Consider the following 144,179-nt stretch of genomic DNA (forward strand, 5'->3'; position numbering starts at 1 on the left):
GTGAAAACCATACCTCATAGATAAATTATATCCGTGACATAAAAAAATATCAATATAAAACAAAATATATAAGGAAAAACTTTTCCTTGCCCTTAAATTAATTCTTCAAATCAAACATTAAAAAAAATTAAAAAATCCATGATATTGCAAATAAACAGTGATGAAAAAAAATTATATATATAAAAAACTGTGTTAATTACCATATATATATATATTTTTTTCTATATTTGTGATTATTTCTAATAATAAATGTGACAACCTAACAAAATAAAAAATACAAAAAAATGTGAATCTCAATCAAATGTACGTGATTATTGTGAAAAAAACCATATATTAAACTATTACATAAAAAAATCACTAGAACTTGTGATATTTCAAATATGAAAAAGTGTCCATAAATGAACAAACACAGTCCATGCAGTAAGGTGAAAACGACACTCAGTGTTCTTCACTTCTAGTGCTCATAAAAAAGAAAGGGAAAAAATCCTCCAATGGCAGCAATGCCTGCTCACCTCCCCAACTCGACCCGCAAAGGGCCACAAGGCTATAACTCTCCTCCAGGAAATCGTTTGCTTCCAAGCAGCTCAGTAAGGAATCACAGGACCGGAAATGATGTGTCTCTGGGCTGGGAAAAGCGTGACCCTGATGAAGTCACGAAGCACGTGACGCAACGCGTCGGCACGCTTTTCCCAGCCCAGAGACACATCATTTCCGGTCACGTGGGGACGGATGTCCGAGCACAGCGACCATATTGGTTTCCCTCTTTACATGTGAATGCACCCAGGGAATGAGGAGGACTGCATTTTTTTAACCAAACGCATGTGAGTGGAAACAGTTTGTTATATGGAGTGTCTTGAATAAACAAATGGTATTACACTATGGGAAGCTCTTTTTGTGTCCTATATGACGTTTGAGAGGAGGTGGAGAGGAGGTCCTGTGATTCCTTACTGAGCTGCTTGGAAGCAAACGATTTCCTGGAGGAGAGTTATAGCCTTGTGGCCCTTTGCGGGTCGAGTTGGGGAGGTGAGCAGGCATTGCTGCCATTGGAGGATTTTTTCCCTTTCTTTTTTATGAGCACTAGAAGTGAAGAACACTGAGTGTCGTTTTCACCTTACTGCATGGACTGTGTTTGTTCATTTATGGACACTTTTTCATATTTGAAATATCACAAGTTCTAGTGATTTTTTTATGTAATAGTTTAATATATGGTTTTTTTCACAATAATCACGTACATTTGATTGAGATTCACATTTTTTTGTATTTTTTATTCTGTTAGGTTGTCACATTTATTATTAGAAATAATCACAAATATAGAAAAAAAAATATATATATATGGTAATTAACACAGTTTTTTATATATATAATTTTTTTTCATCACTGTTTATTTGCAATATCATGGATTTTTTAATTTTTTTTAATGTTTGATTTGAAGAATTAATTTAAGGGCAAGGAAAAGTTTTTCCTTATATATTTTGTTTTATATTGATATTTTTTTATGTCACGGATATAATTTATCTATGAGGTATGGTTTTCACTTAATATTATATGCACTGTGTGTGTATTTAGGGATTTATTTTAGCGCTTCACTATTTTTGGTTTTGATACTATTACATGTAGGCAGTTTGCACGTCTAGACATCACATGCACATTCATACAGCCCACATAATAATATATCAAAGCATTAAATTCTGTAATAGAGACTATATGTATCCTCCACCTAGCCTGAGGTCATGTAACTAGGCTTGCTATTTGGTACTAAGGCAACTTTGTCTGTTTTTTACAGTGGTAGAAGGTGGTTTATTGTTTTTTTTACAGTTTTTTTCTACAGATTTTGCTAAACTTAATAAAGAATTGTTTCTATTATTATTGTGCATCATTAATTATCCTGTCAATTTATGCAATGGAGGCTCAGTTATATGGCCCTTTTGGTGGATTGCTCTGTATCCGCCTCTTTTTTCAGTAAGCATTCCTTTCCTTTCCTGCCTGACCAGCATTAAGACCTAAAAATGCTTCCCTATTTCAACTTGATGTCAGCTGGGCGGAAAGTGATGGGCATGCATACTGTCTTACTCCAGTTGCATATTGGTGAAAATATACAAATGCCGAATCCATTAGAATAGAGGCTAAGGTGAAAATGGTTTTATCAAGTTTATCAAATGGGTCTTTAACCTTTCACATGGCTAATATCCATGTAAACCTTACACTTACTGTTAGATAAATCAATTTTATGTTTAAAAAATATATATTAATAAAACATTATGTTTTGCATTTTGCCTTGGATGTATTTTATAATACTCATGCCTTTCATTTGTGGTGCTCATATTATTTATTTAATTTGAAACCATCTAAAATGACACAATATTCCAATCAAGGCCTAAAAATATACTTATATTACATTTTTTCTCAAAGCACTAAAGTGAACACATCCATTTGTATTGCTCAAAGACCCCTTTAAGTGGCTGGCAATGGCAGCATAATCATATTAGAGTTGCTGAGAATGAAATGTAATTGCACTTTATCTAACATTGCTTAGCCTGCTAAGTGGGAAAATAATATGTATGAATGCAGAGAAAAAAAAAATATTGTAATGGAAGAAGAATGCGTCATCATTCTTGAAGCCTGAAGGGTCCCTCTGCTGCCTTGGTTGCACCTACCAGAGCCCATAGGCACCCTGGCTGTTCCTGCTTAAATTTTATGTCAAGCCATATTTAGAGAATGTGAAACTCCACACAGTTGTAAATGATGACAGCTTTTCATGCAGGCTCCACAGATTTTGGAAATATGTAACTTTGTTGTATGACAATCATCCCAAAAATTGAATGTAGAGTTATCTACGTATTTACATAAGAACACTTACATAAGTGCAGCTGGATCTAAAGAAACCTCTTGAAAACTGTGCTTTTTTGGTTTTGATGGTTTAAAGTTAACCATTCTCTTTCCCTGGCATGTAAACATTCATACATTTTTCAACCAGCATTTTCAAATACACTTGTTCTTTCTCTAAAAGAGGCAGCCTAAAAAGGCTAAACAGCACTACTACTGTTATACAATTTTTGACTTAAAAGTGAAAAAAAAATATCTAAGGCCTCATCTCAATTTCTAACCACTTCCCAAAACCTCTGACATATGCAGATAGTAGTAACATATGAATTTAAAAAGAATTGTGGTTTATGTGATCCCTAAGCTATGACTGACACTCTGGCTTCACTTTCTTTATGCTGCATGGAAAGCAAGATGGTGGCACCCAGTGCAGAATAACTGGGCCTCTGCAGAAAGACTGCAGCAGAGTTTTTGATTACTAATTATAAGTTGATATAAGTTGAAAGACAAAGAAAGAGTTGCTTTAAGGGTGCAAATAAAAGGAAAACTGCTGTCTCCAATATTATGTTCTTTGGTGTTGCCCCAACAGATAAAATAGAATATCAATATGCTAATATGAAGGTGGAATCAATATTAACTAGAACAATACAGATAAATGATTAGGTAAATACAAGAGAGAGAATACACAATTGAAGATCCATTGTTTAAACTTTCTCCATACCGTCGTCTTGCTACTTGACAAGCGTTTTAAAAATACAGATTAATACTGTCTGCAGCATCGCTGTTAATATATAGCACTTCTCAACGGAATGCTTATTCTGACAATAAAAATTCTAAGAGCCATCAGTCATAATTCAATGAGGAATCAATCGCTCTCTATTAATGTAATATGCTGACACAACTGCTAAAGGGTCATATATATGTCTAGTAGTAAATAAATATCTACCAGAACAACATTACACAGACTAATTTAGAGAGTAAAATGGCTCAGAATTAGTTGTTGTTAACATTTTCACAGGTGTCTAATTAAGTGATTTTTTAAATGAAATGCTATTAAATGGTTTTCATTGGAGGACAGTGAAGTAAGTGTCATCGCTAATTAATGTCAAATGAGAAGTATGACCGAAGCTCTTTTTGTCATACTTCTCCTCTGGGTCACAGGAGTGCACTTAGATATGCACTCCTGAGACTCAGATTCAGCTGACAGTGGGTTAAAGTCCACACACCTGCTTTTTTTCATTGGTGGTTTGGACATCAGCAGATAGTGGTAAAAAAAAGTAAAGATCAGCAGTGAAAGGGCAGGCTATCAAGCCAGCCTATTATGTGCCCGAATGAAATACAGATTTACTTTATATATTCAAATATTATTTATTGAAAAAGTTTTCAGACATACAGAAGAGAAAAACATGGTAAATCTGGAATGTGAGAATAAGGGTTCACTTGGGTAATTATAATACATACAGAGAATAAACAGGTGTGAAGAATCCCCACCAATAGGCCGGGGATTTTTTAGGTTTCAGATGTTTACATGAGAGGTATGCTCAACGTTCAGTGAACCATTCTCACGGTCATAAAGAAATGATACCTTGGGAAGAGATGGAAATTGGGAAAGGGGAAGGAAACAAGAAGGGAAGGCACATGGGAATATTCTATTCTTAACTTTAAACGGGTCATATTAGTAATCAGTTTACGGAACAGTTTGGATGTTTCAGCCATCGAGACCATTGGGCTGTAAATTTGTGGAAAGCTGAGTTGTGTAAGGCTATTCTTTTTTCCATTTCACAATGGAGATTAAGGTCTTGAAAGAGGCGAGATAAAGGGGGAGTAGTGTTAGAGCGCCATAGTCTGGTAATATTAGTTTTTGCAACTGCTAAAGTATGTAGAATGATGGTCCTTGAGTTTATAGGGAATTTATCTATGCCAATGTGTAGGAGAGCCAAAGCAGGGTTTGGAGTAATTAGCGTATCTGTAATGGAGGATAATATCTGAAAAACTTTTTTCCAGTAAGAATTAATTGACTTACAGTTCCAAAGTATATGGAGGAGTGAACCAGACTCTCCACAGTGCCTCCAGCAAGCTCGCGAATGTTGTGGATAAAATACAGATAACTTGACAGGAGTCATATACCATTCGTGTAGAATTTTTAAGTATGTTTCCCAGTGGGAAGAACATTTTGAGGCCTTGTAAGTAATAGTGAATGTTTTTTCCCACACAGTTGGAGAAACAGATTGGTGCAAATTTTTCTCCCAATTAGCTAAGGAAGACGTATACGTTGCAAATTGCTTTTTGAGTATAAGAGTGTAGAATGTGGAAATTCCTTTCTTTGGGTAGGTAGTTCTATGCAAGAAATGATGAGCCGTTGCAGGGATTTCTATGTTATGTGGAAGTTTGGTTTTGTATAGTGCATGGGCTATTCGCATATAGGTAAATTGTTCAGTGTCAGGGAGGTGGAATTTACTTTGGGTGATGTAGAAGGAGTCTAATGTGTCTGAAGTATATATGTCTTGAATATGAAGTATGCCAGAGGTCGTCCATGTCGTTAGGTTTAGGTGGGGAATGATGTGATGGAGGGATGATAGTGGGGTAGGAACTTGTATGTTGTGGTTCCCCGATTTGTTATAGTCAATAAAGTCGTACCAGGCTGTTAAGGAAGCGCAAATACATGGATGTTTGTGGGGTATTCGATTTTGAGCCATACGAGGTAGGAACATCATGTCCGTTAAAGCGTGTGGATGATATAAAGATGTTTCCATGGTAGGCCATATTTTTTCAGGGGAGGGATTCACCAGAAGAAGAGCTGGTCTAGTAGAACGGCTTGGTAGTAGGATTTCATATGTGGGAGACCTGCTCCTCCTCTGAGGGTAGGGCGTATTAGTAGATTTGTAGTGCACCTGGATTTTTTTGAATTCCATAGGAACTTGTTTAATATCGCCTGAAGTTTGGTGAAAAAAGAGTAGGGGACAGGGATAGGTAATGTTCGAAAAATGTATAGTATTTTAGGAAGTATACACATTTTTAGGGTTGCTATTCTACCTAATGTCGATAGAGTAGCAGTACGAAGGCTTTTGAGATCCTGTGGGATAGTTTCAAGAAGCGGTCTATAGTTAGATGTGTAGAGTTGGCTAGTATTAGCGGCGAGTTTAATTCCCAAATATGGGATGCTGTGTTTTTCCCAGATAAAAGGGAACTGCTTAGAAAGTAAGTCCTGGGTTATGGGCGGTGTGTACAGGTTTAATATTGATGATTTGGGTTCATTAAGTTTATAGTACGAAACCTCTGCGTAATCCCTAATGTGTGCACGTATCGTCTTAAGAGATTTATGTGGGTTTGTGACTATGAGTATGATGTCATCTGCAAAGAGACTAATTTTATGTTCGGTACTATGATATTCGACTCCCGTGAATTCTGGGTCATTTCTGAGCTTAGTCGCTAGTGGTTCTATTAGTAAGGCGAAGATTAAGGGGGATAGGGGGCACCCTTGTCTGGTTCCATTTGATATGGAGAAGGGTTGTGAGAGCGTGCCATTAGTTAATACTCTAGCAGAAGGTTGAGAGTAAAGAGCAAGAATCGCCGATAGTAGCCAGCCAGTAATGTCAAATTTTTGTAGTGTGAGTGCCATGAATTGCCAATGAATTCTGTTGAAGGCCTTTTCCGCATCTAATGATAAGAGGAGAGAAGGACGTTTATCAGTTTCTAGATGGTGCAGAAGAGATATTATTCGCCTAGTAGCATCTGGGGCCTGTCTACCATGTATGAAACCCACTTGATCCGGATGTATCAACACAGGAAGATAAGGGAGTAATCTTTGGGTAATCACTTTGGCGTAAATTTTTATGTCCGTATTGATTAGCGAGATTGGTCTGTAATTTTGAGTAGATTGTGGGTCTTTACCCGGTTTTGGAATAGTAGTGATTATCGACTGCAGCATGTCGGAAGGGAATTTACCGGTAGAAGCTGCGTGGTTATAAAGGGCAGATAAGTGTGATTTAAGGTCGGATGCAAACGTTTTATAAAATTCATTAGTGAATCCATCATTCCCTGGGGATTTGTTTAAGGGTAGAGTAGAGATAACTTTTTCAATTTCTATAGATGAGATTGGCGCCGATAGAGATTCAAGTTGAGAGGGGGAGATGTGGGAGAGCTTGGAGTCATGCAAAAAGCTTTCAATGGTAGGAGTCGTAGGTTGGGTTGTGTTTGGGTCATCTTTTATATTATATAGCTTTTGATAGTATGCTGCAAAAGCATTGGCTATATCTTGCGGGTTTGAAAGAGGTGAACGCGTGATTGGGTGTTGTATCATAGATATTTTGGTCTTAAGTCGTTTATGTTTAATGATCTTAGCTAGAAGAGAACTTGCTTTATTTCCTAGTGCATAAAATTTGGTCTTTGTTTTTTGGAGATTGGTGTCATATGAATGGAGTAATAGGGTACGTAACTTATTTCTTTCTTGATTTAGGGTCGCGGAAGTGGAGGGGTTAGGGTTTTTTTTATTAAGTTCTTCATTTCGGTTAATGGAGGTTAGGAGTTGGTCGATTTGTTGGGACCTCTGTCTTTTTATACGCAAATTTAATTGTATGAGGATACCTCTCATGTATGCTTTGTATGTTTGCCAGAGTGTGGTAACTGAGATATCCGGTGTGGTGTTAGTAGCAAAAAATAAATTATGTGCTTCCAAGATATGCTTCTGATTGTCCGGAAATGAGAGGAGTGAGGAATTGAGTCTCCAAATCGGCGGGAGCGCCGAACGTCGATCATCATCTAGGGATAAACTGATTGGTGCGTGATCTGACCAAGATATAGTGCCAATGTTCGATGAGGTCACTTGTTGCAATGTCCATTTATCTGTAATAAACATATCTATCCTCGAGTAGGAAAGATGAGCGGGGGAGTAGTAAGTGTAGTCTCTTTCGGAACCATGGTGGCATCTCCATATGTCATATAGGTCATGGTCATGTAGAAATCGATTAAAGGTATATTTATTAGTTTTCTTCTTGGATGATGAGTCCACAAGTGGGTTGCTCATAACGTTGAGGTCTCCGCCATTTATGAGTCTGCCTTGTTTATGGGTAGAGATGGTCTTGTAGAGTTTCCGATAAAATTGCAATTGGTTGTTGTTCGGGCCATATACATTCATCAACGTATGGGTTATGTCATTGATCTGACAAATAAGGATGTGAAAGCGTCCAAGTGGGTCGGCTATTTTTGAGATGAGGTGGAAAGGGAGAGAATCGCTGATGGCTGTGATGACTCCATTTTTCTTCTTGGGGTTGGTAGACATAAAAATTTGTGAAAAGTGTTGGAGGTGTAGCTTAGGCTCTTTTCCAGTGGCAAAATGGGATTCTTGTATGAAAAAAATGTCGGCTTGGGATTTCCTGGTTTCTTTAAAGAGTAGTGATCTCTTAAATTGGGAGTTTAGGCCTCTAACGTTGAGAGATGTTATAGTAATCATTGGTAATGAAATATTGGTTGGTAGTACAGTGTCGGTTTGCTGTTTAAGGGAAACAAGATTCGGTAATCTCCTAGAAATGGGGAATGGTTGTTTACTTGTGGTACCAGTGTGGCTCGGATGGAGGTTGTGGAATTATTGTGCCGTGTGGACTGTAGGAATGCAGGAGTAGTAGTAAAGAGGAGTATTCGATAGTGCCTTAGAAAAAGGGGGGTGGAGACAAACAGGGTAGTAAAAATATTCCCGCAAAAAAAGCAAGTAGACCAAGTAGCCAACATTGCTACTCTAGAACTGAGGGGTATAGATGGGCTTTGACCCCGGGGAGGGTCATGCCAACAAAAAATATGTAGAACGAACATTTTCAAGTAAGGGCCAATCGCCAGACATTTGGACATTTAGAATAGGCCTCTAGGGGGGCAGGGCATATGTCTGCTCCTGGAATGTTTCATGTAACCGTTCATGTTGCTTCCATATGTTGGGCTGAGTTAGGAATGGCGTCTTGTGTATCTGCAGGGATGATATTCCAGGTTTTGAGCAGATCAATGCCTGCTTCCAGGTTCTTAACGGTAAATATTCTGCCTTGTCTCCGCACTATTAATTTAGTTGGAAAGCCCCATTGGTAGGCTATACCATGATTTCTGAGGGCCTTTGTGATGGAAATCATTTTCTTCCTATTGAGGAGCGTAGCTTTGGAAAGGTCCGCATAAAGGCGGAGATTTGCGTGTGATGGCGGGAGAGGTGGCATGTTTCTGACCGCTGTCATAATTTTTTCCTTTACGTGGTAAAAGTGTACTCTAATTAGTACATCTCTTGGGATTGAAGCTGACAAAAATGCTGGCTTGGGCAAGCGGTGGGCCCAGTCAATCGCAAGCTCTATGTCCGGAAGTGCTGGGAGAAGTATTTTAACGAATTGTTGTATGTAGGGAAGCAGATTTTCATTCGTTATTGATTCAGGGATCCCTCTAATTTTGATGTTATTGCGTCGCGAGCGGTCCTCTAAGTCGGCCAGTTTTAGGTTGATTTGTTCGATGTCGGACGCATGATCCGCGTGCACATCAATCAAATCATTGTGCACTGTTATTATGTCACCCAAGCTGTTTTCGATATGGTTTATTCTGCGTTCTTGTCGTTGTACCACATTAGATATTTGGTTTAAGGATCTGAATACGTCATTTAGCAGGGATTGGCGCAGTGACGTCAGCATGTGTTTCATCGTCACCTCTGTGAGCGGTTGATCAGCTGCAGGGAATGCGGCTATGTCAGGGAGGTGTGCATTAGGGGGTGGAGGCAGGAGAGTTATGGCTTGGTATGGAGGGTCCGGGTCACGGTCCAGACGGGGTCTGGATTTGGCAGGGCTGCTGGTCGTGGGGAACAAGGCGGCTGATAACTCACCAGGGTCCCCTGGATACAGTGGTGCCTGGAGCCTCGGGTCCCTGTGCTGGGCTCTGTAGTCCTCCTCCTCGTGCCTGTCATCTCCCTCCACTGTGCTGTTGCGGCCGCCATCTTGGCTTCCCAGAGCAGGGAAGAATTGGGTGAGTTTCCCGGGGTGATCCGGGACTCTGCGCCTGCGGGGCATGACTGCTGAGGTGCGGGCAGGTAATGTCAGTGCCGTGGGGTGGTTTATTTCCCCCGGGGCTGGTGAGTGCTGGTTTTCTGCTGGCGAGTGGACGGAGCGGATCTTAAGCCGCGTCCATCAGTGCCGGCCGCGCATGCGCCCTCCTACAGATTTACTTTAAATGACCTTACAGCTAATAGTCACAGCCTCCTATGGGGACCCCACAGCTTTAGCCCTCTGCCTATGGTGACTGTGGCTACTGAATGCTAGCTAGTACATTAGAGTTGGAGAAGTGAATAGCACCTCCTGAAAGAGCTGTTTCCATGCAAGGCTGTTTTCCAATTGAGGTAGTTTTCACATGTGAAACTATTATTATGGGATGTGGTACCTTTTATCACCTTACAAATTATATTCAAATACTGCCATTGTACAATCTCACCTTTTAGTATATTGATTTCATAATATATTAATGTTTCAGGTAACAGCTGACAAATACAGCAAATACAAATGAGCTCCTGCCTCCAAACTCTATATTTGTACACATTTTTCTAAAAATTGCATTGCACAATATACTTAAAACCCTGGCCCAGAGAACTTGCTATCTAATATACTACCCCTGCCTTGACATATCCTGCCATAGAAATTGGCTGTTGCTGAGCCAAGCTATCCAGCATATAAAAGTACTGTATGGGTGGCCACAAGCCAAGATGTCTGCCTGTTAATTCTTTTGGTGGACTTTTTTCTTACCAATGCAGTGTAGCAATGAAAATGAATTGCAGGTTTAGTGGCAAGTTTAAACGATATTCATTATTAGTGCAATTGGGTTTGCTCATGCAGGGGGAGTGGGTTTATCCATGCAAATCTCCTGAACACATACACAGGACTCACAGCAAGGGAGTAGTAGCAAGTGAGCTGAAAAATAGGAACACCCATAAATCAGGCTTAATGGAGGGGAGAAGTGAGAAAGCAAAGTTAGCAAAGTCCTGATCTTCTGTATTTGACAGTCAGTAAGCAATTCATTTTTGCAAGCAGTGGGAGCGAATTAAATATAAATCAGTAGACCAGTAGGTACGATTTTATTCCTCGTGACTTTTCTTTAAATCTCACATGGAAAAAGAAAACTACAAACTATATGTTTAGTGATGGGAGTATTTTCAAATTGTTCTTCTTTAGGCCAATCTTTAGCCAATCTTCCATCTCTGTTATATGACCTGTAAATTTGGGGATGTGTTTTAGAACTGTTACATATTTAGATATTTTTTCTTTTTTTTGTGTGTAATTTATGAGTTTTTGGGATTTCTCTCCTTGACTAAAAGATTCCTCAGCCTCGGTCAATCAACTTTTACAATAAAGACACAAACTATGTGACATGGGTTTAAATGGCCACAGCAGACCTTATACTAACAAACAAAAAAATAACATCAATTAAAACAATTTCAGTAATGTAGATTCAACAATGCAACCAGGAAGGGGTCTTTGGGTGTCCTTGAGGCACACTTTATAACTGTAACCACCCACGTCCTCAGCTGCACCCCGACCAGCTCAAAGATGTTACAACCTCGGGCATTCTTATATTTTCCTCCCGGGGATCTAGCTCCTAGGATAACCACCAATAACCAACCAGGTAGAAGTGCCATACCCTAGATGAGCCCCCAATTTTTTGTAATATAGTTACACACTGACCCCCTAAAGACCCCATGACCCGCTAAACTGCTGTGACAACGTCCCCCCTTTTTTTAAATTCTTTGCCTGCAAAATTTTAACCACAAAGTAGTATCCCACAACCTCAAATACGACAGGAACCCAGAAAAACAGGGAGGGAGGGGAAGTTTCCTCTTTGCCTGAATTTTCTGGAATGAAAACCCAGCATGCCTTGCAAGAACCACCCTTGTGGCTCTGCCCTGCCCATCTGACCTTAAGCCTCCAATCAGGTAATAACTACGCCCCTAAACCACTAAACATCCAAAATGTAATCCTTCTCGGGCCTGTTCCTCCCTTTAGTCATGCTGACTCTCAGTCCATTCTCTTTTCTCTGGGTCGCACTTTATGACTTGTTGGGTATTTTTCTTGCCTTCCATTTCATGTTATAAACATGATCGGTGTGCAACAAGCTCACCGCCATCCACGACCTCTTTGTTTCCCGCTCCCTCAACCTCCTAGCGATCATGGAAACCTGGATCCAGGCCACTGATTCTACCTCCCCTGCTGCACTCTCCTGTGGAGGTCTCACCTGGACCCACTAACCCAGACCCAACGGTCGTAAAGGTGGTGGGGTTGGTCTGCTCCTGTCACCACAGAGCACCTTCCGAGTCCTCCCTAACCCCCCCTCTCTATCCTTCTCCTCCTTCGAGGACCACTGCATCCGACTATTCTCCCCAACCCCCCTGAAGATTGCCATAATCTACCGGCCTCCTGGACCCGTATCCAGCTTCCTAGATGACTTTTCCTCCTGGTTACCCTTCTTTCTCTCCTCCGAGCTACCCACCATCATCCTTGGGGATTTCAATATCCTTATCAACATTGACAACCCGACCACATCCCAATTCCTCCACTTAACCTCCTCCTTTGCACTTGCACAGTGCATACAATCCACCACCCATTCCGATGGAAATATCCTGGACCTTGTCTTCTCCAACCGCTGTGCTCCCCACAACCTCACCAACACCCCTTTCCCTCTCTCTGACCACAACCTTATTACCTTCTCTATCACCTCGTCCTCTAATGCCTACCCCTCCAAATGTCATACTACTACCAGCTGTAACCTCCGCAGCCTGAACCCTGCCCCCCTCCACTCTGCAGCTGATCAACTCCATGACAGCATCCTCCCCCTGTCCTGCCCCGACCTGGCTATGACTGACTATATAACAACGCGCTGTCAACAGCCCTTGACTCACTAGCGCCTTTAATCACACGAAGCATCAGACCCCGACCGCTCCAACCCTGGCAGACTGAGCACACCAAAACTCTTAAACGACACAGTCTTGCCCTGGAGCGACTATGGTGCAAAACTAGATCCCAACAAGCCTTCACCCGTTATAAATCTGCCTTCCACACCTACACCTCCTCCCTCCACGCCGCCAAACAAGCCTACTTCCTGACCCTCATCAAGACCCTCTCCTCCAATCCTTGCCGACTCTTCTCCACCTTTAACTCTCTACTCTCTCCGCCAACACCTCCACCCAGCACCTCACTCACCGCCCTTGAGATTGCCAATCACTTCAAAAACAAGATTGACACAATTCGCAAGGACATCACCGCAGCTCACACTCCCTCCAAACCCATCCCCTCTCACACAACTACCCCCTCATCACCCCTCTCCCTCGACATAACCTGCAGGGACTTCATCGCTGCTCAAACTCCCTCCAACCCCGTTCCCCCTCACTTAGCTACCCCCTCATCACCCCTCTCCCACGGCCCCACCACTGCTCTGACCTCCATTTCCACCCCACACTTCCTCACCACCTGTCCCCTCAACCCTATCCCCTCACAACTCCTACGACCTCCCTCCCCCTCCATTCTACGCTCCCTCACCCACATCTTTAATCCCTCCCTCTCTTCCGGTGCATTCCCTCCCCTCTGAAGCATGCACACATCACCCCCATACTTAAAAAGCCCTCTCTGGACCCCAATGACCCTAACAACCTCAGACCCATCTCCCTGCTCCCATTCACATCCAAACTCCTCGAGCGCTTAGTCTACACTTGCCTAAGCTCTCACCTCAATGACAACAACCTCCTCGATCCCCTACAGTCTGGCTTCCATCCCCTACACTCCACCGAAACTGCCTTACTCAAACTCTCCAATGACCTTTTTACCGCCAAAGCTAATGGCCACTATTCAGTGCTCCTACTCCTTGACCTCTCCGTGGCCTTCAACACAGTCAACCACCCCCTCCTCCTCAAAAAAATACACTCCCTCAGCCTCAGAGACTCCGCTCTCTCCTGGCTCTCATCCTACCTATCACAATGCTCTTTCAGCGTTACCTATAATGCTACCACCTCCCCCTCACTCCCCCTCTCTGTTGGGGTCCCTTAAGGCTCCGTCCTCGGGCCCCTTCTATTCTCCATCTACAGCTCCTTCCTTGGCCAACTCATACACTCTCACGGCTTCAACTATCACCTCTATGCCGATGACACACAAATCTATCTCTCAACCCCTCGCCTCACCCCCTCAGTCTCCGCCCGAATCACAAACCTACTGAACGATATATCAGACTGGATGTCGCTCCACTTCCTTAAACTGAACCTCTCCAAAACTGAGCTCCTAGTCTTCCCCCCAGCCCGCACACCACCCCCCCATTGACTTCTCCATCACGTCCAACAATGCCACTATCAGGCCAGCCCCGCAGGCCAGAGTATTTATTGTCATTCTGGACTCCAACCTATCCTTCCAGCCCCAGATCCAATCATTAACAAACTCATGCAGACTCCACCTCCGCAACATCGCCAAAATCCGCACGTTCTTACCACCAGAAACCACTAAACAGCTCATCCACTCCCTCATCATATCACGACTCGATTACTGCAACTCCCTCCTCACTGGCCTGCCTCGCCACAGGCTATCCCCGCTTCAGTCGATCCTGGATACAGCAGCCAGACTCATTCACCTTACCAACCGCTCCATTTCCGCCACCCCCTCTGCCAATCCCTCCACTGGCTTTCGATTGCACAATGGATCAAATTCAAAATCCTAACACTGACATACAAAGCTGTCCACCATACTGCCCCAAATTACATCACCAACCTAATATCCAAGTACCACCCAACACGCACACTCCGCTCCTCACAAGACCTCCTTCTCTCTAGTTCCCTGGTCTCCTCCTCCCATGCCCAGCTCCAGGATTTCTCCAGGGTGTCACCCATCCTCTATAACTCCCTGCTCCAACCCAGCAGACTATCACCTACTCTCCTCTCCTTTAGGCGCACCCTGAAAACCTACCTCTTCAGGGAAGCCTACCCCACCCCCTGCTAATTTGCCGACCTCCTCCACTCTTCCTACCACTCCATCCCCCACAGCTGTCTCCTCCTGTACCACTATCCCCTCCCTCCTAGATTGTAAGCTTGAAGGAGCAGGGCCCTCAAACTCCTCGTGTATCGCATTGAATGGTTACTGTACTGTCGCATGTTCTGTCCCTCTTTGTAATGTACAGCGCTGAGCGAACTGTTGGCGCTTTATAAATACTGTATAATAATAATAGCAGTCTTAACTTTGAAGCTGCGATTAGCAGTGTAGAGAGAGAAAAGAAAAAAACGGAGATGAGAGGGAAGAAGGTTTAAGTTCTGTTACCATACTTGTATTTATGGTATTTAATACTGTATGTTGATGTTTGGTCATTTAGTTGAATACCATACATTAATTGTTGTAGACCTGGTGCTAATGTGTTAGTGTGTCTGATTTACAGGAAGAGGAAGTTTTTTTATTGTAACTATTTAAAGAGAAATTTAACTGGGAACTGGGATTTCAATACTTGTTGATATTAAATAATAAAAGGAAGGATGACAATTATTTGAAAAATTAACTGGCTCTGGTTAGGTGGCTCACATGCAACCAAAACCTCCAATGGGCACCCAGGAAAGTCACTAAAATCGTAAAGTAATTGTATGGTCCTTTTTTAAAAAACTATAACAAACATGTTGCACTTACATGTTCATTGCAATGGTATTGCACAGAGCAGCCCTGAACCTCTTCTTCTGATGTTCCTCACCCACACTCAAGTCTCCTCCTCTCCTTGGTGTGCCATCATAGGCTATCTCCCAAGCTGGGCTGTGTGCAGGGCTGGTGCTGCCACTAGGCAAACTAGGCAGCAGTCTATGGCACAGCCACAGCCAGGGCTCATGATAGGGCTCCAGCAGTTTACCAGAAGGCCCAGGAGGCGAAGACCAGAGAGGGACTCTTTTTGCACAGGCGGCTAAAGCCACGCCGCATTCTGCAATGCTGATCAGTGGTGGCCTGCTGCAGCTGCTCACAGCCTTTCACTGGCGGAGTGATTCTTTCATTGGTGGAGTGATTATCCCTTCCATTGCTGAGGCGGGTGGAAGGCAAGGCAGTAGCTCATTGGCAGGAGATGACTCAACAGAGAGGTGACCAAGGGTACAGGCAGCAATGGGAACCTAGTGCACAGGCAAGCTCACAATTTCTGTTATCTGAAGCAAAGACAGAGATACAGCCATACGCAGTATACAGACAGACATACAGCACCTTCTGTACTGTGTTATCATCATCACGATAATGATGATGATCACATAAGCATGAAGTGAGATGCTTCCTCTTAGTTCTTATTTACACTTGTGTTTGAGGGACATTAAAAATGTGCAGCTGAGCCACATTTTAACCATCCCCAGCCACTCCCCATTATACTCCCCATTATACTGCAAAGGCACTGCCACTGTAGTATGGCAATAGCTGCACATTTTTAATGTCCATCAAACACAAAGGTAAATAAGAACAAAATGCCAATTGTCATAGTAATAAGGTACTTCTTTAGAGAATGTTAAATTTCATCACTGCCATACAGTGAACTCTAAAGTGGATATAGCCTACTGTTTTGCAGAAGAGTAATGATTATCATTGCTGTTACTGTTTTCCTAATGCCATTACTTATTGCTGATTTAGTAGATTTACAGGTTAGCTCTAATTTAGCTGCACAGAAGTCCATTCTATGCTACTATAGCCTAGTGAACATATTGTCTAGTGATCTATGAGTTACCTAATCCTTTACTTACTCATTTATGTGCATAGTGCTATTTACTGCAACCCATGACAATATATTGGGCTCATTTGAAATAAAAAAAAAGTTTCTTTGTTTCTATTATAAAATTTTTCAAACAGGTAATTTTTCTCCTTCACTGATGTGCGTTGATGAGGCAGCACTGATGGGCACTGATAGGTGGCACTGATGGGCACTGATAGGCAGCACTGAAGGGCACTGATAGGCAGCACTAATGAGGTGTCACAGATAGGTGGCACTGATTGGCGACACTGATGATGGGTACTGATAGACAGCACTGATAGGTGGCACTGACTGGCGGCACTGCTGGGCACTGACTGGCGGCACTGCTGTGCACTGACTGGTGCCACTGACTGGCAGCACTGCTGGGCTGCACTGATGGGCACTGGTGGGAGGCACTGGTGGGCACAGGTGGGTGGGCACAGGTGGGTGGCACTGCTGGGCACAGGTAGGTGGCACTTCTGGGCACACTTGTGTGACACTGCTGGGTGGCACAGGTGGGTGCACTGCTGGGCACAGGTGGATGCACTGCTGGGCGGAGCTAGTGGGCACACCACTGGGCACAGGTGGGCGGAGTTAATGGGCGCACTGCTGGGCACAGGTGGGCGGAACTTGTGGGTGGCACTGCTGGGCACCGATCATCAGGCCACTGATCATCAGTGCCCTGATGATTGGTGCCGATTCCTGCTCTAACAACTGCCGGTTCTCGGCAGTACTTTCCTCACAATCTGACAGCGTGAGGAAAGTGCAGCCTAGAACCGGTAATTGCATTTCCAGGTGATCAGCGTGTCATTGGACACGGCTGATCACTTGGTAAAAGGCCGCTGTGATTGGCCTTTTACCACATCACGTGATCAGCTGTGTTTGTTTCAGATCTAATTACTATTTAGCCAGGCAACACGCATTTCCTTCACTCAGACATGCATCAGGACACAGTAACCAGTCCTTGAACTTTGTTTTGGAGTTTTATTAAGGGATTTGGAACTTGGATGGGGTAAGGGGTGTATGGGATGCCCAAGGGTATGGCAACAGAGGACAATCTATCTGAACTATGTACAAGTCTTTAGAGCAAAATATCTCTTTTGGAGAGCTAGCCAGCATCTCCTGCAGTACCACCCCAGGCCCCAGATGATTCCTCTCCTCATCCAGCTGTACTGGTAAAATCCCTGGGCGGAGGATCCAATACCTGCCACTGCAGTCCTGGGTAAGATAGCAAATCCAATTTCCCACTCCTTTCCCCACACTGGCCCAGTGGGAGCAGGTTTGCTCACTTGATCCCTCTCCTGTGCTGTCGGTGGGTTGGTGGCTGCTACAAGGCCTTCTAGCTAGGTGTTCCTCTCTCAGGGGGGCTGGTAAAGGTCCAAGTTTTCAGCCTCCCAAGGTTCTGCCTCTCCATCTGGGCCCCCTCACAGGCTCCTGCCTTCCAGGCTCACATCCTTCTCTCTCTCTTCCACCCAAACTCTCCTGTAGCTGAGCAAGCTCAATCACTTTTAAGGGTTACCCTGGCCCTTTGCCAAGGCTCCTGTTGGGGATTGCCCAGGCTCCCTCAAAAGTGCAGATCAGCCACTCCTCAGATGCACCCACTGCTTTTAGATCTTTCTTCAAAGTTCTAGAGCAGGAGGAATTTCCAGAGGGCTGTTCAGCAGAGCCTCTCAGCTCTGAACCAATTTTGACTCTCTGCTAGCTATTACTCCCAGGCTGCTACTTAGACCTAGCTAACAATGCTCCCCCAAAATAGGGGGGTGCAGTATTGCTATTAACAAAAATGAATTATCATCATATATAAGGAAATATATATGCAATATTATATAGGTTATATAAAACCTTGCCAGCAAAAATGAATTATTATTAAGTGCAGCATCATTACAGAAAAGTAACAGTGACATCTCAACTAGCAGAGATTAGAGCAGATACTTACCCTTACACTGTGTCTGTTCTAGAGACAAGCTTCCCACTTGGCTGCGGGAAGATGGCCACCAGAGATGTCGTCCTTCAATTTCCCCTGAAGAAACCCGAACTAAGCAAAACATGTCGGCAATATATGTCTTTATACCGCTGGATCATATACATTACATGTGATCATGCCTTGAGTATATTTGATTTTAAAACAGAATATTTTTTAAGTTGTCTATATAAACTATGTATTTTATATTTTTGAGTCTGCAATTTCATATATTGTGCACATTCAAAGTACTACTATTATTGGTCCTTTGTTGCTAAATAAAGGCAAGTGGTATAAGTGTCATGGTAAATTTTGAAATGACCATAGATTTTATTAATATTATTAGCACTGAGGAAATTTTGTTTTATTTACTTTAAATTACAAATAAAACTATAGAATAGCCATGCTAAATAGCAATAATGACACAAGACTTTGCATTGTTAATGTCTGCAGTAACTTGCAATGTTTCTATAATATTTAGATGGGTTTTTTTTAATTCAAAAATCTGTGAACATTTCTGCCACTAGTGGTCACTAATGCACTGTCTAATATAACTTCAAGTACAAAAAGGATAGCACAGCATAATGAAAGGTATTCACAGAAAAATATGTACTTTCATGTTTTATAATCTGCACAAAGAAGTAAGCCAGGTTTAAGTAATGTTAAAATGAAAAGGTACTTCATGTCAGAGTTAGTTATGCAGTAATATTTGTGTGCTTGGTGATGAAACCAAAAGCTTTGAAAATCTTTAAAAAGAAGTGTTTGCATTACAAAAATTCAAATCTTGGTTCAAGAAATGAATGGAATAGTTTGGGCAGAATATAAATAAATCTACTGTTAATGCTTCAGTTTGTATCAAGTCTTTAAAAATGCCACAAATAACAAGGACTAAAATACTGAAATAACAAATATTATTAAAAACTGTTATTAACAAAAAATAAATAAATATATATATATATATATATATGTGTGTCAGGGCTCCCGGGTATGACCAGAGGTGTGTGACTGACGCAGGGAAATGCAGACTTCAGATATGTTATAAACAATATAATTTATTGATACTAACAATACAAACATAAACGCAGTGCAATACTAAAACATAACACAGTGCAAACGAACCAAACCAAACCACAGATAACAGTACATACAATGCAAGCGTCGTCAGGCAGGCCGGGTCAATATCAATCGGGCAGGTAGGTACAGGGGGAGCAAGCGGAGAATGGTTGGGGTCACAAGCCAGGTTCAGCAGGTAGCGGGCAGCGTGGTACAGAGGGTCAGGCAGAGGGATGGTCAGGAACGAGCCGGGGTCAGAGCAGGAGAAGTCAGCAGAGGTCAGATCAGGCAGGGTCAGCAACAAGACAGGAACAGGAACAGGATACAGGGCCCAGGAAAACACACACACCAAGGCAGAGTCTGCAGGTCTGGCCATCCCTTAAATACACCAGTATAAGCAGTTTCAGGTGTTTAGCTGGCTGCAAGGTTGAGTCTCTGATTGCTGGGAGCACCCACTGGCCAGCCCTGGTACTGCAGCCCATAAGGCAAGCGAGTCCCACCATTGCTGGCCAGTCCATTCCTGACAGTACCCCCTCCTCAAGGAGCGGCCTCAGGACGCTCCAAACAGTCCTAGCTGGGCAAAATGTTCCACCGCCCGGGTCTGGTGACTGGCGGGATATCAAAGACTGGCACACCGGGCAGGACTCCGGGCAGCGGCACACCGGGCAGGACTCCGGGCAGCGGCCCATCGGGCAGCGGCCCATCGGGCAGCGGCACACCGGGCAGAGGCACACCGGGCAGAACTCCGGGCAGAGGCACATCGGGCAGCGGCACACCGGGCAGAGGCACACCGGGCAAAACTCCGGGCAGAGGCACATCGGGCAGGACTCCGGGCAGCGGCACATCGGGCAGGACTCCGGGCAGCGGCACATCGGGCAGGACTCCGGGCAGCGGCACATCGGGCAGGACTCCGGGCAGAGGCACATCGGGCTGGACTCCGGGCAGAGGCACATCGGGCTGGACTCCGGGCAGAGGCACATCGGGCTGGACTCCGGGCAGAGGCACATCGGATCACCAGGCGAAGCAGCAGGCAGCGGGCCACAAGGCGGAGCGACAGGCATCGGGCCCCCAGACGGGGCGACAGGCATCGGGCCCCCAGACGGGGCGACAGGCATCGGGCCCCCAGATGGGGCGACAGGCATCGGGCCCCCAGACGGGGCGGCGGGCCCCCAGGTGGAGCGGCGGGCGCCGGGCCCCCAGGAGGGGCGACAGGCATTGGGCCCCCAGGTGGGGCGACAGGCATCGGGCCCCCAGGCGGGATGACAGGCATCGGGCCCCCAGGCGGGATGACAGGCATCGAGCCCCGAGGCGGGGCGACAGGCATCGGGCCCCCAGGCGGAGCGGCGGGCGCCGGACCCCCAGGCGGAGCGACAGGCCTCGGGCCCCCAGGCGGAGCGGCGGGCGCTGGACCCCCAGGCGGAGCGACAGGCCTCGGGCCCCCAGGCGGAGCGGCGGGCGCTGGACCCCCAGGCGGAGCGACAGGTCTCGGGCTCCCAGGCGGTGCGGCGGGCGCCGGACCCCCAGGCGGAGCGACAGGTCTCGGGCCCCCAGGCGGGGCGGCGGGCGCTGGACCCCCAGGCGGAGCGACAGGTCTCGGGCTCCCAGGCGGAGCGGCGGGCGCCGGACCCCCAGGCGGAGCGACAGGTCTCGGGCCGCCAGGCGCAGCGGCGGGCGCCGGACCCCCAGGCGGAGCGACAGGTCTCGGGCCCCCAGGCGGAGCGGCGGGCGCCGGACCCCCAGGCGGAGCGACAGGTCTCGGGCCCCCAGGCGGAGCAGCGGGCGCTGGACCCCCAGGCGGAGCGACAGGCCTCGGGCCCCCAGGCGGAGCGGCGGGCGCTGGACCCCCAGGCGGAGCGACAGGTCTCGGGCTCCCAGGCGGAGCGGCGGGCGCCGGACCCCCAGGCGGAGCGACAGGTCTCGGGCCCCCAGGCGGGGCGGCGGGCGCTGGACCCCCAGGCGGAGCGACAGGTCTCGGGCTCCCAGGCGCAGCGGCGGGCGCCGGACCCCCAGGCGGAGCGACAGGTCTCGGGCCCCCAGGCGGAGCGGCGGGCGCCGGACCCCCAGGCGGAGCGACAGGTCTCGGGCCCCCAGGCGGAGCAGCGGGCGCCGGACCCCCAGGCGGAGCGACAGGCACCGGGTCACCAGGCACGACAGTGGGCTCCAAGTCAACTGGCATGACCACTGGCACTGGGTCAAACAATGGATCGTCTGGCTGGACAGCGGGCATCGGGTCACCAGGCATCAGGTCACTTGGCTCGACAGCGGGCACCACATCATCTGGCAAGGCAGTGGGCTCCGAGTCAACTGGCATGACCGCGGGCACTGGGTCAGACATTGGATCGTCTGGCTGGACAGTGGGCATCGGGTCACCAGGCATCAGGTCATTTGGCTCAACAGCGGGCACCGCGTCATCTGGCAAGACAGTGGGCACCAAGTCACCAGGCACGACAGTGGGCTCTGACTCAATTGGCACGACAGCGGGCACCGGGTCATCAGGTACCGGATTGTCTGGCTCAACAGCGGGCATCGGGTCACCAGGTATGACAGCGGGCACTGGGTCACCAGGCATCAGGTCATTTGGCTTGCCAGCGGGCACCGCGTCATCTGGCAAGGCAGTGGGCACCGGGTCACCAGGCATTGGATTGTCTGGCTCGACAGCGGGCATCGGGTCACCAGGTATGACAGCGGGCACTGGGTCACCAGGCATCAGGTCATTTGGCTCGCCAGCGGGCATCGGGTCACCAGGTATAACAGCGGGCACTGGGTCACCAGGCATCAGGTCATTTGGCTTGCCAGCGGGCACCGCGTCATCTGGCAAGGCAGTGGGCACCGAGTCACCAGGCATTGGATCGTCTGGCTCGACAGCGGGCATCGGGTCACCAGGTATGACAGCGGGCACTGGGTCACCAGGCATCAGGTCATTTGGCTCGCCAGCGGGCACCGCGTCATCTGGCAAGGCAGTGGGCACTGAGTCACCAGGTACGACAGCGGGCTCTGAGTCAATTGGCACGACAGCGGGCACCGGATCAGGTACCGGATCATCTGGATCAACAGCGGGCATCGAGTCAACTGGCCTAATAGGATCATCAGGCTGGATCAGTTCATCATGCTGGGTAGAGGCATCAGGCTGAGTGGAAGCGTCAGGCTGAGTGGAGGCATCAGGCTGAGTGGAGGTATCAGGCTGAGTGGAGGCATCAGGCTGAAGAGAGGCATCAGGCTGAAGAGAGGCATCAGGCTGAAGAGAGGCATCAGGCTGAAGAGAGGCATCAGGCTGAGGAGAGGCATCAGGCTGAGGAGAGGCATCAGGCTGGGTACAGGCATCAGGCTGGGTACAGGCATCAGGCCGGGTACAGACATCAGGTTGAAGTGTGGGTGCCGAGGCACCAGGCTGAACCACGGAAGGCAGGTTCTCAGACGGCAGGCTCACCGGTTTGGATACTGGCAGGATGGTATTGGTTGGAAAGAATTTTCGCTTTTTTCTGGTTTTAACTACTGGAGCACTGCAAGTAAACGCAGGTCTGCAAACGAATGGAGCAGCTGGAGACAGAGAAGAGCTGGAGGATGGAACAGGGGAGGGAGCAGTTGCTACAGAGGGCTTTTTTACAGGGTTAAAGGCAGGATAGGTGCAGCGAGTGGGAACAGGGTACTGACATGCGGTAGATAGCAGGACAGGAGGAGCTGTTGGGAATGCAGGAATAGAGATTTGAGGAAATAGATTAGAAGCAGGACTGGGTTTTTGTAGGCTGACTGAGGCTGGGTGCAACAAATCTGTCCATGTCTGCAGTATGGGTTGAACAAAACTGAGCTTACACAAAGCCTGTCTGACCAAAGACTGCACTGCGTTTATACAATCTCTTAGTATTTGTGGTGAACATGCAGCATAATGCTCCAAGAAGCAATCCACATCATCCTGTAATAACCATACCAGGGACTCTACCTGGTCGGCACTAAATGGCGGCAAAAATTCATCCCTGCATTCGGGGGTACCAGATGAAACCAACTCCGCATAAACCTGAATCAATGGCTGCACCTCAGAGAATTCTGTGCCCTGATCTACTAGAACATGAGCGAGCCGTATACATTCTAGCAATTCATCCCGGGGATACTCCTTCAGAGTTTGATAAGCATACTCTCTGTCATCAAACACTAGCAGATATAAATACGCAACCTCATCCAGATCCATCCTTCCCATCAACAAACCAAGATGGCTTCCCTGTGCAGCCACTTCTGGTCAGGATTGGCCTTGGTGTAATGTCAGGGCTCCCGGGTATGACCAGAGGTGTGTGACTGACGCAGGGAAACGCAGACTTCAGATATGTTATAAACAATATAATTTATTGACACTAACAATACAAACATAAATGCAGTGCAATACTAAAACATAACACAGTGCAAACGAACCAAACCAAACCACCCACAGATAACAGTACATACAATGCAAGCGTCGTCAGGCAGGCCGGGTCAATATCAATCGGGCAGGTAGGTACAGGGGGACCAAGCGGAGAATGGTCGGGGTCACAAGCCAGGTTCAGCAGGTAGCGGGCAGCGTGGTACAGAGGGTCAGGCAGAGGGATGGTCAGGAACGAGCCGGGGTCAGAGCAGGAGAAGTCAGCAGAGGTCAGATCAGGCAGGGTCAGCAACAAGACAGGAACAGGATGCAGGAACAGGATACAGGGCCCAGGAAAAACACACACCAAGGCAGAGTCTGCAGGTCTGGCCATCCCTTAAATACACCAGTATAAGCAGTTTCAGGTGTTTAGCTGGCTGCAAGGTTGAGTCTCTGATTGCTGGGAGCACCCGCTGGCCAGCCCTGGTACTGCAGCCCATAAGGCAGGCGAGTCCCACCATTGCTGGCCAGTCCATTCCTGACAATATGTGTGTGTGTGTGTGTGTGTGTGTGTGTGTGTGTGTGTGTGTGTGTGTGTGTATATATGTATATATATATATATACAGTTGCAAGAAAAAGTATGTGAACCCCTTGGGATTACGTGGAGTTTTGCATGAATTGGGCATAAAATGTGCTCTGAACGTCATCTAAGTCACAACAATAGAAGAACACAGTCTGCTGAACATAATACTACACAAACATTAGATGTTGCCATGGTTTAATTGCACATAACATGTAAACATTCACAGTGCAGGGAGGAAAATGTATGTGAACCTTTGGACTTAATAACTGGTTGATCCTCCTTTGGCAGCAATAACCTCAACCAAACGTTTCCTGTAGTTGCAGATCAGACCTGCACAACGATCTGGAGTAATTTTGGACCACTCCTCTTCACAAAACCGTTTCAGTGTAGCAATATTCTTGGGATGTCTGGTGTGAATCGCTCTCTTAAGGTCATGCCACAGCATTTCAATCGGGTTGAGGTCAGGACTCTGACTGGGCCACTCCAGAAGGCGTATTCTGTGCTGTTGCAGCCATTGTTTTTTTGAATTACTTGTATGCTTTGGGTCATTGTCCTGTTGCATCACCCATCCTGTGCGGAGCTTCAGTTGGCAGACAGATGGTCGTACGTTTTCCTGCAAAATGTCTTGATAAACTCTGGAATTCATTTTCCCATCAATGACAACAATCCGTCCAGGCCCTGAGGCAGCAAAGCAGCCCCAAACCATGATGCTCCCTCCGCCATGTTTCACAGTGGGGATGAGGTTTTGATGTTGGTGTGCTGTGCCTTTTTTTCTCCACACATAGTGTTGTGTGTTCTTCCCAAACAACTCAATCTTGGTTTCATCTGTCCACAGTATATTTTGCCAGTAGTGCTGTGGAACATCCAGGTACTCTTTTGCAAACTTCAAACGTGCTGCAATATTCTTTTTGGACAGCAATGGCTTCCTCCGTGGTGTCCTCCCATGTACTCCATTCTTGTTTAATGTTTTCCTTATTGTAGATGTGTCAACAAAAATGTTAGCATGTGGCAGAGATTTCTGTAGGTCTTTAGCTGACACTCTGGGATTCTTCTTTACCTCATGCAGCATTCTGCGCTGTGCTCTTGCAGTCATTTTTACAGGACGACCGCGCCTAGGGAGAGTAGCAACAGTGCTAAACTTTCTCCATTTGTAGACAGTCTGTCTTACCGTGGACACGAACATCAAGGCTTTTGGAGATACTTTTGTAACCCTTTCCAGCTTCATGCAAGTCAACAATTCTTGATCGTAGGTCTTCTGAGAGCTCTTTTCTGCGAGGCATGGTTCACATCAGACAGTGCTTCTTGAAACCAGTAAACCCAAAACAGGTGTGTGTTTTTTAAGGGCAGGACAGCTGTCAGCAACACATCCAATATCATCACACTGATTGGAGTCAAGGTTGGCTCACTCCTGGCTCCAATTAGCTCTGGGAGAAGTCATTAAGCTAGGGCTTCACATACTTTTTCCTCCCTGCACTGTGAATGTTTACATATTATGTGCAATTAAACCATAGCAACATCTAATGTTTGTGTAGTATTATGTTCAGCAGACTGTGTTCTTCTATTGTTGTGACTTAGATGACGTTCAGAGCACATTTTATGCCCAATTCATGCAAAACTGCACGTAATCCCAAGGGGTTCACATACTTTTTCTTGCAACTGTATATATATATCTCAAACAGGATGGAGGTATATATCACTTTCATTTGGTGTTTTTGTCCCTTTAAGGAGGATAGCAAGACAATGTTCGTGAGTACTCAGGGATTATCAACCATGAAAGATGAGGGGTTCCTGAGTGAACCGTTAAAAAATAAATAGCTGATTTACAGTTTTCCCAGGATTGTAATATGGGTCCCAGATTCAGAGGTTTGGGGAAATTTTTGGGTTGGAAAGAGTCTCCAACCCAGACTACAGGTACTGTAGACCTTTAAGGGTTAACCAGCCTGTGAGAGAGGGCAGGATGTTGTCAGCATGTGTCCATGAGGTATGGGGTAGAGCAGGACATGCTTGAGAGAGAAACTGTGTAATGTTTGAACTACTGAGACACTGCTTAGTTGTGGTGACCTCTTTTTGGACCCCTTGAACAGGTGGGGACTTTAAACCCTGTTATGGACAAGGTTTTGCTGGTGGCGATCCAATTATTTGATTTGTACCAGGATTTGATAATAGCTCCTCCATGCTGCAGCTGTGATGCTTTGCATCACAGAAAAATGTAGCCCCAGTCATGTTCAGTTGGCAGTACTGCTGACTAAAAGTGACCATTATAAGTTCAGTTAAAGTTAAAGGAATCATGACAGAATGAACTAAGAAATCTGTGTTAAGGCTTGATAGAGACTGTGAGCGATACAATTTGAGTTAGAATGTAGAAAATAAATTAGGCTTGGTTCACACCTACAGATGCGACTGAGCGTGTGTGTATTTCTGTGCTTTGGGCAGCCCATTCATTTCAACAGGCTGCCCTACAAGCAAGAAATGTGGAAAAGTCCCTGACCCTTTCCAAAAATGCACCACATCAAACATCAATATTCCCACCCTCCTTACATCAGTGTACCGTGTGCACCCTCCTTAAATCAGTGTGTCACCTTACATCCGCATGTCCCCTACTTACATCATTGTGGCCCACCTCATTACATCAGTATCCCTGCCTTTACATTAATGTGCCCCCTCCTCTCTACATCATTGTGCCCCCCCTCCTTACATCAGTATGCCCCTCCTTACATCAGAGTGCCCCCCTCCTTACATCAGTGTGCCTTCATCTTTACATCAATGTGTCCCCCTTACATTAGTGTGCCCCCCTCCTTACATTAGTGTGCTGTGTGCACCCTCCTTACATCAGTGTGCCTCCCTTACATTTGCATGCCCCTTCCATACATCAGTGTGACCCCATCCATACATCACTGTGCGCCCCTTATTACATCAGTATCCCTGCCTTTACATTAATGTGCCCCCTCCTCTCTACATCATTGTGCCCCCCCTCCTTACATCAGTATGCCCCTCCTTACATCAGAGTGCCCCCCTCCTTACATCAGTGTGCCTTCATCTTTACATCAATGTGTCCCCCTTACATTAGTGTGCCCCCCTCCTTACATTAGTGAGCTGTGTGCACCCTCCTTACATCAGTGTGCCTCCCTTACATTTGCATTCCCCTTCCATACATCAGTGTGACCCCATCCATACATCAGTGTGCGCCCCTTATTACATCAGTGTCCCTTACTTTACATCAATGTGCTCCCTTCTTCCATCAGTGTGCCCCACTCCTTACATCAGTGTACCCCCCTCCTTACATCAGTATGCCCATCATTATATCAGAGTGCCCCCCTCCTTACATCATTGTACCCTCCCTCCTTACATCAGTATGCCCCCTCTCCTTACATCGGTGTGCTCCCTCCTGATATCATTGTAGCCCCACCTTACATTATTATACCCCTCCCTATATCAGTGTGCACCCCTTTACATCAGTGTCCCCCCCTTACATCAGTGTACACCCCCTCTTTACATCAGCATGCCCCTCTTTACATCAGTGTTCCCTCCTCCATGCATCAGTGTGCCCCCCTCCTTACATCAGTATCCCCCCCTTTACAATAATGTACTTCCTCCTTACATCCGTGTGCTCCCCATCCTTACATTAGTGTGCTCCCCTTACATCTGTGTACCCTTCTTCTTAAATCTGTGTGCCCCCCTTATTACATCAGAGTGCTCCCCTCTTTACATCAGTGTACCCCTTACATCAGTGTGCCCACACTCCTTACATCAGTATACCCCCTACTTACATCAGTGTTCCCCCCTCCTTATATAAGTGTACCCCCCTCCTTACATCATAGTACCCCCCCTTACATCAGTGTACCCCCTTACTTTACATCAGTATTCCCCCTGCTTATATCAGTATGCCCCTTCTTACATCAGTGTGCCTCCTCCTTACATCAGCATGCCTCCTCCTTACAATAATGTACCCCATCGGTGTTCCCCCTTTTTTACATTAGTGTGCCCCCTTACATCAGTTTAGCCCCCTCGTAACATGAGTGTACCCCCTTCCTTACATTACTGTGCACCCCTTCCTTCATCAGTATGTCCCCTTCCATACATCAGTGTACCCCCCTTACATCAGTTTACCCCCCTCCTTACATAATTATCCCCCTCCTTTACATCAGTGTGCCCCACTCCTTACATCCATTTGCCTTCCTCCTTACATTAGTGTACAATCCTCTTTACATCAGTATTCCCCCTCCTAACATAAATGTGCCCCTCTCCTTACATCAGTATAGCTCCCAGCCTTACACCAGTGTGCTCTTCTGTTTACAGCAGTGGACCATCAGTGTGCCCCCCCCCCCTCATAAGAGTGCTCCCTCCTCACATCAGTGTGCACACTCCTTACATCACAAATTAATTGTTAACATCAATGCATGTGCAAGGTGGTCGCCTCTCCTTTTTTAGGAGAAGGAAAACCCTGTACTTCCACTCCACTCCACCCTCCCCCTCCCTCTGTCTATCCACAGGTTGCCCAGATATTAACCCAACATTTGCACACAGTACTTTGGTATATCCAGAGAGTTCAATGGGGGCATCCAGTGTGTTCTTAGCAGGTGCACAGTAGGAAATAAGAGTATCTAAATCGCCATTCCAACAGAACAGCTGTGGGGATCTAATTTCTCATCTCATCCTAATTCCTGCACTCCAATCGATAAACACATTAGCACAGGGTATGCATGAACAGGCCCCCCTAACTCCAGTGAGGGTAAAGGACTTTCCTGGGATGATGTTCTTTCTTTCTATCCCCTCTGGTCTGACCAAGGTGACTTCCGCTCCTGTGTCACAGAAACCAGTTATGGTTTAGTTGCCCATGGTGACTGGCTGAAAGTTGTCGGTGCTTACATGAGCTTTCCTGCAGATGAACAGCACAGAAGAAGAGTTGCTGGTCAGGTGATATTGTCTTCTTCTGCTCCGAGCACTGAGTCCTGAGATGTCTGGGATTTCCACAGCTGTGGCATCTGCGGGTGTCAGTTGAGATTGGGGGACACCAGAGACTGCAGGTGCTGGTTGCTGGGACTTGACTAACAGGCGTAGGAGGGGTTGCCATGGGTGATTTCCCTCCTTTCCAGCAATTTGGGGTAGCCTTGCGATGGTCAGATACCCGAGTGTTGATATAGGTAACTGACAGTTCAGCTGCTGCTTTGGCAGATGCTGGTCCCCTCTCCAACACAAACATCTGTTGTCTACAGGACAGGTGTGTAAGAGCTTATCTTGGACCATTAGATCCTCTAGAGGATAGAAGGATTCAGCTTTCATGCCACTAGACTACTGCTGCAATGTGGTCCACAGACAACTTACCACATCCGTCCCCAGGTCCCTTTTACAAGGACTAAAATTGCTTCCGGTGCACTTCCCAGGTTAACTGATACTTTCGGATGATGGTGTCCTTTATGGTCTCATAATCATTGTCCTGCTCCACTGGCAATTTGACATAAGCATCTAGGGCCTTGCCTCGCAGCCCTGGTGTCAGGTACCTAGCCCATTTTTCTTGAGGCAAATGACAGAAGATACACGTCAATATCACTGTCATTTTCCATTATCGTAAATCTGGCATTCCCATGCTCTAGGGACCTGAGGTTCTAAGCCTGTTGCCACTGGAGCCTAGCCATTTCCATGATGATCAGCCTCCTTCTCAGCGTGGCATTCCACAGCCTCTTTCTCAGTCACTGCCTGGAGTTCTGCAGCCTCTCTCTTAACCGCTGCCTGAGAACTGCATGTACACCAAAGGATCCATCCCCATAATGTGTTTCTGGGCTTCCTGTATTTGAGGAAAGTCTATGCTGGTTACAGGCACTCTGATGCTGGCCTGCTCATGCCGTGGTTTGGAGGTAACATTCAGTGGTACTCTAGTGTCATTCTCTGTTTGTCCATCCTGAGAGGGCGAATCTGAACTACTGGGCTCTGAGATAGCAGGAACCCCATTGGTTACAGGTCCCCCCGGGTTCTGATTTGTCGAGAAGGGTATGGCTGCAGAATGGAGCTCCATTTTCGACAGGAAACATGTGATCTCCACTCCCCCTTTTTTTTTCTTTTTAATGAACTTTAACAAACAAGCAGAGGCTGTAAATTGGAGCCACTTGACAGGAAACATGTGACCTCTACTTCACCTTTTTTTTTTTAATTTAATTAACTTTAATGTAACAAACAACCAATAGACACAACTAAAGGAAGTGGAGGTTACATGTGTCCTGTCACATATATCCTATTTATACTTTTCAAGGGGGTCTGGCTGCAGACTGGAGCTCCACTCTGGACAGAAGACATGTCACCTCCACTCCAACTTTGTTTTTTGTTTTAGTGAACTTTATCGTAACAAACAATCTATGGCTGCAGAGTGAAGCTCAACTCAAAAAGAAATATGTGACCTCCACGCAATCTTTTTCCTTTTTAATGACCTTTAACATAACAAACAACCTATAGCCTAAACTCGAGAGGGATCTGGCTACAGACTGGAGTTAGAATAGAGGTCACATGTTTCCTGTTGAGTGGAGCTCCACTCTTCAGTCTCTGTTTGTTACATTAAAGTTCACTAGAAATAAAAAAAGAGGGAGTGGAGGTCACATGTTTCCTGTAGAAAATGGAGCTCCATTCTGCAGCCAGACTATTGGGTTTGCCTGGGTATCATCCTCCTGTAGGGCATGAATCAGGCATTCTCAATTCTTGCCACCAATGTCAATTCCTCTTGCTTCACACTCAGCACATAGATCATTTGTTATCATTCTCTTGTACTCTGCTAATCCAGGCATGTTTTGAAAGAAGAAAAGATAGAACAGAAAAAAGAGATAGGAAGGAGCTGTTGCTGTATGTCTCTTTGAGAAAATAAAAATATGCACCGCTTGTCTCTAAAGACTTTTACAGTCTTTCTGTGCAGAGCTAATTACTAACGCTTCACTGAATGCTCTAATGCAGAACTATCACACTTACGATGCCAGCCAATATGTGATAAATGCGGTGCCCAACCCCTGCTCTTTTCACCAACTTGTAACAAAGGACCGGCCAATCTTACATTGTGCTGTCACTTAAGTAACAATGCCACTCTCAGTTGTGCCCTGCACAAAGATTTTCCTGTTCGTGGGACCACAATATAGGTGTCAGCAGCCTGAGAGCGATTGTTACAGGGTTAACTTAATTACGCAATTAACCTTTTAACTGACACCACCATCTTTTACCGAGAAGGAGGAAACTCACAATCTTAGCAATAACAACTATGATTTTAGAATAAATGTCTGTAACATGCACTGTCTTCAAGAGACAGGGATTCTTGTAGTTTACATTAATAGCCTTAAAGACAGTTTTAACACTTTCAAAAATATGGTTTAATAATGAAAAGGTCAAAGGGTGCAAATAAAATATTTACAGAAAAAAGTGTCTTACAAAAATAGGGACAATAGAGCAACAGAGAAATAAAAAGTAGATGACAATGAAGAATACTTGTAGTCCAATTGAGTCCAATTGATCAACAAAAAATGTTACAGTGGCTCTCATAAGTTAGGTGTTCCATGGTTGATGTTAAAACGAGAGCTGTCAAAAGGTCCTGACATTCCCTTTTTCTGTGGTATCAAAGGAATGTTGACAGAGACTGTCTGACCAATCATTCAGTTTAAGGGGTGGTGGCTGAAAGGTCACCATGTTTATGACCAAGTCCTAAATACAGTTTAATATAAGTATGAACAGAACATGCAGCGCTGTTGAAAATCAATCATACATGTAGAAAATAATACATTATAAGAAGAGTGATAAGACGACCGCTGCTAAGTAATGGCCCATCAAAATGTTCATAAATTACAATGACATAAATATCTCCAATGAGAGTGTTCTTGTGGTACACAGTGCACAATATCAAAATGAAGTGGTGAACAAATTGGTGACTTCCGTGACCATATTCCTCCCACCGAAATGAGTGTAGATTGCACTAACCAGAAAGCGCAATGCAAATGCACATTTGAGTATTAACCAACTCCTGGTCATCCGTCTACTAAAGCTGGATCACTGGGAGGGTCATCAGGCTAGCATCAGCTGGGCAGAATATCCTAACCACAGGATCTCCAGATGTCAGGGGGTGTACACTCGTCTCACCAGCAGGGGGAGATTAATCGTTCCCAGTGTGGCCACCAGATGGTCCCCAAACAAGCCTTAAAAGAGGGGGGGGCTCGCAAAAAACGAGCCAGAGCGACAAGAAGATCCAATAGTGTAGTACTTTTATTAGCCACAAGAGTAAAAGAACAAAACAGTAGATATGCTACTCACATGATATAGTAAGCAGCTGTGTATAGGGAATTCCAGGAATCATCAAAAAAAGGCAATGGCCGCCGGCCGTCCACAGGGGCCGTGCGGTGTGACGTCACAGAGTATGTAGCAATCGTGAGGCAACTCCCTAACGCGTTTCGTGCGCTTGCACGTTTTCAAAGGGAGTATGCCTCCTATACTGCCCATTCCTATATACAGTGTGCCGCGCATGCGCAGTTCCGCCGCATCGCGTCATCGCGAACGGTTCGCGCATGCGCGTTGTGCGCGGACGGCGGTCATTTTACTGGAGCACAGGAAGCACGAGGAAGCACAGTGTATACATAGGAAACAGTGCCAGAACATGTAAGCTGGCTAGCAAGTGTGCTGGATATAACATATGGCCAAATGACAGTATGTTGCAAGGCCCTGGTGGTTTGCAAAGGTGGTACCTGATGTATATAACCCCCCACCTGTAGTAATGAACATTTAAATAGTGCGCTCGTCACGAGCGGTCCGCGCATGCGCAGTAAGTGTCAATTGCGGCCATTGTCCTGAAGTACAGAGTGAATAGACAATGGTACAGTAATACAAAACCCCTATGTCCAGGGTCATGTACAGGTTATAATGCGATGTAAATAATACATCAAGAGTTTTGGGCAGGTTGACAAGTAAAAATGCTCAAAAGCAGGGGCATGCAGCATACAAGTACAGTGTCAGCATCATGTTAATGAAAATTCACAAATACTTGAGGGCAGCTTACATGAACTCGTGCAGAGCTAAAATCTTCATGAAACAAAATACATGACATAACATGTTAAAAAATGATAAACATCTAAAAAACATCCCAATCATCAAACACGTGAGTATATCTATATTTGGTATCAAATTCATATGTGTCGTGTCTGTCGACCCATAATTAATTAGGATTGGTAGCATTCCACATCCAGACAATAAAAAATAATTATAAAATACATAAAAGACAAATCTCATTAACCGATGTTGTTATATGCTCGTGTATACTGGTGATAGGGATATTCCCTAAAATTATAATATATATTAAAATAAATATGAGGAATATAATGGACTAGAAGCGTAAAAGGGATATGTATAAAACCTATGTATAAAACGTATCATATCAGAAACGGAATGTAGTCCGGTGAACAAATAGGGAACCTAGAATCCAGCCAGGAGATGAATAACTAACAAATAAGAGCATTATGACTTCTGCGAGGGGTCAAGTAAAGTGTGTCTCGTAGGGACGGTTACTGCCATCCTGTGGTTATCACAACTCGTGGGTATAAGGGAAGGTTTAATCAACTGGTATCAATGTAGCAGTTGATATCAAGGTCTATATTAAGGCCTTCAGGCGCGGACGTTCTCAATTAAAAAATCCATTTAGTCTCTAGTTTAGATACTTCACGCTTTTTGAATATGCCTCTCCAGTGATTTTTAATCATGTCTATACAGATAAACTTCAGACAGTGTGGGTTTCTACCATGTTTTTTTCTGAAGTGTAAAGACAATGAGTGTTCTCTGAACCCTTTTTTGATATTTGACAGGTGTTCTCTTAATCTATCCCTTAATCTTCTGATCGTTCTTCCTATGTATTGTTTGCCGCATGAACATTCCAGCAAGTATACTACGTGTGTGCTATTGCACGTGATGACTGATTGTATATCATAGGATTTTCCCATCTGATTAGACCGGAATGTTGTCACCGGTTTCTTGTGTATGCCATTCATGGTACAAATCATGCATCGATTACATGGATAGAAACCTTTCCGGTTGAAGAAGAACGATAGCTCCTTTGGGGGGTCCACGACATTAGGAGCCACTAGATTTCTCAAAGGGGGTGCCTTGCGGTATACAATTTCAGGGATATCCGGCAGAGCCTTCCCCAAGATAGGGTCATTTTTCAAAATCGGCCAATTTTTCTTGATTGTTTTCGCTATTTGTTTAAATTGAATCGAAAAGCCAGTAATGAATGGACAAACAATGCTTTTCAACCAAAAAGAGAAGGACTATTTATGTCCAACAGCCCCTAGGTTACCTATCTTATACTGTCTACCTAAAGTACATAAGAACCCCACCAATCCGCCAGGGAGGCCAATAGTGAGTGGTATAGGCTCTCTTTGCTCACGCATTGGCGAATACATTGATCATTACCTCCAACCGTACAGGTAAGTTCTGTCCACCTCTGAAAGCTGGGACATAGGCCAAACAGGTGATGTCATAGGTCATTAGGACCCTAGCGGTCTTAGCATCCAAGTACCAGGGGGGATGCGGAGGTGCTCAGATTTTCAGAGCGCTGTCCTAGGCAGTGCAGCAGTGATCACACACAACCGATCTTTCAGCTGCAGCTGCTCTTGCCACTGTCAGCTGCAGCTGAGAAATTGTTTTTGTGTGATCAATACTTAGGAGAGCTCAGCTAAGACAGCATTATCCTCCCCATGTGCAGTGTGGAACTACACAGTAGGACTAGGCTGCAAGAGAGTGATTTATAACTACACAAAGAAGGAGAGATGAGGCAGAATGAGGATCATTACAGTGTGGTGAATGAGGGGGAGTCAGTGAGGCTGGAGAACCACAGAAGCTCCCAGTGCGCCCCTCCTCACTACATATTAGGGCAGTGCCCAGGGCAGGTGCCCCCTTCTGCCCACCCCTCCTCTTGTTCAACCTGTGTCCTCACAGCAAATGTTGGTGCTTGGAAACAGGTACATGAATCTGGGGCAAGCACTACTATTTGTCATGAAGAAGCGCAAGAGAACTCTAAAGATGGTTGTAGACACTCTTTATAAATGTCCTAGAGTGCAGAGTTTATCAAGACATTTTAAGGAGTTCCACAATAAGGACTCCAGTGGCCTTGTGTTTTATGGTATAGACAGAGTTGTGAGGCACTAGAGAGGTTCACAACTGAAAAGGGAGATTTGTAAGAATCACACAAGATGGAACTATGGATTAGAGACTTTAAATGATAAGTTCACCTTTCATACCAAGTTACATGTTACACCCTTATTCAGGGTGTAACATGTAACATGTTATGAAAGGACCGGCCCCCACTCCTCCCCACTCCCCGGCTTTGACAACGGGGGGGATCTTCACCCCAAAGGAGCTGTCAAAATATTACCTCCAAGCTGATCCTGATATACTGGAACCCTCTGTCAAGGGAACAGAAGAGGGCACCATAGTAAGTGGCAACTCACATAAAATAAGAAAATATCAGATTCTGCCATTAGAATACACGGAACTGCCAACTCTGTTGTCCCAGGGTATCCCTTATTCCAGGCTAGGAAGCTGTATTACTGCTACAAGCCTGGTTGTGTGGAAAGACCAGGAAACAGCTGGAACCAGGAAGCGTGGGTCTCTGCCGAAACGAAAGTGACATCATACCCAGTGGAAAGGAAAGGGGACATGGCCACATTTTTTGGAGCCAACCATCTCATTTTTCAACACTGCATGTGTGGATGGAATGGTACTATTTGTATTCTGGGCAAAGCATCATTGGGCAACAAAGTGCTTTGATACAAATTGGCAAACCGCATAGTCACGACCCCACCAGAATCTGTGCAATATTTAAATCCCCCAAAACCAAGATATTCATATGCCAAGCATAGCGCCCCTTCATATCCAACACACACAACATTTTAAAGCCACGCATCAGCGTATAACTTAATGCCAGCGGACATCACAACAGGTGGGTCTGGAGCAGGTGGCAACATCCAGCAAGGCCATTATACTAATTCTAATCATATTAACCACTCCTCATCTGAGCCAGTGTATAGAAATGTATCAATTAAACATGTTGGCAATTAGAAAAACAGCCATAACATTATGACCACCCACCCCAATATTCAGTAGGTCCCTGAACTCAACTAGGCCTTGGAAGGTGTGTCTGTGATATTTTGCAACAAGCTTTACAAAGCAGTTTACTGTGAATGCCAGATTGCCATTCTCTCTAGTAACTTCTCTGGTGGTCTTTACTAATACACTTAGACATGGCCATCCAACCACATGATGTCAAACCATAAGTTAATCATTGTCAAAGTGTGTCTAATTTTTTCCCCATACCTTTTTTTGTCAGGGGCAAAAATGTTCCCCTACTATAGAAGGGGTCTTATTGCACTGCCACAAAATAAATAAATACACATTAAACTAAAGCAGCAAGCACCAGAAAGTGCTCCACCACTTAAAAAGAGATAAATAGTAAATAAAAGGTACTGCGCTAGTAGGTCTACTTCCTAAAAAATGTGCAAAAGGATACAGTTTAAATCTATAAGGTGCATACGCTAAATACATCAGTGTGTACCAGTAAACACCCGACAGCCTCAGTTGGAAAAGTATAAAAATATACAACAAATATATACAAATAATGTGTAGATAAGGTAGATAACACTTACAAACACCAATGTGTCAATACATGTTCAGAAATAAGGTTTTGATAAGTGTAAAAATAATATACCAAAAGCAATAATAAATAAACACCCCCGGATAACCACCTAGTGTGAGCCGTATACAATAAAGTGTAAATCAAACCACTAAATATTAAACTCATAAGAAAGAGTAATTAAATAAATAAAGTTCATAATTAAAATTCATAAATGAATAAAGTGACAGTCCACAGTGACAATATTAAATCCCACACAGTGAGCAAACCTCACCACTTGTCAGTTGGATTTAAACACAGTTTGAGTTGTGTCATGTGAGACAATTTGTGGAGGTGATGCCTGGTGGTGGTGGATACAGCAGTACACCAAGGAGAAGAGTGATGAGCATTGCACACTGTGGATTTACTATCATGTGGGATTTATTATTGTCACTGTGACACTGTGTCACTTATTCATTTATGAAGTTTACTTATGAACTTTATTTATTTAATTACTCTCTCACGAGTTTAATATTTTGTGCTTTGATTTACTTGTACACGTTTATAGGAAGTATAGGGTTCAGAACTTGGTTGAACAAGAAACAAATGTTCAAAAATGAGTTTTATTGCATAATAAACATGTCTCCATTTCAGCATCACATAACACTTTTTGGGAAAACCTCTCAGCATCATATTACGCATGAAAACAAGGCATTGTGAACTCTCTCATACACCTAGTGAAGTGACTATTCTCCAGTGATACATTTAGCAAATCCTCTTATATAAATTGAACCTATTTATCAGCAATCTTCTCTTCAATACAGTCAAAGTCAAGCATTTTTACAGCTTGTCTGAGCTTTCAAGAAGCAGGGGGTGGGGAGCTGAAGTTACGTACTGCAGAGCTCAGAGGCGAGTTCTGAAAGCTAATTTGAGTAAGGGCAAAACCCCCTTCACACAGCACACAGGAACAGACCTGAGGCCGTCAATCACAGGCTGTGTGCTTGAGCCCTCTCCACTGTCACTTTCTTTCTCTTGCTGTCAGAACAGCCTGTTACAAGTGGCTCATGCAGATAGCAGAGGAAACAAGCAGCAGATAGAAAAAACACTTTGGTAGAGATTTCCAAAAACTGGTACACTCAGCATCTGGTGAAGCTGTGCATGGTAGCCAATCAGCTTCTAACTTCTGCTTGTTCATCTAAGAGGCTTAAGGTTTTTTACCTTGTATGCATGAAGGTAACACACCTTCTATTTGCAGTAGCCCCCCCCCCCAATACTCACCTAAGCCCCCTCTCGATCCAGCAATGTGCACTGGAGTCTCGGCTATCCTGGGACTCCCTCTTCTCATTGGCTGAGACAGAAGCAGGAGCCATTGGCTCTCATTGCTATCAATCACAACCAGTGAGCAAATGAGAAAGGAAAGGGGGTGGGGCAGACACACAGCTCCGTGTGTAAATGGATACACAGAGCACAAGCTGCTTGCTGTGGGGGCACCCAATAGGAGGGAGGTGTCAGGAGAGCCTGCGGGGGGAAGAGGAGGGTTTGGGCTGCTCTGTGCAAAACCACTACACACAGCTGGTAAGTATAGACATGTTTATTATATTTTCCTTAAAAAATATAAGCCTTTAGAATCACTTTGAAAGTTGATTGATGTCAATGCAGAGTTATACCAGATTTTGCATTCCCCAGTTTTAGTGAATTTTCCCCTTTGTGCTCCCTGATATTGGATGCCTGGAGGCTACCTCATGCATTATTCCAATCAACACCTTCCAGATCATGCACAAATGAATCATCAAAATGAATCCCCTCTCTTTGAAGGACAAAGCTGTAGCAGCTGTATAAGGCCAAAATCTAGATTGCTTAGTATTGCTGAGGAATTCTGGCTTGTCCACTTTTGATACATTAAACAGTATTCTTGTACATGGCAGAAAATACAGGAATGTGTACACAACTGTGGCATACTTTTGTCACCTTGGATTACTTACCACAGAGTGACTAAAAGACGTTCTTCTGGAGACACTGAAAGCCTCAGTTTGGTTCTGCGTATCAACCAGGGTCTAAGAATCTTCTGCAGTGCATCAAAGGATGTGATTTTCATGAGGGCATAGTCATAAAGCTTCTGAGGGTAGGTGCAAAAAACATTATGATATAGGGCATGAAAGTGCCCTTTAGAATATCTCCTAGAGACAATTAGATGTACCCAATAGAGCCTGGCTGCTCTTTTCCTCTTCCTCTGCTCAGCCAATTGCTCATACATCAGCATCATCTGCAAGAGGCCAAACATGAGAAAGCATCGTAAAGGAATCCATGCTGCTGGCTTCCCTATGGAGTATGCACAGGAAACATTCACCATGACAAGCCACACCTCAAAATGCTTATTTCCTGTTATGTCACGTTCCTTACAAAAAATTTGTGGAGCTCTTTCAACGCTTGCAAAATGCTTGTAAAATGCGTCAAAACCATGCATAGGGCATTTGGGAAGTGTTTTTAATGCTTGTAAAATGCCAGTCTAACGCTCATACTAAAGCTCATTAATGCGCATACTAACGCATAGGAGCATTTATTAAGAGTTAGAAATATTGTCAAGTGTGAACTAAGGCACATATACTAGCTGTAGGAAATGCTTTCAATAGGAGTTGTCAGATATTTATAATATTTCAGCACATTGTTTCTATTTTCCATTGTTCATAGTCACAATTTTACCTCCCCCTCATACATAATGTTATCACTGGTTCTTGCAGATGATGTTACTTAATTTTTCCGGTGACACCACGCAATTGTTTGAGGCATGGCCATGCACATGGCCAAGGATATAAGGAGGACAGGGTCTGGGTTAGCCTGCTGACTGGAGCTACATTGCTCTACACAGAGAAAGTAAATACTTTGATCTTGGTGACCCAATATTCCCTTTTACTTTATTATATCTTGAAACATACAGGGTTTAGTGTCCTCTAGATTTATAACCAGTCTGGACATATTTGGAATTTACAAGTCCCTGTCTATGGGGCGGACTAACTGCTATTCTAGAGTGAAGTAAGCTAGTAAGCTATTATATGGGCCCTGTACAGCTACATTATATGATAATTATATCTTTGCTGCATTGTTTATGTCTTTTATAGAGTCACATAAAATAGCATATTGTTACGTTCACATCACCTGCTTATAGGGTGTTAGAGATGTGTACAATGTCCTAGTACTGGATACTGGATCCATTATGTAAGTGTATCTGCTAGGTTATAGTGTATAATTTGTTAGATTTTTTTAACTTTTGTGGCTCATTTGTTCTCTGTAATGTTTACCTGCAGATGCAAATGTTGGTTGTGGTCCAGGTTTGTTTGTTCTCTGCAACCCACTATCTTGGAGCAGATTGCTATTGGCTTTTATATGCAGGTGTTTTGTTGCTATTATATGTATTACAAATGTAAGTACCCCTATGTATAAACTAGTGGACATTTTGGACTTGTTTAATAAGATTACTAATTAATATATTTATGTAATTTTAGATATCTCTCCCTATTTCTTGTATTAAAGAGACACATAGCAAATGGGTCCCTCAGTCCCCCTTCACAACATCTTGGGGCATTTAAAATGGAAATTGGTATACTAAATAATGCAGTGATGGTTGTTGTTGTAGCACCCTCCAATTTAGGCTGCTAGGCTGTTAAGCTAATTTTAGTTTTTTGTCTCCTCTGTACTCAGAGGAGCAGTTGTTGATTGAGTCTGGCTGTTCTGGGTCTCACAGACTGGGGGTTTGATTGCTCTGTTTCCCAGAGGCTTCTGGAACATAGAGGGCTGAGCAAGGTGGATCTCAGCCTAAATATTTATTTTGCTCCAGCCAATCCCAAAAGGTGGTTGAAGAGACAATTAAATAGTCTGCAATCTGGAGCAGCAGAGTTCTTCCTTTTTCCCTTGTTGGAGGGATTCTACATTTTGGGTGCAGTTGTGTCTACCCCCACCTGCAGAAGCAGCTAACCTGAAGTCAGCCTTTTTTCACTGAGGTCCCAACTGTGGCACAGCAGGGGAACCTATTTTCCAGGATCTCTGTTTGGAGCTCATCAGGGAACCTTCACCTGGAACCTGGTCTGGAGAGTTCACTGAAAAGTGCCCCGTAGAAGTTAGGAGTCTGGCTGTCCTGTGGCCTTGTGAACTTTAACCTCTCACTCACTAAAGAGTTTCCCGTGGATACTGGAAAGTGGCATCTGGTGATCCTGTGACATTGTGAGTACTGACCTGATTCCAGGGCTTTTGTGACTGTGTACTGTAATCTTGGAATAGAGAAACAATAATATTAATGACTGAGATAGCTCCTACATAGAGACTGCTCCACAAGACACAGCAAAAGTATAATGTCCACCTATCAACTACTCCTGAAAGAATTTTAAAAGCCTGATAATGATGTCACAGGCAGTAATACAAACTCCTTCTTGCTTAATGGGTGGTAAACAATAGTTCAATGTAAGACATGGAAAGGGTTAAACACAAAGACACATTTTAGAGATGATGCCACTATTTTCATAATAGTATTTTCTTCTTGAAGGAACTTCAAGGTACCCACCATGTTTAGCTGTACTACAAGAATAAAATCTGCATGTCCAGAGGAACATTGAAAAAGTAGAATATTTATGTTCTTGTTTGTGTCCCCATTGGAAATATTTATTTTCACTTTCTGTAGTACAGGACAGGCTGAACTAGAAGTCAGAGACACATTCAATGGTGGTACTAGGACATGGACAGCATTTAAAACCTGACCTTTCTCAACTGTATCAAAACCTTAAAAAACTCAAAAGTTTGCATGGAGTTGATCTTTGAGCATAAATCAGAATTCCTTTTTAGCAAACATTCCTACACATTCTAAAATGGGTTGTACTTATCACTTGTCATTTCAATGTTTGTATGCAGACTTTAATTAAATATACTGTAGGTGTACTAGAATAGCAGTCTTCCAAGTGTATCATGCAAAGCTAGTTGTATATCTCTGCCAGTCTTGTGTGTAGCATTTGGAACATGACAAGTGAATAGTGTATTGATTCTGTATTATTTGTTGTTACAGACACGGCGCTTCAGTGTCATATTGCATAATTCCCTACACATTTCAGATTCCATAAATATGTCTTGGAAACAATCTCCAAATGGAATAAAAATAATTGCTGTGTGTTAAATAGAGCGTAAACATTCAGTTGTCAGCTGATGTGTGTAGGATGTTGTGATCTGAAGGAAGAGCACTGTTCAGCATGTAGGAGGTAATGCATTGTCAAACTGACAGTTATAGAATCCATCTTGTTAACAGCCATCAGAATGCATCTACATGTAGATATTCTTCAAAAAGGGAACATGGGGGAAGGAAAATGTAATTTGCCCTTTTCCTACACTGCACAATGTGCTACACCAGTTTTACATTAAGGCAAAACTAAATGCTTCTGTATGCCAATCTAAAAAAGTACCAAAAGTTTGCTAAAGTGTATCAGTTCACATTACTGCTAAAGTGCAGGCACCTTGTGTAGCTGTAAGTACTTGCTCTTGTCTTCAGATCAGTTCCTTTGCGTTAACCTATCATTCATTTGTCAAATACTCAAGCCTTTTCCTGCCCAGGGGGGCTCTAGCATTTAAAAGGATGAGTTGCAGGGCTACTGCTGGGTGTAGAGTAATAATATTATAGAAGGCTCTATTGCCAAAAATAGTGTTTTTTGAAAATATTGATTGTCTGGCTATCACAGTGACCCTCCTGCTACAATACTCTGATTCCAGGGGCGGACTGACCATTTGGAAACTCAGGCACTGCCCGAGGGCCTGGGGTCAGTAGGGGGCCCCATGAGATGCCCCTGGTACCTTTTTCATAGGCTTTTTTGAGTTTGGGCAAGGACACAGGGGCCCCATGATCCCCTATTGCCCGGGGGCCCCATGAGTTGTTAGTTGTCAGTCCGTCACTGACTTTAAATAAGTATATTGTGTAGACACATGGTTCTGACTGTACTTGTACTTTCCTGATCTGCATATTTGTCCAAAATAAAAGTGGCTCTAAACTCAAAACTTTTTTTACCCTAATACATTCCCTTAATGCAATGTCCCACTTCTTGTTCTCCCCCCCCCCATCCCTAAACATGTACCTTTCTTTTCCCACCAAATCCAGGTCTGTCCCAGCTTCAGCACCTTCGCTCTCTCTTCCTGTTCTCACAGGAGACAGGAGCCATAGACTTGTGTGTAGCTACAGATGCACCCAGCCAAGCTCAGGAGCACATGTGCATAGGTGCCCCCCTTATAACCCAATTTGCTGAGGTGGCACTCAGAGGAAGGATCAGCAGACAGCAAAAGTGGGAGACTCCAGAAAAGAGTCAAGGTATCGTTGCAGAGAATAGGTAAGTATAACTTTCTGAAGCAGTCATGATTGGATGACGAAACATGTCAAGAGTGTGCCCGGATGAGATAATCATTTTAGGCGGAATCAGAAGTCAGCCATCTTGGATAGTATCTGAAGCCAAAGTTGAATCTTAAGAAGGGAAATGCTAGTTTAAAGAGGCAATCATTTCTATGTGTACTAGACGAAGTGCACTTTTTTGTGACTGAGATTTTAATCCTTTGTTTTAATAAATTTGCCTTGTGAGCAATGAGGATATACTGCGCAATTAGGTATTTTCCTTTATTCCTTTGAATTACACATGGATGAAAGACACAGATGAAATGTACATGGAGAAATAGCCCTTCTTAAAGGGCAAAGTGCAAATTGACCTAACTTTATTAGGTCAGAATCTGAGGTAGGTGGTTTGGTTGGAAGGTGGAAGAGGCACTGTTTGATGGTGCTCTGCTAATAATCACTTTGCACATTTGTTTGGACTTGCAATGATGGTGAAAGAAAAAGATGGACTATAAATATTATTTAATATGAATTATTTTCACAGAAGTGGATATATATTCAATTATGGACTATGTACTATATTTAAGAGGTGGAAGACACTGTGATTATATTTTAATATTATTGTTCACTCATATATTCACTTGTATGAACTACCATGTGTTTATATGCTTTAGGTGATTTACTTTCACAACTTTTTGACTGCACAGAGTTCAACCTATTCTGTGTTTGTCATCATGATAAAGGGGACCTGTGTGTCCCCAAAATGTTGGTGGATTTTAGTAAATACGTCAACCTGAAATCTGGAGTGTTAGCCACCTGCTGTTCATTTTGGTTTAGACATCATCATGGTAGGGTCTTGCACAAATACAAATACTGTATGTAACCTTTAGGAGCAAGATGAGCTATAAGCAAAAAAAGTAATGATAAATTAACAGGGGTTTAAATCAATCAACACTCTATCAAAACTAAAAACAAAAAGGTTTTGTCTTTAGATACACTTTAAAGGATAAGTTCACCTTTTACCAAAAATAATAAATGCACATTTTTTTGCTGGTAAAAAAATATGCATTTATTATTTTTTGTTCTGGGAGCCCGTAAAGCAATGTGCCAGTGATCAGCAGATCACTGATGCCATGCAGATCTCCTGCAGAACTGTCAGTGTATCTGCTTCCTCGTACCTCGCATGGGGAAACAGATACTTTCTGACAAAAAAACTCAATGAACTATGACAGTGCTCACAGCGCCGTGTTGGTTCATTGAGAACTACAAGCCAACAGCTGTAAAGGCTGCCAGGACTTGTAGTTTTCTCAATCACAGAATATTATAAATGAGTGATGCGGCCAGGTGGGCGGAGTTTTTTTTTTAATTGTGACAGCTAGCAGGAGAAGATGATCCTCACGTGTTATACTCAGCCATAGAATGCTTTTTCCCCTTCCATGGACGTCATGGATGTTGCTTGTTTATAACTCTGCACTACGCTTACCTTTTCCCAAATCACCACTCCGTCTCATGCAAATTGAAACTTAAAATAGTACTTTATCCTTGGAAGTATTTTATTTCCAATAAAATATATACAATTGCACTCACTTGTACAGGGTGCCCAATCGCATCTGGATATACAGCTTGCACATAAGATACATAAGATACAGCGGTCCTGCGCAATACCACTCTTTTCACCTCTTGCACAGGATCGCTGTATCTTATGTACAAGCTGTATATCCAGATGCGATTGGACACCCTGTACAAGCAAGTGCAGATTATGACTCTGTAAATCCAGTTGAATGTTTGAGGCCCATGGGACAAATTGAGAGTGTTTCTTGCACTGCCAGAAGGGTGAGGATTTCCCCTAACCACCACCAGCTCCTAAGCCAATCAGGTTTGTATTTTGCTATTCCTTTTAAATACATTACTTGACTTCTTTTACAATAATGAAACAATATAGTGGATTTTAAGAATGAAATAGTTCACAAACATTCAATTGCATAGTGCACTTGACAGAATAAAGTAATTGACATTACAGTTCCAGTGTATGTGGTAGTTCAGTTCTGCACTCTACTAGCTTTTCCTTCACATACACAGTGAACAATGAGACATTGTAGAGACTTTTCATAATATTTAGTGAATATACTGAAATGGTTCACAAACATTGCACTGCATAGTACATTCAACAGAACCATGCAAATTGGCATTACAATTCCAACAAATTTGGCAGTGACAGTTACAGACCCCAGGAGCACAAGTCCAAATGACATGGTATCACAAGCTAAAATATGTCAAGAATAACATATAAAAGGCCCAGTAACTCAATCCAGGAGGGGCTGATGTGTTGCACACTTTCCTAATAATATCCATGGTCATGTCCTCTTGAGGCCTTAGGTTTCATGGCAACCCTTTCCTTTGAATGGGAGAGTGCTTCCACTCTAGTCTTGCATCCTGCTGTTTTCTCTCTGCACACAACAGAGGGTAGCTTCTCCCACCTTTTAAATTAACAGGGTTGGACAACTGAAGAAGACATTTCCAAAGAGGGGAGTCATCATTTGGGCTAGAAGAGAACAGTTGCCACAGGGCCATGATCCACCATAGGGTCACTGTTGATCCAGAACTGCACATAGCCACCAAGGGTAATTTTCCACTTAAAGTTCCTCTAGGGGTCCCAGAACCAACACAGCATTTCTCTGGTGAGGAGCTGTTGCTCTTCTTTTTTAGCCATAGAAGGACATGCTCTGATTTCCCTTCAGAAGGTGCTGTATTCACACATTTTTTTTTTTCCTCTGACTCTGGTGCATCGCTTAATGCCCAGTCATTAAGCTCCATCAGGAATGCCTCTACCCTTGGTTTGGAAGTATCCCAGCCATCCAGTTCAGTGGCTTCCTCTGACACCTCTGAAAGTGTTTCAAAGAGTGCAGTAGTGAACGCTAGCAGTGGGCCAGTGAGGCTCCGGCATGGTGTTCCCTCTGATATAGCCTCCAGTATTGGGGAAGGGCACTGTGTTACCTCAACTGAGGTGGCACTCCACACAAGGGCACACACCATCCCTTCCCCCTAGCAACAGTTAAAATATGAATACTCTGCACTTCTTACAGCAGGCCTGAGGACTGCCTCACAACTTCAGCAAACTAGCAGCAATAGTTCCAGTAGTCCATCCTGATAAGAAGAAAAATGCTTCCCAGGCCAAAATCAGAGACCAGTGTCCAACATCAAGTCAAAGGTATGTGTTTTCTCGATCTTGTTCTCCATGTCCTCTTTTCTGCATGTGTTCAGCACCAAAACAACTTATATCACCCTGACCCCCGATGTCTAGCATTTACTAAGCTCTGGAGCAACTGCACTTGCAGAGTGTAACTGCACTTTGCAAAATGCACACTCTATTTGCTGTTAATAAATCAACCCTAAGTCTGTAAGGATCAACCTAGCTGCCCCACAAGAGCAAATATTCCAGCTGGTGCCCTATATACAAAGTGTCACCCTAGAACTAGGTTGTGAACCAGTTCCCAGTCCTGGTGTTCAATGCAGACCCCTATGTCTACCGTACATGTACACAATGGTAGGTCCTAGACCCTTATCAGTCCATCCCCTGATACACACTCCTATGAAGGGCCATGTGGTTTATCGTAGTTGCAGGTTAGAGCCCTGCAGATCTAAAACACATTACTTGGCTTCTCTAACATACATAGTCAATAATGAGTCATTGTAGAGGTTATTCATAATATTTGCTGAATATACTGAAATGGTTCACAAACATTGAATTGCATAGTGAATTTGACAGAACCAAGTGATTGGCTTGGATACAGTTCTAACACATTTGGAAGTAACAGTTCCAAACACTGGTAGCCCAGTTTCCAAATGACATGGTATCACCTCATAAAATATGGCTAATATCAGAATTGCAAATTGCACATACAGTATGTTTAACCGCTTCACCTCCACCCTATAGCAGAAGTACTGCTACAGGGCAGCACAGCTGCACAAAATCACTTATATATACACAATTTGCAGTTCTAGGTAGGGGGCGCACCCGTGCACCTCACTACCTGTGCCACCATTGGTGGATACGGATGTCAATCACCGTTTTCCGTCCAGAGATTCCTGCTGGCACCCGGCAATCGATGGATATCACTGACAGGGGAGAGACCTGTGTGTAAATAACACAGGTCTCTCTCCTGCCAGCAATACCAGGCTGCTGTGTATTTCAATGCACAACAGAGAAATACACAGCAGCATGTTTCCCTAGTAAACACACACAACACATGAGATAAAACAGCACACTGTTATTCTTTGATCACCCCAGATGTTAACCCCTTTCTGCCCAGTGTCATTAGTACAGTGTCATTGCTTTTTATTAGCACTGATCACTGTATAAGTGTCATTGGGATGTCAGTGGCAGTTAGTCAGTCCTCCCGCAGTGTTAGAATGCCCACCGCAGTTCTGCAGTCCCGTGGTCCCACTATAAGTTGCCGATCGCCGCCATTAATAATATAAAAAAATTCCAGTATACAGCATATACCACCATTTGTAGACGCTATAACTTTCATGTAAACCAATTAATTTACATGTATTGGGAATTTTCTTAGCAAAGACATGTAGCAGAATACATTTTGGCCTAAATTTATGGTGAAATTGGATTTTTTTATTTTTTTTACTGGATATGTTTTATAGCAAAAAGTCAAAAATATTGTTTTTCTTTTTTCAAAATTGTTGGTCCTTTTTTGTTTATAGTGCAATAAATAAAAACCGCACGGGTGATCAAATACCACAAAAAGAAAGCTCTATTTGTGGGAAAAAAAGGACATAAATTTAATTTATGTACAGCATTGCATCACCACACAATTGTCAGTTAAAGTAACGCAGCTCCGTATTGCAAAAAATGGCCTGGTCAGAAAGAGGGGTAAATCCTCTGAAGGACAAGTAGTTAATAATATTTTTTGCATTGTATATCACAGTTGGTAAATTGCGCATACAACTTTGTATGTTTAAAATGTTTATATTATTTGCTGGTACAGTACAGTGCAAAAGTTTTAGACAGGTGTTAAGAAATGCTGTAAGGTAAGAATGATTTCTTAATTGTTTATTTTTAGCAATTTACAAAATCCAAAGTGAGAAAACAGAAGAAAAAAATCGAAATCAAACCAATATTTGGTGTGACTACTCTTTGGCTTTAAACCAGCATCAATTCTTACGTGTGCACACTTTGTACACTTGCACAAAATCAGGAATTTTGTAGGATTTGAGTCAGGTGTATGTTTAACCAATTATGTCAAGCAGCTAATGATAATCAATTTCATATGTAGGTTGAAACACACTCTGAAATAGAAACAGCTGTGTAGGAGGTTTAAAACTCAATGAGGAACAGCCAGACTCTGCTATTGTCATGCTCAGGGGCAGACTGACCATTTGGAAGCTCGGGCACTGCCTGAGGGCCCGGGGTTAGTAGTGGGCCCCATGAGATGCCCCTGGTACCTTTTTCATAGGCTTTTTTGAGTTTGGGCAAGGACACAGGGGCCCCATGATCCCCTATTGCCGGGGGCCCCATGAGCTGTCAGTCCGCCCCTGGTCACGCTTACCTCTAATGCAGGTGGTCAGACACTATAGCTTGCTTCTGTGTTCTTTACCTATAACAGCCTCCTTTCCCATAAGGCAAGCAGGCCTACAAGTACTCAATTGCCCCCAGGACTTATACACATTGCTATAGTGCCTGGCTACTTAGCACAGCAAACAGGTACTTGCGGTTGGCAAAGAGGCAGAGTGGTTCATTGACAGTCAAGGTACAAGGCAGACAAGGCTCAGAATAGTCAGTATCAGATCCGTAGTCAAAAAATCAGCAAGATTCGGAGAGTAGCCGATATCTGATCCAAGATTGTCAATGAGGGAATCCAAACTGGCAGACAAACAGGGAGCTTGCAGCACATGTTACAAACGCAATATCACAAGCGTGAGTCTGCAGGCTTGGCTGGCTTAAATAAGGTTTTGTCTCCACCAGGAGACTGACCACATCAATCACCCTGCAGGTGGACAGACAAACAGGGAGAATATGTTAAAGCCAAAACCAAGAAGCTGGAATCAGACCAGCAGCTGTGATGGATAAGGAGCGATAGACGTTCCTGACAGCTACAAAGGTGAGGTTGTGGAGGTTGTCACAGGTCATATACCATTGCAAGACTGAGCACAGCAACAAGACACAAGGTAGTTATACTGCATCAGCAAGGTCTTATCCAGGCAAAGATTTCAAAGCAGAGTGGGGTTTCAAGATGTGCTGTTCATGCTCTTTTAAAGAAGCACAGAAGAAAAAACAGGCCACGTTGAGGAACATAGATGCAGTGGTCAGCCAAGAAGACTTAATGCAGCAGATGAAAGACATACCATGCTTACTTCCCTTCCACATCAGAAAATGTCCAGCAGTGCCATTTGCACAGAACTGGTGGAAACCAGTGTGACCCAGGTATACCCATCTACTGTTTGGAGATATTTGGCCAGAAGTGGTCTTTATGGAGGAAAAATCCATACTTCTGACATAAAAACAAGGGTAAATGACTCAAGTATGCATGCAAACATAGGAACTGGGGTGCAGAAAAATGGCAGCAGTTGCTATGGACTGATGAGTCAAAATTTTAATTATTTGGCTGTAGCAGGAAGCAGTTTGTTCAGGCTGGAGAGCGGTACAATAATGAATGTCTGCAGACAGCAGTGAAGCATAGTGGAGGTTCCTTGCAAATTTGGGGCTGCATTTCTGCAAATTGAGATAGCGATATGGTCAGGATCAATGGTGTGCTCAATGTTGAGAAATACAGGCACACACTTATTCTTCATGCCATACCATCAAGGAGGTGTGTGATTGGCCCCAAATGTATTCTGCAGCAGGATAATGACCTCCAAACATACAGCCAATGTCATTAAGAACTATCTTCAGAGCTGAGTGAACTATTGGCGCTTTATAAATACTGTATAATAATAATAATCTTCAGCATAAAGAAGAAAAAGGAGTCCTGGAAATTATGGTTTGGCCCCCACAGAGCCCTGATCTCAACATCCTCCAGCCTGTGTAGGATTACATAAAGAGACATTTGAGGCATCCTACATCCACAGAAGATGTTTGGAACAACCTACCTGACGAATTCCTTCAAAAATAGTGTGCAAGTGTACCAAGAAGAATTGATGCTGTTTTGGAGGTCACACCAAATATTGACTTATTTTCTGTTCATTTACTTTTCATTTTGTTAATTGCTAAAAAATAAACTATGCACACTTCTATTTCTAAAAGTGTTCTTAATTTACAGCACTTTTTCACACCTGCCTAAAACATTTGCACAATAGTGTATGTTTTTTAGGAAGACTTTGTTAGATTGCTGCACATATCTGGATTTCTAAAATATGGCTAGAACAACCTATCAAGGTCCCATTAATGCTGTTTGGGGAGGAGGGGGGGGGTCGATGTACTGCACTCTTAAGAGGCCTTAGGTCTCATAGCATAGCATAGCATTACTTCCCTTAAAGGAAAAAGTGCTTCCACTCTAGTCTTGCATTCTGTTGTTCTGTCTCTGAAATGGATCCAGTGTAGCTCTTCCTCCCATTTTATAAAGTTGCAAGGCTGAGCACACACCTTATGGGAGAGTTACCACACCTTTAAAAGGAACCCTTTCCTGCACACAGACATGTAACCTACTTTGCCTCCTAAGGGAGTTATATTTATGTCCATTCAGTTATATACATAGAGATCTGATAAACAGCACAGCAAATATGATAATCTGAGTTTACTGTATTTAAGCACTGCAACCTGGTTACCTCCTTGCCCTATAGTTTGTGATTGAATTATTAAGGAGCTTTTAGAAATGTTAGAAATGTGTGAGTTTAATCTTTTTATTAAACATGAATAAGAAGAATCACAGTAGGTCAAATCCAGTAGTGAAAATATGCAGATAGTAAAATAATACACAACACTACGTTAAGGGTTAACAGAAGCACATACTAGGGTTGAAAACCCTCAAAAAACATATAATTCAGCATCACAAGGAAGCTCCATTGATGATTAGTAGTCTAATACATCATGTAGACATCAACTGAAGAAGTTGTTAGTATCACAAGGAAAAAGCAGAGAAGGACCTCCTCAAAGAGAGGGCCGAAAGAAGAAGTGAGAGGAAAAAAGGAAGGAAAAAGGACAAAGAATTCTTGCACTGAGACACACACCATTACAAAAGCTTTCCACTGGTCCAATAACAATCAAAATCTTAATGTATTGGACCCAGGGATCCAAGATTTTTTTATAAACTGCTTGACCTTGTCATTGAAAATGCTAATATTTTTTATGAGCCATGATCCAAGATATTTTCTGCTTTCCTTGCTCAAGAGACACCTAGGGTTGTTTCCAAACCTTTGCAATAATCATCTTGGCCATCGATAACATCAAAAATATCAGTTCTTGAGTATTATGAGATCTTGTCAATAGGCCCAATAGGAAGCTCTTTAAGAAAGTCAACTTAAAACAATTGGAGCACCGGTACTCTAGGGACCCTGCACAGCAAAGTGAAAACACCACACATGGTGCATAGAATAACAGAGGTTAAGGCCTTGGAAACATAGTGGAGAGGTCGTTGAAAGCATTTTGGAGAGTACCATATTGTGAGCACCTAAAGATTAGCTTCAATCAAGGCAACATTCAAGGTATATTTAAAAAAGAGCAAAAAAAACATTTATGTCAAAGTTCAAGATATCCATCAGCTATAAAATCATTATCTCATAAGAGAACCTAGTCAGAGGACCAAGTAACAGCCCACAATTTATGGAGATATTCGTACCCCCCAACCCGGATCTCGAGTATGTATTTTTTGTAGGGACTAAGCAAAGTCCTATCAAAAGTTTCAGTCATATAGAGTGTAAAAAATGGGAACTTTGGAAAAAACAAAAAGTCTCAGAGGAAGGCATCTTTAAATTGTCTGTAGGACACTGTAAGGTAAAGGGTCCTGTAGGGGTGAGACGTCCAATTTTATACAACCCCTTATCCAACCAACAGTGAAAGCTTTAGCATATAAAGCCATCAGAAACAAGGGGTTATCAAAGATATGTGCTAAAGGAAAAAACGAGGATATGAGATTCTTTTTGTGTCGCAGCTTGTGTCCCACAATGTGAAAGAGTGTGAGAGGGTAGGGGTGAGAATAGGCGATTTTTGCCATGACGTACACCAAATCAAGTTGTCCAAATTTTTACAAGGGGTGCTTTTCCATCAGTACCCAATCTGTTTTGAGTTCCATGAGTGCACAACCAAAAATTGCACCAATTGGGCAGATTGATAATATTGCATGATGGTAGGGAATCCAAACCGGAATGGATAATAGCTACTGAGCAAAGAAACTATGAGATTCTGGGAAGCATTTTGATAGTAATAATCCTACCTAACCAAGATAGATCACATATAGACCATCGATGAAAATCAACATCAAGCTTTTTGTAGAGAGAAGGATAGTTAAATCTGTATAATTGTCACAAGGCTAATGTAAGTTGAACACCCAAATAGGGAATATGTGTATTTTTCCATATAAATGCTCCTTAAGACGGTCAAGCAGTTGTTTAGGTACCGTCACATTAAGGGCCATAGATTTAGATGCATTCAATTGAAGCCCGGATACTGACCAAGATGTAGGAGATTGAGTGTAGGTACAAGCTGAGAGGTCACAAATAGAAGGAGATCACTTGTGAACAGGGTGCATATATGGGTGTGTGGCCCATATTATACTCTATATATATCCAGATTGTCCAAAATTGCAATTGCCAGGGTCTCAGTTGCTATTTTGAAAATCAAAGGGGTCAGCAGACACCCTTGTATTGTGCCCCTGGCAATGGCAGTCAGCTGTGAAATATATCCTTGCAACCTAACCTGCACCTGTGGTGTAGAGTACAGGGTCTGCAAAATCCCTAGAAAGTGTTGACCAAAGCCCCAGAAAATACATATGGCCACGAGGCTGAGTCAAAAGTCTTTTGTAGGTCAATAGAGAAGTAAAAAGCTTTCTTGGGGACAGATCCCATCCCATCTAGAATGAAGAAGAGAAATATAATTGACTGCTTGCATAATTTGATCAGGACTTTGCCTGCCTAGGATAAAACCCACCTGATCCTTGTGAATATAGGAGCTAATAAAAGATGAGATCATATTAGCCAATATTTTTTCCAAAAGTTTCAAATCATTTTGATCAATGAAATTGGTCTATAATTACAAACCTCCCGAAGAACTTTGGAAGGTTTAAAAAAGCTCCTTGGATTTTTCAGTCAAAAGATGTTAGGTACGGGGCAGTCAAGAGGGTCACCCAATAATTGTATTTTGATAGAGGAAACAGACAAAAATAGCATAGTGTATGACCAGCTTAGGACTTGTGTGCCTACAGATTCCAGCACTACCCACACTTTAATAAAAAATCATTATATGCACTCATATTTATTTATAATTATACAAAAATGTTGTTGTATACAACTAGTTTTATAAAGTTGAATTTTGGCTTCAGGATAATACTGCATAGGTCTCAGGGAAATCTAATATAATATATCACTGCTCGGTGTTGTGGTTGAAGGGGGCACTAATCATAATTAAATATAATTTCACTCCTTTATGAAAGAGGCATATTAACTTCCAGGCAAATTTTTTTTAAAGCAAGCAGCAGTTGTTGTATACTGCCACCGTTCAGTACCATTTTTTAAAAACATTCAAGCAAATATTTTCTGAGAAGCTCACTGAGCAAAATTGTGCATTAAAATCATTCTGCTCATCCCTTTTCACTATCCTGAATAGTTTAAGATGACTGTAGAGTATATTTCTGAAGATATTAGATAAACGTAATCCTACAAACCATAGTAAAGATAATACATAGTGCCCTCAGGTCACCACTCTGCATATATATTACAAAAATAAAATAACATTTTATTAGTTTAAGATTTAGAAATCCATTTTTAAACATTCTGGGTTTTCAGTGGAATACTCTGATTTTTACGTGACATTATTGCTACATCCCATTTCTGCTTGTCTTTGCAGTTGATAATTACAAATCCTACAGTCTGATATTTAATTTTTAAAAAATAAAACTAATAATAAGGATAAAAATTTAAGAAAAAGTCAATGTTTACTAAGTCAGATAGTCATTGGTCTTCATTTCACTGCATTTTCTTTAATCTTTGGCCGTAGAACAGGGCCTGGAGATCTCTATGGTGATAATTAAATTATGTTGGCTGGTTACATGATTTCAGAGTAGAGGTAATTAGGGTAGTTAGGCAAATATTTGCAAGAAAAGGTCAAAAGACTGGACGATATATAAAAATAAAGCTTTTAAGTCAGCCTTGCCTATATAATTCAAAAGTTGATTAGATTTCAGTTTAAATGAAAGTGTTTGCTGTAATGTGAACTCAGTGAAGTGAACTACGGCTTCATTAATGATGTCCATTTGTGTATGTTTGATGTACCTACCACATGAAATCTACCCTGACCATGTACATTAATACTGTATGTACCAGTGGTTTACAGCATTAAGTATTCTGAATAAACAGATGGAAAATAGCTTTTTTACATTACAAATATATCCTAGTTCTATTTCTGCAACGCTTTTGCTTTTGCATTCAGGTTACCTAAAGAAATTACTAATTATTTCTTCTAAAGTAACTATATGAGTGTATAGGTAAAATAAACTTGAATTTATAAGCATAGACTATTTACCCACATACTGTATGGGCTCACTGTTAGACAGATCGGGTTTTTTTTGGATCTGAATAGCAGATAATCAGCTCATGATTAGTAAGTAAATTACTCCCTTTCCTAATTATTATTTAGTTGTGTATAGAACAAGCAGGATGGAAAATCTGGACTTCCAATGAGTCAGTGACATGTATGTAGACATAGCAACATAATTATTGTGTGCTTTTATGTTGTCTTTCTAAGATGCCAACATTTGATTTTGCTTCCAGTTGTCCAGATTAATCAGATTTGACAATGGGCTAAAATAGGAGAAGGACTACTGATCAATTAAATCATATTAAGAAAAGACCGAAGTGACATTCAGATTTACATTTTGAAGGTTAAAATAATGTTGATGAACAGTTGTAAATGTGCAGTAAGACTTTGTCAGTACAAAGAATCCTCAGAGCAAAATCATTAGGGCAGATTACCATAACATAAAAAATTCCTACTACATTGATCCCTCCTTCCGAACTGACTCACAGCAGCTAGGTGATAGCCTCATTATATGTTGATTTGTTGCCAGAAGTCCTCCAAGCAAAGTGTTAGTTTTTCTAAGTTCATCATCCACGCAGACCATATTCTGTTGCATCTCTCGCACAATTTCTATTCAATCACTCCTGGAAGTTGGAACCAAGTCTGCAAGGGTAATGGAAGGGCGCAGGTATCAGGAAGATTGAATCAAAGACAGGAACTTGGGAGTACTGGTATCAGGTAAACAGAAGCAGAACAAATAGTGCTCTCAGAATACACCAACTCCAGTTGCGAGTGGAGTTACAAGCTGCGAGTGGAGTTACAAGCTCAATTTGTTAACAGTTGAGCAGGAAAGCACCAAATCATAAGGAGGATCAAGTTCAGGGACAAGAGAAGACTGGCAACATGCAGGCAGGGAGTCAATATGTAAAATCTTAGCCAGGAGTTAAGGCCAATGTTGGTAAAAGGGACGGGCAGAAAACATAGGCAAGTAAGGATAATACAGAAGCTGGTCAGACAAAACCTTGGTCAATAACAGGGTTAAGCATAAGGTTCAGGATTCAAAAAAGAGGAACATAGACTGAAAGACCATTCAGCATTGATCCTATGCAGAACCCAAGTTTAAATAGCCAGGTCCTGTGGTGAACATGCCCATGCATGCACATGCATACCTTTTTGTCTTTTTTCCTATGCACATACACATGCACCTTGACTTTAGGCTTCTATGCCTGCAAGCTTGTGCATGTTTATGTACATGTGCATGAGCTGGCACAAACTTTCTGATGGCTGGTATGATGTCCCTGACACAAATTCACCACTGTACCTGTACCAAAGTCCCCAGCCAGACCCTCAATCAGAAATAAAAAAAATCTATGCGGATCCCCCCCCCAAAAAAAAATCCCCACTATCTCAGTAAAGCTCCCCAATAGAAACTCCTAACGCTTCACAGAGTCCCCTAACAGTGATCCCCACCTTCCTTTTTTCAGCAAAACCCCTCTTTCTACTAAAATGCTTACCATGCCTTAGATACAGTCTTCCTAAACCTTTCGTCAGCAGTGTCATGTGACACTTCAGAGTTAGGGATGAGCACTTTGAATGTCTCTGTGAACATAAGTACTTGTTAGGACAGAACTATAGCAGCTGCCACTGCTGACTAGTTATGAAGGTGCAAATTTTGGGTTTCAACTTTATGTCACTTCTGCTTAGTGTGACAGTGACCTGGAACAAGAATGTAGCCAGCTTAGTATGAAGACAGCTGAAAAACTGGAGCTTGTACCTTTAATAGAAAATAATGCGGCCTGCAATTACTGATATTCCTATCTTAATAAGCTACTTGCTTGGTGTGTTGATCTATACAATTGTATACCATCTGAAACACTGACTTGCAATGAGGAATTCTGACTTAACTCTAAATCCACTTGTTTCATGCTTACTGTGGGGAGGGCTGGTGCTAGAATATTCTGTGCCTAGGCAAGACCAGTTGCTTGCACTTGCACCCCCCCCCAGGACAGGTGGGGGGCAGTAGGACAGGAGAGGGACAGTAGGACAGAAGGGAGTAGTAGGAAAAGAGAGGGCAGTAGAACAAGAGGGGGCAATGGGACAGATGAGGGCAGTGGGACAGGTGGGGGGCAGTAGAACAGGTGGAGGGCAGCCATATGGGCCATAAAGCATAATGGCAGTGCTGCAGAACTCAGTGAGTAAAGCATGAGTTATTGTAAAGATATCTCCCTGTTCATACAAAAGAAAATTAAAATAAAGACTTAATATTGAAATGTTCCCCTGCCTATGCTGCTCCCAGGCCCCCTAGATGGCAGTGCACCCTAGACAACTATGCTAAAGATAATAATTGAGAGGTTATAAAATAAATTATCGTATCACCCAATATTTGGTCTCCATTCAGTAGCCAAAAAAGGCATGCAAAAAGGAGGATTTGTGAAAAGAGATTCACAGAAAAGCGGCTACATTATGAACAGAATGTGACACTCAGAAAAATGTCCAAAAATTATGCTTTATTACACTTATAAATATGACATATGGGCAGTCGCCCTGGTTTACCATCACCTCAGTATGAGACAATACACACAGACCTAAAACCATTAAAATAACACCAAGACCGGTCTAAATGCATGTGCAACAGAGAAAATGACTACAAGAGTCTAATGTCCCTGTGACACAAACACATAGGTGAACACTTCCCCAAGGAGGTGTATCCAAAAATTATACCATAGGTATACCATAATACATGTTATAATATTAGAATTCGGCAATTGCCATAATGGTAATATCCCAAACAGGGAATCCAAAAATTATACTATGGATATGGATATCACATGTATGCAATGCAGCAAGCACAATATGCGTCAAGAGGAGAACAATGCGCCTCAGGCCTGTATGAAAAAAGACAATAATGTCATATGTATAATACAATACATTCCTGTGCCGGCACAAGTGGTTGGGGCCCATTCATCTGTATAAACAGCTGTTTCCAAGAGCTCTTAAATGAGAATATGCCCCATTTATTCCCAGGATGGAAGAAAAGATGCAAAAAGCAGCACTCTGCTTGAAATGGTTTCTTCACCACTACATGACTACATCATTTGGTCCTGACGAAGCTGAGTGAGATACGCCCATCGGCGAAACGCGTTGACGTCATACGTCAGATACGTCACTTCCGGTCATGCGCACTAGGTGGAACGCACGCTGACCCATTAGGAGGAAGCCATCTTCACATGCCATGAGGCAAGCCTAAGCAGCACAGGCGCCAAGAGGGGGCTGGAACCCGCGGTATATCGGCGGATGTCAGCGGTGGTTCCTTGGCCTCTGTGGCCTTGTATGGCAATACCTTTGAAGGACATCCTTTCCGTTCCTATTATCTATTGCACAGGTGGTGAGTGGACTGTTACAGGACATTAGATATATGGTCCTCTGTGATTATATGACCTATATATCCTACATAGAGTGTAAGCTCTGTCAGTGACTCTTCCACATATTGTTTGTTTTACTACAGGATGGGGACATCATGGTGCTTTTTATGGGAAACAAGATATACCACATGCATTTCAACAGGCAGAAGATCTTTTGGGATGTGTCTTGTTTTTCTTACAGAAAGTGGTGTGTAGTCCACATGTAGTGGTGAAGAAACCATTTCAAGCAGAGTGCTGCTTTTTGCATCTTTTCTTCCATCCTGGGAATAAATGGGGCATATTCTCATTTAAGAGCTCTTGGAAACAGCTGTTTATACAGATGAATGGGCCCCAACCACTTGTGCCGGCACAGGAATGTATTGTATTATACATATGACATTATTGTCTTTTTTCATACAGGCCTGAGGCGCATTGTTCTCCTCTTGACGCATATTGTGCTTGCTGCATTGCATACATGTGATATCCATATCCATAGTATAATTTTTGGATTCCCTGTTTGGGATATTACCATTATGGCAATTGCCGAATTCTAATATTATAACATGTATTATGGTATACCTATGGTATAATTTTTGGATACACCTCCTTGGGGAAGTGTTCACCTATGTGTTTGTGTCACAGGGACATTAGACTCTTGTAGTCATTTTCTCTGTTGCACATGCATTTAGACCGGTCTTGGTGTTATTTTAATGGTTTTAGGTCTGTGTGTATTGTCTCATACTGAGGTGATGGTAAACCAGGGCGACTGCCCATATGTCATATTTATAAGTGTAATAAAGCATAATTTTTGGACATTTTTCTGAGTGTCACATTCTGTTCATAATGTAGCCGCTTTTCTGTGAATCTCTTTTCACAAATCCTCCTTTTTGCACCCTAGACAACTGCCTAGTTTGCCTAGTGGAAGCACTGGTCCTGACTGTGGATCATTTACTTAAAACATTTTCAGCAGAGATAGCCAAGAAACTAGCAGATTCATAAGGCGGTCATCAAACCCTACATGTTTCTCTGGTATAAGTTTACTTTAATAACAAGTCAGCAAAGGAAGCTTTCATAGTTCTAGCTGATAAGATCCATATAAGAATTACTGAACCAGTGTTCTCTTTGCTTTCTGAAAAAGGTGTTGTATAAGATCCTAATATCTTACACTGGAACAGCTAACTATACAAGAAGCACAATAATTGAGAAGAATGCAAGGTTTGTAAAGGTATACAAATGGGAACAGTTTCAAAGCTCATTCAATTTACATGAAGAGTGAAAAATACACATTTAAGGATGCCAAATCTTTTAGCAAACTCATCTACCAAGCATTTAATGGCAAAATCGTATACTGCTGAACACTGACCTTATGTCCTATTCTTCCTTATAGGAAATCTGTACTGAGAGAAATACTGTACATGGGTCATCATTAGAGATGAGCGAATCGAACATGACGAAGTGGAATTCGTTCCGAAGATTTGGAAAAATTCTATTCGCGACGAATCCAAAGATTAGCAAACTTCGGATGCACGAATCGAATTTTCCCAAAAATGGCGGCGACATGTGTGGCGACGGAGAAAATGGACAGAGAAGATGGGGCGGGGATCTCTGGGAAGGCGCGCAGACAAGGCGCGCTGACCCATAATGCATTCATGACATGTGATCGCATTAGCCAATCAGCAGCCAGCCAGCACTGTGTAATGGTGGAGCTATAAATCGCGGCCATCTTAGAATTCTCCATTAGCCTCCGGTCATTCAAGAGAGACAGACCTGTGTGTATTAAGGGACAGAGTTAGGGCCACAGAGACTTTAGGGCCACAGAATCGTTACTCAGGGACACAGAATCGTTACTCAGGGACACAGAATCGTTACTTAGGGCCACAGCTATCAAAGAATCGAAAATTTAAAGTGACATACACCTTTTTTTTTTTGGTGGCTGTCGTGCACAGTTGGTGCTGCAGTTTGCCGATTGTGCAAAATAAACTGACTTTCTGCTTCACAACCACTATTGTACGTTCAAAGAGTTAAATCCATATACACGCCGGGTGGCGGTAATATTTTTTGGGTGATTAGTGCATTCCAGTGACATAAACGTACAGTTTCCAGCCAACCGCAAGCTGCAATTGACCGATTGTGCTAAATAAACTGACTTTCTGCTTCACAACCACTATTGTACGTTCAAAGAGTTAAATCCATTTACACGCCGGGTGGCGGTAATATTTTTTGGGTGATTAGTGCATTCCAGTGACATAAACGTACAGTTTCCAGCCAACGGCAAGCTGCAATTGACCGGTTGTGCTAAATAAACTGACTTTCTGCTTCACAACCACTATTGTACGTTCAAAGAGTTAAATCCATTTACACGCCGGCTGGCGGTAATATTTTTTGGGTGATTAGTGCATTCCAGTGACATAAACGTACAGTTTCCAGCCAACCGCAAGCTGCAATTGACCGATTGTGCTAAATAAACTGACTTTCTGCTTCACAACCACTATTGTACGTTCAAAGAGTTAAATCCATTTACACGCCGGCTGGCGGTAATATTTTTTGGGTGATTAGTGCATTCCAGTGACAGAAACGTACAGTTTCCAGCCAACGGCAAGCTGCAATTGACTGATTGTGTACAATAAACTGACTTTCTGCTTCACAACCACTATTGTACGTTCAAAGAGTTAAATCCATTTACACGCCGGCTGGCGGTAATATTTTTTGGGTGATTAGTGCATTCCAGTGACATAAACGTACAGTTTACAGCCAACGGCAAGCTGCAATTGACCGATTGTGTACAATAAACTGACTTTCTGCTTCACAACCACTATTGTACATTCAAAGAGTTAAATCCATTTACACGCCGGCTGGCGGTAATATTTTTTGGGTGATTAGTGCATTCCAGTGACCTAAACGTACAGTTTCCAGCCAACGGCAAGCTGCAATTGACCGATTGTGTACAATAAACTGACTTTCTGCTTCACAACCACTATTGTACGTTCAAAGAGTTAAATCCATATACACGCCGGGTGGCGGTAATATTTTTTGGGTGATTAGTGCATTCCAGTGACATAAACGTACAGTTTACAGCCAACGGCAAGCTGCAATTGACCGATTGTGCTAAATAAACTGACTTTCTGCTTCACAACCACTATTGTACGTTCAAAGAGTTAAATCCGGTTTTATTTTTGGGGTGCTTATTGAATTAAAGAGTATGTCAGACAACACGCAGAGGAGTGGCAGAGGAGGCAATGTTTCAGGAGCGAGCAGACGTGGCAGCAGAGGAAGGGGTTGAGGCAGCACTAGTCGCAGCCAGAGGCCAGTGCTCCCGGTGTCATCCAGCGGTTGTGTCTCCACCGACAACCCTGCCGTCATCGATTGGTTGACTCGGTCGTCTTCCTCTTCCCAGGTCACCTCTGACACCTACAGCCAACGGTCGGTGGGTACGTCAGACACAACCGTTAGTTGGCATGGCCCGGGAGCAAGCCCACTGAAATCACGTGTCCTCGACCTGCCCCTGTCCTTTGGTGTTCCCTCACCAAGCGAAGTATCGCATGCTGTGGGCTCAGCCCCACTGTACAGTGAGGAAGAGCTAACAGAGGGCGGTCAGGAACGGGGGGAGACATCTGCCTCTTCAGCAGCCAGGCGAAGAAGTACTGGCGAGGAGAGTGGCTCGGTAGCCGGTCTAGAGACAGGTCTGTCTCCTGACCCACACGCAGCCGAGGGGGCTAGTAGTGACGCGGAGACCCTAATTGATGATGATGAGGCTGATCGCACTTGGCAGCCTCGTCGTCATCAGGCTATTGCTTCCGCATCATCAGGAGAAGAGGGTGCCAGCTTGCCAGCGAGCAAAACAGTCGGTGGGTTGCCCAGGAGGCAGCAGGGTCGCAGCAGTGTCAGTGGAGCCAAACGGCCACGGAGTAGAGCACCAGCTCCACTGCAGCCTACAACCACGGCCAGTAGTGGTGCCGGTGTGCACGGAGGAAGTAGCAGTCAGCCAGTGAGGAGTAGCGGGGGCAAAGTTTCCTACTCGGCGGTGTGGCAATTTTTCGTCAAGCCGCCCGAGGAAGTAAACGTAGCCGTATGTCGACTATGTGGCCAGAAAGTCAAGCGTGGCCAGGGGGCCCATGTTGGGACTACAGCGTTGCGTCAGCATATGCAGCGTCGCCATTCGGTGGCCTGGGAAAACCGTGATAAAGATACGGCGGTTCTGCCTGCCCCAGCCCCCGCTCCATCACCCGCTCCGTTACTTGCTCCATCACCCGACGTCAATCGCCCTCTATCAGCCAGTCAAGGCTCCAACACCTCTGCTGAGGGGAGTTGTCGCTCGTTGGCATCTTCCGCTCGTTCAGATGCTCCTTCTCCTGCTACTCCTCTTCACGGATTCCGTCAGCAGTCTTTCTTGGAATCCGTTTCCAAGAGACAACAGTTTGCGAGCACGCACCCGACGGTGCAGAAGCTGAACGTCCTCCTGTCCAAGTTGCTGGTGCTGCAGTCCCTCCCTTTCCAAGTGGTGGACTCAGCACTTTTCCGAGAAATGATGGCTTGTGCCGAGCCGCGGTGGAGAGTGCCAAGCCGGCATTTCTTCGCCAAAAAGGCAGTGCCAGCCCTGCATTCACATGTAGAAGAGATGGTGGGCCAGTCTTTGAGCATGTCGGTCTCTGCCAAAGTGCACGGCAGCGCCGACGTGTGGAGCTGTAACTACGGTCAGGGACAGTACATGTAATTTACGGCCCACTGGGTGAACGTGGTGCCGGCACAGCCGCACCAGCAACTTGGACAGGTCACGCCGCTTTTGCCTCCACGTTTGCACGTCCTTGGTCCAGCAAAGATGTCCGCCTCTACCACCTCTTCTTCCGCCGTGTCCTCAGCCGCCACCCCCGTGCCAAGTCCCATTACCCGACCGGCATATCACATGTGCAGGGCGCAACGGTGTCACGCTGTGCTGCACCTGGTATGCCTTGGCGAACGTAGTCACACAGGGGAGGAACTTCTGAGTGTAATGAACAGAGAAATCGACAGATGGCTGTCTCCGCGCAAACTGAAAATCGGAACCATGTTGACCGACAACGGAAAGAACATGGTGTCTGCTCTGCGTCAAGGAAGGTTGTGCCATGCGCCATGCATGGCTCACGTGTTCAATCTGGTTGTCAAGCGGTTCCTAAGATCCACCATCCCACTGCAAGACATCCTTAAAATGTCACGTAAACTTTGCATGCATTTCAGCCATTCCTACACCGCAAAGCACACCCTCCTTGAGCTGCAGCGGCAGAACGGAATTCCACAGCATCACCTGATCTGCGACGTTGCAACAAGGTGGAATTCAACCCTACATATGTTAGACCGCCTTTACGAACAGCGAATGGCCATCACCGATTTCCTGATGTTACAAGCGGATAAAGGTACTCCCCTGTGTAACTTAGATGTCAGCCATTGGCAGCTCATGCGTGACACCTGCCGCTTGCTCAGGCCCTTTGAGGAGGCCACGCTATTCGTGAGTCGGCAGGACTATGGGATGAACGACGTCATTCCTCTGTTGCACGTCCTGGAACAAATGCTGTTAACAATGGCTGGTCAGGGTGCGGTAGACGTGGAGCACAGATCTCAACGCCACATGACCCCTGTGGGGGCAGGACAGGAAGAAGAGGAGGAGGTAGAGGAGGACATTGGTGCTCAGGAATTATTGAGTGAAATGGGTGGTTTTTCCACTCAGCGGACAGGAGTGGAGGAGCAGGAGCATCTGGTAGAGGAGGAGGAGGAGACAGAGGACCCAGACGCACCGTGGCAGTATGCTGTGGAGATGGAGGCAGGGAGTCCCTCGCATTCCTTGGCACAAATGGCCCATAGCATGCTCGGTTGCTTGCGTAGCGACAGCCGAATAATAACCATCAGACAGAGGGATGACTTTTGGCTGTCCACCTTGTTGGACCCTCGCTACCATTCAAAAATGGTGGCCTTTTTCACACCTGCTGAGAGGGAGGCCAAAATAAAGTACTATAAAAACCACCTATGTAGTCAGTTGGTCTCTGCCTTTCTGCGCCAACGTCCATCCTCAGACACTGTGGGCCCTGTGCGCTCGCGTTCCGCTGCCATGGCAGCAGGGGAGGGGTGGGGTGGTAGGAGCAGTGGCAGCTCCACCAGCAGTGGCTGCCTCAGTCTGCAGTCGATGATGAGTAGCTTTCTTCACCAGCGCAGTGAGGAAACTACTAACCAGCCGCAGCAGCAGCAGCATCAGGTGGACCTGGAGCAGGACCTCAAACAACAGGCTTGGGCCTACTTGGACAGCACCCTGCCAACCGAGGTAGACAATCCCCTTGACTACTGGGCAACGAAACTTGACCTTTGGCCCCAACTAGCTGAATTTGCCCTTGAAAGGCTGTCATGCCCGGCCAGTAGCGTGGCATCGGAGCGCGTGTTTAGTGCGGCAGGAGGTATTGTAACTCCGCGGAGGACACGACTGTCCACCCAAAGTGTGGAGAGACTCACGTTTGTGAAAATGAATCAGGCGTGGATTAGTCTGGATTTCAAACCACCAGTTCCTGACACAACTGACTAAATCCGCCATGAATCATGCCCCAAACATGTTATTAGGGACAAATGGAAGACCTCCACCTGATCCGTACATTTGTATATATATTTTATTGAGAGGCTGCTGGTCGGCCGACTCATGTTTTGCACATTTTTAATGACTTATACTCTGCAGGTCGGGCCCCTCATGAATTGGGGTTTTTAAATTATTTATACTTCGCTGGACGACCGTCACATGAATTGAACCTTTTTAATGACTTATACTCTGCTGGTCGGGCCCCTCATGAATTGGTGTTTTTAAATTATTTATACGTCGCTGGACGACTGTCACATGAATTTAAACTTTTTAATTATTTATAGTCGACCAGTTCCAGACCGATGGAATAGCAATTTTTTTAAATATTTATTTGACACGTGTTGTCCATCTCATCAATGAGGTGGACTGTTTATTTATTGGCCACGGTTTGGCCCCCTCCTGTTTCTTACATTGTTAACTTGTTGTATCGGTCACGGTTTGGCCACATGTTTGGTTGTCTTGTTAAGATTTTCTGTAATGTACACAGTTACGATCGACTTGTCGACTTTCCACAATCTACTAAGGTATAGCATCGCATCAAAGTTTTTTTGTTTTTTTTTGGTCTAAACCATTTCTTATAATGTCAATTTGTAGGATACGCCGCTGTAAGGCGACCTACTTTTTTGTCACTGTGTAGACATCTATTTATAGGCCGATGTTTGGCCAGAAAGATATATTTAGTAATAACCTAGCCGTTCAAGCCGCTCACTGAACACCTCGGGAATTGCTTTGTATATCTGTTGCCTTAGGGGCCGCTGTCTGGCGACATAATTTTTTGTCACTGTGTAGACATCTATTTATAGGCCGATGTTTGGCCACAAAAATATATTTAGTAATAACCTAGCCGTTCAGGCCGCTCCCTGAACACCTCGGGAATTGCTTTGTATATCTGTCGCCTTAGAGGCCGCTGTCTGAACAGCTCATGAATTGCTTTCTATATGTGTCGTCTTTGAGGCCGCTGGCTGGACAGCTGATGAATTGATTTGTATATATGTACTTATTGTCCACTGCCGGACAGCTCATGAATTACTTTTTGTATATAGCCTTCCAAACCACTCTCAGTATAAGTCATGATATTCATGCTGTGTATAGCCTTATAGGCCAATGGTCAATCAAGTCATGATTGTTATAGTGTGTATAGCCTTATAGGCCGCTGGCTTTACAACTTTATAATTCCATGCAGTATATAGCCCTATCGGCCACTTTCTGGCATCCAGTTGCTGTAGCCCCCATCACCACACTGTGCCACGGGCCCCTGTACCGCCTTCTCATACTGCTGCCAGATCCATCCTCTGCCATGTGCGTCTTTGTCGTCTGCTCACGCTGCTGGGTTCCAGTTTTAAACCTAGGCCTGTGTATGGCTTCCGAATACTGCTGCCTCCACCGCCACCCTGCGCCATGTGCCTCTGTCGTCTGCTCACGCTGCTGACGGCTTCCGCTTTTTAAACTAGTCCTGTGTATGTCTTCCGAATACTGCTGCCTCCACCGCCACCCTGCGCCATGTGCCACTTTCGGGTCTCCTCACACTGCTGCCAGGTCCATACTGATTCATGGCCCCCTGTACCGGCTCCTCATGAACGTGGTTCAGCGGGTTTGCATCACTTAACGGCAAATCGTTGACAAATGCTGGGACGTTCAGTGTTGTGCGCATTAAGCCAGACACCAAAGGGCAGCACAGACCTGTTATTACTCGCTCAAGCATGGCTGAACAAAACCAGTCTCTACCACAAATTGGACCCAGACCTGCCCAGGGTCTCGTAACTAGATTGCACGGAGGAGTAGAGTCCGTTATCGGAATTAAATAGACAAAACACCACACCAAAAAGAGTGGCCATTTCCAACACTTATTCCAGAAAGAGGAACAACCCGTTTCATATACGGCCCGTAGACGTTTCACGTCTGCCACATTCAGTCGATTTAAGACGCAAGCTCCACTTCCTGTGGTCTCTGACCGTCGATATACCTTTAAGTGTCAGCTTTGAAGCTATATTCCCTCCGGAGCACTGACACTGGTGCCCTTTCATCAACATGCCTTTAAGTTTCAGTTTTCAACCATATTCCCCACAGAAGCCAAACTCTTGGGTATCCCAGAAGCTGCTCAGAGGGTCAGGGCAATAAAGCTCCCGGTTTGCAGGTTGTTCCGTCTTATGGATGGAAGTACGACGGTATATGATCTTCTTCGCACCCACGGCATTACCTCATAAAATTTCTGCATTGCATCTGCAATCACAACGCTGACTTCCCGGATCGCCACTCAGCCATTGGACTCTTGATAGTCGTCTCCCCACACTGCTGCTGGGGGGACTTTTTAACCTAGGCCTGTGTATGGCCTTCAATTGAAGCTGGTTCCGCTCCGCCACTCTGCCATTGGACTCTTGATAGTCGTCTCCCCACGCTGCTGCTGGGGGGACTTTTTAACATAGGCCTCTGTATGGCCTTTAATTGAAGCTGCTTACGCTCCACCAATCTGCCATGGGCCTCTTGGGTATCCCAGAAGCTGCTCAGCGGGTCAGGGCAATAAAGCTCCCGGTTCGCAGGTTGTTCCGTCTTATGGATGGAAGTACGACGGTATATGATCTTCTTCGCAACCACGGCATTACTTCATAGAATTTCTGCATTGCATCTGCAATTACAACGCTGACTTCCCGGATCGCCACTCAGCCATTGGACTCTTGATAGTCGTCTCCCCACACTGCTGCTGGTGGGACTTTTTAACCTAGGCCTGTGTATGGCCTTCAATTGAAGCTGCTTCCGCTCCGCCACTCTGCCATTGGACTCTTGATAGTCGTCTCCCCACGCTGCTGCTGGGGGACTTTTTAACCTAGGCCTGTGTATGGCCTTCAATTGAAGATGCTTCTGCTCCGCAACTCTGCCATTGGACTCTTGATAGTCGTCTCCCCACACTGCTGCTGGGGGGACTTTTTAACATAGGCCTCTGTATGGCCTTCAATTTAAGCTGCTTACGCTTCGCCACTCTGCCATGGGCCCCTGTACCGCCTCCTCTTGCTGCTGCCAGGTCCAGAGTGTGTCATGGGTCCCTGTACGGCCTCCCATTGCTGCTGACTTCATCGCCAGACTCTGCCATGTGCCACTTTCAGGTCTCCTTACACTGTTGGTGGGTTCCATTTTGTGATAGGGTGCTGTATGGCCTTCCATTGCTGCTGCCTCCACCGCCACCCTGCGCCATGTGCCTCTGTCGTCTGCTCACGCTGCTGACGGCTTCCACTTTTTAACCGAGGCCTGTGTTTGGCTTCTGAATACTGCTGCATCCACCGCCACCCTGCGCCATGTGTCTCTGTCGTCTGCTCACGCTGCTGACGGCTTCCGCTTTTTAACCTAGGCCTGTGTATGGCTTCAGAATAATGCTGCCTACACCGCCACCCTGCGCCATGTGCCTCTGTCGTCTTCTCACGCTGCTGCCAGGTCCATACTGATTCATGGCCCCCTGTACCGGCTCCTCATGAACGTGGTTCAGCGGGTTTGCATCACTTAACGGCAAATCATTGACAAATGCTGGGACGTTCAGTGTTGTGCGCATTAAGCCAGACACCAAAGGGCAGCACAGACCTGTTATTACTCGCTCAAGCATGGCTGAACAAAACCAGTCTCTACCACAAATTGGACCCAGACCTGCCCAGGGTCTCGTAACTATATTGCACGGAGGAGTAGAGTCCGTTATCGGAATTAAATAGACAAAACGCCACACCAAAAAGAGTGGCCATTTCCAACACTTATTCCAGAAAGAGGAACAACCCGTTTCATATACGGCCCGTAGACGTTTCACGTCTGCCACATTCAGTCGATTTAAGACGCAAGCTCCACTTCCTGTGGTCTCTGACCGTCGATATACCTTTAAGTGTCAGCTTTGAAGCTATATTCCCTCCGGAGCACTGACACTGGTGCCCTTCCGTCAACATGCCTTTAAGTTTCAGTTTTCAACCATATTCCCCACAGAAGCCAAACTCTTGGGTATCCCAGAAGCTGCTCAGCGGGTCAGGGCAATAAAGCTCCCGGTTCGCAAGTTGTTCCGTCTTATGGATGGAAGTACGACGGTATATGATCTTCTTCGCACCCACGGCATTACTTCGTAGAATTTTTGCATTGCATCTGCAATTACAACGCTGACTTCCCGGATCGCCACTCAGCCATTGGACTCTTGATAGTCGTCTCCCCACACTGCTGCTGGGGGGACTTTTTAACCTAGGCCTGTGTATGGCCTTCAATTGAAGCTGCTTCCGCTCCGCCACTCTGCCATTGGACTCTTGATAGTCGTCTCCCCACGCTGCTGCTGGGGGACTTTTTAACCTAGGCCTGTGTATGGCCTTCAATTGAAGCTGCTTCTGCTCCGCCACTCTGCCATTGGACTCTTGATAGTCGTCTCCCCACACTGCTGCTGGGGGGACTTTTTAACATAGGCCTCTGTATGGCCTTCAATTTAAGCTGCTTACACTTCGCCACTCTGCCATGGGCCCCTGTACTGCCTCCTCTTGCTGCTGCCAGGTCCAGAGTGTGTCATGGGTCCCTGTACGGCCTCCCATTGCTGCTGACTTCATCGCCAGACTCTGCCATGTGCCACTTTCAGGTCTCCTTACACTGTTGGTGGGTTCCATTTTGTGATAGGGTGCTGTATGGCCTTCCATTGCTGCTGCCTCCACCGCCACCCTGCGCCATGTGCCTCTGTCGTCTGCTCATGCTGCTGACGGCTTCCGCTTTTTAACCGAGGCCTGTGTTTGGCTTCCGAATACCGCTGCATCCACCGCCACCCTGTGCAATGTGTCTCTGTCGTCTGCTCACGCTGCTGACGGCTTCCGCTTTTTAACCTAGGCCTGTGTATGGCTTCAGAATAATGCTGCCTACACCGCCACCCTGCGCCATGTGCCTCTGTTGTCTGCTCACGCTGCTGCCAGGTCCATACTGATTCATGGCCCCCTGTACCGGCTCCTCATGAACGTGGTTCAGCGGGTTTGCATCACTTAACGGCAAATCGTTGACAAATGCTGGGACGTTCAGTGTTGTGCGCATTAAGCCAGACACCAAAGGGCAGCACAGACCTGTTATTACTCACTCAAGCATGGCTGAACAAAACCAGTCTCTACCACAAATTGGACCCAGACCTGCCCAGGGTCTCGTAAGTAGATTGCACGGAGGAGTAGAGTTCGTTATTGGAATTAACTGTGAGGGACTTTTAAACCTAGGCCTGTGTATGGCCTTCAATTGAAGCTGTTTCTGCTCCGCCACTCTGCCATTGGACTCTTGATAGTCGTCTCCCCACGCTGCTGCTGGGGGGACTTTTTAACATAGGCCTCTGTATGGCCTTCAATTTTAGCTGCTTACGCTCCGCCACTCTGCCATGGGCCCCTGTACCGCCTCCTCATGCTGCTGCCAGGTCCGTAATCTGCCATGGGCCCCCGTACCGACTCCTCATGCTGCTGCCACGCCCGTAATCTGTCATGGGCCCCTGTACCGCCTCCTCATGCTGCTGCCAGGTCCACAGTGTGTCATGGGTCCCTGTACGGCCTCCCATTGCTTCTGTCTCCATCGCCACACTCTGCCATGTGCCACTTTTAGGTCTCCTCACACTGCTGGTGGGTTCCATTTTGTCATAGGGTGCTGTATGGCCTCCCATTGCTGCTGCCTCCACCACCACACTGTGGCTCCACACTCTGGTTTTGGCCCCGTGACTGCCCAAATGAGTGAAGTGTGCGGTGATTCTAAGATCGACGGCACTCATCTGCATGTCATACTGACTGACAGTATTATTTCTCTTCCCCAGCAGACTCCAAGGGCATTTAAATTAAAGGTACAGTGTTCTGCACTAATATAAAGGCTCTCTGAAGCCTAGAAACACCCTTTTTATAAGTTAAATTCGCAGCGAATATATTCGGCTCGAAGCGAATTTATTCGGCGAATTCGGCGAATCAGCCGAACCGAATTTTTGAATAATTCGCTCATCTCTAGTCATCATTGCTGATCTCTTTGTGACATACATACTGGTCCTGGGTCAGGGGCTCACAAAACACTAAAGGCATTGAATCAACAGCCAGGCAACTAGCAATTGTTTCAACTTCAAGATCATTTGTCTGTATAAGTATGCAACAAATTGTTTGGAGATACAATAAAGCACAAGGTCTTTGTTTCAGTTCTCCAGTGTTACAATGTATGAAAGGCTAAATAGTCACAGACATACAGATGTTAGATGGGACCTCTATGTATGCTTCAAATATATATTAATTTCCAATTTAAAAGTGCTTAAATGCTATAGTGTCTATCCCTTCTAATTAATGAGATGGGATAGGATGGTGTGAGGGGAAAGCCTATGAAGGGTAGGTTTGCTGGAATCTCTACCAAAGCTACTAAACCTGAAATCCTCTGAATTCCATAGTAATAGATAAATCTGTCTTGTACTAATGTGCAGCACTGGTCTACTTGGCCACTTCATTCACAAATATATATAACCTTTTTAAAATAGGTTAACTAAAAACAATATTTATTGAGTGATGTAATCCACTAGTTAGTTGTAACTGTCTTTCAAAGAGATCCACCAATAGGCCTTCAGTGGCTTTCCTATGGTGAAAGTTACAGAACAGTCTCACCACATTTGCCCATATGTCCCTGTCTTGAAGCCTGTAGACTCAACAGACCAAATATATGTTCAGCTATAAGTGTCTAAAATAAATTTAAGGGAATCAATTCCTCAAGACAAACACTTTATTATAGAGCTATAAAACCCTAAAATATATCTCCCATATAGACAACACCCACCACAGGAACCCATGGATATTGGACATCTCAAACAACAAAACAAAACAAAACAAAACAGTACCATACTGAAAAATAAATGTGTAAGGCTCCAAAAGCAACCAATGGACTATAAAATATAAATTACCCTGCCTATACCATCATCTTTTTAAATATATCTATTGTATTTATGTAATTAGTACCATAAGTGTGTGATCAACATCATTTGCTAAGGTAATGTTTGTCACCAAACACCAAAAACAAGTACCAAACTTCATGAAAAACCAAAACAAGTGGTGGTACCCCCTGGTCACACAAACCACAGTAAAATAGTTTAAATATATGTAAACAATTTTTTATTTTTTTTTATAATTCTTTTATTTGTGGAATTAAGGAATTAACATACAATAAAAAAAATAGAAAGGATGTTCACCAGAATACAGAGGATAATGGTACAAATGTCAAAGAAGCACATGAAATAGTCACACTGGGTCCATTGAGGTTCACCTGGTCATCATGGGAGGTCAACAGACCATGAACAAAAGAAACATTAAATACTTAAAACATAACAGGACCAGAACAAATCACTGTGCAGTAATTAAAAAAAAACATCAAAAGGGGGGATACGGCAAATCCTAGATAGAGTGGACTGACTGATGAGTTCCAAAGATGCTTGAGGTGAGGGGGGAGAGTAAGGGGGGAACCCACAGAGAAACACTGCAGGAGTAGGATGGAAAAAAGACTGGGAATACAGCGCAGAGGGGGTTAAGTGGAAAAAGAGAAACAGAGGGAGGAGAAGATAGAATATAGGAGAAACAGCAAAATCTCATGGAATTTGCGTCCCCTCCCAGAATGATAAAGCAAGGCAGATAGGGGCAAGATCTCCTTGATGGTGAATAAGTTCAGCCAGGTTTGCATCTGTAAATACAAAGTATTGCCAAGGGCGCCAGGTGTCCCAAAAGTCCTCTTCCTTATTATACAAAGTAGTAGTAAGATCATCCGTGTCCCTAAACTCATACATCTTGGAGAACCACAATTAGAGGGTGGGAGGTTGGATGTTTTTCCACCATAGTTGGATGCAGGCCTTGGCTGCGTTAAGCAGCTGAATAATGAGCGAGGCCATATATTTTTAATGGGTCTCCCCAAAAGATGCAGCAGTTAGCCCACTGGGTCGTCTCCCAGGTCCACAGAGGTAAGTTGTTTAATAATGTGGTCACTCCTTGCCAAAAGAGTTGAAGCTTTGGGCATTGCCAAAAGACATGGAGAAGAGTGCCACCATTGGCCCCACAGCACCAACACACATCTGGAAGCTGCGGTGAAATACAGTGGAGTGTTAAAGGCACCCGGCATGAGGAGTTTATAGTTGTCTCCTGGACTTTGGTAGCCAATGAAAACTTTTGAGCAAAGTGCAGGATCTTTTCCCATTGTGACATGATAAAGGATACGGCCAGGTCATCTCCCATTTAGATAGAAATGGGGGAACAAAGTTGGGTTCCGGGTGAATGAGAGAAGAGTAAAGGATAGAGTGGCTATGATGAATTGGTTCTCCCTTGTGGCATAAAACTTCAAAGGCAGTCAATTTCCGGGCAATACCTGGGGAGCTCAAAAGGGAAGGAAGATAGGAGTGGAGCTGAAGACCTCTCCAAAAACTCAATGGGGGGTCCGCCAGTCAAGTAAAGTCATTGTCAAGAAGGACCCCAGTGGGATTGAGAAAGTCCACCAAGTTGGAATAGCCAATGGTTGTGAGATGGTCAAATTGATGGTTCTTATGTCCTGGAGGAAAGTCAGAGTTTCCCCAGATGGGAACAAGAGGGGAAGGCACAGGAGAGATGGACGAGCTACGGAATGCTTCCCGAGTAATTACAAGAGTGGCACCAAGAGTTGGGTGTGCGACTAGGTCGCAAGGCAGAGGACATCACAGTCAAGGCCAGGTCAGGGCCGTACCTCCAGAGTCCTCAAACTCCATGGCTACCCAGTGCTTGGCTGTGCCTTGGCAGTGCCAGTCAACCAGGCAGGTGAGATGGGTGGCTCTGTAGTAGGAACGAATATCCGTCAGGCCCAAACCATCACATATCTTAGGTAGAGTCAGGACATGGAAGGCCAACTGTGGCCTCCATGGGACCAGATAAAGATACAAAATAAGGCACTGACTTTTTGAAAGAAGGACATGGGAAGCTGGATGGGGAGGGCTTGTAATAAGTAAAGTATGCGGGGCAGCACTGTCATCTTAAGCGCACTACATCGACCAAACCATGTCAGTGTGAGGGAATGCCAGTGGAGAAGGTCTTCTTTGAGATTGATAAGCAGAGGAAAGAAATTCACCTTATAGAGTCAAGCATGATCTGAAAGATTATTAGTGCAAATCCGTGGCCCAGCGAAAAGAGAAGGAAGGGCGAAGGCAACTAAAGACAGTGGACTCGGAGGAAATGTTCAGTGCCGAACAATTTATTATTTTACAAAATGTGCTCTGTGTGGTGGATTATCACAGCTGGACATTTGCATTCAGATTTTAGAAACCAAATTGTACATACTTAAATTATTTTGAATATTCTTAAAGTAACATCTCAATTTGATCCTTGTAGTAAATGTGTCCGCAATCAGCCACTTTATGCAATCCAACAGATATTTGCAGAATATTTGGGTAGCTAAAAGAATCACCTTAGAGCTGAGTTCTTCTTTAAAGTATATCTCTTGGAGTGTATGTATATCAAAATATTAATGTTATACCCTGTGCAGCCATCAAGTATTTATATGCCTCCTAATGACCCTTCAATGTGTCCAAAAGATGTGCAATATAAAAAATATTAACTGGCATTATGTCCTTTTAAACTAAAACACAAGTCCAGTGATGCCATTAAGTTATCCCTATGTAAGTTATAACTGACATAGGAGTGGGTTTGCAGGTTATTTTGCTTGTTTTGTTTTTTTTTAATGTATTTTGGTATAATACCATCTACTTAAGAATATATACAGCATGCCCTTTTCTGTATTAGGTGAAATTGTGGAAGAAAATGGGCCCTATGAGCCCCATATGGCCAAATTATGTCAATGACGTCACAAGCATCCTCCATCCTTTGTGTAGGTGCAGGTACAAGGTGGAGAATGCCTCAGCCACAGTTGATAGGGATAGCATTGGCAGCTTTCTACCAGGTTCAGCTGAACATGGGTTTGGTGCAAAACCAAGTTCATCCCTAGCAAGCTAAAAGGGGATTTCCATTTTAACTGAAATTCTCCTTTTTTGGGTTCACTATCCTGTTATGATGTTGCTGTTTGAAGAGCATGAAGCTGAAGTCAGTTTAGGATGGAACTCTAGGTAAAAAGCTATATAAACAGATGAAATACATATATGGTAGCTGATTTACTTGTCAAAGGTTTTGTTTTTCTCTACATCATAGTCTATGATGAATGGGCAAAGCCTGAAACATGTAGGTAAAGGTACATTTTATTTAAGTGTATTTTACTCCTGGATTACTTGTTTTTTTGCTATTTTCCCCATTCAGAATTCACTTCAACAACATATCTACACTCTATCTCTCCTTAATCTGGTCTCTGCGAGGGGATCTCTGTGTTGTGACCCAATACTTGATGGGAGTCTTTTTGCCTGTTAATTTTGATCAAGTTGACATTTTGTAAGTGCTTTTAAACATACTAATTTACTTAAGAGGTCTAAAAGAGGAGCAGTTTTCCTAATGTCCAGTGGAGTGCAACTGGAGTACATCCTCTGCTATTTACTAGAGCTGTGCATTTCGCTTCTGTTCATTTTTTAGAAATTTTTATTTTCAGAGATTTGGATGTATGCGAACCTCCAAATGGACATAGTAATGAATGCCAATTAATCCAAAAAAAAGTTATAAGGAAATTAACTAATGCATTTGTTTAATTTGCTTCATGCGGCTGATGTCACATGATGTGATAATAGTTCGAGCCTATGGTGAGATTAATTAGATTTTTTTAATTCGTTTAATAACTCAGATTTGGATAACAAATGGATTCAAATTTTTTTCAATTCCTTTATTCGGATGCACATGACTAGGGTGGAGCCAGAGCATGTGATGTCATCACATACAGAAACATGGCAGCCATCTTATTGGTTTGAAACAAACTCTTTGTGTTTATGGTGACATTCTGATTTTATATCTTACTATGTATGTGTATTACTATTTTTTTATTAAATTATTACAATTTACTACACTTTGCTTTGGGATATCCTTTATGAGGTTGCAAGAATTTCAGGTGTATTCATTATGAGTTTTGTTCTGAAAAACTAATTCCTATGAAGTACATCCAGTCCAGTGATTGTTTATGGGAAGCATACAGTGCCTATTTACCTTTCCTTTGGGGATCAAATTCGTTTTGTAAGGGACAGTGTGTTTGGTGTTGGTGAAGGATCTTTTCCCTCCGATGTTTTTCTGGACACACTTTGGATTCATGATGTTTCCTGGACTTTCTATATTATACATGTGGAACTTATATTATGTTATTTTAGATTACAATATATTTTTAGAGCTGCATTTTTTTAATTTTTTACATGACTTCAGTTGATATTGTCCAATCAGCTCATACCATTTCTCTTGGTGAGTTGGACCAGTGTTTGAAAATATCGAATCCTTCCAATTAAAATCTGTCTGATTCTATAATATATTAAATATAAAGCAGTCTTCCGGAAAAACTACAATATTTTTAGAATCCACCAGAACTAACGAATATATGAAATGAATGCCGAAGATGTAAAATGAATTCCAAAAACAATGACAAAACAAAATTCTTCAATAAACGAATGCATCTGAAACAAAACAAAAATTTCCGGCGTGCATGTGTACTACTCACACTGTCCTGCCACATAGCACAACCATGTGTCATGAGGCAGGAATCCTAATTTTTCTCTTCTTCAATTCACTAATATGTACACGTCTCCTCCCTACCTCCAGCCTAGGCATGGACTGTGAAAGGAGAAGCATCACACTAATAAGCTCATTTCTCTGTAACTCTTCACCTATCAGTATTTTAGATATGAGCACTACAGCAAACCTGACTGGCTCTTTATTCTGTCTGAGCTCTAATGTACAAGCAATTGCAAAAGGCTGACAAAATCTTTACTACTATAAAAAATGTTCATGATGTATTCATTGTTTCTCAGCCTTTTGGCTAAGATAAATTTATTATCTGTTCTTATTAGTGTCCAGTAGGGGCGTTCTACTGTTATTCTGGCCTTTTGGCAGGAATGACCAGCTGTACAGTATCTCTGCTGATATGATGGGGGCTTTGAAGGTTTGTCCTATAGGAAAAGAAACCAGGGTGCTCACTGGGAAAGGTGGGGCACAAGAGTAATTCCACGGTGTTGGTCAGGAGGCCCACTGCCTCCTAATTTGAACAATGCTACCTGGTCTAGTCATGGGTTGGGAAGGCAGAGAGCCTGTGGTGTCAGTGCACCCTAAGAATTGGTTTCCACAGTGGTGCTTTTGGTATCACTTGGCCTGGGAAATAACTAATAAGAATGGGCACATGGCCATGTTACCTGTTGCTTTTTCTGCACATCACCTTTTGGTCTTTTGGCTAAGTTTTGGGCAATTGTTTGTATTTTTTGGATGGAGGGTGTGGTTTCTCTGGCCTGCCCTGAAGTCTTAGGGAGAGGATGTGTGACCATTAGGCTCTTCCTTCCCTGAACTCAATGGTCGGCTTTCTGCTGACCATAAGAAGAGGAGTCCATCAGACCTTTTGGCTTTTTGGACCATGAGTGTGCCTTGCCCCTGTCAGGAGCCTTGCACACCAGGGGGTCAGGGTAAGGTCCCACTTCCTTGGGAGGTAGATTAGAGACATGCCTTTAAGTGCACTTTTTTTTGCATTTTTTTGTTTTTTGTTTTTGTACACCAATGCAGATTAAAAAAAAAGAAGATTAATAAATACCTATCTGCATTAATTTGTGTAGATAACATCTTACTGGATTTTAGCTTTAAAACGCATACATATTGTCATTAATCCATGTATGCATTTCACCCTAATCCAAGCAATTTATGTTTCTCCAATAAAATATATACATTATCTGTGGATGTTCTACAACTTTCAGCAAACATAGTTATTACACTACCGATTTATACACTATATTTTTGGGGTTTTGTTTTAGTGAGTCAGGATTAGTCACCTTTGGGCTGTAGGAGCAGTGTAACCCTTTATGAACGCCCACCAACTCTCAATGTTTTTAGAATGGTCATATATGTAATTTATCTATCAGTTGTCCTACTCATTAAATTACCAAGAGATTAGAGCCCTTGAATGCAAATGGAGTTAACAACCCATGTTAAATAACTAGGCTTCTTAATCACCCTAAATCCCTTTATGTTTAAACCAGTGACTATACTAATGATTTACAAACGTGCCTTAAGAAACAGATGTGAGGACAGATTACGTTTCAGTATTTATTTTTTGGCAGTACATTTGGGTAATCTATGGATTTGTCAGAGTTATGAAAATTATTATTTATAAAAGAATCAATATTTTCTGTTTCCTTTCAAAAAGTAACTGGACTAATCATATGTATTTTTATATATTTATATGTAAAATTTTATGATTTAAAACCTTGCATACTGTACTATATATTGCAAATACATCTAAAGTTAATGGGACACAAAAAATAAAATTATCATTTGCTTGAAATCTTTTGATCATGATAATCCACTGCTTAAATCCAATTTGATGTTAGTAATTTGGAAATGCCAATTGCTGAGCTTTCAGATTATGTAAACCATATATTTCAATGCTTCCCACTGTGGATTTATTTCTGTTTAAGTAGTCTCTTTTGATTTTTCCATTTTGGGCAGGTTAACAGATTTTCTTAAATGAACAACCACCTGCTGGCTGATACTCAATTTCCATGCTCACACACTGCTCCATTCCTTCTACAGAGGCAGAAGTCCAAGCCCTATGTGAACTTCTGCACCATCCACATAATATTGTTGAGAACTAATGATTGGCTACTCAGATCCAAGATTCTGTGAGGAAGGAAAGGACACATGCTCCCCTACATAAGGAAGCAACAGGTATTTTCCAAGAGTTCTGGCAGAGCAATGGAGCCTGGGAGAAGTGCAGGAAAGGTAAGCATCAATAAATTTGTTTTAACAAAACGAAGTTGAACAGGGCATTGTGTGATCTGAGACTGTAGTCCCACCCAGCAACACATGTAATATAACATGGTTCATATTCAACTCTTGTTACTTTTTATACATCCACCCCAGCAGGAAAGTTGATATCACTTTAAGCTTATAGAGTTCCTCTTTGGTTAATTTCCACTTTCTCATTTTTAATAAGGATACAGAGCTGAGGGCATCTGAACCTGTGAACTGCCAGGAGTTAAATGTTTTCTGGATTAGGGAGCACACTGTCAAAAATGTAAAAACAGAATTGTAATACACTCACTGAATCTTTTCAGCACCACGGAGAGGAAACAAAAAACACTTTTAGCAAATAAGGTGAGCCTGTGAACATTTTTACTGGAACATATTTGAGTTATAAATGTAACAAATGCTTCACCTTATTCGCTAAACTCAGTGAACATACACTTTCAAAACTCAAAGAACATACTCTTTCAAAAGTGTACATTCACTTTGCTAACCTTATTGTCTTCAAAGAGTAATTTTCCATGTAATTTAAAGGCAAAAAAGCAAATTCTTTGCAGTTTTACAAGTGGTAGTTTTATAAAGAACATATATTTTATTTTCAACATAAATTATTTTCTTTCTACAAAGCATTGTGACATTATTTCTATATGTTGTGCATTGTTTAAGCACAGCACTAAAAAAAGCAAAGCTTGGGCTGTCAAAGAGAAATAAATCTGTTGTCTTAACTAAAAGCACTAGCTTAAGTTCAAATCACCCTTAATGAGAGCTTAATTTCTATTAGCTGCAGCTTTAATCTGAAACAGCATTTGAACTTAAGTACAGCTGTTTCTGTAAACTCTATTGTAACAGACACCAAGTACATACTGTAACTAGTATGACTCCATGCTGTCACAGCCTTCACAAGTCATTTTTAATGAAAGTTGATATTAAACAATTGTTGACAAATGTATCACGATCCCCTTTAGCTTCATTTATATTATCCAGTCAAGTTTCCATTATTCTCCCTGTATTATAATTTTGTTCTACCATAATCAATTTTAGTTTTATGTGTGAGACTAAATCCCCATTACTGTGTCCTTCTAGATTGGTATGCCTTGACAGATTACCATAGCTATTCATATTTCTATACAATTGGTCTTTGCTATATATATTCCCATTCTCATTAGATTCCCTGTGGCTCAACCCTTAAAGAGGAGCTCTACCCAAAAGGGGAAGTCCCACTTTAAGTCTTTGTCCCCCGCTCGCCATTAAGGATTGACACCTTTGGGGAGCAGGTACCCGAATTTGACAGGTACCCACTCCCACTTCCGCTGTGATCACCTAGGCAACCGGAAGTGGAAATCATCCTCCCTCCCTCCCTCCCTCCCTCCCTCCTTGTAGTCTTCTGGGACACCTGACTATGGGGTCATTCACAAAGAGCAGCGGTTCTCGCTCATGTGCAGTGGGAACCCAGCTGCCCACACTAAAGATGCCGGCGCCATGGAGAGAAGATTGCCGGTTAAACCAGCGGTGGTGAGGACACTGCTGGACCGAGAGACAGGTAAGTGGCTGTATTTTAAAAGTCAGCAGCTACAGTTTTTGTAGCTGCTGACTTTTATTTTATTTTTTTTTCAGCTGGAACTCTGCTTTTTATGGGCCCGCTGTTGTGGTCCCAGGGCTCTTTTTCTAGTAGGTGCTCTAGCAGCCAGGCACACCATCTCAGGGGTATTCTTTTTAATGCCTTATTGAAAAAAACTTGAACATGAAAGGATGCAGGGTAATCATGGTAAACTCCAGCAATGGTAAGTAATAATTTGAGGACACCTGTCTTCCTCCTGAAGATTCTGAGTACAGACCTCGCAGAAGCAAATAATGGGCTGGGTTACACAGGGGCACCATGAACAATATCCACTTTTAAGCACAAGCTGACTCTGATGCAAGAGGCATATTAGCAGCACACAGTCATTGGGATCTCACACACTACTCACTAATGTTCTTGGATAATTGGATGCCTCCTTCCAAAATCTTCCAGACACTTCTCCTGTGAATCATCCAGACCTTATACCCAAATGCCCAAAAGAAGTCCCTTGGCCAGCTCCAGAAAAATTCAGCAGAATAAGCCCCCCAGCTAGCTGGCACCTTGATGAGTAGTAGACAATCACAGCTGGACTGCCCAAAAGGGCAGTAGCTCTTCAGGCTGGGATCTCTTCCCCCTAGACAAGACCTTTCTGCTGCAGGCTTCAGACTATTTATGCTCACCCCAAGCCACCATCTGGGAACCCTTCCCCAGGGATTGACTGGAACTGCACAAATATTCATACTGGGGGGCGGACTTACAACTCATGGGGCCCCTGGGCAATAGGGGATCATGGAGCCCCTGTGTCCTTGCTCACAGTCAAAGCACACCCAAAAAAGCCTATAAAAGGTACCAGGGGCATTTCATGGGGTCCCCTACTGACCCCAGGCCCTCGGGCAGTACCCGAGTGCTCAAATTGTCAGTCCGCCCCTGTTCATACTATAGATTTGACTCTCCCAGCCTACTACTTTCCACAACCATCAAGAAAACAGGAGGAAGCAGCCAAACCCCCAGCCTGTGAACCTCAGAGCAGTCCAGAACAATCACAAGCAGCTCCACTGATTACAGGAGCACTAAAGAACTAAATTTACCTATCCCAGTACCCATCTAGGAGGATGCTACATCATGCATGCATGCAGTAAAACATGAAACTATGCTGCTTTGTTAAACTATGAACTTAAAAAGAAATGTTGCATAGGTGCATTAAAAGTATAAAACTTGCTGTAGTCAGCAAACTTTTCTTGAAAACTCAGCCATAACACAGAGATATGTACCTGCATAATACGTATTCATAGGCTATACAGTACTTATTAAACATGAACTCAGCAATAATTATTGGTGTGCAGCAGCATATTAGAAGCTGATGACTGTTTCATAATACAAAATAATATACATTTACAAATTAATCTCCATAATATAACAATGATTGCTGCTCTTACATTTGTGAGTGTGCTTGGTAAAAACAAAGCTTGCTCCCGTTTCCTCAATATTGAGGCTCCATTGAAATTGTTTACAGCTGACAGCACAGTATAGAATTTTTCTTTTTTTTTTGCCATTTTTTTCAAGAGAGAGAACAGAACTCTTGTGATAGCTGTTATTTACTATGCAAATGACCTCTGCCATGGTAACAATGCATCCAGCACAGTTTTATTGGCTACAGTACACAGTCTGCATGTTTAAATTGAAGTTGCTTACTTTTGTGCCTACACATTACACAGATTTTGTTTTCCTTGACACTTACTAGAGAACAAACTGCAATTAATACAGCTTATTTTAGCAGACAGCATCCAATTAGTTATCATCCATTTTCAAATTGGGATGCTAGACAAAAAAAAACCTGGATCTGGCTTCTTATTCAAAAGAAAAATACATACAAACTACAGGTTTTCAAAGACACATTTTGCTCACAATGGCAAGGATACTCACTTGACCTTTAATGTGAAACGGAGTGTTAATTTTTCTCTGTCACCTCTTAATTGCTTCCTTATTATACTGTTCAAGCAGTTAATTGCTAGACTGAGGGAGAAAGTGTTTTCGGGGGGCAAGGAAGTGCCACAGCATGAAAGGAACAGTATGCTGGAGTAATTGGGTCTGTTATAACACTAGCTGTGGCTTTACTTTTAATGGTATCTACTAAAATGAATAGGGGAATCTTAATTGTTTTATTTGTTAGAACAATACGAATGTCATCTTAAAAATTCTGCTTCCATCTATAACAATAGCAGCCATAATCTGGATTTTACCAAAGAATAGGTAATACTTACAGTATCTCCAGCACCGCTCAAAGGTTCATTGATATCCACCTTCGCTGTGGGTGCTCATATCTCCAGTATCCGCTCCTTCTAAACGAGTCCACATAACATGATAAGAAAGTGCACACTGCTAATCCATTAGGCATAAAATCAACTTTATTGTTCCAGCACTATTCCAGCATTTGTTTTGATGCATTTCACCATCTGCTATACTGAACATGCCTTAAAGAGGAGTTCCAGTGAAAATAAAAAAAAATAAAAGTCAGCAGCTGCAAAAACTGTAGATGCTGACTTTTAAAAAACGGATACTTACCTGTCCCTCGATCCCGCAGTTTTACCCCCCGCAGCCCGTTTCACCGGCCACCTTGTGTTCCTGGCGCCTTCAGAGTGGGTACCCGGCTGTGACAGCTTGCAGCTTCACATCCATGTGCTCACTGTGCATGCACAAGTAGCTCTGAGCTTTGTGAATGGTCCCATAGTATTCTGGGACCTGTCACGTGTCCCAGAAGACTACGGGGAGGGAGGGGGGATAACTTTCAATTCTGATTGCCTAGGCGATCACAGCGGAAATGGGAGTGGGTACCTGTCAATTTTGGGTACCCATTCCCTCCCACTCCCCAAAGGTGCCAATTCTTAACGGGGAACGGGGGAGCAGTCCTTAAAGTGGAACTTCCCCTTTTGGGTGGAGCTCCGCTTTAAATATACTGTACAGACTAAAAGTTGTAGCTAGCTAAAGAAATACACATATGATTTTGCTAATGAACAATGGAGTTTATATCTACTTGCCTTCCAGAGGATTTACCCTCCCTTCCTGACCAGGCCATTTTTGCGATACAGCATTGCGTTAAATTAATTAACAATTGCGTGGTCATGCAATGCTGTACATAAATTAAATTTATGTAATTTTTTCCCATAAATAGAGTCTTCTTTCGGTGGTATTTGGTCATCTGTGCATTTTTTATTTTTATTTTTTACGCCGTAAACAAAAAAAACCCTTAAATTTTGGAAAAAATACAATATTTTTGACTCTGCTATAAAACATACCCAATAAAAAAGTTTAAAAAAAATTTGTCTTAATATATTAAAGCCAAAATGTATTCTGCTACATGTATTTGCTAAAAAAAATCACAATAAGTATATATAAATTGGTTTACGTGAATGTTATAGTGTCTACAAATGGCGGTATATATAATGGAATTTAAATTTTTCTTTATACAAATAATGGCGGCGATTAACGATTTATAGTGGGACTGCGGAACTGCGGCGGGTATTGTGACACTGGGTGGGAACTGACTAACTGCCACTGACATCCCCAGTGACTCTAACACAGTGATCAGTGCTAATAATAAGCACTGACACTGTACTAATGACACTGAGGTTGTAACCATGGACATCACCAGCACCAGGCACTTGAGGCATATGCTCTGCATCTGTGGCTGAGTGTCCCAGGTCCCTTGGAATTGGAATTTTTTTTGTTTAAGTAATGGTGGCGATCAGCGACCTATAGTCTGCCACTGACATCTCCATTAACACTAATACAGTGATCAATGCTAATAAAAAGCACTGACACTGTACTAATAACACTGGGCAGGAAGGGGTTAACATCTGGAGTGATCAAAGGGTTAACTGTGTGTTGTGCTTTCACTATGTGCTGTTTTACTAGGGAGACATGCTGCTTTCTGTCTCTATGCTGTGCAGAGAGAGAGAAAGCAGCATGTCCATGCTGACAGGATCTCTCCCATCTCAGCTTTAGCGGCGATCACCAAGTGGCGGCTGAGAATTGAGTCAACATGTTTCAGGGACTTGCCCCTTCATCAGACATGATCTGAGGAAGGGGCAAGTACCTGAAACATGGTATCATGATTACCGGCTTCTCTCGTTTGGTTTGACATGGTTGAGTGCTTCCCTAGGCTTCCAGTTTACCATCAACAGCTCTTGTTCTGGTGGTCTCTTGCCAGGTGTATGACATAACAACCGGATCTGGGACACATGACTTCCGGCGGTCCCAGTGGCTGCCATTGATACACCCTTCCCACTGTCCTAAGGGTTCCTGGGCTGAGCAACCTACTGTTGGGTTCATCCTCCAGCTTCTAGGAATATGTTTTTCTCCTCTTCAATGGCTTGGTGATGTATCAATCTGGGCACTCCTACATGCAATGCTATTTAACCCAACATTAAAGTGAATTTCGATTTTAATTGTTCATGGGCTTGTGACTCTATTGACTTCCACAGGGTTGGGAGCGCTCCTTAATTTGTTGTTTTTGTGTTCATGTCTCATTGCTGGTTGGATGAATTCCTGGAGCTGCCCATACTGTGGTTATCTGCATATCCCCTGGAACCTCAACGCTCTTGGTATTTGCACCTTTACAATAGCTTTAGAATCAGCATTCTGCCCATGGTTGGACTAAAAGCCATAATTTGCTAAAGATGGTATCCAAACTATCATGTTGCTGGTGAATACGTGTCAAATCTTGGTAAATCCAGATAGGAAAACTCCCCTTAAGTTTTGTACAGAATTATAATATACATACAGTATTTCAAATAAGCATATATGTACAATATCTACATATCTTATTACAGACCAAGAGTTCAGCTATATGTAAGATATGTAATCTCTGAGAAGCATTAGATTAACCTCCTTCTGAGAAATACAATGTGCTACACACAAAAACCATTGCTGCTAACAGGCGATAAAAATGTACCATGTGTACTTGAGTACTCAAAGGCACAAATGAGACATTCAACAATTATAGCAGAAATATATTAATGGGTTTGGGAATTCAGTGGTAGTTAATGAATTAGACAAATTACATTAACATACTTTTTGGTAAAATGGAACCTGACTGGAATGGAATGATTGCTGTCAAAACCTGACTGGAATGGAATGATTGCTGTCAAAAAGCTCTAGTTCAAAGATTATTTTTCAAGTGTAAAATTGGTATTCCAAGACTGACAGTCAGTGTGAACACTTAGAATACATTCAGTTTAAATTCTTAGTTTAAGTGCACAGGAAGTCCTAATTCATTTGAGCTATATTTATGCTTGAAATGGTCAGTCCATTTAAAAAGGATCTTCCAGTTTTTGGTAGAAGCACAGTTTCTTTTATCTCTCCAGAAAACTAACTGATTTGCACACATGCTCTGACCATTATGTGGGGACCACTGTTGGATTCATTCATGTATTTCATTTTCTATACAATGGAGAATGCAACAGGAATTGCTGAAACATTCAAAGGTGGATGACAACAACCAAAACTTACAGGTGGATAGGAGCAGTGGAAGGGAGTGACTGACCGCTAGTGGCCATCTGAACCATAAAACTTCAGTGTATAGGTGTGTTATCTTGTGTGTTTGTGTGTGTTTGCGTTATTCACATTTTATGAAAATATGATCTCCTAATGCTCTCACCTTTAGCTGCAATCTTTCCCCCATGCACTTATTCTCGTGCTCATTAGCTGTCTGCTGGTCCTACTCGTTTACATGTAAGTTTATAAAATTTCCTGTGTTGGGGCTGTTTCATAGGCACATTTTGGATATACAGTATGTTAAATCTGTTTAAGGGCATTTTGAGTTATTAATACATTTCCATAAAATATATTTTCATTATCAAGTATATTATGTTTTATTTTTGTGCTGCCCTATATTTTTTCAAGAAAAAAAAGTTTATTACATAAAAGAAAAAATAGTACACGCAGTGACAGCAGTAAGCCATTATGTACAGCATGCACAATAATGTCCAAAAAGTTGACAAAAATCGGTTCGGTTGTTACATGCGTGAGTATATAAGAAGGCACATACACCTGAAAAAGTTATTTACCCTATATTTCCATGAGGGTATTTTGTATGAATATTTGTAAATTTTCACTTTAATGGCTACTGGAAAGTACAACAAAGTAATTGTTCTGCAAACATAATGTAGAACCATCCTAGATAGGTTGCTAGAAAGGCTAGGCAAATGTAGCTCTTTTTGGATCCCTTGTAATCAGTGAGCAGCTTGTGATTTCTTTGGTGTGCTCTGGGCTTTAAATAATATTAAAGCTTTGTTTTTGTTTTGTTTTAAAATAACAAACATGTCATACAGTACTTACCTGTTCTGTGCAATGGTTTTACACAGAGCAGCCCCGATCCCTCTCTTCTCTGGTCCCCCATCAGCGCTCCTGGCTCCTCCCCCCGGAGCACTCGTCCATAAGACACACAGAATGGGGCTCAGCCCAACCCCCTGCTCCCTCCTCACTGGCTCTGAATGAGAGCAGTGGGAGCCAATGGCTCCTACTGCTGTATCTGAGCCAATGAGCCAGTGTATGCTAAAGCTGAGGTGCCTGTTTTGCTGAGAATTTCTGGAACTAACTAAGGGAGTTCATTGAGAATCTGGTCTGGAGAGTTCATGGGAGAAATGTCTAATATTGGAAGGAGGCATCCAAGTATCCAGGGACTTTGTGAGTGAAGAGTGTAGGATATTAGTGACTGCTGCCTCTACCTCTCGTGTATCAGTGCTAGAGCTTTCTTAAATTGGGAGCTTTTATGGGGTCTCAATGCTACTTATTACTTTGGTAGCTAATAGAGGAACTGAATTGAGAGGTTTTGACAAAGAGAAGAGTGTCCTTTTATTGCTTTTCAGTGTTGCTGGAGTATTCTACAGCTCCCTACACCCCTTTCAACTTCAAGTTTACAATAAAGCATTAAAAAGACACCCCTAGACTGTTCTCTGAGCCCAAAAGAGAAACTGTTGCTGTGCGTTTAGCTGTCACTATACCAACCTGGGGAAGAAACCTAGAACAAATCTGCAGGCCCTTTTGGGGGGCGGGGTGCTATAATAATGGGCATTTGTGTGCATTATTTGCCCCACAATGACAACAGAATACTTGGATTAAAGTATATCCAAAGTGCATTGGAGATTTTGTCTCCAACTCTTATTGAGCAATATTTTTTTCTGAAGCTTAAAAGATAATAGAAAGCCTGAAGTTTATATTACTTTATGGGGGAAAAAAAGTCCTTGAAAGGTTTTAAAGCTCAATTTTGGCTTAATTTATTTATTTGACCAATTTATATTGATTATTTTTACCTAATTTTTTTACTAGCGTTTTTCTGTCTCAAATTGCCAAAGCACACTTTGTCCATTAAAGGAGAAGTATAGCCAAAAGCTTTTTTGACTGTACTTCTTTGGATCGCAGAAGTGCAGTTTGTTCTGCTTTCCCGTAACCCATTTTTGGCTGACAGCAGGCTAAAGCCTGATGTCACAGAGCTGGTCCAGGCTCTAAAAAGAACCCAACCATATGGACAGGATCCACCTAGATTCCTTGATGGCTCAACTTTTCTGCAGGCAGCTGAGAGCCTGAGTCAGCCACTTCCACCTCCTCCACAGCCCATTGCTCCAGTGAGTGCTGAAAGGGCAGAACAGAGAACGTTGACAGACAAGACTGAGAACTCAGTGATCAGAGGCCTTTGATTGTTCAGTTCTCAGTTTTAGAAGTGGTGGGGGGACAGATGAAGCATTAGACAAATGCTGTATCAACCTAAGTAAGTATAATTTTTTTTTTACTGAAACTCATACTTCTCTTAAAAAAAACTTGGAGAACAAATACTTTCTTTGCTGTGCTTTATTTTTTTAACGCTTTGTTATTATCCAAATGTTGCCCATACTTAGAACCTCCAAATATTATATATTTTCTAACAGCAAAGGCCCTGGAGAATAAAGTGGTGACTGGTGCAGTTTTTAATGTCACATGATATTTGTTCATCCATGTATCAAACTCTTTATATTTCCTTTATTTTCCGGAAAAAGGGACACTTAAAGTATAACTGAAGGAAAACCTTTTTTTTTTGTTTTGGATAGAGTGGAGAGGGATTAGAACACCTGTTTTTTTCAATTTCTGTCTGTGTCCAATTAGGGAGATTCCTCCTCTCCATTTGTCCTTTTTACTGTAACCATTGAAAATGAAAGTAAAAGAAAATCTCAAAGAGGTTGTCCCCAGAAAAGTAAATCTTCCAATGGGGACATTATTTTTGGTGACCTGGGGGTCCCCAAGAAATTCCCTTAATTTGCAGGGATTTCCTCACTTCCTGTTTGGCTATGGGACCGGAAGTGAAGGTGAATCTCCCTAATTGGACAAAGATGGCAAAAATAAACCTTATGGGGGTGTTACCTCTCTTTTACTCTATCCAAAATGAAAAAAAATGTTTTGCCTATAGGTCTACTTTAATATAAGTATATGAGAATATTAGCGCACACAAACACAATATAATGTTTTTGGTAAAATATAAATATATACATATATAAATGTTGTTTTGAGTATATAAATACCAAACATGCCAAGATTTAAAATTGTGCACACCTGTGAAATGGCAAAACTAGGGTATCCAAAATTATCCATAGGTGACACTTTAAAAGTCTTTACAGGTTACCAGTTTAGATTTAAACATGATCTCTGGTATAAGAATGATTGTTCTCACTCTGACATTTGTAGCGGTATCTCACATTTGTGGTGCAATCACCAATTATATATGGATATGGGACCTACTTACACTTTTTAAAAATAGTTTTTTATTCAACTTAATTCACTACTTGTGACAAGCATTCTTTATGGAAAGACCAAGGGTGTATTAGACCCCTGATCCCTCCAAGGCAGAAGATCAAACAGAGATCTGGCTAGGGAAATACAACATTGAAATCCTTGTTGCTTCAGGCTTTATTCATCATCACAGAAGAGATGCAGCTGCATCCATGATCCTGGTTTAATCATTTGCTCCTGAGGCTGTATATATACACGGCCTAAGGACAGCAAGTGGTTAAATAGTTGTGTCCTACACAAACTTGATAAATAATAAAAAAGTATTATCCTTGCATTGTCTTAGTGATCAGTAGGAATTAGGTTCACCACTATCATGGGCTTGAGAAGAATCTTGTAGTTTTGGGATTCAGGGCGCTGGTGAATTTATGTGTAGATTTGCCCAGGTATATTTTTTTAAACCATAATGCACTGTGAAGACCTTTGAACTATTGCCTGCAGGCTTATAAAGGTGGATACGGGAGATTGTATTTAACCACTTGCCCTCCAGAATATTTACCCCCCTTCCTGACCAGGCCAGTCCTGCATTACTTTAACTGAAAATTGTTCAGTCATGCAACAGTGTACGTAAATTAAATGTATGTCATTTTTTTGGTGCAATTTGATCACCTCTGAATTTTTTATTTTTTGCGCTATAGACAAAAAAAAAAAGATTGACAATTTTGGAATATTTTGCTATAAAACATATCCAATAAAAAAACATTTTTTTTTCATAAATTTAGGCAAAAATATATTCTTCTACATGTCTTTGCTAAAAAAATACCAATAAGTGTATAAAAATTGGTTTATGTGAAAGTTCTAGTGTCTACAAATGGCGGTATATATACTGGAATTTGTATTTATTTATTTATACTAGTAATGGTGGTAATCAGAGACTTATAGCGGGACTGTGGCGGGTATTCTAAAACTGGATGGGAACTGGCTAACTGCCACTGACATACCCAGCGACACTAATACTGTGATCAGTGCTAATAAAAACACTGACACTTTACTAATGACACTGGGCAGGAAAGGGTTAACATGGGGGGTGATCAAAGGGTTAACTGAGTGTTAGTGAGTGATTAGGCTGTGTTCTGTGTTGTGTTTTGCTAGGGAGACCTACAGTTGTTACTCAATTGTTTCTGTAACAAGTGCACTTATATGGCTACAATCACCTCAAGCAAAGCTTTCCCCAAAAATTTACACGATTTTTTACTTACCATAAAATCCTTTTGTAGGAGTTCAATAAGGGACACAGGATCAGAAGTAATTTTTAGGAAACTGGATTATACTGCCTTCTACAGGACAACTGGACACTGGCAAACGAGAAAGTTGGTCAGCTGTTTATAACTTCTCCCACTTCCATCATGCTTTTGGTTTGTGGTAATAAGACGGAGGGGTCAAAGATCCTTCCTTCTTACTTGTTTATTAGGGACACAGGGTCATAAATCATTCTGAGACAGGGGCAGACTAACAACTCATGGGGCCCCCGGACAATAGAGGATCATGGGGCCCCTGTGTCCTTGCCCAAACTCAAAAAAGCCTATGAAAAAGGTACCAGGGGCATCTCATGGAGCCCCCCACTGACCCCAGGCCCTCGGGCAGTGCCCGAGTTTCCAAATGGTCAGTCCGCCCTTGTTCTGAGACAACCAGGACATCAAAAGCAGTCCAAGTGAGGGGTGGGCAACGCAACAAACAAAATGCTAACAAGCCCACAAAAAAAAAAAAAACAAGATGAAAAAAAACAGTGGTCTGCTTCCAAAAGACTTCCAAAACTAGCATCAGCTGAAGCTTGATCATCCACCTGGTAAAATGAGAGTATGTATAGACATATAGATATGTAGACATACAAAATATCTTCCAGTTACCTAGTCTACTATAAACCAGTTACCATTGGTCACAAAATACCCTTGTTTCTTGTTACTATTGCAAGAATTGAAATAGAATTGTCATGTGCATTCAGCACGTTTTTAGCTACATTAGGGGAAAAAATATATACTGTATATACAGTATATAATATACACACATTTGGGATTTGGGGGTTACAAAAACTGCAAATACTGTTCACGCCATGTCTTCTCTTCTTTTTTTTTTTCTTAAGTTCTTCTAACACAAAAAATAAAATACTTGGTTGCACTGTTATATTTGGACTTCAATCCAAATTGAAAGAAATATTCATCTTGCAGTTTTTAGGAAGTACAGTGACAAGCTTCATATGGTGTCTCTGTCAGTCTCTCAGTTTCCCATTTCATATATGTCATTGATGTCATTTATCGGGTGCAGCCGACCATTTTAAAAAATGTCATATAAAAAGAAGTATAGCACTGAGAAATGGTATTCCAATGCCTCCCTATCCAAAATAAGAAAGTTGAGGAAGGCCATAGAAAGTAATAGCAGCAGCAAGAAAGTCTTTCAGTTATCAAACTTTTTATAAAAAGTAACAGTGGGCTAGTTCATACCAGACAAGCAACCAACATTGTGGCAATGGCTCTAAGCAGGTTTTGTCAGTATACCACTTCATCCTCCACATTCCTTCTATGCACTGTTTTTTTGAAGTACATATTTATCTTCATCCTACTCTCCATAAGATTCTAGTCATACTATTTCAATGTATGAGAAAGCTGCACTTGTAGTGCATTTTGCCCATATTAGAACCAATTAGAGCATGAGGCCACTAACAGCAATTGTTTGAAGACTACCTATTGAAGAAATACCAAATATTCTGTGCTGGATAATTCACATAAACAATATATATTATATTGGGTTGTATTATAAAAATATGGGTTGTATTATAAAAATATGATCTCCCTTTTTATTGTATAGTTGAGGAAATTGGAAAAGTAGTGCTAGACCCATAGGGTTATCTCACTGGTAATGTTATCTTAAAGTATTAAGGTTGATGTAAATGATCTGTTTCCTGAACAGGCATCTTCTACACCCCAAACGATTTCCACAGTGTCCTTGCCTTAAATTGTAATGTAGAAAAAAAATGGAACTTGATGTGTCACACCACTGCTAAGTGGTCCAGATACGACTATATAGCAGGGATACAATCCAGAAAGTAGCCAACATGTTTTGGGGTCCAAGGGCACCCTCTTCACCAAGGCTTTAAAGAACATAAGAAAATATTATGATCTGATATCAATACAATATCCCCTCTTTAGGGTCATATTTAAAACCAAATAGCCGATAGTATTGGAAGTGTCAAAATGAATACATAAGCATGTCAATTGTAGGCACTACTATGCATTCTCTTTAAAACATATACAATATATATATTTTAAAAAGCTAATAATTTATTCCCAAAATACAGGTATGCACGTAATATCATTGAAACTTTGCCAAATGGTTTAACTGATGGATTAGTCATAGCTCAAAGCAATAATGTATGCAATAAAGTCTTCTAGCCAGAAGGTGGGGCTATAGGCCCATTTTCACATGTTTCTCCAGATGTTATCTCTGCGGAGCTCTCCTTTTTTTTCCGTAATTCTGTGGCTTCTATTAGGCCTACAGCTCATAACATGTTCAGATTGAGCATTATGTGATAAAATGGTTGGATGAAATCTGCACTGACATTTTAATCAAACAAAGCACATCTGAATGCAGCCTGCTTCTGCTGCATTGCATGTTTGGCTAACTAATAGGATTCTGGTAATCCACTCTTGTGCATTAAAGTTTTATTACAAAGCAATGTTTGTATAATGATTGTGAAAGTAAATCAGAGATAAAACATCAGTTAAAGAACTTAAATAAACTGTAGAAATCTAAAATTGACTCAAAACCGTTTTAGTTTCTTTTTCAAGAGCATCCTCTGAATGACGAAAAGGTACACATAAAACCAACTGCACTAATAATATGCAATAAACATGTACTAGAACCTTCCAATGATTATCAATAAAATAGCTAGTCTTAAAGCGGAGATCTAGCCGTTTTTGTGTTTATTAAAAGTCAGCAGCTGCAAAACTGTAGCTGCTGACTTTTCATAAACACACACTTACCTGTCCCAGAATCCAGCGATATTCTCACCCACATCGGCCCTTCTCTCCTTCTCTCCTTCATGGTGCCAGAATCTCAACTGTGGGCACTAGGCTGTGCCACCTTGTGGCTTCACAGCCTAGTGCCCACTGCGCATGCGCAAGTCATGTTGTGCCTCCTGATTGGTCCGGAAGTCTCCTGGGACTTGTGAAAGTTCCCAGGAGTCTGCGGGAGGAAGGAGGGGGCCGAACTTCCAGTTCACTTCGGTGCAGCGAATTGAGCCAGAAGTGGGAGCGGGTACCTGTTAAAACCAGGTACCCGCTCCCCCTCAAAAGGTGCCAAATATGGCAGTGAAGGGGGAGGAGGACACAAATAAGTGGAGCTTCCACTTTTGAGTGGAGCTCCACTTTAAGATTGATGATTAGACTCTTAGATATGGTTTCCAAACTAAAAAAATGAAGTTCGTTTATTCTTCTGAAATTTCTGACATTTATTCATCCTCTCTAGGGCATTCTGATTTATCTAAACCATAAAAAGCAACCCAACAGGATTTTATTGTGATATTTTAGGAAATCAAGAGATAAATTATGTGTTTTATACTCTTTGAATGTAGCACCTAAATGCTTAAGTTGTGCTGTAGGCCTAACAGAAGCCACAGAATTACAGAAAAAAAGAAATAGTTGGATGTCATTTCCTTGTTACCTTAGAACAGCCACCACTTGGGGTTACATGTTTTATTCTTACATGCAGGACATTTGTTGTATTAATAAAAGCCTTTTATTGAAAATAGAGACTTGCCAGTTTATTCACCACGTGATTCTATAATAACCCTACGTTCATTGTATGGGCATTTCTATAAATAACCTTTGGTCACAAGGTAACAACAGGCCTAATATTGTGTCTATTGTTAGCACTGGACAATATCTTACTGATAAAATGCATTCAACTGTAAACACAAACTCTTTGTAGTCTCAGTGAGGGAACTACCAGGGTCACAATGGTCAGAGGCAGCACTGATAGTTCCCCGCCAGCCTCCCTCCGCACAGACGGGAGGGGAGAGAGAGCTCATATGCTCCTCCTCCTCCTGCTCCCTCTCCTCCTGTTTTATCCTGCCAGCACTCCCCGGGGATGTGTGGGGAAGGATGTTTGAAGCCAGCAGCCTCCAGCAAGAAGAAAAAACCTGCTGACAGTCAATGCCTGAGCCTCCATCGTGAGGTGAGTAAGCTCACCCTCTATCCCCTGTCTCTGACTGAAGTCTTCCCCCTCCCTCCCTTCTCTCTCTCCTCTCTCCCAGTGAATACAGTAAAGTAAGTGGACTCTGCTGTAGAGGGAGCTCTGCAGACTGTGATGTAAGGGTAGCATTGGTGAGCAGAGTTCCCCTTTACACCAATATCCACATCTTTCCCCCTTACATCAGAGCCCCCCCCCCCAAATCAAGTTCCCACAGCACCCTTTACATTAAGTGTTCCCATTTACACTAGAATCCACAGAGCTCCCCCATGTGGATTCTGATGTAAGGAGGGCTCTGTGGTCTTTTCTGTAAGAAGCGCTCAGTGGACTCTTCTTTAGGGGGGCTCTGCAGACTCTGTTGTAAAGTAGAACTTTGTGAACTCTGATGTAAGGGAGGCTCTGTGCATTCTGATGTAAGGTAGAACTGTGCACACTCTGATGTAATGGGGACTCTGGGAACCCTGATTAAAGGGGAATGCTGGAAACGCTGATGTAAGTGGGGGCTCTGGTTACCAGAGACCCCCTTATATTAGAGTTTCCCTTTACACCAGAGTCTGCAGCAATCCCTCTTACATCACTGTTCCCTGCTTACATCAGAGTTCTCAGTGTTCCCCCTTAAATTAGAGTCCCCAGAGTTCTCTCTTACATCAGAGTTGGCAGAGTCCTCCTTACAGTGTAAGAGAACTCTGTGAGTTCAGATGTAAGGGGAACTCTGCAGATTCAGATGAAAGAGGGAAATCTGCAGATTCATATGTAAAGGAGAACTCTGTGGATTCAAATGTATAGGGGAACTCTGTGGACTCTGATGTGAGGGGGGACTCTTGTGATTAAATTCAATTAAATCCATATGCTTAGAAATATTATTTAATCACAAAATAAATGTATAGTTCATACTATAAAAAAAATTGCTGTGCGCCGCTAAAGTGTTTAGGTTGAAGAAAAGATGGCAACCCTACCTAAGACAACAAGAAGGGGGCCCACTGCAGAACATTTGAAAGGGCGCCACGATGGAAGTGAAGGGCCCCAGGCTCGGAGGGAAGAGGGGTCGGGGGACCCTTCATAGCTTTTTGCGCTGGGGCCAGGGGCGGACTGACCATTTGGAAGCTCGGGCACTGCCCGAGGGCTTGGGGTCAGTAGGGGGCCCCATGAGATGCCCCTGGTACCTTTTTCATAGGTTTTGTTGAGTTTGGGCAAGGACACAGGGGCCCCATGATCCCCTATTGCCCAGGGGCCCCATGAGTTGTCAGTCCACCCCTGGCTGGGGCCCAGAAGGTTCTAGGTACACCTCTGATAGTTCTTAATTATGTAAAATATCCACACTTGGTAGACAGAGACCAGGTCATCTTTTTCTTCTGTTCTTTATTCATAGCTAGAAAAGGGTAATTTAATATATAATGATTTTAAATGATTTTGCTAACTTTTAATGCTCAGGGTTCCCAGTAAGAGAGTGCAACACATGAATGCTATTTTACCTAAAAACCAAGACGTACAGTATGTTCAAAAACGAAAACTGTGGAAACATAACATAAAGCATTTTTCTCTGATGAAAAATAAACAATTTAATTCTATAAATACCCATTATGGGTATTTTTATTTTTAACTCTCACAAACGCAGATAAACTACAGAACACAAAAGTCTTTAAAGTGATACTAAAGGCTCTTTTTTTTAAATAACAAAGATGTTATAAGTACCTGCTCTATGCAGTGGTTTTTCACAGAGCAGCCCTGATCCTCCTTTTCTCGGGTCCCCGCTGTTCCTGGCACCTCCTTTTTAACTAGTGCCCCCCACAGCAAGCCACTTGGGGGCACTGGTGCGTGTTTGCTCCCAAGCCCCACTCTATGCATACATAAGACACATAAAACCATGACCTAGTCCCGCCCCCTGCTCTCTCCTCATTGACTGAGATTGACAGCACTCATTGCTGTGTCTCAACCAATGAGGAGAGGGAGACCTCAGAGACCCAAGGCTCCCGTGCACTTCGCTAGATCAAGAGGGAGCTCAGGTAGGTATTAGGGGGACTGTAGGGGGAGCAGCACACATAAGGATTTTACTTTCATGCATAGAATACATGAAGGTAACAAAAGCTTCAACCTTTAGAAACAGTTTAAGGGGCATATCAAAATGGTTGAATCAAGACCAACTCTTGGATTGACTGCATTCACCTCCCAGATATTCAAGAGATTTAGATATTTAATATAGGTATTGTAGCACAATGCCTCCAATGTATGAACAGAAACATGTACAATCAAGCTTGGCAGATCTTTCAGAAACCAATGAAGCAATTGAAAATGACAGATGTTTAGAGGACAATTTCACGTTGTGAGTTTGTCCTTTAATGTTTCCCCACCCCACTCAGTGATGCCCTGGTAGTAAAATATCTTCATTCCAGCTCCTGAGATCTTCACTGTGGGGTGGATTTACTAAAACTGGTGCATTCAGAATCTCTTCAGAATTCCTGAAGAAATCACGTGATCTGTGACACAACGCTTCGAACGGAGACGCGTGACATCACTTCCGGGCCATGGCCGAGACTGGAAGGAGTGCTGTACATCTCTTTGGAATGCATGCTATGCATGATTTTATTGTCACATGTGAGTGGTATTTTATTTATTAATACATTTTGATCCAAGTTACTACACTGTGGATGGTTTTTTTCACCATCTTTCCCCGAGTATCTAATAATTGTTGATGAGGATCTGATAATACCTATAGGAATGACTCTTGAGTGGGGAAAAAGCAGCCCTAAACATCTGGAGTTTTAACAAATCAAACTGCATGTTACCTATATGAAAATATAGGTCTATGCTGGAGGTGAACAGCTAATTCTCACTTTGGTGGAGCACAGGTGTAGATTTGTCACATTGAGGACTTAACTAGGTTTGTGATCAGGGGGGGACTGACAACTCATGGGGCCCCCAGGCAATAGGGGATCATAGGGCCCCTGTGTCCTTGCCCAAACTCAAAAAAGCCTATGAAAAAGGTACCAGGGGCATCTCATGGGGCCCCCTACTGACCCCGGGCCCTCGGGCAGTGCCCGAGTTTCCAAATGGTCAGTCCGCCCCTGTTTGTGATTGAAGTATCACACATCTGTTCCATTTGTGTATGTGGTGGACTTTCACTTATGCATAATGCATGAACTACTTACCAGTCTTGCACTTTATTAAGGAGATGATGAGTTATTTGATTTTATGATATTTATTTATTTATTCTGTGGTATTGTAGGTGCTAGTATTCATTTGTAAGATATTGCTTACATTTACATAGCATCGTCATTAAGATTGGGGATACACAAATGTGTGTGTGGTTCCACATTAAGTAATTATCACACAATATTTATTTCATTTATGATCAGTTCATATATTCATGACACACTTAATTTAGGATTATCGCAGCACTATCTTTATATATTTTTGCATTCAGAATTTAGTGCAGCCGTGCATAGTAACGAATCAGCTTCTAACTTCAGCATGTTCAATTAAGCTTTGGCAATAAAACCTGGAAGCTGATTCTGGTTTCTGTTCAGAGCTGCAACAGATTTTGCACCATGCAGGTTTAGTAAATAAACCCCAGTGTGTTGCTGTACTACTCTACACAGTCTTTACAGCAAAAGCTCCCGACCGCATATCTTTCTTACTATGTATGTATACCACTCACTATATATGTTCTTATGGCTTGGTTCATACTTCTCTGGATGACTGGATTTATAAGTTTCTATGCAGTAATTATAGTCAGCAAGCTTCACATAGTGTGAGCTTTTAGTGGACCACCGGTCAACCACCCTCAACATTTACTGACATTTTCAAGAGCCAAGCCAAAACACTAACCTTATAGTGATCTGGTACATTAAATAAAATACCTCCATCCCTAATAATGCAGCTCAAACAAAACATTTGAAATGCCCATGGGATTTTTCAGAGGTATATCCTGAAACAAAAACTGCATACAGATATTTTATTATCAATATATGTCAAATATGTTTTTGACAGTCTTCTTTATAGAACAATGCATGTACTAATCTGTAGTAAACAGGGGCGGACTGACCATTTGGAAACTCGGGCACTGCCTGAGGGCCTGGGGTCAGTGGGGGGCCCCATGAGATGCCCCTGGTACCTTTTTCATAGGCTTTTTTGAGTTTGGGCAAGGACACAGGGGCCCCATGATCCCTTATTGCCCAGGGGCCCCATGAATTGTCAGTCTGCCCCTGGTAGTAAACTATCACAAATAACTATTCAACAAGGGTGTTGAACTGCAAAACATTGTTCTCTGATTTTTTGTTCTATATCAGATACATTGTGATGTGGGGTGCCTTAATCTGTGAGTTACCTTGGCTCAGTGCCTGTCCATTCAGTGATGGAAAGATGCTAGTGTGCTGATTTCTATGACTGTTTGTACCTATCAAAGACTCAACCATCAAGATTCTCTGCAAGAAAGTCCAATTATGTGGCACTTTACTGTGTCTCAGTCTCCTTACCTTGTTTTGTATGATGTAAAATACATTTAAAATGTGACTGCAAAATCATATACCCTAGTAATGGCTGCAAATAAATGGACCTGGGAATTCTGGTGCAAAGATCCCTAAGAGATCCCAAGAATTCCTAAGAGAATTCATATTATATGTAAAGATTATGCTTTAAGTTGAAATAAAAATAGCCACTCAAAAGTGGAGAAAAAAATTCAAATATCAAGCGCAATAAGGTTCCAGGGGATATGTAGATGGGCATCTCCAACATCTCATCCAACCAACAATGAGACATGAGCACAAAACAACAAATAAAGGAGGGCTCCCAATCCTGTGGTAGTCAATTGAGTCGCAAGCCCAGGAACAGATAAAATCAAAATTCAATTTAATGTTGGGTTAAAAAGCATGACATGTAGGAGTGCTCAGATTTATACATCACCAAGCCAGTGGAAAGGAGAAACACATTTTCCAAGAAGCTGGAGTATTACACATGATCCTGACCCAACAGTAGGTTGATGAGCCCAGGAGCCTCAGGACAGTGGGAGGAATGTGTGGATGCGGCCTTCGGGGTCAATGAGATGGCGCGTCCGCTGGAAGTCACTGCAGTAAGCTCACTTGATATATGATTTTATTTATTATTGTGTAGAAATTGATCTTTTTTTAAAATATATTTTCTATTTAGTTTTAGAAGTGTTTAGCTATAGAGGGATTAATAACTGCGGGTGGTTATTAACCTCTTCTTGACTGCGCTATAGCCGAATGATGGCCGCAGCATGGTCGTCCAGTTCTGGGATGGTGTCATATGACACCCCCTGCCCCTGCATGCCCCCAGAGGCGCGCACCCGGTGCTCTCTGTGATCCCTGTGTCCTTCGGACACAGCTGATCACATGACATTGTAAAGGGCCAATTACAGAGACCTTTTACAATGTGATCAGCTGTGTCCAATGACAGCAGATCATCATGTAAATACACTTGCCAGTTATCATCAATAGTTCCTCATGCTGTTAACCGGCAACTGTGAAAGGATTCATCTACACTGATAATCAGGGCACTGATAGTGCCCTGATTATCAGTGCAGCCCCTAAAGTGCCCATCAGTGCCCAGCAGAGCTGCTCATCAGTGCTGCCAATCTGTGCCCATCAGTGCCGTCAGTCAGTGCGCTTCAGCGCTGCCTATTAGTGCCCATCAGTGCCGCATATCAGAGCAGCCTCATCAGTGCCTCCTCATCAATGCCCATCAGTGCCGCCTCATCAGTACCTATATGTGCAGCCTCATTACCGCACATTAGTGAAGAAAAACAATTACCTGTTTGCAAACTTTTATAATAGGAACAAAGAAAAACGTTTTTTTTTTTAAATTTTCAGTATTTCGTTAATAGTGCAAAAAAAGCACCCAGTGATGATGAAATACCACCAAAAGAAATCTCTATTTTTATGAAAAACAACGATAAAATATTAATATGGGTACAGTGTTGCATGACTGTGCAATTGTCATTCAAAATGTGACAGCACTAAAAGCTGAAAACTGGCCTGGACAGGAAGGGGGTAAAAGTGCCCAGTAGGCAAGTGGTTAAGGATGACAAACTCCCCAGGCCCCCCCCCCCATATATATTTTGATTGCTGTTTCCTAATCACAAGATCTGAGGAAGGGACAAGTCCCTGAAACATGTTATTATGATGACCATCTTCTCTCCTTTGATTTTACATGGCTTGTGTGCTCTCCTAGGCTTCCAGTTTGCCCCACCAGCTGTTGTTCGGGAGGTCTTTCGGGAGGTATATGACATCATACCCAGTTTCGAGACACGTGACTTCCAGCGAATGCACCATCTCATTGATCCATGTGGGGACATGCTTGATGGGCTCTTTCAGGAGATTATTCTAGGCTTATATCAGTCAGTTGAGGCAGTCAGTTCTTTCTCTCTCTCTATTGGTTCAGTTGAAATTATATGCTGTCTAAATTGTGTCCATTGTTCATCTAGTGATGGCTGTAATCACAACTGCCATGATTTATCATACTGTACTTTGGAGTTACCATGGTGTTTGCACCTATAACTCACTGAGATCATAGTATGAATTCTTCAAGCCTGACTCTTTCAACTGGAGTTCTGCAGAATCCTAGGGTTCCATAAGAGATTCTCAGGGATTCCTCCACTGGCCTCATTTACAGAAGATTTAAATCTGCCCATTGACAGCTCCACTGTTCCCTGCTAGGTACCATCTGGTGAATTGATATCAGCCCCATAGTACTTTTTGAGTTTAAGTTCCAGACATCACCATTGTCAGCTATCAGAAATCCTGATTGTCCTCTTATGTTTGCCATTTAGTGGTTTTAACAGTATGTATTCACTTTAAGCTTTGGTTCACACTTGTGCGGTGTGGCATATCGCATGTGATTCGCACAAGAATTCGTGCCGCATTCCTGTGCAAATTAATGTGAATTCGGTGCGGTGTGATTTGAGCCATACATTTTGTATCCGCACCAAAAAGGTGTAGGACCCTTTTTGGTCCGCACTAGAATTGGATCGCATGGATATTCACACTTATGTGATCTGATTCTGCACATCGCAACGTGTTGTTAACTTAACATACACACCCGCAGCGGTTCGCATGAACGGGGTGCGATAGTAATGCAGAATTCACACAGAAACCACTGCAAATTCCGCACCGCATCAGTGTGAACCCAGACTTAAACTTATTTTCAAGAGAAGTGAAAATCTTCCATCATATTGGAACCTTTCTCCTTCTCCCATAACTTCTTTGTAAACAACAGTAGGATTCCCATAATGCCTATGCTTGATAGACTTAAAGACTAATCAGCAAAATCTGAGTACACAAATGCAAAGTTAATGGCATCACTGAACACCAATGCAAATTTAGCCTTGCCATTGAACGCTAATGCAGAGTCACTCTAGATTCACACCTAATTGTTTTCTGCAGCGTTTTGCAGAAACGCAATACAGTCCATTTAACATGATTTGCTATGGGACAGGTTCACATTTCCGCTTTTTCACCATCTGCATTTTTTGGAAAGGGTCAGGGACTTTTTGAATACAAAACGTTGCATTTTTGGTTCAATAGACTTCAATGGGAATGCTGCATTTTTGCTACGTTTTTGCTGCATTTTTTATGCGTTCTTCATGCGTTTTTGATGCGTTTTGCATTTAAAATCTGCTTAGCAACAAGAAAAATAAAACAAAAAAAAAACAAAACGCAAGTTCAAACACACAAAACTCAATGCAGAAACACCTCACATGCAACCTGCATAGGTGTGAAGCTAGACTAAGAGTTGTCAATAAACACCTTTGTCAAGTTAATGTTGTCACCCAACACCAATACAAAGTTAGTGTAGTTAAAAAAAATACGAACACCCCATGAGTTGAACTAGGAACACAGAGAGAGAGAGAGAGAGAGAGCACACAGAGAAAGATCACATGGAACCCGACGTGCGGGCGTTTATTGGGGGGTTTCTTAGGGTACAGACAATAGACAGCAAGTCCACAGAACAACACAAGACACAGTGCTACAGTAGGGTTCTCAGGATGGCAATATGGGACAACAGGGGGCTGATAGTCCACAGGGTTCAATAGGACAGAAGGGCACCACAGGAGTTGGAGTCTGCAAGCAAGGGATTTGGGCAGAATCAGGCTAAGTCCAGCACAGGGCACAGCGGGGTTAATCCAATCACTGGATGCAGATCTGGGCAGAGAGGGTTAAAGTCCACACAGGGCAGAGGTCGGGGCACAGCGGGAGTAATCCAATCACTGGATGCAAATCTGGCCAGAGAGGGTTAAAGTCCACACAGGGCAGAGGTCCAGGCACAATGGGGTTAATCCAATACACAGGATGTGAAGTAGGGCAGCGAGGGTTAAAGTCCAGCACAGGGCAGAGGTCACACATATTGCAATACATGTTTAAGCTGGCCAACTGCATCAAAGTAATCCCTCTATGGTCAGTCCTACTCTGCTCTGCCAATGCAAATGCTACTGTGGACACAATACTAACCTGGGGCAAACAGACACAAATTGGGGGAGAGCTATTAGGATTAGGTCTGGCTACTGACCTACTATACAGCAAAAACAAGATATACCTGTGCTTAACCACTTCCCGCTCGCCCGCCTGCAATGTACTGTGGCAGAGCGGCAGCTACAGGCAAAGCTGTCAGCTTTCATGTAAAAGTAATCCTAGTGGCCAATTATCTGCTGAATTGTTTTTACGAGCAGCAGGAAGGGACATCCCCTCCTGCTGCCTTCCACAGTTTTCTTGGACTCTCCTGTCCCACAGAGGAATCCGAGAATGCAGCTGGCTGACTATAGTGCTGGTCAGGGACCAGAATGGCTCCAATCATCAATATAGTTTAAGAAATTGGAAGCTACGAGCATTTCATCACTTCATTTTCGCAGGATATAAACAGTGCCATTTGTAAATTGGGAAAGCATCTGATCACACCCATCTTGGTGAGATTAGAGAAGCTATCTAGAGTCTGCTAGACCCCAGATTTCTCAAAAAAGAATATATGACAATGCCCATTGAAGTTCCATGCATGTGAGATATAGCCACGCATGTTAGATCAAGGGAGGTAATTTTAGCTCTAGACCTCCTCTGTAAATCTAAAATGGTAGCTTGTAAAGGCTTTTAAAGCGTTGTCTATGGATATTAAAAATGTTTGCAGTTTGGCATCATTGCACAGGGCAAGTTTGGTATGCATTTACTGGGCATACCATAATCTTATATAGTTTAAAAAAATAATTGGGCAATATATTGTGTTTTTGTACATTAAAAGTAAAAAAAAGAGGGCGCATGCGCGGCCGGCACCTAGATGGACGCGCTTTGAGTGCAGCTCCATCCATCCGCCGACACTAAACTGGCACACACCAGCCCTGGGGATTACAAACGGCACACTGACCTCACTGACAGGTGCCCTGCTGCTCCGCACATATGCCCCGCAGAAGAAAAACCCCGGGACAGCCGGGGAAACTGACAAACTTCTTCCCGGCCATCGGACCAGGAATCCAAAATGGCACCCGCAACAGCAGACAGGGAGATAGAGGCGGCACTGTGGAGGACTACAGGGACCAGCAGACGGATCCCAGACTGAAGCAGTCGTTATACCCAGGGGACCCTGGTGAGTTGTCACCTCCACTGTCCCCCACAACCAGTAGTCCAGCCAAATCTCGGCCACGACTAGATGATGACTCTGGCCCCGCATATCAGGCCCTGAATTTACCACCCCACACATCACACGCAGCCTTTATTGAAATAGATGCGTTCCCTGCATCAGACCAACCGCTGACAGAGATTTGCATGAGAAACATGCTCTCATCACTACGCCAGACCCTGCACACCGATATCTCCACATTGCTCAACCAAATTACTGGTATTATAAAACAGCAAGAATGCAGAATACATCACATTGAAACCAATATGGGAGATATCATAACGGCACATAATGATTTGATCGACGCTCACGCGGATCACACTTCGGAAATTGAACAAATCAATTTAAAATTAGCCGATCTAGAAGATAGATCGCACCGTAACAACAATAAATTTAGAGGGATACCTGAATCAGTTAACAACGAGACACTACTACCTTACCTACAACAGTACATCAAATTCCTCATTCCAACAATCCCTGACCTGGAGCTGGCGATCGATCGGGCCCATAGATTGCCCAAGCCTTCATTTCTATCCGCGGCTATCCCGAGAGATGTATTAGCCCGTATACATTTCTACCATATCAAGGAGAGAGTCATGACAGTGGCAAGAAACCCGCCGCCACTCCCACCATCACATGCAAATCTTAGACTATATGCAGATCTGTCGAAAGCCACACTTTTCAACAGAAAAAAAATGGTTTCTATTACCAAGGCCCTAAGAAACCATAACATAGCTTACCAATGGGGCTTCCCCACAAAGCTAACAGTACGACACCAAGGCAGAATCTTCACGATCAAATCTCTAGAAGCTGGCCTAGATCTACTTAAAGTCTGGAACATCATACCCGTAGATACGCAGGAGACTGCACTACCTCCCCTCCAACATATGGAGGCAACATGACTAACAACGCAGATCAAGATAAGTTGAGGCACACTTATATTTACGCTTTTCCCCAGAGGCTCTAGTTCAACACCGATTTACTGGCGATCGGCCTAGAACAGATCAAAATCGCTCTACACGTTCACATTTGGCTTGACCCCATAGACGGTCAAGGTTTGTTTAAACCCCCCAGTTTAACAGTAGCTAATGAAGCTGCATGGTTTGCTTGCATTTTGCGCAAGCTTTTTTTTATTATTGTTCTCTATGTTCCTCCCCTTCCTCTAAGGTGGCACCACCAAATATCTACCTTCAACCCAAGACCTACTCACTTGGACTATATATGGAAGACTGACTTTAATTCACCAATTGAACCTACCCCGCATAACACGGACGCAAACCTTTTCTCTCGCATATGGCCATACAATGGGCTACGATTCTCTCAAACAACATACCATTTAGATACACACCTCAAAAAAGGACTATTAAATGATTAAAATCACATCCCTCAATGTACGAGGCCTTAACTCTCCCTTCAAGAGATCGATGCTCTCCAAAGAAGTCCGGAAATCCCAAGCCGACATTTTTATACAAGAAACCCACTTCGCCACAGGGAAAATTCCCAAATTACAGCTACACCGATTCTCCCAAATATTTATAGCAACTGACACTAAAAAGAAGAATGGAGTTCTCACAGCCATTAAAGATACTACCTCACTCCGAATTATCTCAAGCACAGCCGACCCACATGGTCGTTACCATATCTTAGTGTGCCAATTGAACGATATCATCTACACTCTAGTGAACGTATACGGCCCAAACAGCAAACAACTGTCCTTTTTCTGCAAGCTCCACAAAATCATATCACATCATAAACAAGGCAGACTTTTCATTGGTGGTAATTTCAACCTTATGGGCAATCCGCTTTTAGATTCGTCCTCCAACAAAAAATCCACCAAGCCTGACTTTAACCACTTCTTACATGACCACGATTTGTATCTAGAGATGTCAACACAGCACTGAGAGAGATTACACCTACTATTCCCCTCCTCATCTCTCATATTCAAGAATCGACAATTTTGTCACCGACAAATGGACATTACAGCACGTGAAATCATCTAACATTGGTACCATAACTTGGTCAGACCACGCTCCAATCAGTATATCCTTAGACGATAATCTACGTTCAGCGATACCACCCATCTGGAGATTGAACTCTTCACTTCTGAGAAACCCAGAAAACCAGAAACATATCCTAGAAGCTCACAACCTTTTTTTTGATACGAACTCTACTCCTCATATCTCTATTACTACACTTTGGCTAACATACAAGGCCTACATGAGAGGTATCCTCATACAATTAAATTCCCGCACAAATAGAAAAAGATCCCAACAAATTGACCAATTAATGACCTCTATCCACGCACATGAAGAGATAAACAAAAAGAACCCAAATCCTTCCACATCCGCGGCCCTAACCCTAGACAGAAACAGACTACGCACCATTTTACTCCACAATTATGATAATAACCTTCAAAAAACAAAAACCAAATTTTACGCTCTAGGAAATAAAGCAAACTCACTCCTTGCTAGAATTGTCAAACAAAAACGACTTAAAACTAAAATCTCCACAATCCACCACCCTAACACTCGCACTCTATTAACAAACCCACAGGATATAGCAAATGTGTTTGCGACATATTACCAGAGTCTATATAACATAAAAGATGACCCAAATACAACCCAACCAACAACTCTCTCCATTAGAAACTTTCTACAGAACACAAATCTTCCCCGCATTACTCCACATCAACTTGAATCTCTTTCCGTGCCGATAACACCTATAGAAATTAAAAAAACCATAAACACTCTCCCCCTAAATAAATCACCAGGGAACGACGGCTTTGTTAATGAATTTTACAAATCACTAGCACCTAACCTCACTACACATTTATCTGCCTTATATAATCATGTCGCAACAAATAGGGAATTTCCCCCTGACATGTTACAGTCTATAATCACTACCATCCCAAAACCGGGCAAAGACCCCCAATTAATCCAAAACTATAGACCGATTTCCTTACTCAACACAGACATAAAAATATATGCCAAAATAATTGCCCTAAGATTACTTCTAGAGATGAGCGAATTTCTCAAAAATTCGATTCGGCTGATTCGGCGAATTCCAGTGTGAAATTCGATTCGATACGAATTTCTTCGCTACGAAGATGACTTATAAAAAGGGTTTCTAGGCTTCAGAGAGCCTTTAAATTAGTGCAGAACACTGTACCTTTAATTTAAATGCCCTTGGAGATGAGGAAAGAGAAGGAGAAGGAGAAGGATGAGAAGAAGGAGAAGGAGAAGGATGAGAAGAAGGAGAAGGAGAAGGATGAGAAGAAGGAGAAGGAGAAGGATGAGAAGAAGGAGAAGGAGAAGGATGAGAAGAAGGAGAAGGAGAAGGATGAGGAGAAGGAGAAGGATGAGAAGAAGGAGAAGGATGAGAAGAAGGAGAAGGAGAAGGATGAGAAGAAGGAGAAGGATGAGAAGAAGGAGAAGGAGAAGGATGAGAAGATGGAGAAGGAGAAGGATGAGAAGAAGGAGAAGGAGAAGGATGAGAAGAAGGAGAAGGAGAAGGATGAGAAGAAGGAGAAGGAGAAGGATGAGAAGAAGGAGAAGGAGAAGGATGAGAAGAAGGAGAAGGAGAAGGATGAGAAGAAGGAGAAGGAGAAGGATGAGAAGAAGGAGAAGGATGAGAAGAAGGAGAAGGAGAAGGATGAGAAGAAGGAGAAGGAGAAGGATGAGAAGAAGGAGAAGGATGAGAAGAAGAAGGAGAAGGATGAGAAGAAGGATGAGAAGAAGGATGAGAAGAAGGAGAAGGATGAGAAGAAGGACAGTTCTGTGACAGTTTCTGTCTATTTCTGACAGTTCTGGGACATTCACTCCATACAGCTGTTTCAACCGCTGTATGGAGGGAATGTCATGGAACTGTCAGAGTCCCAGAACTGTCATTAATAGTCTATTTCTGACAGTTCCATGACATTCCCTCCATACAGCGGTTGAAACAGCTGTATGGAGTGATTGTCCCAGAACTGTCAGAAATAGTCTATTTCTGACAGTTCTGGGACATTCACTCCATACAGCTGTTTCAACCGCTGTATGGAGGGAATGTCATGGAACTGTCAGAGTCCCAGAACTGTCATTAATAGTCTATTTCTGACAGTTCCATGACATTCCCTCCATACAGCGGTTGAAACAGCTGTATGGAGTGAATGTCCCAGAACTGTCAGAAATAGACTATTTATGACAGTTCTGGGACATTCACTCCATACAGCGGTTGAAACATTGTATCTATTTTTTTCCATAAATGACATTCTGCAGATACACTTAGAGGAGCGCTGCAGATACACTTTTTGCCGGCTTGGAATTATTCTTATTTTCATCCTACTTCTTCTTTTTCTTCTTATGAGGATGAGGATGAGGATGAAGAAGAAGAAGTAGGATGAAAATAAGATTAATTCCAAGCCGGCAAAAAGTGTATCTGCAGCGCTCCTCTAAGTGTATTTGCAGAATGTCATTTATGGAAAAAAATAGATACAATGTTTCAACCGCTGTATGGAAGGACAGTCCCAGAACTGTCAGAAATAGTCTATTTCTGACAGTTCTGGGACATTCACTCCATACAGCTGTTTCAGAAATAGACTATTAATGACAGTTCTGGGACTGTCCTTCCATACAGCGGTTGAAACATTGTATCTATTTGTTTCCATAAATGGATCCATTTATGGAAACAAATAGATACAATGTTTCAACCGCTGTATGGAAGGACAGTCCCAGAACTGTCATTAATAGTCTATTTCTGACAGTTCTATGACATTCCCTCCATACAGCGGTTGAAACAGCTGTATGGAGTGAATGTCCCAGAACTGTCAGAAATAGACTATTTATGACAGTTCTGGGACTGTCCTTCCATACAGTGGTTGAAACATTGTATGTATTTGTTTCCATAAATGGATCCATTTATGGAAACAAATACATACAATGTTTCAACCGCTGTATGGAAGGACAGTCCCAGAACTGTCATTAATAGTCTATTTCTGACAGTTCCATGACATTCCCTCCATACAGCGGTTGAAACAGCTGTATGGAGTGATTGTCCCAGAACTGTCAGAAATAGTCTATTTCTGACAGTTCTGGGACATTCACTCCATACAGCTGTTTCAACCGCTGTATGGAGGGAATGTCATGGAACTGTCAGAAATAGACTATTAATGACAGTTCTGGGACTGTCCTTCCATACAGCGGTTGAAACATTGTATGTATTTGTTTCCATAAATGGATCCATTTATGGAAACAAATACATACAATGTTTCAACCGCTGTATGGAAGGACAGTCCCAGAACTGTCATTAATAGTCTATTTCTGACAGTTCTATGACATTCCCTCCATACAGCGGTTGAAACAGCTGTATGGAGTGATTGTCCCAGAACTGTCAGAAATAGTCTATTTCTGACAGTTCTGGGACATTCACTCCATACAGCTGTTTCAACCGCTGTATGGAGGGAATGTCATGGAACTGTCAGAAATAGACTATTAATGACAGTTCTGGGACTGTCCTTCCATACAGCGGTTGAAACATTGTATGTATTTGTTTCCATAAATGGATCCATTTGTGGAAACAAATACATACAATGTTTCAACCGCTGTATGGAAGGACAGTCCCAGAACTGTCATTAATAGTCTATTTCTGACAGTTCTATGACATTCCCTCCATACAGCGGTTGAAACAGCTGTATGGAGTGAATGTCCCAGAACTGTCAGAAATAGACTATTTCTGACAGTTCTGGGACAATCACTCCATACAGCTGTTTCAACCGCTGTATGGAGGGAATGTCATACAGCGGTTGAAACAGCTGTATGGAGTGAATGTCCCAGAACTGTCAGAAATAGACTATTTCTGACAGTTCTGGGACAATCACTCCATACAGCTGTTTCAACCGCTGTATGGAGGGAATGTCATGGAACTGTCAGAAATAGACTATTAATGACAGTTCTGGGACTGTCCTTCCATACAGCGGTTGAAACATTGTATGTATTTGTTTCCATAAATGGATCCATTTATGGAAACAAATACATACAATGTTTCAACCGCTGTATGGAAGGACAGTCCCAGAACTGTCAGAAATAGTCTATTTCTGACAGTTCTAGGACATTCACTCCATACAGCTGTTTCAACCGCTGTATGGAGGGAATGTCATAGAACTGTCATAGAAATGGATCCATTTATGGAAACAAATAGATACAATGTTTCAACCGCTGTATGGAAGGACAGTCCCAGAACTGTCATTAATAGTCTATTTCTGACAGTTCTATGACATTCCCTCCATACAGCGGTTGAAACAGCTGTATGGAGTGAATGTCCCAGAACTGTCAGAAATAGACTATTTATGACAGTTCTGGGACATTCACTCCATACAGCGGTTGAAACATTGTATCTATTTTTTTCCATAAATGACATTCTGCAGATACACTTAGAGGAGCGCTGCAGATACACTTTTTGCCGGCTTGGAATTATTCTTATTTTCATCCTACTTCTTCTTTTTCTTCTTATGAGGATGAGGATGAAGAAGAAGAAGTAGGATGAAAATAAGATTAATTCCAAGCCGGCAAAAAGTGTATCTGCAGCGCTCCTCTAAGTGTATTTGCAGAATGTCATTTATGGAAAAAAATAGATACAATGTTTCAACCGCTGTATGGAAGGACAGTCCCAGAACTGTCAGAAATAGTCTATTTCTGACAGTTCTGGGACATTCACTCCATACAGCTGTTTCAACCGCTGTATGGAGGGAATGTCATAGAACTGTCAGAAATAGACTATTAATGACAGTTCTGGGACTGTCCTTCCATACAGTGGTTGAAACATTGTATGTATTTGTTTCCATAAATGGATCCATTTATGGAAACAAATACATACAATGTTTCAACCGCTGTATGGAAGGACAGTCCCAGAACTGTCAGAAATAGTCTATTTCTGACAGTTCTATGACATTCCCTCCATACAGCGGTTGAAACAGCTGTATGGAGTGAATGTCCCAGAACTGTCAGAAATAGACTATTTCTGACAGTTCTGGGACTGTCCTTCCATACAGCGGTTGAAACATTGTATCTATTTTTTTCCATAAATGACATTCTGCAAACACACTTAGAGGAGCGCTGCAGATACACTTTTTGCCGGCTTGGAATTAATCTTATTTTCATCCTACTTCTTCTTCTTCATCCTCATCCTCATAAGAAGAAAAAGAAGAAGTAGGATGAAAATAAGAATAATTCCAAGCCGACAAAAAGTGTATCTGCAGCGCTCCTCTAAGTGTATCTGCAGAATGTCATTTATGGAAAAAAATAGATACAATGTTTCAACCGCTGTATGGAAGGACAGTCCCAGAACTGTCAGAAATAGTCTATTTCTGACAGTTCTGGGACATTCACTCCATACAGCGGTTGAAACATTGTATCTATTTTTTTCCATAAATGACATTCTGCAGATACACTTAGAGGAGCGCTGCAGATACACTTTTTGCCGGCTTGGAATTATTCTTATTTTCATCCTACTTCTTCTTTTTCTTCTTATGAGGATGAGGATGAGGATGAAGAAGAAGAAGTAGGATGAAAATAAGATTAATTCCAAGCCGGCAAAAAGTGTATCTGCAGCGCTCCTCTAAGTGTATTTGCAGAATGTCATTTATGGAAAAAAATAGATACAATGTTTCAACCGCTGTATGGAAGGACAGTCCCAGAACTGTCAGAAATAGTCTATTTCTGACAGTTCTGGGACATTCACTCCATACAGCTGTTTCAGAAATAGACTATTAATGACAGTTCTGGGACTGTCCTTCCATACAGCGGTTGAAACATTGTATCTATTTGTTTCCATAAATGGATCCATTTATGGAAACAAATAGATACAATGTTTCAACCGCTGTATGGAAGGACAGTCCCAGAACTGTCATTAATAGTCTATTTCTGACAGTTCTATGACATTCCCTCCATACAGCGGTTGAAACAGCTGTATGGAGTGAATGTCCCAGAACTGTCAGAAATAGACTATTTATGACAGTTCTGGGACTGTCCTTCCATACAGTGGTTGAAACATTGTATGTATTTGTTTCCATAAATGGATCCATTTATGGAAACAAATACATACAATGTTTCAACCGCTGTATGGAAGGACAGTCCCAGAACTGTCATTAATAGTCTATTTCTGACAGTTCCATGACATTCCCTCCATACAGCGGTTGAAACAGCTGTATGGAGTGATTGTCCCAGAACTGTCAGAAATAGTCTATTTCTGACAGTTCTGGGACATTCACTCCATACAGCTGTTTCAACCGCTGTATGGAGGGAATGTCATGGAACTGTCAGAAATAGACTATTAATGACAGTTCTGGGACTGTCCTTCCATACAGCGGTTGAAACATTGTATGTATTTGTTTCCATAAATGGATCCATTTATGGAAACAAATACATACAATGTTTCAACCGCTGTATGGAAGGACAGTCCCAGAACTGTCATTAATAGTCTATTTCTGACAGTTCTATGACATTCCCTCCATACAGCGGTTGAAACAGCTGTATGGAGTGATTGTCCCAGAACTGTCAGAAATAGTCTATTTCTGACAGTTCTGGGACATTCACTCCATACAGCTGTTTCAACCGCTGTATGGAGGGAATGTCATGGAACTGTCAGAAATAGACTATTAATGACAGTTCTGGGACTGTCCTTCCATACAGCGGTTGAAACATTGTATGTATTTGTTTCCATAAATGGATCCATTTGTGGAAACAAATACATACAATGTTTCAACCGCTGTATGGAAGGACAGTCCCAGAACTGTCATTAATAGTCTATTTCTGACAGTTCTATGACATTCCCTCCATACAGCGGTTGAAACAGCTGTATGGAGTGAATGTCCCAGAACTGTCAGAAATAGACTATTTCTGACAGTTCTGGGACAATCACTCCATACAGCTGTTTCAACCGCTGTATGGAGGGAATGTCATACAGCGGTTGAAACAGCTGTATGGAGTGAATGTCCCAGAACTGTCAGAAATAGACTATTTCTGACAGTTCTGGGACAATCACTCCATACAGCTGTTTCAACCGCTGTATGGAGGGAATGTCATGGAACTGTCAGAAATAGACTATTAATGACAGTTCTGGGACTGTCCTTCCATACAGCGGTTGAAACATTGTATGTATTTGTTTCCATAAATGGATCCATTTATGGAAACAAATACATACAATGTTTCAACCGCTGTATGGAAGGACAGTCCCAGAACTGTCAGAAATAGTCTATTTCTGACAGTTCTAGGACATTCACTCCATACAGCTGTTTCAACCGCTGTATGGAGGGAATGTCATAGAACTGTCATAGAAATGGATCCATTTATGGAAACAAATAGATACAATGTTTCAACCGCTGTATGGAAGGACAGTCCCAGAACTGTCATTAATAGTCTATTTCTGACAGTTCTATGACATTCCCTCCATACAGCGGTTGAAACAGCTGTATGGAGTGAATGTCCCAGAACTGTCAGAAATAGACTATTTATGACAGTTCTGGGACATTCACTCCATACAGCGGTTGAAACATTGTATCTATTTTTTTCCATAAATGACATTCTGCAGATACACTTAGAGGAGCGCTGCAGATACACTTTTTGCCGGCTTGGAATTATTCTTATTTTCATCCTACTTCTTCTTTTTCTTCTTATGAGGATGAGGATGAAGAAGAAGAAGTAGGATGAAAATAAGATTAATTCCAAGCCGGCAAAAAGTGTATCTGCAGCGCTCCTCTAAGTGTATTTGCAGAATGTCATTTATGGAAAAAAATAGATACAATGTTTCAACCGCTGTATGGAAGGACAGTCCCAGAACTGTCAGAAATAGTCTATTTCTGACAGTTCTGGGACATTCACTCCATACAGCTGTTTCAACCGCTGTATGGAGGGAATGTCATAGAACTGTCAGAAATAGACTATTAATGACAGTTCTGGGACTGTCCTTCCATACAGCGGTTGAAACATTGTATGTATTTGTTTCCATAAATGGATCCATTTATGGAAACAAATACATACAATGTTTCAACCGCTGTATGGAAGGACAGTCCCAGAACTGTCATTAATAGTCTATTTCTGACAGTTCCATGACATTCCCTCCATACAGCGGTTGAAACAGCTGTATGGAGTGAATGTCCCAGAACTGTCAGAAATAGACTATTTATGACAGTTCTGGGACAATCACTCCATACAGCTGTTTCAACCGCTGTATGGAGGGAATGTCATGGAACTGTCAGAAATAGACTATTAATGACAGTTCTGGGACTGTCCTTCCATACAGCGGTTGAAACATTGTATGTATTTGTTTCCATAAATGGATCCATTTATGGAAACAAATACATACAATGTTTCAACCGCTGTATGGAAGGACAGTCCCAGAACTGTCATAAATAGTCTATTTCTGACAGTTCTGGGACATTCACTCCATACAGCTGTTTCAACCGCTGTATGGAGGGAATGTCATAGAACTGTCAGAAATAGACTATTAATGACAGTTCTGGGACTGTCCTTCCATACAGCGGTTGAAACATTGTATCTATTTGTTTCCATAAATGGATCCATTTATGGAAACAAATAGATACAATGTTTCAACCGCTGTATGGAAGGACAGTCCCAGAACTGTCATTAATAGTCTATTTCTGAAACAGCTGTATGGAGTGAATGTCCCAGAACTGTCAGAAATAGACTATTTCTGACAGTTCTGGGACTGTCCTTCCATACAGCGGTTGAAACATTGTATCTATTTTTTTCCATAAATGACATTCTGCAAATACACTTAGAGGAGCGCTGCAGATACACTTTTTGCCGGCTTGGAATTAATCTTATTTTCATCCTACTTCTTCTTCTTCATCCTCATCCTCATAAGAAGAAAAAGAAGAAGTAGGATGAAAATAAGAATAATTCCAAGCCGGCAAAAAGTGTATCTGCAGCGCTCCTCTAAGTGTATCTGCAGAATGTCATTTATGGAAAAAAATAGATACAATGTTTCAACCGCTGTATGGAGTGAATGTCCCAGAACTGTCATAAATAGTCTATTTCTGACAGTTCTGGGACATTCACTCCATACAGCTGTTTCAACCGCTGTATGGAGGGAATGTCATAGAACTGTCAGAAATAGACTATTAATGACAGTTCTGGGACTGTCCTTCCATACAGCGGTTGAAACATTGTATCTATTTGTTTCCATAAATGGATCCATTTATGGAAACAAATAGATACAATGTTTCAACCGCTGTATGGAAGGACAGTCCCAGAACTGTCATTAATAGTCTATTTCTGACAGTTCTATGACATTCCCTCCATACAGCGGTTGAAACAGCTGTATGGAGTGAATGTCCCAGAACTGTCAGAAATAGACTATTTCTGACAGTTCTGGGACATTCCCTCCATACAGCGGTTTCCGGCAAAAAGTGTATGTGCAGAGTTCCTCTATTCTGCAGATACACTTAGAGGAGCTCTGCAGATACACTTAGAGGAGCTCTGCACATACACTTTTTGCCGGCTTGGAATTATTCTTATTTTCATCCTACTTCTTCTTCTTCTTCTTCTTCTTCTTCTTCATCCTCATCCTCATCCTCTTCTTCTTCTTCTGAGGATGAGGATGAGGATGAAGAAGAAGAAGAAGAAGAAGTAGAATGAAAATAAGATTAATTCCAAGCCGGCAAAAAGTGTATGTGTAGAGCTCCTCTAAGTGTATCTGCAGAATAGAGGAACTCTGCACATACACTTTTTGCCGGCTTGCAATTATTCTTATTTTCATCCTACTTCTTCTTCTTCTTCTTCTTCTTCTTCTTCATCCTCTTCTTCTTCTTCTGAGGATGAGGATAAAGAAGAAGAAGAAGAAGAAGAAGAAGAAGTAGGATGAAAATAAGATTAATTCCAAACAGGCAAAAAGTGTATGTGCAGAGCTCCTCTAAGTGTATCTGCAGAATAGAGGAACTCTGCACATACACTTTTTGCCGGCTTGGAATTATTCTTATTTTCATCCTACTGCTTCTTCTTCTTCTTCATCCTCATCCTCATCCTCAGAAGAAGAGGATGAGGATGAGGATGAAGAAGAAGAAGAAGAAGAAGAAGTAGGATGAAAAGAAGAATAATTCCAAGCCGGCAAAAAGTGTATGTGCAGAGTTCCTCTATTTCTGACAGTTCTCTCACAGCTTCTTCACATGAACAGTGGTTGAAACATCTGTATCCTAAATATAAACTAATAGATACAATGTTTCAACCGCTAAACATGTGTTCCTTCTGTCAGAGAACTGTCAGAAATAGCGGAGCTCACTGCAGGGACACTTTTGCCGGCTGATCGGGAAATGTTCGATTCGCGCACCCGAAGTAGGCAAAATTTCGGTTTCGCCGCGAATCGAATATTTCCTGAAATTCGACTCGAATTCCAGTTCGCCTGGTTCGATTCGCTCATCTCTAATTACTTCCATATCTACCTACATTAATCCACCCAGATCAAGTGGGATTTATACCTGGTAGACAAGCTCCTGACGCTACAAGACGAATTATATCCCTACTACATCACCTCGAGACCGAAAACCAACCATCCCTCCTCCTATCATTAGACGCGGAAAAAGCGTTTGACCGAATCCATTGGCAATTTATGACCCTTACATTACAAAAATTTGGAATAACGGACTGGATGCTCTCAGCAATTTTATCCCTATACTCCAAACCCACCGCCAGAGTACTGACAAATGGCACACTCTCTCAACCTTTCTGTATATCAAACGGTACCAGACAAGGATGCCCTCTATCCCCCATAATCTTTGCCTTACTTATCGAACCATTGGCAACCAATCTCAGAAACGACCCAGACTTTACGGGAATTAAACTTTATCAACATGAGCACAAACTTAGTCTTTTCACAGACGATATTATCCTTATGATTACGAATCCCTATAAATCACTCCAATCGATACGTTCACATATCCATTGTTATGCGGAAGTTTCATATTACAAACTTAATGAACCCAAATCATCTATACTCAACCTACATACACCTATAGGAACCAGATCTCTAATCTCCAAACATTTTCCCTTTACCTGGGAAACACATAACATACCCTATCTAGGGATCAAACTCACCGCAACCACTAGCCAACTTTACGCAACTAATTACAAACCATTATTAGAAACCATTCCTCAAGAACTAAAAAGCTTACGCACAACCACATTATCGACTCTAGGTAGAGTATCAACCATGAAAATGTGCATATTGCCTAAAATACTATACATCTTTCGGACGCTCCCTATACCAGTCACCCATACCTTCTTCTCTAAACTTCAAGCTACACTAAATACATTTTTATGGAATTCTAAAAGACCCCGATGCTCCACGAACCTATTACTACGCCCACCTTCCAGAGGGGGGACAGGTCTCCCCCACCTAAAATCATATCTCATATCATCAAGCAGTCCTATTAGACCAACTCTTCTTCTGGTGGCACCCTACTGACGAGAAGATCTGGACCAAATTAGAAAACTCCTTATGCTGGCCACACACAATAACAGACATACTGTTCATACCACGAGCAGCTCAACCTAAAAACCTACAAGCACACCCCTGTATCCAGGCTTCTTTAAATGCTTGGTTTGATTTTTCAATCCGCAACCAAGCAAACAAAAGCAATGTGAAAATTCTCACTCCCCTTTCATCCCTGCACTTCCTCACTCCTCACCTAAACATATTACCATGGAGCAGCCTTGGTATACTCCACATCCAAGATATCTACACAAACCATAAACTGGACTCATTCTCCGTTATCCAAAATAAATTTAATCTTTCCGACAAAGAACAATATACTTATATGCGAATAGCCCACGCCATCTCCAAAACACGTATATCACCTGAAATAGGAATTCCTGCAACTGCACAGCAATTCTTCCAAAGAACACAGTACCCTAAGAAAGGAATTTCGACTTTCTATTCACTTATTGCTGAAATACAATTCACTACATACACTTCTTCTTTAATCAATTGGGAAAAGAATCTCTCCCAACCAATAACCCCAAACACTTGGGAAAAAACATTCACTATCACTTTTAAAGCTTCTAAATGTAGCTCCCACTGGGAAACATACTTGAAAATCCTACACCAATGGTAACTGACCCCAACTAAATTATCCTTATTCTACCCTCAACATTCACAATTCTGCTGGAGACACTGTAGAGAAAAGGGATCACTCCTTCACATACTCCCTCAAGTCTTATTGGAATAAGGTTTTCCAGATCATTTCATCACTCACAGGAACTTTAATTCCTCCAAATCCTGCCCTAGCTCTTCTCCACATTGGAATAGACATGTTCCCTGTCACCGTACGTACTATTATCATACACATCCTAGCAGCCGCAAAAATTAACATCACCAAACTATGGAGATCCACCACAATCCCTTCTTTGTCCCGCCTCATATCCGATCTTAACCTCCAATGCGAGATGGAAAGAAGAACAGCACTCTATAATTCTTCCTACCACAAATTTAAAACCCAATGGTCACAATGGTTTAATAACCCTAATTGCCCAATAATATGATTACTATTAGAAATGAGTACAATACTCTCTGACCACACTAAATTGGTGCCTACCCTCCCTTCCCTCCACCTATTCCCTTGCTCCTCCACTACCCTTATGTTCTCCCCATTCTTATATTTCACTAGTTTCCTAGAATGGTTCATGACATACGAAACATACCTCTCATGTAACCAACGTATGGAGGGGTAGGCTCCCCGGCCACCTGGTGGGGAGCCTCCACTTCCTTTCTTGTTCTTATTTTTATATACTGTTATCCTCAGATGTGAACCATATATGATTGATTACCAAATATCACTTTTGTATGTTGAAACCTCAATAAAAATATTTGAATATAAAAGTAAAAAAAGTGTATTTTGTTTTAAATTTGCATTTGAAAAATCGCTGCGCAAATACTGTGTGGCGTAAAACATTTGGACACCCACCATTTTATTCTCTATGGCCTCTGATTTTAAAAAATATATAATGTTTTGGGGTTTAAAGTAATTTTCTAGCAAAAAAACTGTTTTTTCAACAAAAAGTGTCAGAAAAGGCTTGGTCTTCAAGAGCGGGTGATGTGTGGCATAAGCTTCTAATGTTGGCCCTAAAATGCCAGGATAGTAGAAGCAACCCCTCAAAATGACCCCTTTTTGGAAAGTAGACACTCCAAGGTATTTGCTAAGAGGCATGGTGAGTGTTTTGCAGATTTCATTTGTTGCCACGTTTTTGGAAATGAAGAAAGAAAACAAAAAATGACAAAAATGATATCTGTAAAATACTCACCATGCCTCTTCTCAAATTCCTTGTAGTGTCTACTTTCCAAAAAGGGGTTATTTGGGGGGGGGGGGGGTTGTACTATCCTGGCATTTTAGGGCCTCAGAAACTGTGATAGGTAGTAGGGAAGTGATATGAGGAAATATGCCCTTTGAAAGCCTGGAGGTAATCATTGGATTTTGGGGGCTTGTATGTAGCTAGGCTGCCAAAAAGTCTCTCATATGTGGTATCCCCATACTTGGAAGAAATAGGAGAATGTGTTTTGGGATGTTATTCTGAATATACCTATGGCATGCATGAGCAATATATCATTAAAGTGACAACTTTGCGTAAAAATAAAATTGTCATATTCAAAAATATAGTGGCAAAAAATTAAATTTTCCATGGACTCAACATGCCTCTCTTCAAAATTTCCAAAAAAGGGTCATTTGGGGGGGGGGGGGGGGGGGGTTTGTACTACCCTGGCATTTTATAGCACCTCAATAAATGTGATAGGCAGTCAGAAAGTAAAAGCTACGTAAATTCCAATGTCAATACCATAGTTTGTAGACGCTATAACTTTCACAAAAAACAATTAATATACATGTGTTGAGACTTTTTTTTACCAAAAACATGTAGCAGAATACATTTTAGCCTAAATGTATGACTAACTTTGAGTTTATTGGATATTTTTTATAACCAAAAGTGAAAAATATCGTTTTTTTTCAAAAAATTTTCTCTTTTCTTGTTTATAGCGCAAAAAATTAAGAAACCACAGGGGTGATCAAATACCACCAAAAGAAAGCTCTATTTGTATGAAAAAAGGACATAAATTTTGTTTGGGTACAGTATTGCACAACCGCACAATTACCAGTTCAAATAGCAGAGTGCCTAAACAGTGTACATCAGCGGTTCTCAACCTGGGGGTCGCGACCCCTTTGGGGGTCGAACGACCATTTCACAGGGGTCGCTTAAGACCATCGGAAAACACATATTTCCGATGGTCTTAGGAACCGAGACACCGTTCCTGTCTCAGGCGATCTGTGGGCGGGATGATATGCTGCCCCTGTCACCTGGCCACACCTCCGGAATCGCTCAACAGCTCCGCATCCTCGCCGCTGATTGGCCACCGGAACTGTAGCTCAGGAGAGGCACACAGGCGGCCAATCACCGGCGAGGAGGTGGAGCTTGGAGAGGAGGAGCCGAGCGGCAGCGCGCAGAGATCGAAGAAGATCGAGGGAGCTGCAAGAGCGAGTGAAGAGAGAGGCCAGAGAAGGAAGACAGCTGACAGGTAAGTGCAAATTTTGCTGCTGCAGCCAGGTATGCAGACTGTAGATGGGAGAGGGAGAGAGAGAGCCCAGGCTGGAGCAGGGGTCAGCAAGGTAAGTATCATTGGTGTCAGTGGAAGGGATAGTGCCCCATCATTTGTGTCACTAATACCAACGATGGGGCACTATTCCTCCCCCCACTGACACCAATGATGGGGCACTATTCCTCCCCCCACTGACACCAATGATGGGGCACTATTCCTCCCCCCACTGACACCAATGATGGGGCACTATTCCTCCCCCCACTGACACCAATGATGGGGCACTATTCCTCCCCCCACTGACACCAATGATGGGGCACTATTCCTCCCCCCACTGACACCAATGATGGGGCACTATTCCTCCCCCCACTGACACCAACGATGGGGCACTATTCCTCCCACTGACGCCAATGATTGGGCACTATTCCCCCCACTGACACCAATGATGGGGCACTATTCCTCCCACTGACACCAATGATGGGGCACTATTCCTCCCACTGACACCAATGATGGGACACTATTCCTCCCACTGACACCAATGATGGGACACTATTCCTCCCACTGATACCAATGATGGGACACTATTCCTCCCACTGACACCAATGATGGGGCACTATTCCTCCCACTGACACCAATGATGGGGCACTATTCCTCCCACTGACACCAATGATGGGGCACTATTCCTCCCACTGACACCAATGATGGGGCACTATTCCTCCCACTGACACCAATGATGGGGCACTATTCCTCCCACTGACACCAATGATGGGGCACTATTCCTTCCACTGACACCAATGATGGGGCACTATTCCTTCCACTGACACCAATGATGGGGCACTATTCCTTCCACTGACACCAATGATGGGGCACTATTCCTTCCACTGACACCAATGATGGGGCACTATTCCTCCCACTGACACCAATGATGGGGCGCTATTCCTCCCACTGACACCAATGATGGGGCGCTATGCCTCCCACTGACACCAATGATGAGGCGCTATACCTCCCACTGACACCAACGATGAGGCGCTATTCCTCCCACTGACACCAACGATGGGGCGCTATTCCTCCCACTGACACCAACGATGGGGCGCTATTCCTCCCACTGACACCAACGATGGGGCGCTATTCCTCCCACTGACACCAACGATGGGGCGCTATTCCTCCCACTGACACCAACGATGGGGCGCTATTCCTCCCACTGACACCAACGATGGGGCGCTATTCCTCCCACTGACACCAACGATGGGGCGCTATTCCTCCCACTGACACCAACGATGGGGCGCTATTCCTCCCACTGACACCAACGATGGGGCGCTATTCCTCCCACTGACACCAACGATGGGGCGCTATTCCTCCCACTGACACCAACGATGGGGCGCTATTCCTCCCACTGACACCAACGATGGGGCACTATTCCTCCCACTGACACCAACGATGGGGCACTATTCCTCCCACTGACACCAACGATGGGGCACTATTCCTCCCACTGACACCAACGATGGGGCACTATTCCTCCCACTGACACCAACGATGGGGCACTATTCCTCCCACTGACACCAACGATGGGGCACTATTCCTCCCACTGACACCAACGATGGGGCACTATTCCTCCCACTGACATAAGTGATGGGGCGCTAGTCCTCCCACTGCAAAATTACAGTTATGAAGTAGCAACGAAAATAATTTTATGGTTGGGGGTCACCACAACATGAGGAACTGTATTAAGGGGTCGCGGCATTAGAAAGGTTGAGAACCACTGGTGTACATGGATTTATCTATCATGTGCTGAAGGGGTGTAGCCACATATTACCACTAGAAGAGGAGTGTTAGCACCAGGGGCGGACTGACCATTCGAGCACTCGGGCACTGCCCAAGCGCCCAGGGTCAGTAGGGGCCCCCATGAGATGCCCCTGGTACCTTTGATAGGCTTTTTTGGGTGTGGTTTGAGTGTGGGCAAGGACACAGGGGTCCCATGATCCCCTATTGCCCGGGGACCCCATGAGTTGTCAGTCCGCCCCTGGTTAGCACACTGCTAATTATCCTTTCTAGCAAAGGATAGATAAATGCTTGTACAAGCTATTGGGATTTCAGCACAAGTATGTCTTATTTTTGTTGCATAGTAGGTCAGTAGCCACACCTAAATCTAGTAGCTTTCCCTCACTTTCTGCCTGTTTGCCCCAGGTTGGCATTGTGTCCACAGTAGCATTTGCGTAGGTAGAGCAGAGTAGGACTGGTCATAGAGGGATTACTTTGATGCAGTTGGCCAGCTTAAACATGTATTGCAATATGTGTGAACTAAAAATCCCTATTTTTATTACAGCATTTACTGGAAAGGGTAATAAGCAGCGTGCAGAGGGTTCCTCTGGGATTTTTAGTGTTAACATGTGGCTACACCCCTTTAGCACCTGATAATGCATGTACAAGCAATTGGGATTTGAGCACTGGTATATTTTGTTTTTGTTAGGTTTTTTTCTTTAAAGGCACAGGAACATATTAGACACCCAGTAGAGCACAATGGTTGCTGAAGGTGTCTAGTGTCCCAGCTCCAATTTTAGCAAGCTAAATCAAAAACAAAAGTTGGTGTTTTCCCTGAATAGTGCTGTCATTGAACAACAATGCAAAATTAGTGTTCCTACTGATTAATCTTTTCATTGCACATCAAAGTGAGCTTTGGACTAAACACCAAAGAAAGCTGATATATGACATTAAAAAGTGGAAAATTAGCATACCAGTATGATTTAGAATGTCGGAGGAAACTAAGGCACTCACAGAAAAGACACATTGCTTACATGAACAAATAATGTGAACTCCATGAAAAGCAAAATTGCTAGCAGATAATGCATAGCTAAGACCATACAGTGCTGTGAAAAAGTATTTGCCCCTTCCTGACTTTTTTTTTTTTTTTGCAAATTTGTCACACTTAAATGATTCAGATCATCAAACAAATTTTAATATTACACAAAATAACCAGAGTAAACAAAATTCAGTTTTTAAATGATGATCTCATTTAATAAGGGAAAAAATCTGTCCAAACCTGCCTGGCCCTATGTAAAAAAGTAATTGCCCCCTAAACCTAATAACTGGTTGTGTCAACAACTGCAATCAAGCGTTTGTGATAACTAGCAATGAATCTTTCATATCGCTGTGGAGGAATATTGGCCCACTCTTCGCAGAATTTTTTTGATTCAGCCACAATGGAGGGTTTTTGAGCATGAATAGTCTGTTTAAGATCATGCCAAAGCATCTCAATCGGATTTAAGTCTGGACTTTGAGTAGGCCACTCCAAAACCTTAATTTTTTTTGAGCCATTTAGAGGTGGCCTTACTGGTGTGTTCTAGATCATTGTCCTGTTGCATAATCCAAGTGCGCATGAGCTTGAGGTCGTGAACTGCTGGCCAGACATTCTCCTTCAGGATTTTTTGGTAGAGCGCAAAATTCATGGTTCCGTCAATTATGGCAAGTCTTCCAGATCTTGAAGCTGCAAAGCAGCCCTAGACCATCACACTACCACCACCAGTGGTCCTGCAGTTATTTAAATGTTGTTCTGGGTTCTTTTACGACCTCCTGGATGAGTCGCCATTGTGCTCTTGGAGTAATTGTGGTAGGCCAGCCTCTCCTGGGAAGGTTCACCACTGTTCCAAGTTTTCTCCATTTGTGGATAATGGCTCTCACCATAGTTTTCTGGAGTCCCAAAGCCTTAGAAACGGCTTTGTAACCCTTTCCAGACTGATACATATTGATTACGTTGTTTCTCATTTGTTCTTGAATTTCTTTAGATAGTGGCATGATGTGTTGCTTTTTGGGATCTGTTAGTGTGCTGCACTTTGTCAGACAGCTTCTATTTAAGTGATTTCAACAGGTCTGGCAGTAATCAGGCCTAGGTGTGGCAAGTGAAATTTAACTCAACTTTCCAAAAATGTGGTTAATCACAGGAAAGGGAGGTGGCAATTCCTTTTTCACATAGGGCCAGACAGATTTGGACAGTTTTTTCCCCTTAATAGATGAAATTATCATTTAAAACTGTATTTTGTATTTACTCAGGTTATATATGTGTAATACTAAAATTTGTTTTCTGCTCTGAACCATTTAAGCGTGACAAATATGCAAAAAAATATAAGGAAGGGGGAAAATACTTTTTCACACCACTATAATTTTTGATACAATAAACAATGGTTTTAAAAAAATGTCTCCCTGGAATGATTTCCCCTCACTTCCTGTCCCAGAGACATAACAAGAAGTGAAGGAAATCACAACTTGGACCACTGTCACCAGAACAGGTGTCATCACTGAAAATTTTCCCCTCTATTCCTGGTCCAGTGACAACTGTAAATACATGAATATCTCATCATTTTCTTTCCCTAATGATAATAGTTAAACAGGAGAAAAATAAAGAGTTAGGCTCTCAGAAGAAATAAAAACCTAGCAGAGGTATAAACCTTCCACATGCAAAGGTATACCGTTAGATAAGCTTGAAAACGTTTACTATCACATGCAACCACTCCCTACAAAACTCTATTGACATAATATTACTACACAACACTAATAATTTTGACCATTTTTTTGTTGTCATACAAGAGTCTAGATATGTAACACATCTGCTTGGCTTTGCACTTCCCCAAAAGTGTATTTCCCACTGCCTGTCAGACCTATAGCACAAAGCCAAAGAGAAGTTTTAGAGAACTTCACTCATTTCTATGGTACAGGTGTGACAGATGGGCCAGCAGGCTTGGACAGAAACCACCAACTGGCAGGGACCTGGGGCACTCAGCAACAGACGCAGAGAATATGCCTCAAGTGCCTGGTGCTAGTGATGTCCATGGTTACAACCTCAGTGTCATTAGTACAGTGTCAGTGCTTTTTATTAGCACTGATCCCTGTCTTAGAGTCACTGGGGATGTCAGTGGCAGTTAGTCAGTTCCCACCAGTGTCAGAATACCCACCGCAGTCCCGCAGTCCCACTATAAATCATTAATCGCCGCCATTACTTGTATGAAGAAAAAATAAAATTCCAGTATATATATACCGCCATTCGTAAACCCATTAATTTACACATACTGGGATTTTTTTTTAGCAAAGACCTATAGCAGAATACATTTTGGTCTAAATTTATGAAGGAATTAGATTTTTTAAATTTTTTATTGTATATGTTTTATAGCAAAAAGTAAAAAATATTGTTTTTTTTAAAATAAATTTTCAGTCTTTATTTGTTTATAGCGCAAAATATAAAACATGGCGAGGTGATTAAATACCACCAAATAAAAGCTCTATTTGTGGGAAAAAATTACATAAATTTCATTTGTGTAGAGCGTTGAATGACTGTGCAATTGTAAGTTAAAGTAACGCAGCACTGTATCGCAAATAATGGCCTGGTCAGGAAGGGGGGCAAATCCTCTGAAAGACAAATGGTTAACTATTCTCTGAACTCTGCCTGCCTTTTGTCTATGGATTGGTCCATGATTATTCTGAACCTTGCCTGCTTTATACCTGGACTTTCATTGAAGCACTCTACCTGTCTGCCAACTGCAAGTATCTGTTTGCTGTGTTCAGTTCATGCCTGCCCCAGCGTGGTAGCCAGACACTATAGCTTTGTGTATAAGTCCAGGGGGCAACCAATACCAGTAGGCCTGATTGCCGTATGGAAAAGAGGGCTGCTATAAGTGAAGAGCACAGAAGCAAACTATAGTGCCTGGCCACCTGAGTTAGGGGTAAGTGTGACAATGACCCCAGTCTGCTATGTGTTTTATAGCTGTCTATGGGCTCCATTCACTAAAGCAGGCTGCATGGGGTATTTAGGTGATCTGACACATTTTTCCAAAATATTGCATGCAATGCTCAACAAGTCAATTCACTATTCTGTTGTGCTGTATTTACCTCAAAATTCAAAAATTCTCAGTAAATACTGCATAAAAAGGCATTCAAGTTAATTCACTAAAGGAAAAAAATGCATGAGTTCAATAAGTAGTAGTAAAGGCATGCGGCATTTAAGGAATGTAAAAATATAATAGCCAATTTGAAGTAGACTTTTCCTTTTTTTTATCAGTCTCTCAACAGTAATGCATAGAAACCTAAGTGTGAAAAATCACAGAATAATTGGTGTTGATATACCTAAAGTATAACTAGTGGCAAAACTTTTTTTTTTGTTTTGGATAGAGTGGATATTTTAAAAAAAGTGAATGGCAAAAAAATTTTTGAAAAACCGCTAAGAGGTATTTTACTGTAGTTCTTAGAGCGGTAGATATCATTTTGTGAATTGAGCCCTATGTCTCCCTTTGGTGTAATTGTTCCTCACTAAGGACTTGTTTACATTAGCAGCAAGGAATGCTACTCCTCTGAAAACCAATCCATACTGGCATTGTTTTTCAGAGGCATTTGTCAGGTGGTGAGGAGGTAATTGCATTGCAGCTGTGGAGCATTGAAGTGCAGTCCCATGCACTTGAATTAGCTGCGTTGTAGTACTTGCAAAATGCTACGTAGGATATAATTGCTGCCACGAAGCAAAGCATTGTGAGCATGGCATATGTATACTCCTCCCTTTGCAGCAACAGTGGGAACGGTTGGGAGGAGGTTAGTAAAAGCACAGCTCAATCGTATGATTTTACCAACTCCCAGTCACTAGTGTTAATGAGTCCTTATTGTTTCAATGATACAACAAAAAGTAAAAAACAATCAAGACCGGACAGAGATTCTAGCTCTTGGACACCCTATCCAAAACAAAGATACCAGTTTCAGTTGGGGTTTCAAATTAAGGAAGTTTTATAGAATGAATATATTTTTGTTCACTCTTTCAATACTAAACAAAACATATGGGGGCAATCTGAAGGTGGCAGTGCTGTTTCCATTATTGATTTCACTTTAATATTGGTCACTGGAACTTGTAAGCAATTATTTTTTCTCTCTCTTGCCTTATTAAAAATGTTTTGTGCTTGATAGTAAGACTGACATAATGTACTGTATATACAGTATGTGTTTGTGTTTTCAGTGAAAATTGCATAGTCTGCTTGCTTCATGTACTAGTTTTGACAGGTTCACATTTTTGCACATGGAGAGGAGGTATGTATGTAACAAAGAGATTTGGCAGAATTCAGGCATGTTTCATATACCAGGAGGCAAAAAGTACTCTCTTCTTTCTTTTCTGATATTTCTAATTAAAATTAGCTGGACTTAATACACAAATTTTCTTAGAGGTCTGTTTTAACTTGTGTTTCTTAGCAAGGCCAAGGTGATTATACCCGAAAGGGAATGTAAAGCCAAGAGTATTTGTGTCTTACAGTAAAGGCCATGTTCTAGGGTGTTGGAAGATGACAGAAAGGAAGTCTCACATCATACATAGAGAGAGTTGCAGACTTAGAATATGTGATGTTGTGCAGTATAACCTCTGTGCTCATTTGACTGACAATTACTCAGTTATGCAACACTATACCCAAATAAATTGTATTGAATTTTTTTTTAAACAGAGCTTTCTTTTGGTGGTATTTAAAGTGTTACTAAACCCAGGACTCTGCATTCACTATATCTGGTCTCCCACAGTACACAGATCATGGAAATGCAATTATTTTAGTAAATATAAACTGCTAAATAACTTTTCTCATCAGTAGTTAGAGAAGTCTTGTGACTTCTATCAGTGTCCAGCAGAGAACTGGTTAAAGCTTGTAGGAGGAGTTTTCATTCTCCCCTATGATGCTGCAGGAGCCCTGCCCCTCTGTCTGGACAGTGCTGATTGGCCCTGTGCCGATCACATGTACTCTTCCATGAAAAAAAAAATTCTCTCTAGCAATACACACCAAACTGAGCATGTGCAGCTTGCCTCCAAGCCTCTGTGCTATCAGGAGTTACATTGGGGACAGTAGAAGAAGGGGAGGATCAAGCATCCTTTTTACACAATGCAGAGGATTAACCCTTTAGGTTCCACAGTGAGTATAACAAGCATGCTTTACCGCATATACAAACTGATTTTACTGTTGTGGGTTTAGTAACACTTTAAGCACCACCAGTTGTTTTTTTTTATATAGGGAAGAAGAACAGACATTTTGAAAATAAAATTTCCCTACTTTTTCATACGTTTACACCATAATTTATTTGGCTACATTTGTTTGGTAAAAAAACAAACAAACAAATAAACAAACCCAAAAGTTATACAGTCTAAAAACTCTGATATATTACAGTGTATCAATGCTAATGTTCTGTAATGCCACATCTGAATTCTTGACTACCGGCTACATTTTCAGAGGCCTGAAGTATCAGGACAGCACATCCCCTACTTGATAATGCTGGATCACGTACATGTATGTGATCCAGCGCAGAGTGGCTGCCCTGCCACAGTATATACATGGGGTGATCCGTAATCGGTTAAGCTCAACATTATTTTTTTTCAAGATCTAAGCCTCCCCTTTTCCTTTATTTTTCGTATGACCTCTGCTAACACTGCTGCTAGTTCCCCTTTAAAAATACTCTATAAGTAGCTAAGGACAAAAATGAGAAGTTGAGTCCGATAGGTAGAATGGGTGAAGAAAAAGGAGACTGACAAACTGGATAGGTGGGGAAGGTTAAGGTGTTATATAAATAGCAGAGTGACAGATTGGAAAGGTGGAGAAACAGAAAACTGAAAAATAAAGACGCAAAGAGAAGAAAGAAGGATAAGACTGGCAAATAAAGGTGGTCAAACACGGTTCATATTTTGAACAATTCCTGATGAACCTACCAAAATCCAAGTTGTGGGTGGACTTGTCGGAACCACTTTGCATGACATAAGTTGATCTTTCAAAAGACTTTTGTTGAAGGAGCTGGCTGGAATATTTTTAGCTAAACCGTGCCTGCATCCAGTCAGATACAGACACTGTCTAGATATTCAGCAGCTGCTCCGATACCTTGCAGTGGGGATTCTTCTTTCTTAGCTGTTTAATGTAGATGGAGGAAAAGATTGATTTCTATTGTTCAGTATGGGGTGCCTGAATGAGACAAATCTACACCTGTATGGCCATCTTTAGAAAAAAACAACAAATAAACAGCAGGAACCTGGGGATGGATAGGTGTAGTGGGCAAGGTAATGCGAGGATGACAGATGGTAGGAGCAAGGAAAAGATGAGAAACAACAAGAAAACAAATATTAATGTAAAGAAATATAAATCTCAGCTGAAAGGTTTAATTAAGCAAGTAGGAGGATTCTGAAGTGAATGACACAAGTGTGGATCCCTGAAAGAACAGGGCAACAGATAAAATGCTGAAGCAGAAAATAAATGGATGGAAAAACTGAAAGGTGTTTAAGGCATTGTAGTGGAACAAACCAGAAGGCAGATAAATATCTAAACGTGCTTCGAGTTACAACCCGATTTTACATAAACTAATATCTTGGAAAACAGTGCATGAACTCTGAGGCGAATGCTGACTAGAAAATGAGAATTATTTCCTTTCTCTGCAATTAGGGTTAGCATTATAAACCCCCAGATATGGACTGAAGTTTTTTGGCACGGTGTCATTAATAATGAATAGGAAGTAGTAGACTCTGGTACAGCTTAGAAAAAAAAAATCAGTGAGGTCCAACATGCTAGAACTCCCTCTACAGTAGGTGGGCACATGCCATAATGTTCAAGCATGCACAGCACTTTATGGCACACTTACCTCCTATAGTGTACCCTCCAGTGATGCAATAAAAGTATTCCTCTTTGACCCACTCAGTATAGTTCAAAAACCATACTGTGCAAAAATAATAATAATAATAATAACAATAAATCAAGTAATAAAACTTTGGTGCAAACATGCAACATGTGATAAATTAGTTCAATAAAGTGCCCAAAGTTCATAAAATTGCTTCTTTCCAAAGTGATCTAAAAAAAATCCCATGATTTTAAGCCTTCAATCAAGTGAAAGCAGTATCAGGTCATTTATAGGCAGGCTGCACCTACCTTTTCCACCACCAGAGATCTCCTCAACAGAAACAAAATCACCAGATGGATGTAACCAGGTAACTAAAGTAAAAAAAAAATGCTTAGATCTGCTCCTTTGTTTTAGTATCTGTAGTCACATATTCTGGGGCACATCATTCCATGTACTCTTAAATCAGACAGAAAAAGAAGCAGATCATAATGTAATATTTTTTATTAGGATGAGATTCAAGTAAAAAGCATAAAGCACTTACGGCAGAGTGCTACATCCAGTACCGAGGATATGACAGCATAGGTTTGCAAAAGGAACAGGACACCATGCACTACAGATCTCCCCAGAATATGTGTACCTTCAATAAGTGATGATGCCATTGTATGTAGCTTCCTTGACATGTTTCATCACTGGATGACTTTATCAGGAATGGCCCACCTACAGTATCATCAGCTTCCTTAAATCTCCCCATTGCCTCCCTCACTGACAGGCCAGCTTTCTCAGCATCTTATAAAGTGCCAAGACCTAGTTTTATTGGTATTCCGATTCTCATTCAAAGAACATCTTATAGCCAATTCCCTCCTTGAAAAATGCAAATCCAAACATTTTTGGCCATCTACTCTGTATCTGTTTTAGCAATGGAAATTAATATTATCTACATTTAACAATTATTTATTATTAATTAAGCACACTTTAAACCCAGCAAACCATTGACTTAAAATTATATATTATATAAAAAGTATTTAAAAATTAGATTCAATTTCAGTTGTATTTGATTTAATAAATAGTAAATTAAATCTAAATTAAATGTATTATTTACTATTTGAGACAGACACCAGCCTGCATGGTAAAACAGATTGTTTTAGTGTGCCAGCATATGTGAACAGGTCTTTAATAAAAAAAAAAAATTAGAAGCAGAAGGAAGACTTTTTTTGGCAGAAGAAATTTTAACTGTCTCTTCTGGTTTAAGAATCAGCCTCCTTGCAGAGTTTTATTTTTGGATTTAGTTCTGCATTAAAGCATCTACCCAATGTAGGACATCTGAGCTGGTATTAGAGTAACTAGGGGAGGTAACATGCTCATTGACCCTCTAGCTATAAATGACACCAGCCTGAATGCTTGGTGTGCTGGGCTGTTTTTTTTTGTGTGTGTGTGTAAATACATAAGGGCCTATTTGGATCTATGAATGTGTGTACAGCTGATTTTTTCTTAGCATTAGGCAGGTGCATTGTTGCATTATTGTAAGTTTCCTTTATGCATTGCATGCATTTTGAGGCACATCTTCAATTTGTGTTTGAAATTAGAATTTAAATGGATGAAGTGAACAGGCACTGACCACAGCTACTGTTAATACCAATGCAGAAAAATGCATGTATATGTATTTTGATGTGCTGCCATTGATTTCTATAGGCCTATCAAAACACTAAAAAGCCAAAAACAATGGACATGTATTTCTTGAACATACAATGCACTGCAGCACTGAGATGGTGATAGATACTATTTTTTCCTTGGGGGACTGGACATGTGATTTAGCTTGCTGCATTAAAACACAACAGTGTAAATGGGCAGTATTTAAAAACATTCCCAGTTAGATCCAGGCAAAGCAGATTTCTAGCAGAGCTGATTCATGGTAATTTGTTTATCTCTTATGAGAAATGCCCAAGTCCCTCCTAGAATTACAGGCAATCCTTCCTATTATCTTTGCAACTATGGATCGTTTACTGTTGCAGAACTACAAGTACCAACATGGCCTTCTTCATCAAAGTGTTTTTCCTTAGAACTGTGTGTATTGCTCTGTAGCTACTGATTCCATTTAACAAAAGGTTACAACTGTTATTTGCAGGAACAAGTCTGAATCTGATTGGTGGCAATACAAATCTTATGAGCCATTGATAAATGATTTTCACTTTTATTTGTATGGTTGCATAGATACAGTCTCTTCTAAATAACTATGTAACAGAAATAACTGAAACCAAATCCCAATGTATGTATTTTAAGTAATTACTTTATTACAAATGCAGTTATTATATCTGGGGAAAAAGATGTTTCATCTACTAGTCTATATGGTAGCACATCTATGTTTCTTATAGTGACAACGCTCCTTTCACACTTCAGTGGTGGTAGCTATAGGTAAGGTCACATATCCACCAGGTGCCTGAATGCTGCCCCGATCAGGAGCAATTAAAGTGCAAGTACAAATTTTCAACCAAAGGTTAGTTATTTCATAGCCAATTACCCAAACAGCTTCACCCCACTTTGAACTGCTTGTGAAGTAAGGACATCTTTGCATCTGCTCTCTCAATGGATTCCCTGTAGCTTTCCTCTTCCACTCTATTCATCTATTTTCTAAAGTACTTACTGCACCCACCTGCCTTTCACCATTTAACTCTTTCACTCATGGAGATGAAAGTCGGACATTTGCATCAAACGCCATTCCAGTGTCACCCATTATAAAGTCTATTTTTTTTTCTATAATATGCCCACTGAGTTCCATTTATCCTTTGAAAAGTGTGACATTTAAAATTGCTATGCACACAATATAAACTGTTTACATGTTTATAATGTATTGTGTGATAATAATAGTTACTATCCATTCTCTGATGGCAGACTTATAAAGAACGTCAAACAATGCTTTTTCCGAAGTGTGTCTGGGTCTAAATGGGTCATGCTTGTGTCTTCTGCTAAATAATAGAATAATGCTATTGTTAAACAGACATGAGACAGCATTGATTTAACTGTTTTGAAATATAATCCATTCCCTGCAATAATTTATCATTTAAAGTAAAAAGTTAATAGAGTATGCCAGAAACAGTTACAAGGTACCTTGGTTTAATTTATTTATAAATATATATTTATATTATTTAATATATAATTTATTATTATTTATTTATATTTATTTATTTACATTTAGCCAAAATCATTTTAGAACACCTTATGGAGTACATCTAATTTTTTTCACACCAGTCCTTGTTAAAACAGACATAACAGTCTAATATTAACTATTATATTTAGCTTGGCCATAGACGGATAGATTTCTTACTGAGAACAATGGACATAGAGGCATCTGTTCATCCTTGAACTCTTCAGGATCTGTTTCATTGTATCCTGTATGAGGCACAAGTACTGGAGAAAAAGTAAGGATCAACCTCAGTGCATAGATATTTTCCAACACGACAGAAGAACTTTGTATGCAATGCAAAGAACTTCTGGTTCTCACATTGAACCATGTACAGCTCAATCCTTAAATAACAACTAAGGCTGGGTACACACGGATCAAATATCGACCACTATCTGCCAGTTCAACAGAAACCAGAAACTGACTGACATTCGATCAGTGTATACAGCTGTCTTTCCGACAGAAGCTGGTCTGGCTTTTGTCTAAGGTGCATGCTGGAAACCCAGCATCTGATCAGTGCTGGCAGCCAATGGCTGCCAGCACTGATCAGTGTGTTCTGATGGGGGAGGGGGCACACAAAGGCACAGCAGGAAAGATCATCTCGCTCTCACTGTGCTCCTATCATCATGCTTCTTGCTAGAACAGGAACACTAGAGCACAGCTAATTATGCTGCTTCTTTCTCTTCCAGTCTAGAATTCTACTGTTCGGGGATTGCAAAAGGCTGAAACCAAGTCATATTCAAATACTTACACTGCGTGTATTTAAAATTATATTTAACCACTTGCCCGCCAGAAGATTTTACCCCCCTTCATGACAAGGCCATTTTTTGCTATTTGCCACTGACCTATTTTAACTGACAATTGCGTGGTCATGCAACACTGTACCCAAATTATATTTATATCATTTTTTTCCCACAAACAGAGCTTTTTTTTGATGGTATCTCCACTGGGTTTTTAGTTTTTATTGCAAAATCAAAAAAAAGACTGAAAATTATGAAGAAAAAAATAGTTTTTTTTATTGGATATGTTTTATAGCAGAAAATAAAAAATAAAGGATCACATTTCTTCATAAATGTAGGCCAAAACATATTTTTGTCCTTGGTAAAAAAAAAATCCCAATAAGTGTATACTAATTGATTTGCATGAAAGTTAAAGCATCTACAAATTATGGTATATATACTGGAATTTTTATTGATTTTTTTTTTTTAGTACTATAGATGGTAGCAGTTAGCAACTTACAGCAGAACTGTGATAGTACAGCAAGCAATCTGACACTAACTGACACTTTGTGGGAACTGGTTAACTGACACTGACATCACCAGTGACACTACTACAGTGATCAGTGCTAATATACTGACACTGTACTAAAGACACTGGCTGGGAAGGGGTTAACAATTAGGTGCAATCAAAAGGTTAACTGTGTGCCTAACAAATGTTAATGTGTTTACTGTGTGCTGTCTTAAGCAGGGGCGGACTGACAACTCATGGGGCCCCCGGGCAATAGGAAATCATGGGGCTCCTGTGTCCTCGCCCACACTCAAACCACACCCAAAAAAGCCTATAAAAGGTACCAGGGGCATCTCATGGGGCCCCCTACTGACCCCGGGCCCTCAGACAGTGCCCAAATGCCTAAATGGTCAGTCTGACCCTGGTCTTAAGTAAGGCAGGTCACAGACGTGCAAATTTCTTTCCTGCAATCACAGCTGAGCCACTGTGCTCTCCCGGTGGAGGGGGGGGGCTGTTGCCTCCAGGAAAAGACAGTGATTATTGCCAGAAGATATAAAAGCTGCTAGCAATAAGCACATGTAAAATCTGTCAGGCTGGTTGTATCAACCATACATGGTTCAATACTGAACAAAGGGACAGCAAGCGCTAAGGAATCTGATGAGATCAGCAGCAAATGCACTAAAAAGTAAACCTAAACCTTATAAGAAATACAAACAAAAATTGGTGCAGCGCTGAAAAAAATTATTATTGTATTGAAATGCAAAACTAAAAATATTAATAATATGAAGATATTAAATATAAGTGATAACACAAAAGTGAATGAAGAGCTGCAATGAGCGTAATGAAACAAGTAAGGCTGTGAAAGTCAATAAACAAAATAAGTGTTAATATGATGGTGATGGTCTGACAAACAGTGGTCAGAAAGTCATGCTGCATACGGATCCTATTTAACAGGCGGTATCAGATTTTTTTAATGTGACTTTATCCGTGCAGGGAATTGATAAAAATGCGCACTCACCAGATGCACACAGTAAAAGCACAATGTGTTGAATCATATATTGACCAAGGATCTGCAGGAAGTCTCTGGATCTGAGACTGCTCTGCAACCATAATCCAACTGGAGTCCTGGAAATCATTGAGCATTTGGACCCTGCAAAGCTGCTAGTTCCGGTTTCAAATGTCGGTGGTTTCCGGTGAATCAACTGAAATTCAAACCGTCTATGGTCAGCTTAAGCAATATTCCGGTTTTTATGCCCTGCTCTGCAGGGAGATAAAAACTGGCACATTACTGCTGTCAGTAGAGAGCTAAACAACACAGAGCTCTCTCCTGCAATTCGCTCTGCCAATCAGTGGGTCCTGGCCATAAATCATTGGCTGGGACCCGGTGATCGGCATGTGCTGGAGCCAGTGACAGCACAGCTAGAATACCACATGTGCCCCCTTCCCAGAAGTCTGAAATCAAGTACATGTACATGATCCAGAGCAGCAAGCCCATGCTGTACATGTATAGTATATGTACAGTGCACAGTCTGCAAGCAGGTAATGATGTATAAATGAATAGAGAAATACATTTTTTTTAAAATCTGTCTGAAGTTCAGCTTTAATGTTAATTCTTACATGGATGTTTTACATATGCACAGAAAAAAACCTTATTAGGAAACTAAACGCCAACGTTTGCTTGCATTTGACCTTTTTTTCTTACCTCTTCAAGTCAAAGTGAATGCAAAAGCACCTGAAAGCAGCATGATATAACTTAGAAGCACTTGAAAGCATATTGCATCTAACAGCACTGAAACTACCCATATATGGACAGAAATTCGGCTGGTTCAGCAGGGACCAGCTAACTTTCAATCCATGTATAGGCTAGCTCAGTGGTGGGCAACCTTTTTTTTCAACTGAGCCAAATCTCGCCAAAACCATGATTGAAATTTATTTTGAGAGCCACATTTTTAAAACTGAAAATACATCTCCCATATAGTAATTCATCCCCCATAGTAATTCATCCCCCATATAGTAATTCATCCCCCATAGTGTAATTCATCCCCCATAGTAATTCATCCCCCATATAGTAATTCATCCCCCATCGTAATTCATCCCCCATAGTAATTCATCCCCCATATAGTAATTCATCCTCCATATAGTAATTCATCCCCCATATAGTAATTCATCCCCCATAGTAATTCATCCCCCATATAGTAATTCATCCCCCATAGTAATTCATCCCCCATATAGTAATTCATCCCCCATAGCAATTCATCCCCCGTATAGTATTTCATCCCTCGTATAGTATTTCATCCCCCGTATAGTATTTCATCCCTCGTATAGTATTTCATCCCTCGTATAGTATTTCATCCCTCATATAGTATTTCATCCCCCATATAGTATTTCATCCCTCATATAGTATTTCATCCCTCATATAGTATTTCATCCCCCCATATAGTATTTCATCCCCCCATATAATATTTCATCCCTCATATAGTAATTCATCCCTCATATAGTATTTCATCCCTCATATAGTATTTCATCCCCCCATATAGTATTTCATCCCTCATATAGTATTTCATCCCCCCATATAGTATTTCATCCCCCCATATAGTATTTCATCCCTCATATAGTATTTCATCCCTCATATAGTAATTCATCCCTCATATAGTAATTCATCCCTCATATAGTATTTCATCCCTCATATAGTAATTCATCCCTCATATAGTATTTCATCCCTCATATAGTATTTCATCCCCCCATATAGTATTTCATCCCTCATATAGTATTTCATCCCTCATATAGTATTTCATCCCTCATATAGTAATTCATCCCTCATATAGTATTTCATCCCTCATATAGTAATTCATCCCTCATATAGTATTTCATCCCTCATATAGTATTTCATCCCCCCATATAGTATTTCATCCCCCATATAGTATTTCATCCCTCATAAAGTAATTCATCCCTCATATAGTATTTCATCCCCCATATAGTATTTCATCCCTCATATAGTATTTCATCCCCCATATAGTATTTCATCCCTCATAAAGTAATTCATCCCTCATATAGTATTTCATCCCCCATATAGTATTTCATCCCTCATAAAGTAATTCATCCCCCCATATAGTATTTCATCCCCCATATAGTATTTCATCCCTCATAAAGTAATTCATCCCTCATATAGTATTTCATCCCCCACAGTACTATCCCCCCCCCTTCTAGTAAGCCAAGTCCCCCGTGTCAATTCACTTACCTTTTGCGTTCCTCTTGCTGTCTTCCCGCGCCGTTCGGGTCTTCAGGGCGGACTGTGAGAGGAGCCTATCTCCCCTCCCCTCACGTTCGGCACGCTGCCCCGCCTACACACATCCTGACAGCCACATCCGCGGGCCGGATTAAAAGGTCCGCGCGGACTTTTGGGGCTGCCAACCGAGAGGAGGCAGGGGAGCGGCCGACCGAGAGGAGGGAGGGGAGCAGGCGCCCGGCACACAGAAGAGCCGCATTAGAGTGGGTAAAGAGCCGCATGTGGCTCGCGAGCCGCGGCTTGCCGACCACTGGGCTAGCTGATCTATCGATAAACTTGTGTACAACCAGTCTGTTGGGTTTTCCCGAATGACTAGTGCCATTGTCTATAGCCATCAACACTAATCATTGTATTCTGCCAGCGGAGAAGGCTTCCTGTCAACACAACAGCTAAGGCTAAGAGGGAGCGATTCCCTCATCCACATCAAAGGTGTGGATGGGGGAACAGCTCTTTTTTTTTCAAGCTACTGGTTGAACAATATAAATGAATCATGGATGGCCTGCCTTACAGATACAAACTGAGGTAGTGACTTTCCACTTGCAAGACCTAAAACTCATTTTGCAGTAGTAAAGACGTGAAGACGTACCTATGTGTTTTCACAGAAACTGATACCAAAGCCTGTGACACAAACACTCTTTTGTACATAGATCCTTATCGCCAAATATGGCATGGATATTTCGTTTTTTACTGAACTGGGCCATTTGATATTAAATACCAGTGCAGAGAGATGAAAGAAATACTTTGTACTCTGGCTATGGAAGAGCATGTAAATGACTTCACGTAACAGGAATGACACATGGGGAGTACATGACCCTATTTAAGTCATGACTCTAGCAACTCGTAGCTTCTACAGGATTTTCCATCTCAACAGAGATGTGACGGTGCAAAATTAGTAAATAAAAATGAACCTGTTGCTTTGCCCTGTGTGTGTGTTTGTCTATATACAGTGTATATATATATATATATATATATATATATATATATAGATAGATAGATACAGGAATTTTTTCTTTTTTTCTCAAAAAATAGCTGCAGGTACTCCCCCCTTCTGAGTCACTTCTTATCTCCGCCCCCTACCTACCTACGAGCACCATCACTTGGTTACATCCCCTACCCACCTCCCAGTACCTCCCCTTTTAGAGAATACATAGCCAAGTATCATAAATAATTTGTATGGAATTTGTAAACAATAACAAGAAAAGGAGAAAAATAGATCCCCCTGCAGCCAGCAGCAATAGATCCCACAGCAACCAAAGATTCCTCCAACAACAATTGAAACAAAAAAATACCACCCCAACAATAATAGACCCCCAGCATCTACACCAGATCTCCCCGCAGCCACATCAATAACCTTTTCAGCAGTCAGCAACAATAGACAATAAACCCGTCCCTCAGCAGTAGATTACTTTAGGAACATTTGAGCCCAATCAACAATAGATAAGCCAATAGCAACAATAGACCTCTCCAGCAACAATAGACCCAGACACCATACAAAAATCGATCACCTTCAGTGACAATAGAACCCCCAGCAGCCAGAAACAACAGATCCTCCAGCCCACCCCAGCACGCCTTGCCATTACATACAGTCAGTGCTGGAGGTGCAGGAACTGAATTCCCCCATGTTCCATATATATATATATATATATATATATATATATATATATATATATATATATACACATATATACTGTATATATATATACAGTATATGTTGTATGTGTGTGGTGGCTCATGCTGCTTCCAGATGCTGGCAGAGTTACATAAAGCCCGTCAGGCTCAATCCTCGGACTATAACTAAATGGCGATTACCCCCCGCACACTGTTGAGGCACACCAATGGCCACAAAATGTATAAAATTAGTTTGGCTTGGTCTCCACTCACGGGAGAACACACCAATGCAATTTAGCCAATTTAGGGGGTTAAATCGTAGAGGCCTCTACAATGTTTGTGGCAGCTTTTAGTGCATGCAGGCTGCTCCATGCAGACTTGCTGGGACAAGTGTTCCAGGAGTCAACTCATCAGCCACTCATTACTTCTTCACGCCTACCACCATTTGTGAGTGCAGTTCATATTGCATGTGTATTTCTATTTACGTGTTCAGTAACACTTTGAATTTACTGCACTATTGGGTTCTGTATTGCAAAGCCCCCTTTTTTCCTTTTTGTATTACATCATTGTAAACCATGAAAAGACTGGCATAATTTTTGTGGATCTGGTAGACCATTACAAACTTAATGACGTATATTTTTTTTGATCTACTTTCCAATTAGATCCAATCCTTTTTATTGCAGGTTGATAATATTCCCTGTATAGGGAAGCAGTAATACCTCACATTTTTCATCATAAGGTTCAGATTAGCAGTGATCAAATTCATTTCCATCTGATGCCCTTTTAATTGTCTGCATGATGGGAACTTCCAGTTCTAGAGGACAGATGTCCACACCACAGACACAACTATTAAAAAACAAAAAATAATTGGAACCCCGGCAAGCAGTGTCGGTGCTGGAGCCATGGAATTATTATGCATAAGACATAAAGCATACTTTTCATCCTAGAGGTGGTCATCCCCGCACAGCTAAGTGTGCAGCAGGAGAATACATAACTCATCCTGTCAACAAATGTCAAGTGACCATTTACAGCAAATAAAGAGAGGGTATGCTTCTTTCATGTCTTTACCTATTTCCTTTGCACTTGTAAGGTTTAGAATGTTATTATCAGTGTAAGTAGTGAAATGTATCTATCTAATGAATTATACATGAACCCAGTGTACTCTTTTATATGCCTTTAGAAAAATGAGTAACTATTTTCAAAGCACATTGCATATGACATTGAGGAAACCTTTACTATGTACAGCATAACAGTAATAATAATAATAATAATATAGTAATATTAATCTACAGTTGATATATTAATAATAACGTGTTATTCTCTAATGATTATATTTATAAAGCTGATAAATAACAGTGTGGAATAATGTCGTAGCAGCAGTAGTAGCAAATACAAATATAATAAATTATTTTTATTTGGGCTGGACTGTGGCATAGAAGTATATACTGTATACCTTTAAACACAATAAGCTATAATAAAAATAATTAATATCACAAAGATATTTGTGTTGAAATATTAAATGTAAAAATCGAATTGAAAAGTGAGTTATTGTTTAAAAGGGAAAGCTGTTGAAATCTCATAATAGAACAAGGTATCATGTAAATCTCCTCTGCACAATGGTAGAACAGTTATACAGAGTTCAGGATCTGAGGCCCTAGAAAGTGTTATAGCTGGCTCCACCCCTCCACTAAATCATAGCAAAGACCTGAGAATGGGAAAATTCCGTGTGGAGGCAGTTGAGATATTTTTTCTGGTTCAACCCCACTGCTACTAATACCAATACTAAAGGGGGATGATTCATAGAAATAGGAGAGAAGACAACCAATAAAATACAACTATATATTTCACAAATTAATTAAACAAAAAATGGCCATTATGGTTCTCCAATTTTAATGAAACATCTCTAATGAAGATTAAGGGTAATCATACAGTACGCATTCTTTTTTTCAATGATTCCCTGTGCATAAATGTGACACAAGAAAACCAAATAAAGTAAATTCCTTTTTTTATTTACATGATGGGTTTTGTCTTTCTGTAATTATATTGATATCATGAACAATAACAACATAAACATGAACATGAACAAGAAGAGCAAATTATAAAGCAATGAATGTGGTATTCATTGCAATGAAAGTGTTTTTTAAGTTAAGCAAATTATTAACCATTTGTGATTGTTTGGTGAATATCACATTCTCTGTTTTATAATTATGCCCCTATGTTGGGAATTATTTACCAAAAGTGGAGAGTGCAAAATCTGGTGCAGCTCTGTATAGAAACCAATCAGCTTCCAGGGTAGCTTAATTGAACAAGCTGAAATTAGAAGCTGATTGGCTACCATGCACAGCTGCACCAGATTCTCAATGCACACGTTTTAGTAAATCTCCTCCTGTATGTTTTAATTCAAGGAACACCTGAAAGCAAAAATAAGTTATTTTTCTATTGATTAAATCTTTCAAATAAAGTAGTTCTATTGCACTGAATTAACCTGACTTATATATTTGGTTACATTTTTACTGTATTTACAGTTTTTTTTTCTATTGTCCACATTCTTAGAAAGTCATTATGATTTTAAATATAGTTTCCATGCAATATTTAACCTGTTTAGCTACTAGAAAGTGGTTATGTCTGTTCCGGGCTGTAGTATGAAAAAAACATTTTTTTGGTAAAAATATTATAGGAAAACTTAGTAATATTCATTTTCGACTGTTGTAGAACTGCAAACAACCTACAAAGTAGAACTCATGAAATGTATATGTAGATGTATGTCCTTTAATTTATATTTGAAAAGAATAAGAGACCCTTCATGTCCAATGGTTTTTTTTAATATAATTTTACCAAATAAAATGCTGGCACACAATTATTCAGCCACAAGATGGCACTCTGCGATGAGCTTTTGAGTCCACATATACAATTCATCAGGTTTTTCTCTCAAATGACAACTACCCAGGTAGCTTGGGTGACATTTGCTCCCCATTATGATATGCACTAATTAATCATTAGTGATCCCAGATGTATACCAGCTAAAAATCCTATGCAATGGGTTATCTCAGCAGGCTCTTGCAATATTGATACAAATAACATACATTTGTTAGGCTGAAGTAACTGACTTTTTAACTAGCTTTTTAAAAAAATTAATTATTGCTGAAGCTCAGAGACATCAGATGCCATATCTATAATATCTATAATATGTGGTTGTATATGTATATATATATATATATATATATATATATGTATATATATTTGTATAGACATATATATACTGTATATGCATACTGTATGTACATATATATATATATATATATATATATATATATATATATATTCTTAAAGCATATGCTAACCCAACATATGTGCCTGCTGTACCATGTACGTGTATGAAAAAGTATCCTGTTATCTTTGTATTGCTTCCTTTGTGTGAAATGCCCACCAAATGTGTGCTGCTATGCCCCCCTCCCCTGCACAGCAAATCACTGGGAAGATTAGTGTTCTGCTATTTCTTCTCCCCTAGCTCCAAACGCAGTTGAAAACAGAGAGTATGTGATCACTTATAACAAAAAAAAAGAGAAGCAAGGTATTTATAATTTTTTCCATAAATATTCACAAATATTTTGCCTTTGATTTCAGTTTTCACCTTAATGGGTTGTTTTACAAGGTAAGGATTTACATATACTATAAGAGTACCTGTCACTTATACACACTAGGAAAGTATTTTTTTTTCATGAGCTTAAACAAAATATATCTGGAAGTTCACTAGAAACAAATGATACTGCTATTGATTTAAGCAAATAAAAAAGCTTCATCTTCAGAAGATAAGGGACTTTATGGATAAACTCTGATCAGGATATAGAGATAAGTATTGTGTGGCACCTCTCTTCTCCAGATAGAAATGGGATGTAAAGCAGAGGAATACTTACCTTACTCCTCACTCCAGTGTCTTCCAGTGGCCTACTCTTTCCTCCTGAATTATTCTTGATGATACCAGCAGGGATGACAGCTGCACAACCAGCAAAGAGAAGCAGCTTCTTGGAATTGGTGGTTAGAAAGGGAGGAAGCCTGAGGGAGAGAGGAATAAGATGGAAAGATGAATACATAATGTGAAATGCCCTGGCATCTCTAGAAACCTCCATGTAGTTAGATAGAGACCCCAGTCCTATGCCTACTCATAAGCAACAAGCAAAACTCTGTTCTACGGTTATGACCCAATGGTAGCTCAAAGACTACAGGAAGCACGCTATGAACTGACCAAAGTAAAGGTTACATTTTGCTATATTGTTTTCCTTTTCCACACTGATCTCTGTAAATACAAAAGTAAGAATGACATTTGAACATGTAATAGCAAGGTATTGCACTTTTAACCTGGGATCATTGCCTGCATACTGGGCACAGCTGCTGCTCTTACATAGTTTATAAGCATCTAGAATCAGAAACAACCCCTAACACTGGTGGTTTTAGTGCAATGTTAACACAGTCACATCTTTCCATGAAGAAAAATTCTCAGAGTTACTGCGATTAATCAGCAATAAAGGTGAAATAGTAAGAATTTACCAGAATAGGTAATTAGTCCATTGGAAGGTTCAGCGTGGTGCAGCAGCAGTAATTACACACAGTCCAGTTGCAGGAACA

The sequence above is a fragment of the Staurois parvus genome, unplaced genomic scaffold, assembly GCF_062004578.1.
Source record: "Staurois parvus isolate SC_StPar_1 unplaced genomic scaffold, SC_StPar_1.0 ptg000361l, whole genome shotgun sequence".
Taxonomy (NCBI): Eukaryota; Metazoa; Chordata; class Amphibia; order Anura; family Ranidae; genus Staurois; species Staurois parvus.